This window comes from Hirundo rustica, chromosome 1 (genome assembly GCF_015227805.2).
Source record: "Hirundo rustica isolate bHirRus1 chromosome 1, bHirRus1.pri.v3, whole genome shotgun sequence".
Lineage (NCBI taxonomy): Eukaryota > Metazoa > Chordata > Aves > Passeriformes > Hirundinidae > Hirundo > Hirundo rustica.
The window spans coordinates 1338448-1472432 of record NC_053450.1 but is presented as its reverse complement, the minus strand read 5'-3'; the positions used below and the strand labels follow the sequence as shown (position 1 = coordinate 1472432).

Here is a 133985-nt window from a genome sequence, read left to right as displayed (position 1 = left end):
CTGTCACTGCACCTCAGCTGAACCTCAGCACATAAAGCACAGCACACAGCTGAGTGCCAGTTTGCACAGATGCTGCAACATCTGTCCAGTTTGGGAAAGGTGGGTGGCTGAAGGGACGGGTGACACTGAAAGTGGGAGTGGAGTGGAGTGGAGTGGAGTGGAGTGGAGTGGAGTGGAGTGGAGTGGAGTGGAGTGGAGTGGAATAGAATAGAATAGAATAGAATAGAATAGAATAGAATAGAATAGAATAGAATAGAATAGAACAGAACAAAAGCCAAGTCCAATGCCTGGGTTTTTTTGGGGAACTCTCTGTCCTTTCTGATTCCAGACGTACAGAGATACAGCAGGATGGGGAGGAGAGAGGAGAAAGCCTAATGAAGGTGTGTTGCTGGGAGTAGAGAGGTTTCCACCAGCTTGTATCTCTGCAAGGCATTTTCATTAGCAGAAGTGGCTTTAAAATGTTTTGATAGCAATCTCTCTTTGCATGAGCTCCAGAGGGGCTGGCAGAGCATTTGGGTACCAGCGTGGCTTTGGTTAAACACACTTGCAGTAGCAAAGCTGGGAAATGACTCCCCCTCCTCCCCCGTGACCTGCTTTCCTCAGAAAAGCACAAGCAGATCCGTGTCACTCTGCTCAGCACCTGCTCCTTATTCCTGCTCCTTGCAAAATTGCTGGGGCGCTGCGTCTCCGTGCCTTTCCTCACAGACACCCATGGCAGAAAAGCAGGAATTAGAGCAGACCCGATCACAGTCATGCAGTCCACTTAAAACCACTGGGATTGCATGGCAGGGGAAATCTTCCTGCAGGAAAACCTCTGCCAGCTTTGCAGGTCTGGAGCTTGATTTGTGTTTGCAGTTCCTGCCCATGCAGGTTGGAGAGGGGAAGTTTTCACTGCTGCTTTCCATCTTCACTCCAATCCTCTGCTTTGCTGCCAGTGGCTCCCTGCATCCCTGCATCCCTGCACCCTAACAGCTGCCCAGCTGTGAACAAGGTACCGTTCCCAGCATCCTGAATCCAGCTGCCTCGCTGCCGCTCTGTTCCCACTCCTCCCGAGGGATCTCACCCTCTTCCCTCGGCTCCACCCGGGCCCTGCCCACCGGGGAGATGTTTACATCGATGCCCTCCGGTGAGAAAAACATCAGATCCAGCCCCCAGGAGGGCTAGGAAGGGCTTGTTCAAGGAGAGGGGGCAGCGCGATCTTAAACATAGCATTTATTTATTAGCGCTCATTTAGCCACGACTGCGCCAGCCCCCTCACTGCATTAGCAACGTCTCGATTTCCCACAGGCTTCCTCCCCTTGAGAAAATGCAAATCCAAAGCAAAACCTCTGGATTCCTTTGTACACCCACGTTAAGTAAGGGCAGGGAATCACAGCGGTCCCGTCAGAGTGGGGTTTTGACGTTTGCTTCACATTTTATTTGCCGCCTCCCTCCCAAAACTTGTTGATGAAGCAGCATTTCATGTGACAGGACATTATGGCTGCTCCAGGCACAGCATAGCAATGAGGAGGTGGTGCAGCATCCCCGATCCAGGATCCAAATGACCTTCAGGAGCAGGCAGATGTTGCTTTCCGAAATTCGAGCTGGGAACGAGGGAGGCATTCTCTGCATTCAAGGAGCTGCCAGCTCAGCTTCACTTGGCTGCTCCACTCCCATGAAATGATCATTTCGTGGAGTGCAGAGGAAAAGGAGGCCAAAGGGAAAGGAAGGAGCAAATGAAAGCAGCGGCAGGGAAAAGAGACCAGAGAGCTGAGCTCAGGCTGACTGAATCTTCTCATCTTCAGAGCAGCATCCCCGTGTCCCTCTGCGGGGATGCAGCTGTGTTGTCCCACTCTCACCTGGCTCGGAGCTCTCCGATGTCCGGCTGGAGGCTTGGAGTGCATGTTGAGTTTGATTTTGATGTTTCCTTGAGGTTCTGCTCGCAGGAATCCTGCCAGGAACAGCAAGGCTCGAGTCTGTGTTTGTCCCAGGAGAAGGGTTGTACCATAAGGGACAGGTTCATCCTGCTGCCCCGTCCCTGCGAGTGTCCAAGGTCAGGTTGGATGCAGCTTTGAACAACCTTGTCTAATTTGGTCATTGCTCATTACAACGAGCTTTAAATGTCCCTTCCAACCCAAAACATTCCATGCTTCTTCTGTGGGTGCTCTGAAGTCCGTACCACCCAGGAAACTCGCATCAGAATGTTTGAAAAAAACACCTCAGGGTTCTAAAAAACTGAACCTCACAACCCCATCCAGTTCCTCCACCCCCCCTCACTCTCACAGGAACAGGGTCTTAGATGCTCCAGTGGAAAATGTGAGTTGCTGGTGCTAAAAGGAGGTTGGCAATGCATGAGAGACCTTTCCCCCGGGCAATCCAGGAATGGGAATGTGCAGCAGTGCAAAAACCTGATGTGCTGTGATGGGATGAGGGTCCTCTGCTCCCAGGGTTGGAGCCGAGGGGTGAACCTGCTTCCCCTGCTCCACTTTGATGGGGACCTTGGCTGAGCTGTCTCTTCCTTGGGGCTGTGAAGGAGCAGGTGTGAAAGGTGCACTCCCACGTCGAGCTCACCTGCCATTCCTTTGGAGTTGGCTGGCAGGAGATAAATTAGGAAATGCTCGGTGAGCAGACAGCCCCAAAGGGCTCGGCAGCTCCCCTGGACTCCGAGCGATTTGAAGACACCCCCAGAATTTATCTGTACAGTGCCAAACCCTTCTCTAATGACTGCTTGCATCCCCTCTCCTTTACCTCAGTGCAGGGCTCTCAGTTTTTTTAGGGTGATTGCCTTTCCTTGGCTTTTAATTCCCCCTTCTCAGCTGGGAACACCGGTGCATGAAGCCGCCCAGAGTTCTTCTGTCCAGATATCTCTGTTACTGTGATCCAGCTGCATCTGTGAAACTTTATTCTTGGGAGATCCATGTGGGTTTTGTGAAATGCTTTGAAGCAATTTGTACCTTTAAAGGGCCACATTCCTATCCTGGTTACGGTTAATCTTTAATCCAGCATCTTCATCTTTGCCTGCAGCACCTTAATTTGGCTTCTTGATTTAATTTCTTTTACCGTCTGCTACCTCCTCCCATTCCCAGCCCCTCTGCCATCCGCCTGATTTATTTTTCTTTGTCTCTTTATCCTCTAGCCCTGTGCTCAGCCATTAAAATGTTCTGATTTCGGTTTCTGAGAAGCAGCATCCCCTGGAGCTGGGGTTTTGGTAGCAGGAGAGACATCCTTCTTCCCAACCTGGCCCTGGGGCCTCCTGTACTCTCAGAGACACGGCTGGGATGTTGGCAGCACTGTTTGTTTGCTCTTCTGGGAAATGCTGTTTAGAGGTAGACAGGAGGCAATCTGCCTGTCTCCATCCCTGGATTTGCCATGGAAAGATGGGAAGAGCCACAGGATGGATATTCCATGGAGGGGGAGGCTGAAAAACAGAGGGCATGAGGGGCAGGAGATCTGGACCAGAGCTGAGACTTGCAGACTCTCTGTTCAGAGCCAGCAACAAACTTCCATCTCCCTCTCTCCTTTTAGTCCCATGTACCAGAGATTTTGGGTTCAGAATCCCCAGGTGGACAATCCCACTGCCAGGGTTTGGTGTGAGCACCCACGGGGTGATGGTTGTGGTCATGTCAATCCTTCTGCTCCCCTGGGCTCTGGCTGAGGGCTGGTTTGGGGGCTCTGAGGGGTTTTACGCTCTGTTGGGGTCGTCCACAGAGTTGGAAGCACTGAGCAGCGAGCAGGACACATGAGAACAGAGGATGTGGGTGAGACTTCTCCTCCCAGGTGTTTGAATTGCTCTCCCAGCCTTTAATCCAAGTGCATTTGTACATCCTTGGGCAGCCAAAGGGAGCATTTCCAGCTCGTTCACTGCTGCCTGCAATGTCCTACATTTCTACTGGCACCTGCTACGCTCAGCAAAAGCACTCCCTACCTTGTTCTCCCATTCTTCCCAGCCTTCCCATGAGGCTTGAGCGTGGGACTGCAATGTCCAGGTGCAGGGGATGGTGGATCCTGCTAATGCACTTGGTTCCTTGGAGGATTTTCCTTGGAATAATTTCAGTACATGTGACAAAGCTTCTGCTCATCCCTTGGGTGCATTGATTGTTGTCTTCTGTGAAAACAGGAAAATTTCCCTGTTTCTGAGGAGTAGTTACAGGATAGCTGGCTGTTATTCAGGGCAGAGAAAGAGGATTGCCTGGACCGGCTACAGGTTAATTCCTGATGTGGAGCCACATCCTTTTCTAAACAGAAAAGCAGACTCCCGTCTTTTGGGCCATGATCCAGTTTGATCTTTCCTAGCTGGAGAGGGAATAACAGCAAAACCAGCCCCAAGTCTCTGGCATCTCATGGTAATTGGGAAATTATAGCAAGAAAGCTGACATGGAAGCTGAGGGAGCGAGCTGAGCATCTTTGTGTCCGGCTGGAACATGCACACAACACATTTGCTCAAGCAGAGAGCTTCAGGATGGTCCTGCAGGGTGGTGCAACAAGGGGACAACAGCCCAGCCCTGGCTCCGGTTCCTGTCACGCAGGACCTGCCAAAACATTTCCATGCAAGCTCAAGGACACCTGAGGAGCCGCCCCTGGAGAGGAGCATCCTGCAAGGCCGGGATAAGCAGCTGTGAAAGTCACGTAGGGGCGGGAGGGAGGCAGATCCATCACTCACTGCTCTCACCTTGTCCTCTGCTGGAAAGCAGCCCTATATGATAATGAGAGCATCCATCCTCCTGCTCACCTTTCCATCCCCCTTTTGTCCCACTGATACCCTTCCCTCCACTGGGAAAAGTCGGCTTCAGAAAGTCCCAACCTCTGCTTACAGTATTTTCACAGTGCCTTCTGTTTTCACCTTTTTCCCAAGGTGATCTTGACACCCAGTGAGTTTAGGCAGCACATGGGTTTGGTTGAATCACCAGCCCTGGGGGGATTTAAAAGATGTGCAGATGAGGCACTTGAGGACAGACTTTAGTGGTAGGTTTTGCAGTTCTGTGCTATCAGTGCGACTTAAACATTTTTTCTGACCCCAAACTATTTGGTGATTCTATAATTTTTTATTGGTCTGATACCCTGGTGTAGCAGAAAAGATCTAATGGGGCAGCTTTGCCTCAAAAATATATCTTATTTATAAAATTTACTTAGACTATTACACAATTTTTATTTTATTTATAAATAAAAGTATGAGTAAGACTTGCAATCTTACCCATGACTCCTAATCTAGGAGTTGCAGCCTGGATTTCTTACACTGAAGGGATCCCAGAAATGCTGTAAAGGTGGTTTTGGCTCTGGATAACAATAAGACATTTAAGAGCAGAGAATAAAGACCTGGATGGATAAATTGTTGATCTGTTGTGGAAATAGAACGAAAGGAGCGTGAAGTGAGGTGAGTGTCAGATATTTCTCCCAGGTAACAAATGACAGGAGAGGAAACAGCCTCAAGTTGCACCAGTGGAGATTTAGGCTGGATATTTGGAAAAATTTCTTCATGGAAAGTGTGGTCAAGCATTGGAAAAGGCTGCCCAGGGAAGTGGTGGAGACATCACCCCTGGGAGAGGTCAAAAAATGTGTGGATGTGGCACCTGAGGACACGTTTCAGTGGTGTACCTGGTGCTGGTTGATGGCTGGATTTGATGATTTTAAGGATCTTTTCCAATCCTAACAATTCTATGATTTGGTGATTCCATGGAAGCAGTCCAAGGTCACCTTCTGCAGCCACCACCATGAGCTGACCTGATGGTAGCATAGTTTGCAGTGTGGCTAAATATGAGATTTATTTTCCTTTTTCCTTCTTAAAGCCACAAAGCCAAGGGATTATAGGGAGCTGTCGGCATTTCTTTTTCACAGGGTTCTGTACAGGAGCTGGAAAACGTCATCCTTTTAATGGAAAAAAAAAAAATCCACAAGACAAAAATACTTCAAATATAATATTTTTTACAGAAAAAAAATCAAAAACAAAAACAAACCCACCCCAAAACCAAAAAAAAACCAAAAATCCCCCCTGTGATACTTCAAGTTCGGATCCTAATTAGATGCTGTGGAAGCCACCAGATTTGTAATTATTAAACAACCACTAGAACTGGGTCAATTCACTCACAGAATGCTTTGGGTTGGAAGGGTTCTTCAAGGTCCCCCAGTCCCAGCCCCCTGCCGTGGGACGCCTTCCACTACCCCAGGTTGCTCCAAGCCCCATCCAGCCTGGCCTTGGACACTTCTAGAGATGGGTCAGGAAGGAATATTCCCCTGAGTTTTATGATCAAGGGTTTTTGTGGAACATTGTGACACCTCACAGGGATTTCCACCTTCCTTTCTGATGTAGAGGCCAAGGACACAAGGCCCAGGGCCTTCAGGTTTCTCCATTTCTCCTCTGCCCATCCCATGGCATCGCATTTTCTGTATGAAAATTCTGAGGCACTCAGGATTGCTCAGTGGAATATTGGGTGGGACAGAGGAATCCTTCTGGGGGCTCATCCCAACGAAATATCCAACCTGTGACTGCCTCTGGGAAAGGACTTCGGCAGAGGAACACACGGAAACCCGCTGTGGGCCCAGTAGCAAGTTTCTAAATTTCTCCCCCATCCCAGCCCTCCTTGTGCACTGAGTCATGAAACCACAGGCTGGTTTGGGTTGGGAAGGACCTTTGAAATCATCTAATTCCCAACCCTGCCATGGGCAGGGACAATTTCCACTAAACCAAGTTGCTCCAATCCCCATCCAACACAACCTCGATTGAAGCAGCCAAGCCATGGCCCAAGTTTCTCCTTCCAGAGACGATTCCTGCATTTCAGGCCTTCTTCTGGAGCAGTGGAGCAGGGCTGTAAAGCAGGAAAACGCCCATTATTTCCCCACCACAAGCTCTGGATTTGAAAGGCAGAATCCAAACCCAGGAGGCTGCTGGTGGTGGGGAGTGCTGAGCTCCCTCTCCGGCGGGATGGCCTGGCCTTGTGATGAGAGTCATTAGAGCTCAGCGTCAGCTGCACTTCTGGTGCCTGAAAAGATTATCTCCAGATAATCTTCGGGGTATTTAGCCAGCCATATGCTTTATTTCAATGGTAATATCTATTTCTTTGTGCGTTGGAACATTGTTTATGTTAATTAAGGCTTCAGACTGGTGGCTGCATATGGGCTGTTTCTTCTTTTCTGTTTTTTTGTTGTTGTTGTTGGTTTGTTTTTGGTTTTTTTTTTTTTTTTTTTTTTTCCTGGGCCTAATTTGCAGATAGAAAGTAACCTTGTCCCCTGAAAATGCTGCAATTCAGTTCACTGTGCTCATGAATTCACAGCTGGGCCAAGGGCTTGCTTGTCACCTCCTTATATCTTTTCCTGTCCCTCTCTCCCATGCACATAAAAAGGAAATCCCAAATCTTCCTAATTTCCCACAGGTCACGAATCTTTTCTTAAATCACTGTTACCTTAGTTCTGCTCCTGTCAGTTCTGAAGGAAATCACCCCAAACCAACTTGAATTAGGGGGTTCACTGAAAAATAAAATCAAATTAATATTCCTGCTCTGGTTTAATTTTCCTTGGGCTAAGCAACTGGTTCAAGAGTATGTTTTTTCTTCCTTTTCCACATTTTCCTTTTTTTTTTTTTTTTCCCCTCCCCCCCCCCCCCCCCCCCCCCCCCCCCCCCCCCCCCCACCCCAAAGGATCTAATTTAATAGTAGCTGCTGCTCTGATTATTGATCATTTCAGACTGACAGAATATTGCTCTGTTCAGTGCCAGGCCTGTGCTCCTGGGGTAGAGGTGAGAAAAGGGCATCAGTGCCAAGCAAAACTTGTAAGGAAACTGAGTAATCTGAGTAGTTCAGCAGGAGGTTTTATAGATAGTGGCTTTGGGTTTTTTGGGGTTGGTTTTTTTTTGTTTGTTTGTTTTTGTTTGTTTTTTTTTGTTTGTTTTGTTTTGTTTTTTTGTTTTGTTTTAAATTTCTGTTAAGAAACGAGGAAACTCAGCTAAGGGACGCATGGATGTATTTATTGACTGCTAATTCCAAATATCAGAGCTCTGTGAGTGTGCTCTTACAGGTCTGTATCCATTCACATCTCCTTTGTGTGCCTCAGTTTCCTTCTCATAGAATGGGTTGGGTTGGAAGAGACCTTCAAAATCATCTCATTTCATGGGCAGGGACATCTTCCACTGTCCCAGGTTGCTCCAAGCCCCATCCAACCTGGCCTCGGACACTTCCAGGGATGCAGCAGCCACAGCTTCTCTGGGCAGCTCTGCCAGGGCCTCACCACCCTCACAGGGAAGAATTTCTTCCTTATATTTAGTCTGAATCTCTCCTCTTTCAGTTTTAAACCATTCCCTTTGCCCTGTCACTCCATTCTCTCATCCAAATTCTCTCTCCAGCTCTCCTGGGGCTCTAATCTCTCCCTGGAGCCTTCTCTTCCCCAGGCTGGACAATCCCAGCTCTCCCAGCCCACAGCAGAGGGGCTCCAGCCCCTGGAGCATCTCCATGGCCTCATCTGGACTTGTTCCACGTCTTTCCTGTGCTGAGGATCCCAGAACTGAATTCAGCACTCCAGGTGGGGTCTCTCCAGCGCAGAGGGGGAGAATTGCTCTGCCCACACCATGGGGATCCAGCCCAGGAGCCCAGGACACGTTTGGCTTTCTTGGCTTTGAGTTAAATAAGGTTGATGACATTTGATTTCCTTAAATGAATGTAGGGAAATTGCTGGGCCATCCTTTATTTCACTGGAGCCTCAGATTTCATTTTGAGCTACATGGATTTACCCAACTTGCGCTACATTTCAAATTCAGAGGCTCGGAAGCGCAGGATTTTTCCAGGAGGTTTGGTTTTGCTCCAGTAAGCCTACACCGCCTCGCTGGATGTGTGAGATGTCTCTCAGGATTTTCAGCAGCATAACTGAGAGCTCAGCCTGTCTTTGAACCAGAGGATTGATCACAGAAAGGGAAAATTATCTCTTGGATAACAGAATGACCCCCATGAAAGAGTTTTGCTGGTTTTATTTAGTTCTTAGGAAGGTCTCAGCTAAGCAAAGCGTGATCACTGCTTTGGCACTGAGGGTGTCCAAAATATTCCAAGCAGCTGCCGTGTTAAAGATTGATTTAAACCCACATTTGGCTTAGTCTTTAATGTATTTCAGCATTTACCTCTCTGGCATGAGATCCTTTGTTACTGCTTTAGCAGCCAATCAAAGATTTATTTTATTTTATTTTATTTTTAATCAGCCTATTTCTTTCCAAAGCCGCAAACCTTTTCATGTCCCTTTCTCTTTGGAACCATCCACACTTTAATTCAGCCCCGAGGTCCTGCACAAACAGTGACTCTGACACACTTTTTGCAGAAATATGATTGCAGGGTTGTTCGGGGGGTTTTTTGTGTCCCGGGCTATTGTGCAGAGCCGAAGTGTCTGAAAGGAGCTTTGGGGCAGTCTTTGGCTGGAAATGAAAATTGCTTTTGGGAATCCCACAAAAAAGATTAACTTTGACTTCATCTCTGGTTTGTTCTCCAAATTAATAATCAATCTGCCAGCGGGACCCGTGCCAAGCACTCGTCTGGTTGGAGAAGGGGAATGGTCTGTGTGAAACAAGAACAGTCAGAGAACCACAGACTTGTTTGGGTTGGAAAAGAACGTCTGGAGACTCCTTGTGTTTCTCAGATCTCAAATATCTCCCCAAATTTTAAAACCTCCCTCTGCTCCGTGGCTCTTCCCACAACAAAAGCTCTCCCTTTGTGCAAATTCCTGTTCAGAGCAGCATTCCTGTTTGAGAAAGTCCTTAAGCATGTGCTTAGCTCCTGTTTAAATCTACAAGACAGTGCTTAATTGCTTTTCTCCATCAAGTGCTCAGATAATGTTCAGAGTCATGTTGTAACATATGGTGAGACATTTTCCTGCGCAGCATCACTGGAATTACACCGGAGATAAATCTGACCACGGACGTTAGAGACAGAACCAGCTTGTCAGGTTCCCTGCTCACCCTCCCAACGCAACGCTTTTTACGCCAGTCTGGTTTGGGGATTTCTACAATTCCTTTCTGACTGGGTTGTAATCACTCTGACTACACTCTCCTCGAATATTCTGCCCACGTTTTCCCTTTAGTAGAGTTTCCTCTTTCTTGCCTCCACTCTGGAGACTGCCTGGAAATAATTCTGCTCCCTTATTAGCGTACCTGGATTCAATATTTGTGGAGAACTCAAATTCTGCTCTTTTCTCTTTGCCTCTGAGCTTTGAGCACGGATTTCCCAGCACAAACACAGTGTATTTTTTGGCAGAATCAAAGGCTTTTCTACTGCTTTACAAACGAAACCTGAACCCACAGGCAGGCGCACACGAACACACAAATGTTCCTGCCCTTATGGACCGGTTCATTAATAGCCCATTGTCTTCCAGAGCTTTTCATCAGGCCCACGGTGAATGAATTTTGCATTCAAATGTGAAACATGCCCTTCTTTCAATCTATCTGCTTTGTAATTTGAACTCCTGCCAGTGAAATAATCTTTATATGGCAAAATCCAGTGACTGAATTTTTAAATTTTGAGTTTAGGATTTCAAGTCTGCACTGAACTATGAAGCTTTTGGTTGAACCAAACACTATCTGGGCAGGCATCTGCAACCAGCAAGACCCAAACTCCTTCAGATGGGTTTTCCCTGGACCTTGGAGAGACCCCATTAGACCTCTCTATGTGGTACTGGGTATAGGATCTACAGCAGGTCATTCTGGACAGGCTCAAGCAGTCACAAACCATGAATGGGACAGCCCAAAATCATAAGGAATTGTTGTGAGACCTCACCTGGAACAACAAATCCAACTCTGGGACCTCCAACAGCAGAAGGATGTGGATCTGCTGGATGAGGCCGGAGGAGGCCGTGGAGATGCTGTAAGGGCTGGAGCCCCTCTGCTCTGGAGCCAGGCTGGGAGAGCTGGGAATGTCCAGCCTGGAGAAAACTCCAGGGGGACCTCAGAGTCCCTCCCAGTGCCTAAAGGGGCTCCAGGGCAGCTGGAGAGGGACTGAGGGCAAGGGAATGGAGAGACAGGACAAGGGGGAATGATTTCAAACTGAGAGAAGGGAGATTCAGACCAGATAGAAGGAAAAAAATCACCCCCATGAGGGTGGTAAGGCCCTGGCACAGGCTGCCCAGAGAAGCTGCCCCAGTCCTGGAATTATCCAAGGCCAGGCTGGGTGGGGTTTGGAGCACCCTGGGATAGTGGAAGGTGTCCCTGCCCATGGCAGGGGGCTGGAACAAGGTGATCTTTAAGATCTCTTCCAACCCAAACCATTCCAGGATTCTACATCCGCACTGGGAATCAGTGAGAAGAGGCTCGTGGCTCTTCTGCCACGTCCTCCTACCTCCAAATTGGTTTTCCCAACCCGTGTCCAAGCTCCATCCCCAAAGGGTGCAGAGGTGTTTGTATCCAAAGGGTGGCAGCTCAATGAGGAGAGGTAATTAGGGAGATTTGCAGCGAGGAGGGAAAGGATGAAAGAAAAGTTATTCCTCTGAGGAGATTAAAACCAGAGGAATGGACATGCTCTTTGGAGCATTTGAGTGGTTTAATGACTGGTACTGACTAATTAATTAATAATCACCAGTAATAATGAGGGGCAGATTTTCATTTTTCCATTAAATGGTGTAGCTGGACTTATTCTGAGGTGATTTACACCAAGTTCCTGACTCAGCACATCCACATCACCCATCCTTTATGTGATTTACAGCAGCTTTTAAAGCAAGAACTGGGTGGCTTTGATCCAATTGCTTTCTTTGAGTCCAACAGGATAAATAAGCAGGCACCAGACCAGGTCTTTGAAGAGCAAAAGGTGGTTATTTTAATTTTTAATCTTTTTCCTTGCCTCAATATCGCTGTGCACTTTCTGTGTGCATCTAGAAATGGATTTCAGGCTGTGCCAAGAGTGGCTCTGGCCCTGGATAGATTTTATCCTGATACTGCTGTTCTGTCAGCTTTTCTGCCAAGGGAATGTGAGACCAGGCACAGCGTCTGGGGAGTGTTATTTGTCTTCTGATACTTTCCCTGGGGTTTCCTGCTCTTGTTGGTTTTCTGATTTATTTGCCTTTATATATATATATATATATTTTTTTTTCCCCTTTTGGACGAGTTTACTTCTGTTGATGTATGGCTCAGATCTGTCCTAGTCTACTTAGAAAGCTGGTAAATGAGTAAAGCTGGACTTTGGGGTTGGAAGTGATGTGAGGGCAAACGTATTTCCACATTTGAGGAGAGTTCAGGTTCCTTGGGGCAGGGGGTGTCTGTGTGGGGCAGTGTGCACAAATTTGATGCTCTAAAAATGGGAGATTTAAGCATTTCTATTTGCTGGGAAAGGCTGCTTAAACAGAAAAAAGAAAAAGAAGAAGAAGAAAAAAAAAAAAAAAAAACACCTGAGGATTGAGTTAAGGGTGAAAGGACAGGCTGGAAGACCTGGGGTTGTTTAGTCTGGAGAACAGAAGGCTCCAGGGACATCTCAGAGCCCTTCCAGTGCTAAAAGGAGCTCCAAGGGAGCTGGAGAGGGACTTTGGATAAGGGCTGGAGTGACAGGACACAGGGAATGGCTTTAAACTGCCAGAGAGCAGGCAGAGATGGGATATTGGGAAGGAATTCTTCCCTGTGAGAGGTGCTGACACAAGTTTTCCAGAGAAATTGTGGGTGCCTCATCCGTGGAAGTGTCCAAGGCCAGGCTGGATGGGACACTGAGCATCTGGTCTAGAGGAAGGTGTCCCTGCCCATGGCAGGAGGTTGGCAAAAAAAAGATCTTTCCAAAAAAAGATCCCTTCCAAAACCATTCTATGATTCCAAAATTCTATCATTAGGAGCCTTTTAAAAGCACTCTTCTAGATATCCTGAAACCCATAAATGAAAAAGATAAACAGGGCACTAAAAAGCCCTCAGCGAACAAAAAACCAAAAACCACCACAAGCCAAATGCACCAATATCTACCAAAAAAACCCCACAACAATCTGTTATAGAGGGAAAGTAAAAGCTGTTGAGGAAATCTGGAGAAAGAATAAATTGACAACGAGCAATGTGAATTAAAAGCTTGAAAAATACAAGAGGGGAAAAAAAAAAAAGGAAAGGTGTAAGAATATTATTCTTCAGAACAGCAAAGATGAGTAAAAAGCAAAATTTAGAGTCTACTAAACCTATAATAAATCCTGACGGTATTGGTTTGTTACTAGCTCGAAATGACAGATTTATTTATAATAATGCAGGAATTTCAATAAACGCTGGTATTCTGTAATTGGAAGAGAGCCTGGTTCCTTAATCCACATCCCAGCCTAATGAAATACTTTTCATTACACCAGCAGCTGGAAAACCTGCTGTACATCACCCAGCAGAGTGAGATGCGTGCAAGAGTAACGAGGCAGAGCAATTTGGAACGCAAGGATTTTAAAAGAGCAGGTTAAGACTAATTTGGGATCATCGCTCTTCGAGAAAAGAAAGGTGGAAGAGCTCCCCAAATCTGGAGAGAAGAGTGTGTGTAAGCACAGCAGCCTCGCGTCTGTCGTAGGCACAATATCCATCTGAAACGGGATCCAAAAATTTAGGGATTGTGGGTAATATTATGATTATAATTGAATAATAGCACACTCATTAAAGCAGAGGCATTAATAGCAATCAACTTATGGAAAATAGATTTTGTCAAGCTAAATTAATACTTTCTAGGAGAATACAGAACCAGTTGTTGGAGCCTGGGAATTTGTCATTATTTGTACACATCATAAATAAGGCATTTTTCTCAGTGGCAGTGGATGAACAGAACAACTCAATAATGCTGATCTTGGAAATAAGAGCAGGACATAGAGGGGAGAATACAGAATTCAGATTTCCCTGGCCTTGGATCTCCTGGTCCCTTCTAAGAAGGGTGTTGGGGAATGTCAGAAGGTGCATGAAAGAGAGCAAAGAACAATGCCAGGGTCTGAAAGTCTCCAAGAGATGATGTGACAGCTCAGAGAAAATCATGTGAAGAGCTGCTGACCCAGAGAAGAGAGATTTATATCCCGTGAGATGAATGGACAGAGAACCACAGGATCACAGAATGGTTTGGGTTGGAAGGGAACTTAAAGATTATTTAGTTCCAACTGCCTGCCAAGGAGGGAGAGACACCTTCCACTAGACCAGGCTGCTCCAAGCCCCATCCAACCTGGCCTTGGACACTCCCAGGAATGGGACATTTAGTAGGGTCCAGACACTTAGGAAGCTCTGGATGAGCACCAGAAAAAAAAAAAAAAAAAAAAAGTTCTGTGTATTGCCTACAACTTCTACAGTAAAACTACTTTTTTTTAAATGATTTTATTTTTTTTTAACTATGAACAGTGCTCTAACCGACCCAATCCAGAAATAATTCAGGGAGGCTCAGTGTCACATGTTGAACTGGCACTGAGTAGACCATGACAGCAGGATGTGCTGGTGCTGTCACCCAGGCCACGGTGGCACGGGGAGGTGGAGGGAGGCGTGGAACCGTGGCGTGAGGAGCAGGTCAGAACCCACACCTGGTCGAGACCTGCAAAGAACTTGTCTGTGACTCGGGGCAGGTCTCTGGAGCCAGCAGCACAGAGCTGTCCAGGCCATCTGTGATGCACCCAGGGCTGCTGAGCAGCTTGGCTCCATCTGGAGCTGCCGTGGGCTCACTGCTGGCATTGCCGCCGAGGTCCCCTCCGCTGAGGATGGTCAGCTGTGGAGATGGGACATCTTTCCCCATGTGAAGGCAGATCGCCCTTCTGCTCTGCCTCCACATCCTGTCTCAGGCTCCTGTGAAGCCCGGGTTATGCACAGGGATGCTGATCTCCGCATCCACTGAATTTCTGCTCTTGCTCTCTGCGTCTCCGCTCCCTGCGTGAATACATCCCAGGAGATAGGACGGGACAAGACACAGAAGCAATGGGTGGAAAATGACCACAGTTTTTGGGTCCCCACTGTCCCAGCACATGGGGCAGAGCAGGAAATTCCCCTTTTCCCTGGCTTAGCCCCTTGTGCTCACACAGAGTTGGGGCTGCAATCACTTTTCCCAATGAAACCACCCCACCTGTGGGATGCAGACTATGGAGACCTTCTCCATCTATGGCTCCTTCCCTTTTCCCCAGCCTGAAAGAATGGCAGGACAAAGCAGGGATCTGTCCCTTTGATGTCTTCAGGTCCCTCTGGCCATGAGGGAGGAACATCCCTGCCGTGCCCAGAATTCTGGGAATGCGGGAAAGGGCTGAGGCAGATCCTGGGCTGGCCTTTGGAGAAGGAACACGGGAGGGGTGAAGCTGTGAATCGGGGTTCCTGTGGCTGGGGGAGGCCTATACACATCTGTATGGGGTGTGGAGCAGGGGGTTGGGGGTGTGTGGGGTGAGAGGTGGGGCTGTGGGGCGAGCCAGGTGTATTTTACGGTCTGTAGTGTTACATCCATAAATGGGGTGTGTGGGAGAGGGCTGTAGGGATGGGGAGGTGTGTTCAGGTTGTGTAGGGACAGGGCTGAAGGATCATTCATCCGTGTGTCCCACGTGTGGATCAGTATGGGTGTCACAGGGCTGTAGGGCTGTGCACCACGTGTTGGATGGGAAGGTGTGCACAAGTTTATGGGATAAACGGGGCAGAGCTATGGGGTTAGGGGTGTGTGTATGGAACAAGTGTGGCAGGGCTGTAGGCTTAAGGAGATGTATATGGGATATGTGGGACTGGGTAAAGGGCTGAGGAAGTGTACATGGGATAGTGGGATAGGGCTGTAGGGTTAAGAAGGTGTATACGGGGCATATGGGGCAAGGTTGTAGGGTTAAGGTGTAAATCGGGTAAATAGGACAGGGTTATAGGGGCAAAAGGGTGTATATGGGACATGTGGGACAGGGCTAGAGGGTGAGACAGGTATATATGGGATATGTGGGGCAGGAATATAGGGTTAGGGGGTGTCTATGGGATATATGGGGCAGGGCTATAGGGTTAGGAAGGAAGGTGTATATGGGATATATGGGGCAGGAATATAGAGTTAGAGACGTTTATATGGGATATGTGGAAAGAGCTGTAGGATTAGGGAGATGTACACGGGATATGTGGGAAAGATCTATAGGGTCAGGAATGTGTATATTGGATATGTGGGGCAGAGATATAGGGTTATGCATCCATGGGGTAGCTGTGTGGGATGAGGCTGTGCACACATGGCATAGGTGGGCTATAGGGTCAGGGGGTGTATATGGGATATGTGGGACAGGGCTATAGGATTAGGGAGAGGTGTACTGCGATCGTGAGACCGGGCAGCCCGGGGACTGCAGGGGGCCGTTCCCACGTCTGGTGCGTGATGGAGGGATCACAGCGGGGCGGGGGACCCGGGGACGGACCCGCACCAGGACCAGGGTGGAGGTGCAGCTCCGGCGGGGGGGTTGGTGGGATGGGGGTGGCGGGGGCGCGGTGCCCCCTCCCTGCCCGCCCTGACGGCCGCTCTCCCTCTCTCCCCGCTCCGCCGCCCCGTCCCTCCCTCCCTGCTCTCCTCCCTCCAGCAGAGCCTCCGCCTCCGCCTCTCCGCCCGGCGCCTGGTCCTGGCGCGGCTGCCGAACGGTCCCGCTCGACGCCTCCCGGACCAAGTGCCTGTGTGACCGGCTCTCCGCCTTCGCCATCTTAGCCCAGCTCAGCCCCGACATGGTGAGTCCCGCCGGCGGCACCGCGGAGCGGGGAGCGGCGGGGCCGGGGAGGCGCGGGGACACGCGGGGGACAGCGCGGAATAAAGCGGGAGGGAAGGGGACGCGCCCGGGATGCAGCGGAGCATCCCCGGCGCTCGGGTGCCGCGGAGGCGCGGCGGGGACAGCGCCGAGCGCGGCCGCCGCTGCTGCAGTCCGGTGTCACCGGGGCCGCGGCGACACGGCGGGAGGCTTGGCAGAACCCTCCCCCTTCCTTCCCCGCCGTCCTTCCTCTCCCCTTCCCCCCCGACCCTGGCCGCAGCTTTGGGGACACTCGCGCACTGACATCGGGGCTGCCGCCTCCTCCTCCGCCATCCATCCTTCTTCCATCCCTGCGCTGCGCCTCGGAACGCGAATCCCGCTAAAGGTGGGGGAGCCGCCGGCCCCCGCAGGCGCCTTCGCTCCCGTGGGCTCCCCCACGCGCGGGATCTTCGCACGTGGTTTATTTTGGGGGGGCGGAATCGCCCCGCTCCGCCTCCCTCCCCGCGTGTCTCCATCCCCGCCTCGCCGTCCTTCCCGCCACCCCACGCAGTTTTGGGGGGGGGGGCGGGTAGGGGGGGGGGGGTCCCACTCTGGAATCGGGGAGCCTGGAGGGGAGGAGTTGGGAAGTTTCGGTCGGGGACACGAAGTCGGTGCCGCGTCTCGGACGGAGCCTCCGGGAGGGAAAAAAAAAAAAAAAAAAAAAAAAAAAAAGTGCGAGATTCCTAGAAATTATCGCTGGGCGGCTGCACCCGGAGTCAGAGCACGGGGCACTAAAGACGGCGCTGGGGTGGGCAAAAGACGCTTTGCAGGCTCCTCTCTTCCATCTTGTGCTTTTGAATTTGTTTTTCTTTTCTTTTCTATTTTTTTTTTTTTTTTAAGTAGTTTATCCCTTTTTGAACAGTTCCCAGGTTCCCAGAGCAAAGCCACCCCCTCCTCCACCTAAAGCTTCTCCATCTGCCTGGGCACTGGGAGTTGCTGGGCCCTGGCAATTATTTACTAATTATGGCCTGCTTGTTAAATACTGGCTTAATTCGGCAAAAGGGGAGGGGAGAGGAAGAAAGGAAGGGTGAGCGTGGTAAAGGGAGAGGGGGGATCACATTTTCCAAGATGAAGGTTTGGTTTATTATTAGAAACACTAATGTATTTGGTCCACTAGTTACCATGGAAACAACATCTGCACTGAAGTGGCTTTAAAGACACAGTGTTGGTTGTGTTTGCCCAGGCCCCGAGCAGGCCCAGGCACCACGGGGCTGAGGAATGGGCTCTGGGATGTTGGGCAGAGCAGCTTTTGGGGTCCTCTGGGCAGAGGCACCAACACTGTGGCCTCAGGTAGAGATATTCTGAAGGTTGAAGGATGCTCAGAGGTAGGACTGGGAGCGTGTTCCCGCTTGGAAGCAGCTGGTTGCATCAATGCTGGCATCCCTGCACCCATCTTCTTCCATGGGTTGCTCTTTCCTTGTCCTGCCACCAAAACCCAAGCAAGCGGGGAAGCAGCTGCTGGGCTGGTGCTCTCCAGGAGTGTTTCCAGCCTTCCCGAGGTGGACAGGGTGATCTTGGGTGAGCCAGGTGGGATTTATCACCTGCCCTGGGAGCTTGCAGGGCTTCACCCCTCACCCCAAGCTCCAGCAGCTTTAGGGTCTGGCTCTAGAGGTTGTGATTGATGAGTTAGCCTTGCCCTGCATGGGAAGGACTCTGAGATATCCTGACAAAGTTTTGGGATTTCTGCTGCAGCATGGCTTCTAAGCCAGAGCCTGGAATGAGGTGAGCCCAGATGTGCAGCTGAGCTGCTGGTGAGAGTCCCCTGCTGATCCGTCTTCTGGAACTGGGCAGAGGATCAGGCAGTGTGGGAAGAGCAGAGGGAATCTTCACCTTGGCTAAAGCAGAAGTTTCTCTTATGTAGATTTTATGTTTGCACACTGCTTGGTATTATTTAATTAAGCAGCCTGGGGAAAGAAGTGGTTAATTTGATGTGGCCAGATGCTGCTGCTCCCTCAGCTCCAGGTGTTTGGGTGTTATCTGGATAACAGGGGGTGGGTGTCAGCCCTTCATCATCCCTGCAGGGATTTTTGCATTTGAGAGTGGGCTTGGCTGCAGGAGGATACAGCTTCCTTCCCCCAGGCATGTTTTATTATATCTGCAACTAAACTCGCAGCTGCTCCTTTGGGGTTTAGGCCTAAAATTGCTTCTTTTGCCCTCTTTCCAACTCCTCTGGCTGCTGGTTGAGTTATGTTTTCCCAACACGTTTTTTCCTGGCCTTGAGTCCACTCATGAGCAACAGGATGAGTCCTTTGGCTGTGCTGTGGGGAGAACTGGGGCTTGGATATCTCCTGAATCCCCCAAACAATCCAATCCAAGGGTTTGGTGATGATGGGGAGCACCACGCAGGCTGAGCCAGCTGGGACCCATCTCCTGCCCGTGCCTGCCCTGTGAGCCGGCGTGGCTGTGCTCATCCGGCTCCTCATTCCCTCACTTTCCTTCCCAAATCTCATTCTGAACAAGCCCACGTTGCCTCCCGTCCCCAGAGGTGGCATCTCGTCATCGTTGGTGTCTGCGGTGGTGACATTTATGGTGCAGTTTTTCATGTGCCTTTGGAGCTCTCAGGACAAGAAGCTCCGTCCGCCTGTGTCATTAATATTATTTATTGCTATAAATCTCCCTTCTGGAGCCTTTGGCCCTGGCAGCTTGAAATATTTGTAACCCTGGTACGGGCACAGCTCCTTTGCAGTGAAAAAAAAGGCTTTTGGGATGACTGTTGCTGCTGATTCCGACTGGCCAAGGACGGTTTGCCTGGGCTGGGAGCTGAGAGTTGCTCGTGTAGTGCGGAAAGGAAGCAGTTTTCCTTGATTTCAGTGAAGCTGGAGGCTGAAAGTGCTTTGCCTTGAATCGGTCCGGGAGACAGACATCCCTAAACCCTGATGGAGATGTTCAGATCTGGCTCAAAAGCTGGAGTTCAGATTTGTGTTTGATTTCCCCTGCCATTTCCACTTGACAGAGGCAGCGTCATGCCCTGCTTTGGCACAACTGCTGTTTGACCATCGTGAAAGATTAAAACCTCTTAAATTAAGGAGCACACACAAGCGTTTTGGGGCTGTCTTTTTGTTTTAGCTCTATACCCTGCCTGCCTCGGGAGGGCAATGCCTGTGGTGCTACACCCGCACAGCAGCAGTGCTAACAGAGAATGAGGGCAAAGGGAAACCACAGAGCTGCATGGGAGGCTTGTGGTGGTGTAGATTGTTTTTCAATATATTTTGGCAATTTTCGGAGGTGAGAAGGAAGCCTGAGGATGAGCAGCAAAGCCTTTCACTCTCTGGTTGTCTCATCTGAGTTTGGCTTGTGTCAGCATTGCTGCCTTCCCCCTTGCAATTGGCCTTTGTAAAGTCAATCGAGCTTTAAAGCTTGGTTCAGGACAGCTTGGATGGGGTTTAGGGAAGGCTGGTCTGGTGGAAGGTGTCTCTCTCTGTGACAGGGCTTTGGAACTGGATGATCTTTAAGGCTCCTTCCTTACGGTGCTGTGATTTGTGCAGCCCTTAGGGCTGGAGTAAAACTCTACAAATAAATCTCTGTTGTTTCTCCCCCTCCTCTGGTCCTGCCTGCAGAAAGCTGAGCAGAGAGAGGCATCTCAGCCATCCTCTCATTTCTAGGCTTGATGAAGGTTTGGAGCCGGCGGCAAGAACTTGTAGGGGTGCTGAGTTGGTTGTGCCTGCGCTGAATTTTTGGGACACCTCACCTCCGTGTTGGTGTTTTCTGACAGGCAAAACCAGCAGCTGTAGAGTTCTGTGGGGATTATTGTAGCAGAGCTGGCCTGGGTGAGCGCTGGCCAGGCAGATGAGTGTCCACAGTGAGCAGACCTGTGAGACGAGAGGAAACGGCCTCAGGTTGTGCCAGTGGGGGGTTAGATAGGAAGAAATTTCTTCATGGAAAGGGCTGTCAAGCATTGGAACAGCGGTGGAGACACCATCCCTCGAAGTGTCCAAGAAACGTGTGGATGTGGCACTTGGATGCTGGGTTGATGGTTAAACTTGATGATCTCAGAGATGTTTTCCCACCTTAATGATTCCAGGATTTGTATCCCAGGATGTTGCAAGAGGCTTTGTGCAGTGTTATCTCCAGCTTGCAAGGATGGGAAGCACCTTTCCTGGTGTGCTTCCTACCCATGGGGACAGAGCTCCTCACTCAACTCACATTTCCTGGTTTGGCCCTGAAACCGTCCCATTTTGGGATGGAAGGGACTTTCAACGATCTCATTGTGCCCCGAGGATCTTCCCCCTGAAAAGATTGTCCTGTGCTACAGGAGCTCTCTGTACTTCATGAACAGTGCACACACACAAGGTGGGTTATTTTAAGCTCCTAAAATTCTGTAGGGCCTCTCTTGCACAGGGAGGAGATCCAAGTTTCCCAGCAGCAAAAAATTAAAAATAAAAAAGAAAATCAGTGTTATGAATCAAATATTTTGTAAGGGTGCAGCAATTCTTACAACATTTTGATGGAAAATTATGGCAGTTTCATTTAGATAAGACTGGGGAACTTCATTTGGAGGTGAACACTTTCACATTTATATTCTTCCATCACTTATCATGTGAAATTTGGAGTCAAGATAAGAACAAAACCCTTTGCATACCTTGAGAATTGACAGTTCTCATGTTCACAACAGTTTCCAGTTAATATTGGTGCTGCTTTTCCTGCAATTCAAAAGTTGGACTTTTCTGAGGACGGGAAGTTTTCGGTTTTGCCAGGCTCAGAGTCTGTGAAGCATTAAACTCTAGTCGGGTTGTAGAGGGGTTCAGGGAAGAGTTTGGTGTATTTGAAGTTGTTGTTAAGACCACAACCAGAGCTTTTCTGTGCCTGTCAGTGAAATTGTGACCTTGAACTAAACAGCGCCTTGATTTCTGCTTCCCTTTCTCCAGCTGCAGCACCCTTGCAGGTGACATCCCGGGCTCTGTGCATCCACATTTGCACCGTGCCCTGAGCCTGAAGGGTGCTCCAGGAAGCACCAAGTGCTGTCATTTCCCTGACAGAGCATTAGGAGCCTCCTCTTGCCCGCTTGGCAGGAGCTGTGCCAGGGTGAACATTGCTGAGCCACGAACATTTGGGCTTTTGAGGTCCAAATCCTCTGCGAGCTCCCGCACTCGTGGTGCTGGCGCTTCTCCCTGCAATCACCCCGTCCTCTCCAGGATGCTGCTGTGTGTAGAGTGTCTCTTAGGAGCTGATTATGCCTCTTGAGCTGGAAATGTTGCCTGAGATTTCCTGGGGATTTGTGCTGTTGCCGCTGAACTCCCCCTGGGTGCGGAGATGCCAAGGTGGGAGTGGCGAAGGGCCACTCCAGCTGGACTCCTGCTCATCCCAGGAGAGCTCCGTGCTGGGATTGGGGAAGGATGTGGTCTAAGTGCTGCTGGGGATTTCTGGGCTTTGCCCATCTCCTGCTCCGCAGCAGGAGCGGCTGCTGTGTTTCCTCCTGGGTGCTTTTCCTCAAGGTCCCTGGCAGCCTGTAGGATCAAGCCCGTGATTCCATAAATCGCGGGCTGCCCTTTGCTGTCCTCAGCAGGGAGGCTCTGTTCGCTAAATCCAGTTTAGCCCTCCTGAGTTTCAGAAGGTGTGGATAGCATGGAGAAGACAGGGTAGGAACCAGCTGGGCAGACAGTTTTCCCCTCCTACTCTCTCTCATAATGTGATTAAGAAGGAAACAGGATGTGTGATGATCTTAGGGGGCCAAACGGGCCAGCCCACAGTCTAACTCCCTCTTGAAAGAAGTCCATTATTTTTTCTGAAGTGCCCTCTTAACAGAGGACTGTGTTCCTACATTTTTGCTCTGCTGGAAATCACCTGGTTTTAAAGGGCTGCTCTGTCACTGACGTGGCATCTGTCAGCTTGTGCTGCAGAGTGAATTCGGGATAAATCTCCTTTGAGTTTGGAGAGGACCCGGAGTTGATGTACAGGTGATTTGTGTTGGTTTTTAAGAGGCAGAGGGATCACTGACAGAGCTTGCGGTGTGCTCCAGGTGCCAGAGGCAGCCTGGGTTTGTTATTCTGCTGCAAGAATTGACCGGAGATAGCCACTGCTGCGTGCCGTGCACAGATCTCTAATAAAAGATCCCATTAGCAAATAAGTGATTGATATTGGAACATACACAGGCAAGGCATGAGAGACAAGTGGGACAGGAATTCCCTCTCAGCGCTGCGCTGTGCTTCTAGCAGAGACAACACTTGAATATATTAAAAGAAGACAGGTAGCACAGGAGGCAATAATAGGAGGATTTGGCTCAGCATAATAAGCAGTCATCCAGCATCCCACCTCCTTGGCGGCTGTCTGCGGATTTCGCTGTCTGTCGATCCGCCGGGTGCTTGGGGAGATATTCCCAGCTGACAGCTTTCCCTCCCCGAGTTCCTGCTCGGCGCTGGTGGATTCGCCCAGGTCTTTAACTCCTGACAAAACTCCAGCTGGTGGGATTGCAGCAGCGTGGGGCTGCAGCTCGGCCCCCGCCAGCCGGAGCCGGCGAGCTCGGCGCAGCCCTGGCAGGGACTCCTCTGCAGGCAAATGCTGCATCACCCTCCCGTATCTCTCCATCTGAAGGGGACGTGGGAGAGGAGCAGGATCAAGTGGCTGGGAGCTTAAAGCCGTTGTGGGATTCAGTGTTGGAGCGTGAGTAATGCCGAGCCAAATTCACCCTAGGGTGGAAAGGCGAGAGCGGCACTGGCATTCCCCAAGTGACCCCAGGAGCAGAGCAGGGCTGGGGTTGGTCCCCTGTCTTCAGCTCAGATTAGAGCCCCACGGAGAATGCCTGGGATCCTGCATGTCCAGGCATTCCTGAGGGGTTTGGTGCTTATTCTGAGCTGCTGTGCTTAATGGCTTGTTTCCATCAAGGCAGCTTAGCAAGTGTGACAGCTGCCCTATTACCCCTCCACAGCTTGCTGCTCTGCTTGAGGAGTTGTGGATTTAAGCCCGGACACCAGGGTCTCCCCAGTTCCCACTTTCCCCTTTCCTAAGAGCTCGGAAAGCAGTGCTCAGCCTCACTGATGAGCAGATTTGAGGGCCAAAAATGTGAACCAAGTGGGTGTTACCTGCTTGGGATTACTCTGCTCCGGGTCCAGGCAGGATGACTGGCGTGTGGGAGGGCGTGTGGGAGAGGACGATGTGTCAGAGATGTTTGGTGTGGTGCCTCCGCACTGATGGCTGAGCTCTGTGAGACATTTTGGCTCTTTCCTCAAAGAAAAAAGGCTGAGGGGAAAGAGGATGATAATCTTCAAGCAGGTTGAAGGTGGCTGTGGAAAGGGAATAATCCGCTTTCTGTGTCTGCTGGGGATTGGGCTCAAATTGCAGAGTGAGAGATTTAATTCAGGCGCAAGGGAAAACCTTCTGACTGCAGGGATAGTCAAGAGCCCAGGCTCCATCAGCAAAGGTTTTCTTAAAGAGGCTGGGGGTGGTTTTGATGGTTTTGCATCAGGCTGAGGAGTGAGCTGAGCTTGTCAGGTCTTTTCTTACCTGGAGTTCTGTGATGTAGATCCCCTTGGTGTCTGCGCCTTGCTGTGTATAAAGAGAGGAATGTGGTGAGGGGCAGCACATTGGTAGGAGGCGGAGGAATGGGCTGGAGGCAGGTGGGGAAGCCAAAAATCATCGAGTCTGTCCACAACTTCCCACTTCCACCTGTAGCTGTCTATCCACTGTCATCTCATATTTACAACCTGCGGCTTGTGCCAGCCGGGAGGTGCTGCGAGAGCACCGCTTCAGTCTGCTCAGCGCTGAGCCACAGAGCCACCCTGACCCAGCAGTGTGGGAAATTCTGCTGAATTTTCCATCTGGAACCCCGGGGTGCCAGGATGGGGGCGGCTGTGGGGGCCCACGTAAACGGCACAAGGTTCTTGTTAGCGATGGTGAGCTGCGGGAAGTCGCGGCACATCTGCCAGGATTGGGCTGTGGGCATTGCACCAGGCAGGGCTTTACAGGAGAGGTTTGGAGCTCTGGGTGGATTGGGCTGTGGGCATTGCACCAGGCAGGGCTTTACAGGAGAGGTTTGGAGCTCTGGGTGGATTGGGCTGTGGGCATTGCACCAGGCAGGGCTTTACAGGAGAGGTTTGGAGCTCTGGGTGGATTGGGCTGTGGGCATTGCACCAGGCAGGGCTTTACAGGAGAGGTTTGGAGCTCTGGGTGGATTGGGCTGTGGGCATTGCACCAGGCAGGGCTTTACAGGAGAGGTTTGGAGCTCTGGGTGGATTGGGCTGTGGGCATTGCACCAGGCAGGGCTTTACAGGAGAGGTTTGGAGCTCTGGGTGGATTGGGCTGTGACAGGAGAGGTTTGGAGCTCTGGGTGGCTTTCGAGGAGGCTCTCAGGGAGCTTCTCTCCAGGCAGGAGGAGGGCGTGGGAGCATCACAAAGGGGCTCATTTGAAAATGGTAACGAGTGGGTGCTGGGGGCTGGGCTTCATGGGCTCGTGGGGTGGGAGTCAGAATTAGTGCCAAATGAGATGATCTTCCTTTTCAAAGCACTTCAGGGACTGAGCACGGCGCTTTCGAAGAGTCAGGCGAACTGTTGAGCGTTGCTCGTCTCTCTTTTATTATTCTGCACCCATCTCCGTTGTACTTTGGCCTGGAAAAGCAATTCTTTAGGTAAATTTGACAATCTGCTTCACCTCTGAGCCCTTTATGTCCTGCACAAAGGCTGAGGTTGCCCTTAAATTGCCGTGCGGTAGGAAATGGGCAAGTCATTTTTATTATGTTCATTTAAGCCCAAATTGGAGCAGTTTATGAAAGGTTTGTGCCCTTCATATTTTTGCTATCAAGTAATAGCTGGGTGGATACACCTGCTGTCAAGATTTTGGTAATCTTTAATCAGAAATGGTCAGGATGTGTGGAAAAGTAATGTCAGAGTTGTAATTGGGAGTATTTGAGCTCAAAATGTCCATCTAAATGTGAGGAGTGTCTAATCAAGAAACTGATGTTGTGCTGGGTGTGATAACAGCCAGCCAAAACTCAGCCTGGAGCTCCACTGCTCTCTGCCTACCTGCCCTGCTCACCACAGGAATACACAGAATATATTCAATAAATCCATGATAGCAAAATGACTCTGCTCTTCTCCCATAAGTGAGACAACGCTTTCATTTTCCATGATGAATGGTTCTTTTCCCTCTTTTTAAACATGGCAATCATGCCAGCGTCTCCCCAGGTAGGGGATATCCGACTGCTGGGGCCACTTTTGGTTTTGTTTATATCAGCTCAGTGCAGCTGTAAATCCAGGGGCTGTTACAGCTCTGCTTTCCAATCACTCAGCTGTGAATGAGTTGGGGGTTGGGGTTGGAAGCTGATTCCTTGACAGATGCTTGGAGATCTCTGCTCCACGCAGAGGGAATTCGCACCAGTGGTTCCCCAGTGACCAGCTGGGGATGGAAACATGCTGGATCCCAGGGGCTCCTCAGGTTGCAGTGGGAATAAAGCTATCATTATCCTCATAACAGCAGAATAACCCAAATGGCTGAAATTCCTTCATCTTCTTTTCTTAGCCAAGAAACCCCTGGATGTCTCTGAGGACTGGAAGCGAGCTGGGGATGTTTTACTCCAAAGTTGTTGGTTCGGCCTCAGTTTGGTCCAGGAGGGCATTGTCAGGGCAGGGATCTCCAGTGATTGAACAGGGAGAGGTGGGAGCATCGGCAAGTAATAATTAAGGTTTGCACAGCCTGGACAAGAGGAGACTGAGGGGAGCCCTCATCGGGGTCTGCAGCTTCCTGATGAGGGGAAGCAGAGAGGCAGCACCAATTTCTTCTCTCTGTGACTGCGGCAGGACCTGAGGGAATGGCTGGAGCTGTGTCAGGGGAGGGTGAGGCTGGACATCAGGAAAAGATTCTTCATCCAGGCAGTCATTGGGCACTGGAAGAGACTCCCCTGGGAATGCTCATGGCCCTGAGCATTTAGACAATGCTCTCAGGCACTGGGTGGGATTGTTGGGGTGTCTTGTGCAGGGCCAGGAGTTGGACTTGATGATCCTCGTGGGTCCCTTCCGACTCAGGATATTCTGTGATTCTCTGAATTAAAGGGTCTTGGATAAAGGCAGGTCTTACTAGATGCTTCAGGCATGGCTTGTGCAGTCTTTGCACAATATTCATTCCTCGTGCTTTGGAGGAAGGTTTTTCTTAAGGACTGCTCTTCAGCAGGCAAGGGGAAAGGGAGAGGGGATCTTTGCTCTCTGTGATGGTCGGCAGATGGGTGATCTGAGCATCTTGGGCAGGAGCCATCCTGCAGACACCGAGACCTCAGGTGTTGCCCTGCTCCTCAGGCGGGTCTCTCCGAAGGGCAGGATGCCCAGGAATGGGGAAGGAACGCTTTGCCCATGCTGTGGGGAGAGCTGCTGGTCTGGCACCACTCTCCAGCACGCCACTGATAGCGTAAAACAAACAGCGGGCTGGTTTGGAGTAATTTGGTGAAATGCTGTTGCCTGGCGTGGAACCAAAATGCTGCTTAAATCAGGATAAACACAGTCTGGATTTTGCTCTCATTTTCCATTCCCAGTCTGCTATGGACTTATTTTATTTTAGCTGTGTGTAAGTCTTAGCACATTTCCCTGCAAGGTGCTCAGCTGGGAAGCTACAAGGGATGAGGGCAACGAGCTTCCAAGTCAGTTAAGGAATTTGAACAGGTTGTTCTCTGTGTAGCACAAGGAAAGGACAATTCCAAGCTGGAAGGTGCAGGAAAGAAGGCTCATTTTTAACGTAGTTACAGAACATATGTCCCTATGGTAAAATAATGCCAGTAATGGTAATAGTGGTAGTAGTAACAATTATTATTATGATAATGATAATAATTGTAAGTTCCATGGCAGAGGCAGCTCTAGAACAGGAGCAGCTCGAGCAGCTCCTGTAATTGTCCCTAATATTTAATTTTTATTATGCTTCCTGGATGTGTCTTAGCTTGTGGCAACCAGCAATGTTCAGAACGTGGCACAGCCCATGAATCTTAAAATCGTTCAGGTTAGAGAAGACCTCCAGGATCATCAAGTCCAACCTTCAACTGTTTCCCACCACATCCCCCTAAACATATCTCAGAGTGCCACATCCACTCCTTCTCTCTGAACATTTCCAGGGATGGCGACTCCATCACTTCCCTGGGGAGCCTGTCCCAGTGCTTAACCGCCCTTTCGACGGAGAACTTTTTCCTAATATCCAAACTGAACCTCTCCTGGTGCATTTTGAGACAAATTCCCCTTGTCTTATCATTATCTGCCTGGTAGATGCAGCCGACCCTCACCTCAGCACAGCCTCATTTCAAGGAGTTTTAGAGAATTAATGTTGCACTGAGCAGCATGGACAAGTCCCCTGTGGTTTGAGTGTTTGTATGAATACCTGCATTGTACCACTTTATCACAGGGCAGTGGAGTGGATCCTAGAGCATTTGATTTTCCAGGGCTGACGTGGGGAGATTGAGGTTTGCTGTTTCCTGCAGTGCCTGTGTCTGTGCTGCTGAACAACGTGATTAAAGTTCACTCCTGCCCCTGTTTTCTCAGAAGGAAGGAGTCGCTGCCCGTGGAGGAATTGGCCATTTTGATTATTGCCAGCTTCATTGTGGAAAATGGTTTTATTTTCCCCCTCTATGCTTTAAAGGGAAAGGCCAGAGCAGAACAATTTTTCCATATGCAGGAAAAGCAAAGGTTTAAAAACCAGACATGCCATCTGACCAGCTCACGAACAGTTAAGCCAGAAGCTCTCTCCTGTCTCTCCTCCATCCTTCCCAAAGGTCTTGAACCGCAGAGAATAAGGTGCTGGTGCTTGATTGTTGTGACACAGCCCTAGGAACCCCCCGAGGCATTTGCACACAGCAGGAATCCAAGCTGAATTGAGCTTTGGAAGAGAGATGGAGGTGCAGTATTATTCCCTTCCATGTCCAGGGGATCAAAATAGGCCCCTGAGAAGATAAAGCGGGTGTTTGCTCCGAAATCAGATCAGCTGAGAGGCCTTGGAAAGATTGGTTTAAGTGATGGAGCTGTGTGTCCACAGCTGGGAATAGACCCTGCTCTCCTCCTTGGGGTTACCTGGCTCCTCACGCTGGTTCCCAACCCACAGCTGGCAGAGGGATGCAGACTCCAGGCTCTTCATCAGAGCTCTGTAAAACTGCGTTTTCAGTAGCTTGGCTGAGCGAGGTGCAGTCAGAAAGGGACAAATAAAGCGAATAAAACTTAGAGTGTTTTGAAGCGTGATGGTGAAAACGTTTGGGAACAGCTGGCTGGTCAGGAGGAGAGTGGTTCTCAGCATTAATACAGGCCTGATCCATCCGTCCTTTACATCAGGACTGGACATTGAGGCACTGGGAGAACAGCCTGGGAGTTCCAGCGTGACCCTGGCCTTGCTGACTGCCGGGTAGATAATGCCCGCTGTTAACTCCTGTAATTCCCTGCCAGCCTGGAGGAAATTATCCTGACAGCTCCCATTAAGGAGAGGCCGAGTGACCACTCCTCTGCCCCAAAAACTTCATCAGGGCTGTTCGCTAAAAGCAAATTGTCACGTTGTATCTTGGGAGCGGGCTCAACACCCGCGGAAGAGTTAGCGATTGGTAGTAAATCGTAGCGTGTCGCGACGTCGCTCCGGGTGATTTTTGCATGCTGTAATTACACAGAATTGCCCGTTGGGCCGGCCAAATTACCTAAAAGGAGCCCTGAGCTCCACAAGTGTGTTCCTGATAACGGGTGGCTGTTAGCTTTGGCATGAGGAGTGTGTGGTTTTGATGGGAGGGAAGCAAAGCAAGGTGGAAATCCTCTGGACCTGGCTCGCGGCGGCAGGGGCTGAGCTGGGGAGGTGTCACGTCTCCCAGAAGGAAGGTGTGAAAAGATGATTTATTAATGACACCTCTAAGTGATCTTCATGCAGGGACCTCAAAGCCCTTCTCAGAGGTTAAATGATGGAGAGGAGAAGGCTCTGGGGAGACCTTATTTTGATGTCTCAGTATGTGAAGTGTTACAGGAAAGGTGGAGAAAGGCTTTTTTTGCAGGTTTAATTCAGGATAGAGTTAATTTTAGTAGCCAGTATGGGACAATATTTTGGGTTGTTGTGCACTGATGTTGCTGCCACGGAGTGAGAGGATGAGGGGGAATGGCTTAAACTGGAAGAGGATGGAATTATATTAAATATTGGGAAGAAACTTCTTCCTGTGGGGGTGGGGAGGCTCTGGTGCAGGTTTCTCAGAGAAGCTGTGGCTGCCTCATCCCTGGAAGTGTTCAAGGCCAGATTGGATGGGGCTTGGAACAACCTGGGATAGAGGAAAGTGTCCCTGCCCATGGCAGGGGTTGGAATGAGGTGATTTCAAAGATCCCTTCCAACCCAATCCATTCTGTGTTTCCATGGAGAAAAATGGATATTTTGGTCCTTTCTCGCTGCTCATCTGCTTTGAGTTGAGTGAACCCTGTAAACCTCTGACAAGGCTGACCCACCAAAAAATCTCCTTTCACCTCAGCCCAGTCCTGCCTTCACTAAATCCCTGACATCCCCCGAGAAGAGCTGTGTCCTGCTCTCTCTCTCTCCCTGTCTTGAAATCACTGGAAGAAATCACTGGTCTAGGGAAAGAAAACTGATTCTTCCCTTGAGCAGGCTCAGGATACATGGAAATTTCCCAATCCATGGTAGTATAAATGTGATATCCACAGGGCCTGAGCCTGGATGAGAAATCCTGAATCTGACCGAATTGGACATTTAAAAAATCAGTGTTGCTTTGGCATCTGACAAGAGCACATTCATCTCTTGGTCACTCAACCCTCCTGAGTTGTTTTCTCCAGCACTGACACACATCCTTTTGTTCTGGAAGCTGTTTGCTTCTGTAAGCCCTGCTAAAAGCATTATTTTCCAGCAATTTTAACAGCTCTCTCCCTGCTTTGACAAGAGTTGTCCAGTGAGCAGTGAAATCAATACAGTGTGGCTTAAAAAAAAACCTTCACAGGAGTCATAAAAAGCCTTTGGGCCAGTGGCACAACAAAACCATTCCTGCGCAGTTCCTGGGGTAAATCCCACCCAGCTGGTCCAGTTCTGTGCCAGGAGAGTGGAATGAGCCTGGTTGCTTTGAGCTCGTGACCTGTGAGGGGAGGGAGAGGGATTTGCTCAGTGTTGCAAAGATGTAAAGGGCACGCTGGTCACAGCCAGTGGGACAGTTACAAAAAATTATAAAACCAAATTCCTCTCGCTTGTGTCTGGTGGTGTGACGAGGGGGAAAGATATAAACTGTAGCTCTGGAGGTGCACTGGATAATTTAGGTTGGGGAAAAAATCTCCAAGACTGTCGAGTCCAACCTTTAACCTGGTAATGCCATGTTCATGGCTAAAGCACATCCCTGGGTGCAATATCCAGACATCTCCTTAACACTTGCTGCGATGCAGATTCCACCACTTCCCTGAGCAGCCTGTTCCAATCCCTTTCAGCAGAGATTTTTTTTCGCTGGCAGCCAATCTAAACCTCCCCTTGTGTGACCTCAGGAAAAACCCTGTCACCAGTAGAGAGTTGTGGCTCTGGAATGGGCACCTGTGGGATGGGAGCTCTCCATCCTGGAGAATTCCCAAATCCAAGCAAAGCCATCACCAGCCTCACCTGATGTTAGTGCTGGTCTTGAGCAGCAAATTGGGTCGTAAAGCTGGAGATGTCCCTTGCAGCCGGAGCTCCTGCAATTCTCTGACTTCATGAATCTTTAATTTCAAATGTGCAGGAAGTCAGGCTCGAGGCAACTATTATGAATAGCAAACACATTTCTAAAACCAAACAAAGCCCACCCCCCCAGATTCCAAACTCATGTGCCTGTGTTTGATTTCAGAGCAGAATAAATGGTTTAATTTTTCGGTGATTTTATTGGTGTGATGTTGTGCCTATAAAGACTTTGTTCAAGCCTTTCTTGGTGTCAGGGATGGAAAAAAAGCAGAAAGAACAGCTTGGTTGTAAGGTCTGGGGCAAACTGCACAGCATTAAGCAATACTTTGTTCTAATTGGAGCCTGTTTGACCCTGGAGCCAGAGCAGGGTAATGGAAAAAGCACAGCTCAAATCGAGTCGCTTTTCACAGCGTTCTGCAGAAAAACCAGAGAAGGAAAGGGAGAACCGCAGACAATTTGAAAGGGGGAGAGCCGGAAAAATGCATTAAGAGCAAGAAGAAAAGGCAGAATATGCCATGGGAAATAGCCAAAGGAAGGGAGTCAGAGAAGACAAAGGGGAGCAGAAATTAGGGAGAAAGGAAGAGAAGGAAAAAGAAGGAAGCAAGGTGAAATTGTATAGGAAAGGAGGAGCGTCCTTCTGCCCTGCCAGGCAGAGCGATGAGGTGGCAGGACAGTGAGTGGCCCCAGGCAGCAGCGCTCGTTATTTCCATCCTGGCTGATGTCATTGATTGCCTCCCTCCTCCCCTGCCATGCCTGGTGACAGAATCGCAGCCCTTGCGACTCAGAACGACCTGCTCTGTTCCCAACTGGCCCAGGGAAAAGTTTTCTTCCCAGCTCCAAACAGGCTGAGCTTTGTCTGCGTTTCACGGGGTTTTTGGATGGCCCCTCTCAGCAGTTCCTCTCTGGGACCACCTTCAGCCCAGGTAGGTGAGGATCCTATTCCTGGCCTGTCTTCTGCAAACAACCAGTTTTTCCCTCAGCTGTGGTGCTGGGAAAATCCCATAGGACTGTTCCTTCTCTTACCTTGACATTTTTCTGTTGGTAGCGTCTTTATTTTTTAAACCAGCTTTGATTTTCCTGTTTTGCCTTCTTTGAGGAAATTTCCCTCGCAAGGCTCAGATCCTGCAGCATCTGACCACCTTCTGTCAGGGGATTTAATTAGTCGGGAAAAATAAAACAAACGATGATTTGTTTGCTGAAGGGAAGATGTGGTGGATAGAGAACGAAGGTGGGGAGTTCAAAGAAACCTTAATAATGAGGGAAGAAGGCAGAATCCTAAGATATTGGGGCCTAAGTCTTTAGGACTTGCTTAGGATAATAGTAAATTGCCTCAAATTGCACCAGGGGAGGTTTTGATTGGATATTAGGAAAAATTTCTTCTGAAACAAGGAAATAGCAGAGCTATTATCCCTGGAAGTGATCAAAAAACGTGGATGTGGAACTTTGGGACATGGTTTAGTGGTAAACATGGTGGTGGTGTGGGGTTGGTGGTTGGACTTGCTGATCTTAAAAGTCTTTTCCAACCTTAATTATCTGATTATTCCCAAAGGAGTGAGCTCCTCTTCTTCCAGTGATTTTTGTGGTTATCCCCCTTCCTGCTGCCAACAAAAATCCCATCAGAGCTGGATCAATCCTTCCTTTTCTGGAGGGATGAGCTTCATGGCATCTCTTCAGCAAAAGTCTTTCTTCTAGACATGGGGTTTGTGACAATTTGTGGGACGAAGAAGGAGGTGCAGATCAGAGTCTTTCCTGTGGGATGGGCTGCAGATGGACATCAGTTAAGCTTGGGCAGTCATCCTCTGTGTAATACCTTGTCTAGGAGCAAACATCTGAGCTAGGGACGATCCAATACATGCAGAAGATCCTTAATTAGCTTCAGGATCTAGGAGAGGGTTGTGGATGATGTGGGTGGGGAAGGCAGTGAGAGAACCTGAGGTCTTTTGGGATGGAGGGATCTCAGGAAGGATGTGGAAGGGAGGGCAGCTGGGGTCGCAGCGTTGGGATTTCGGGATGCAGCCTGCTCATCTTGTAAAAACCAAACTCCGTTCCCTCGGTGTGGCTCGGATGGTTCAGGAATGAGTTACATGTCGGGCTTTCTTTGCTTTAGTGGAGCTCCTCCCCCACTTTATCCAGTTACCCATGAAAAGTCAGTGAAATGAGACCTACTTAAATCAAATGTCACAATCGATGCTCATCCCAGGCCACCATTTGTGCGATGTGAACTCAAAGTGCCCTAAGGGGGGAGCAGGGAGAGGGAAAGAGCTTGGAGAGAGTGAGCAAGGAGCCATCCATGGCTGAGTGTCTTGTGTTCCACAGTGGTTTTATCACAGCCGTGCACCTCTGCAGTGGGACAGGGCTGTTGTCCACCAGGATTCTGCAGGGAGACAGACAAAACTGTGGCTTCCTGCAGGATGTTGCCTCCATCTCTGCCACACCCTACCCTACTAAACCAGGTTCCTTTCCACATTGCAATTTATAAGGAGCAAAATGTGCAATATCAGCACTCACCCTGCCTAGATGATGTCCAAATTCAATTTTGTTTGATGGGAGACAAAATCAAAGCGTTGATATTTTCACTGTTTACCTCGTTCCCCCCCCAAAAAAAGGCTTCTAACCTTGCATGAGTATTTGGCAGGAGGTAAATTCTTGGGGTGGGAGCACAGTCGTAGGAGTTGATGTTAAAAATCATGGTGAGCCAAGTCTCCGTAGAAGTTTAGGGAAAGAATCCCTAGGTGAGCATTTTGAGTATCTCAAAGCAGAGGAAGATGCAGGAGGTATTGAGGAGGCTGGGGTTTCCTGTCTGTAGCTGGTCTGCACCCAGTGAAGATCCCTCAGACCACCTGGACTCCTCTTGGTGCCAGCTGGGTACTCAAGCCTTTGAATATGTGTGACATCCCACCCTTAAGGGGAAGGAAGCGCACAAAATGTTTTGGTGAAAAGGAATGGCAGAAGTCAGAGGCGTCCCAAGTTTTATAACTTAATTACAGATGGAAATTGTTACATTAGTCCCTGATCTGGTGCAAGCACTCGGCAGTGGGTTTTGGATAAAGGGGAGGAGTGGAAGGGAAAAAGGAGATGGATTAAAGAGGAGGAGGGAGAAACGAAGGAGGAACAAGGAAAGGGAGAAAGAGAAATCACCAGTGCTGGATCCAGCATTGATCCAGCCCGTGGGGTGTGCAGGGTCCTGTGGTGCCCATGAGACCAGGGAGTACCTTTTTATAGATAAATTTTCTCTGCTTTGGAGATAAGTCTCTCCCTTTCCATGCAAATCTGTTGTCATGCACAGCCTGTTCTTGTAGACCTTTCTGGAAATGGCCAATTCTCTCTCTCACCTTATTCCTGTGCCTGCACTGTGCTGAGCTGCGCTGATCTCCAGGCACCAGAACAAGGATTTATTTTCCCAGAAAAGTGCTGCACTACCTGTGCATGGCCCCTTCTCCAGCCACACCTCCTTCTTGCTCACAGTGTGATACTACCAACAATCCTTGGCTGACTCCACAACCATCCATGTTTGAGACATTCACGTTAATCCCTTTATTTTCTAGGCTTCTGCAATGTATCACTAAATTTTGCAAGTTCCTGTTCCATCCTTCCTGACAGCTGCTGCGGGGTTCCTTGCAGTGGCGTGGTGAAAGTTTTGTTTCTCGTTAATTCCCCCCAGCTGTGAGAGGTGCCCTTGTTCAAAATAAGCAAACAAGGAGTGTTGCCTTAAGTTTTAGACTTCTGATTTGTGCACTTTTTTGTAGTGGAGTCTTCTCACGGATTGTAACATAAACAAAGTGGTTGGTTTTGCATTCCTCCTTGGAGGAGGGACAATTGATAGACTTCTCGTCTGCCCAGTGGGGTGGAGAGGTGTCAACCTCATTCTCCAATCCCTGGTCATTGTCCAGAATCTATATGAGCGAGGTCAGGAAAATAAACTTCCCTTCTCTTTGCTCTGAATTTGGCTGTGTAAGTATTATTCTTCTCGTGTCCTCTAACAACAAAGGAGGATCTTCCCAAGCCCTCAAAAATTCAGGGACAGTTCAGCTCTGACCTCTGTATCAGGGTTGTTCATCTCTTTTTGTGGAGTCACCCTGTAGTGACTGTGGGCCTCGAGTGAGCGGACACAGGTTTGCTCTGGCCGTGTGCTGAGCTGGCCAGGCTCCATTTAATCCCACCCTGAGCCCTGCCTGATGAATTTCGCTTTGCAGAAGGCTCAGTAGCCTGGAACAGAGCTGCTGTAGCTCAGCTCCATGGCATCCCTCTGACTGGAGTTTCGGGCTGAGCAGCCTTATGCCTGCCAACAAAACGGTGTAGTCAAGTCCTTAGAGAACTGCCTGCTTCTTTCCCAAATTCATGCATAATTTACTTTTCTGGGTTTATTTTTTGTTTTGCTTTTTGGGTTTTTTTTGGTTTTTTTTTTTATCTCCTGTGCTAAGCCCTGGCTGTGTCAGAAACCATCTCATCTCCATGAGTGAGGTGCGAGGTGCTGGTGCTGTGCCAGTCTAATGACAGCCTTGAGTGGGCTCCCTCTCCTCTGCAAACGGTGCGATCACCCTAAACACAGGGTTCTCGGGTGTCGGTTCTCCGTGGGGCTCTGCCTCTTGCTGCCAGCAGAGATCACTGATGTGGAAATCAGAAACGTGCCAGGGGAAAAGAAAAGCAAGCCTGCAGCAGAGAAAGCCAAGTGGGATTGAGCTCCGAGCTCTGAGCTGAGGACAGGGCGAGTTCAGTGATATCAGTGTGGCAGATGTTGGGCAGTTACAGCCACAGGATGCAGAGAACTTCATTTGAGAGCTTATGGCATGTGTTTGCTCTTGATGTTCATGCTCTTTTGTATTCAGTCAGGAAAAAAAGAACCACTCCACACCAGGTTTTCCAGCCTGTGTGATCCCCTTCTATGAAAAAGCGCCTTGTGTGGTGGTGTAAGAGCAGTGAATTGATGGATGGTGGGTCCCTGGGGAGGATACACATCTTTTTTTTTTTTCCGTCCCTTGCTTCATTGCATCCTTTTCCAGATGAATGTTTGTGGTTGGTGGAAAATTTTCACCTTCTTTTCATCCTCGACCCTTCATCACCTCCATCCCAGAAGAGCTCGTTTGTAACTGCTCTGTTATTGCTTCGTTAGTTATCTTCCCACTTTCACACTGGATATGAAGGGCCTTATCCTCCTCTCATAACCCACACCTTTTACATGCCTGCCTTCCATGGATATCAGAATTGTTACCCAGGCTTGACACTGCTTTGTGGGAGCAGAATCAGGTCCAAAACAAACAAACAAAAAAAGGCTGGGTCAAGCAGTAAGAGATCCTGATCTCCTTCCTGGTTTATTTGTATGCACAGTGTGATGTGAAGGTCAGCTGAGTGGACACGCCAACAAACAGGAAAGCTCTTGCCATGGAATTTCCCTGGTAGAACTGGCTGAACTTATTTTTTAATGTTTTCTCTCTTTCAGAACATGGAAAAGGTGCTGGTCCCTTCTGTCACGTTAATTGTAGGCTGTGGAGTATCCTCGCTGACACTTTTGCTGTTGATTATCATTTATGTCTCTGTTTGGAGGTATGGCTTTCATTCTCTTCTCTTCTTTTTTGGGGAAGTAACTGTCTTTTGACCTACACGGATCCTGGAATGTTTTCTCTGTGGTTTTGGGTGCCTGGTGCTCGAGGAGGAACTGTTTGGGAATGAGTGGGCCCTACAGAAAGCCATCCTGGTGGCTTAGCTGGCATTGTTCTCTCCTTTCAGTGCCAGGGAAATTAGCAGAGTGAAATTAGTGCCATGCCCTCATGTAGGGACATTGTTCCATTTCCAAAAGCCTCATGCTGGTCTCGATGCCTCTGTGTACCCCAGGAAACCTTGTCAGAGGCGTGGTGGGCACACACGGCCTCTTGGCAGGCAGATGCTGCTGCGAGGTAATTCTTTGGGAGCATCCAAACCTCCGTGACCTGCCACGGAAACATCTGGCCTGAAGAGCTGACAGAACTTTTCAGGAGCTGGAGGATGTTAAGCATTAAATCATCTAAATAACTCCCCAACCTTTTAGCCACGTTCTGCCTTCGGCTTCAGATGCATATGGGATTCCTCAGTACATCCCATTGCTGACAGCTCCTGTACACAGGTCAGGTGGAACGTAAAATTGTGTCATTTGCGGAGGCTGAAGGGATTTTGGAGCAAAGCTTTGATGAACAATTGGCCCATGCCCCTGTTTGATACATTCTGGTGACTCTTAAGCTGGAGGACCCAAGGTGTGCAAGGGATTTTCTCCCTGTGTTGCCTTGAACAAGGTCTGAGTTTATCCTGTGAGATCCATGTCTCTCCTAAATCCATGGCAAACACACTGAGACCTTCATGGCTTGACGCCAAGCCAGGAAAAATCAGAATGGAGCGGCAGCAGGGAGTGCAGCTGGGCATTATTGGTGATCCTTTTGGGAGAAGGGATCAGTGTGAGGCTCTTACTTTGTGCACTGCTTCTCAGTAGGAAGGAAAGGATAAATTCCATTTGGAGATTGAATTGAGATAACTTTTTGTGCACTTTGGTAGAGGAAAGAAACGAGAGAGTAAAAACTGAGCAAAAAATGCGTCTTCTTTTTTGTTGTTGTTGATACTGTGACAGTGCATAGTGGCTGGTTAATTTTGGCAGCTGAAGACTGATCATGATAACGTTTATCTAGAACTCAGGTTTTTCCGTGCCTGGGGTATCATTGGATGTGCTCAAGTCCTTGTCCTCTCCTGCTTTTCCTCAGGCTGGGCGGCACTGAGCAGCGCCGGTAGGTGACTTACTGGGGTCACTGGTGTCAGGATCAAGTGGAAAGTTAGGATAAAAGGTTAAAGAGCAAGCGTTCGAGCCTCACCCTCTCTTTCCTATCAGAAACAGGGTCAGGATCTGAAACCCAAGCTCAGACATGAGGCTGAATCAGTTTGGAGCATGCCAGAGCCATTTGCAATAACATGATGCATTTTTTTCCAGGACTGTGCTCCCCCCTACCCCTCCAATATTTACTGTTATTGAGGAGAGTAAATTGCCTGACCTGTTTCAAATATGTTCTGTTTAATTTCTCATTCCACTCTTTGCCTTATGCCTATGCCCAAAACGATCAGCAGGAATGGGAGGACACGTTTATGGGAGGCTTGAATGGGTATTTCTGAGCTAGCCAAGGATGGACATGCATTTCCAAGTGATCCTGAGACCAGCTATATCTTGATTAAAGGGCTCTCTATCCTGAGTCTCTCTGTGTAAATATTTGTAAAGCATGATCGAATGATCTCTAGAATTTCTCTTTGGTGCGCTGAGTTTGTTCCATCTCTTCTCTGTAGATCATGTTTTCATGTTTTCCGAAGTTCACAGCATCCCCGTGGCTGAGCCCTGAGCGCTCTGTGTGTCCCTTTTATTTTAGGCATAGCTGCTGGACGTGAATGTGCTTTCCTATCAATGGTCTCAGGAACTTTGTATTCAACATTATCTCCTGGCTCCCACTTTGTTTGCCCTAAATGTTGTGTATTCTGATAGACAGCAGCTGGAGGAGTGCTTAGAAACGGAATCAGCGGTGTTATTGTCTCTAAAACACAGGAGCAGCATCAAAGCAGTTCTTTTCCACCATGCTGGAGAGAAACTCCTCATGTCCTGGCTGCCTGATCTTGTGTGGAGAGCACTCACCAGGGCTCAGCTGTTTTGGGGAGCTTTGGCCGGAAAATTTCCCATTCGGAGCTCCGGACAAAGGCATCTGGAGCATGCATCCATAGACCCAGTTTGAGTATGAAACACTTCTGATGAATAAGCTCGCTGAGGCTGACAGTCTGGAAGCTTTCCCAGAATTTTGCCCAGCTAGGGTTTGTTTGTGTATATGGGAAGCAGAAAGGAAGGGAAGGCGAGAAGGAGGGAGAGGAACACGATGAAGAAAAGAGGGCAGAGTTGACAGGGAGGCAATCCCAGCTTCGGGCTACGTATCAGGGAGGAAATGAATTTACCCTCGACTCCACATCCAAAGCCCCCAAATAAAGGCTGTTCCTTGGTGGCACCTACTCAGCCACTGGCATGACTGGCACGAGCTTTTTGAGGCCAGTGATCGCTTCAGACGCGGCCAACTTGGCACGGCCCCATTGGAAACTGGAAGTCGTTTCTGCTCGACGGCTGTTGGTGGCCTGGTGGTGGCCTCACTCCAGTTCCCAGCGGACAGATGGCTGCAGAAATCCCTGCTGCAGATGGTGCATCCCTGCTCTTATTAGCAGGCTCGACAGAGGGGTCAGTGACACAGTGGGCCACAGAGGTGGGGTGACCTTGTTCCATCTCGGCACTGACTGTCCTGGGTCACAGCTGGAGGCACAATCCGTGTGTGGGCCACGTGCTCCGCCACCCGTGTGGAAAGAAGAGGGGGAACCGCGAGAAAAAAATGTGGAGACCGGCTTGGAAATGAAAAACGGGGAAAATACCCAACCCAATCCCTCACGGGTCAGAAGAGGTGAAGTGACGCCTCTTTTCGAGCAGCTCCTCCACACACCGGCATTTCAGGAGTGCCGTGATGCATTTTCCATCCCTGAACTCGTTGTGGTTCAGTGGCCTCTGGAGTCAGTGACCTTTGCATAGCACGGGATCGATCCCTGCTATCGAGCTGCTCATGCACCAGCCCATCAGCATGTGGGGCACGGCAGAGCTCTGTCCCTGGCAGCGGCTGGGTGAGTGCTGCATCGCTGCAAGAGAACAGCCCCAGCTTTTCTCACTCCGGAGGGTTGATTGAGTGGCTGTCAATGAGCTCTCGAGGGGCTGTTAACACTTGCTTTAAACCCGGGAGCTCTGCCTGTGCTGGGGATGCTGAGGCGCTCCTGGCCCTGGTGGGAAGGTGGCAGGGATGAGTAAGTGGCTGTGTGGAGAGGGATGTGTGTACACACGGTGAGAAAGCAGTGGTGACTCAGTGTTTGTGGAGAGGAGAGGAGTCTAATGGGGGCAGAGGAACAGACTGTGGGCTTTTCCCACCTTTTCCATCTGTCTCAGCTGGTGCAGGACTTCCCACAGAGTGTGGGAATCCTCGCTGGTGGCCAGTGACAAGACCTGAGGGAATGGCTGGAGCTGTATCAGGGAGGGGTTAGGTTGGGTATCAGGAGATGTTTCTTAATTCAGAGGGTGGTTTAGCACTGAAACAGGCTCCCCTGGGAATGGTCACAGCACCAGATATGCCAGAGCTCAAGGAGCCTTTGGACAGCACTCTCAGGCACAGGGTGGGATTGTTGGGGTGTCCTGTGCAGGGCCAGGAGATGGACTGGATGATCCTTGTGGGTCTCTTCCAACTCAGGATATTCTGTGACTGTAGGACACAGGCTGGAGCAGAAGTTCCCTAAATTAGCAGTGAGTTTTCCCCAGTTTTGTAGCTGAGTGCAGCATATTTTGATAAGTAGACAGAATCCATGTATCCGTAGAGGGGTAGCAAGGCAGCACCCTGGAGCAGCTCTGTCTTTGATGTGTTTTTGGACAAAACCCATCAAGTTCTATGTTTTTTTCTCCCTCTGACACAAATTCCTGACTTCTTTGGCCAGAGGATCTAGAGAGTAATGGTGATTTCTTTCTGTGGAGCATCCTGTGCTGGAGAAGAGGAAATGGAAGGAAAAAAGCAAGCATGGCAGGAGGTCTTCTTAGCATTCTGACTGAGAAGAAACTTAACAAGAAACGTTTCGAATCCAGGTCAGGCTACCAAGGAGTACTCTGGAAGAATTGCCCAGGAATGCAGGATTGAATTAGAATGGTCAGAGCTCAGCTGCATTTGAAACTGGTCAGGGGTGTGAAAGGCACCAGGAATGGGTTCTGGAGGTTTGTCAGCACCAAAGGATTTCCCAGGAAAGTGCTGGCCTGGTGCTGATTGGGACAAGCAGCCTGGTGGATAAGGGAGTTGAAAAGGTGAAGGTACCCAGTGCTTTTTTGCCACATTCTACTGGCAAGGTTGGCTCCCAGGCACACAAGTTCCTCCACAGGGGCAGAATCCGAGGCAGAAGATGCTCCCCACTGCCAAGGAGAAGAGTGACAAGGACAGCGTAAGTTATCTGGATGTTTGCAGATCCATGGGATGCATTGAGGGAGATGTTTGGTGCGACAGTGGAGCCACTCTCTGTCATCTGGGGAACTTCCTGAAGGCTGGAAGAAGACAAATGTTATGCCCAGCTTTAAAAAGGGCAAGGAGGAGGATCCAGGGGACAACTGACTGGTCAACCTACATGGCCCCTGGGATGATTAAAGAGCAAGTAGCTCTAAAGGTTATTTCCAGGCAAAATGATGGACAAGGAAGCGATTGGGAATAAAGGGTGGGGATTTATGGAGGGCAGGTTGTGCCTGGCCGCCCTGTTCTCCTTTTGGGATGGGATGGCTGCGTACATGGACAGAGGGGAGGAGCAGCTGGTGTGGATTTTGGCATTACCAAGGCCATTAACACCAGTCTCCAAATGCATTTTTATGTCCAGAAAACAGAATTACACCCTAGATCGGTGGCTTTATGGAATTCCTGCAAAGGTTTGAGTGGTCAAAGGTTTGAGGCCTAATCAAGAGCTGGTCACCTCTGGCCAGGGTTGGTGGAGTGGCCAACACTGTTTAGTGTTTTCTTTAACAACCTGGACAGTGTTTGACACTCCTGAGGCCACACCTGGAAAAGGTGCCCAGTGTTGGATCCCCCCAACACCAGAGATTCCAGCACATTGCAGCAAGTCCAGTGGATCCAGCTGAAGGAGCTGGAGAATGCCAAAGGGGACAAAGGGAACAAACCTGGAGAGGAGGAGGCTGTTAAAGAGCAGTCATGGAGAAGCCAAACAACTTGCAGAGGGAAAGGTCTAGAGGCACCAGCTGCAGCAGGAAAAGACCCAGCTGGATATAAAGCAAAATAATCCTTCACCACAAGAGCAGTTAAGTTAAGCAGTTCAGTGCTGTAATAAGTCAGCCAAGAGAGGTGGTAGCGTGTCTGTTCCTGGTGGTTTTCAAATCTCAATCAGACGAGACCCTGAGAAACCTGATCTGACTTTGAAATCAGTCCTTTTTTTGGGCATAGCATTGGACTGGGAACTTGAGAGGCTTTTTTTTTTTTTTTTCCCCAACCTAAATTATTCTGATTCTGTTCATTGCCAACCCATATCTCATTCTTTGGTGGTTCAGGGATCTGGAGAACAAGATAAATTCTCAGGGTGTGAAGGGAAGCAGGGAAAAGGGAGAGTTGGTTTAAGGGGGCTTAAGGGGGGAAAAAGTCCTTAGACAGCTGGATTATCTCCCCTTATATTAAAATATAGATTTATGATCAATTCATTTCTTACCTTTTTCTGACCAGTGGAGACCTTAGAAGTTCATGCTAATAGCAGTGGGATCACAGTGTTGCTACACAGATTTATTACATCCCCTTCCCCCCAGGACAGAGCCCAAATCTCCCTTCCTACCCTGTAGAAGTTGTCTGGAGATTTGAGGTTTTACTCTAGACAATCAAAGCGTGAACTGAGCCCTCAGTCCCCTACAGCCACAAAGGGAGCAGGGTCCAGGTGTTGCCCAGCATTGTTTGGAGCCCAGTGAAATCAGGAGATTTGGGCTCAGCTTGGCTGTGAAAGGAACAGAAAGGAACAGAAGCTCACTTTTCAGCCTGTCAGCCCGGTTTCGTGCTGAAATAGGGTCCTACATTTTGCAACCTGTTCTGCGGCTGGGAGAGTTTCTGGGAGAACTTGCTATGAACCACATTTCCAACAGATAAAGTAGGAGGTCATGCTACCTTTGCTTCTTCTTTTTTTTTTGTTTTTGCATCCAGGAAAGCATATCCTCACCGTTAATTTTTGTCTGAAGGTACAGCTCAAGGGGAAGTTAAAAAATAAAAGTTTTACAGCCTTCATTAGGTCTAAAGCACAGATTTACCCTTGGCAGAACACACACATGCAGTAAACCTGTCCTACCCTCCTCATCAGAAGCTCAAAACTCTGCAGCCAAGGCACGACCAACTCACTCTCGCTAAGATTAATTAATGAAATTAAATTCCCAACATAAATAGTTGATGTGCTGAAATATAGGAAATAATCCTGCATTAGCCTCCAGGGATGAGCTGGTTGATTAATACATCTGTTTCTAATTTATATAAGCATCAGCATCTCCTCTTCACTCATCTGGCATTCAGGCAGGGCACTTGCAGCATCTCTGAGATAATTCCTGTATGTGAGTGTTGGTGTGGTCAGATCTTGAGTCAATCCTTGAGGACTTGCACCTTTGCAGTTCCCCTTTTCATTTTACTGGGTACATAAAAAGTGCCTGCAAAGAAGTTTCGGTCCGTAGCCAGTGGTTTGAATTAACTGTGGGTGCACTTACCTCGGCAGTGAGCCTGGTGCTGTGCTGCAAATCAGAAATGACAAATAGCTGGCTCTCCTGCGAGGTGCTGAAGGCAGCAGCTCCCTAACTGCTGTCCCTGATGTCCCAAACCCACAGCTGCAGCTACGTATTTGCCCTAGTTTGGAGAAGTGGTACGAAAATAAAAATTAAAAAAAAAGCAGAAGTGCTTCTCAATGCTTCTCACCCAGGAGGGGCTGTTAGGCTGAAGGAAGGGGAATGCTGAATCACACACACTTTGTTGTCAAGGTGCATGTGTTTGTAATCTGCTTCCATCGCCAGCATGCCTGTGGCTCTTGGTTGGGAATCTTTCCCGTGTGTTGCCTGTTTGTTTTCTTTCAAGCTCCTTTTCAAGCCCCCGTTTCAAGTAGGCAGAGCTGAAGAAGATTTGCAGCACTCGACTGTTTTAGGAGGGGCTCAGACTAGGCTGGCCCCTCGTTTGTTGGCTCCTAACTCCAGCATTGATGGGGATGATGGAGACATCTTCTCCCCCTCCCTTCCCCCCTTGTTCTTGTCTGTCTAGCACATAAAATCTGCAGGAAATTGCCAATTCTGTAGAGCCTGGCCTGGATTGCTGCTTTCCAGAGGTCACCCAGGGCAGGCTGTGACAGGGTGGGTCTCCCTCCCCTCTTCTCTCACTGCAGGTACATCCGCTCGGAGCGCTCCGTCATCCTCATCAACTTCTGCCTCTCCATCATCTCCTCCAACGCTCTCATCCTGATCGGACAGACCCAGACCCGGAATAAGGTAAGGGATGTGCTGGGGCTTTGTTTATTTGTTTACTTTCCCCCTGATTTAGCACTGGAATGATCCATTCAGGCAGCGCTTCCTCATTTTTCCTCCATCTGTTAATTAGCGACATGTCAAAGACACGGCTAAATGGCAGATTTCAATTTTCTCTCTCGCTCTCTCTTTGATAATTTGTCAGCATCCTCAGGGCTTTGATTAAAACCAATGTGATATTTCTGAATATCTGCCTAGAGTAGCTGGCACACGGCACGGTGAAGAAGCATGGTGATTTGCGAGGCTTTAACCATTTTATTTTCAAAAAAATTACAAAGACAGATTGAGAAAGGGCTTTAAAAAAAAAACCCAAACAAACAACCTCTCAGCTTTACATTTATTTCTCCAGCAGTTTTTAATACTCTGAGCTGAAAGTACTTGGCAGATGTTAATGAACACAAGCACAAAACTGTCCAGCCATTTTTGGGCGAGGGAAGCATTGCCAGATGCACCGTGAGCACTGCAGGGCCACGAGGGACTCGGAGCAGATCCCAGAGTGACTCCAGCAGTCCAGGCAAGACCCAGAGTGGTTTTCCAAGCCATGAGCACTGCTTGCTCTCTTCCCACGGACCCAGCTGGAGAGGCGTGTGTTGGCTCCATGACTTTTTTCCAGCTCAGGCACTTTCAGGTTCCCTGTTGATGTCTGGCATGACAAATCACTGCTCACCATTAGTGTTTTCCCGCTGTAAATTTTCCCATCTTCCCAAATGCTCTGGCCATCATAACTCCATTGAGCCAAAAAACGTGAGGCTAGGCACCTCCTCCACTCTTTCTGCTGCCAAAATCGCAGTCACAAATCAAAAATTAGTTAATCCTTAACAGGAACCAGTGGCCAGCTGGGTTTTTTGTGCCCCTGCTTTAGCAACATGGACATGATGTCACTGTTAGAAGCATGTCAGGAATAAAATCTTCCCTGTGAGGGTGGTGAGGCACTGGGGCAGGTTGCCCAGAGAAATTGTGGGTGCCCCAACACTGGAAGTGTTCAGGGCAAGTGGAAGTGTTGGAGAGGGCTCTGCGCAAGGAGAAAATCTTCCTGCCCATGGCAGGGGGTTGGAGTGAGATGATCTTTAAGGTCTCTCCCAAAACTCAACCCATTCTATGATTTTATGATTCCTGAAGAGAAGCTGAAGGATTTAGTGAATAATTTCTGTGGAAGGCTCTTTGGGTTAGGGTTAGGTTGTTTTAGCAAAAGCTTTCCAGCCACTGGAGCCCTTTGTGTGTAGAGAAGTGTGGAAACCAGCAGCCAACTCTGCTCCTGCTGCAAAAGTGCTCTTCAGAAACTCCCTTCCCAAAGCAGATTTGTCTTCCAGTGCCAACATGGTTGGGAGGAGGTGGAGAGTGGGTGACCCAAGCTCCGGCTCTCCTTGGTTGTGTCTTCTGCCTCACCAAATGTGCGCTGGGAGCTTCTTTCCGTGGAAAGAAACACCGAGAGATGCTCAACAGGACAAACCACGTCTGGACCTCATCTTTGGCAGCTCTTCTTCACCAGAGGACAGGAGCTGGATGTGTTCCTCCTCTCCCACCTCCTCCAGAGCACAGTTATGAACCCAGGGTCTCCTTGGTGGTGGTTTTTTGGGGGATTTTTTGTCCCGTGACTCTGGGAGTTCACTGTCAGAGCTGTTGGTGGGGATTCAGAGCTCCCGGCAGTGATGGCAGGAGGCAGATTAGCACTTTGCACATCCATATGCATGAAACCCCAGAAATAGAAAGGTTATTCTTGGATTTCCTCTCAGCCATCTAGTAAACAGTCTCTGGCAGGCAACAGAGAAAGAAAACTATACAGAGGAGAGACGAAGGAGTGTGAATTAAGATTTTATTCGCATTCAATTATCGATAATAGGGCACCTTAAAGTGTTGGTGATTGATTTATAATTGCGGCTTCTCCAGGAGATTTCTGCGGTATCAGCTTCCCTGGAAATGTCAAATTCTCCCTGGATTTCCATTCATGTAACCTCAAAGGCGAGATTCCACGCCTGGATTTGCTAAGCTTTTTGAAGATGAAAGGCCTGGGAAAAGGCTAAAAAAAATTACAGTCAGCAGTACGGGGATACAAAGGAAAGGGATGCTGCAGGAAGTGGCCATGTCTCCGAGGCTTGTGCTGGAAGGGAAGAGATTTCTCCTCTTAAATGAAAACGAGGACTAATGACCTTGACAGGCTGACAAGATCTGCTGGATATTGGGACATCATATCCCTGTGCTTAGCCCTTCATGGGGATGTTGGATTTTCCCCACAAGGAAGGGAAAACCTACAGCAGAAGTTGCAGAAGCAAGTATTTGCCTGCCCATCAGTTGGCCAAGTTCATTTGAGGCGATGAGTTCATCCTGGTCCAGCTGAGATGTGCATATTTCTCTTGTCTTCCCCTCCTCCCTTCTTCCCTTTCTCTCCAAGCTACTCATTTGAGGGGAAAAAAAAACAAAAAAAAAACGCATATGTATCTCTTGGTGTAAAATTGTAAAGCAAAACTTTTCTCTCCCTTTTACAAGGAGGAACTTTGTTGTTTTGAAACAAAACCAAGAAGGCAATGTGAACAGTGTTGTACCTGAGAGCAGTCAAAAAAGAAAAGGGTTTTAAAACAACAATCTCTTAAAATCCATCCCAGAAAGCATCCTCTGTAGCTGTTTCATATAGCGTTTGTAAGCTGATGAATAGGAGCCACCTTTCCTTAGGATTCTTGTAAAATGTGAAAATTTTTGGACATTATCATACTGAGCGGTGTTATTTGTACCGAACTGACATCCTGAATCCACTTTTAAGCAGAACGTGGAGGGATTTGTTGTCAAATGCAAATCTGGAACAACAAAAAAAGACAGTTCCTATCTCAGAGAGCACATGGTCTTGCTTTTATTCACAGCCTCTGATAGCATCGGCTGGTGCCAGTGGATGAATCGAGAGCAATCCGATAAAATCATGATAAAAGCCACTCTGTGCATGGGAGCTCTGGCTTGAAAGATGCTGGTGGTTGAAAAAAGAGAAAAAAAGAGAAAAAAGAGAAAGGTTCATTGACCGTAAAGCCAAGTCCATGTTTCCCCATGCAGCTCAAAGCAAAGAAATTCTTGATTATAAACCTCCCCCTCCCCAAAATGCCTGAAACCAATTTTTTTTTTTTTCATCCACAGTCACTTTTAAAATCTATTTGCTCTCCCTTCTTCTCAGGAGCCACTGGAATTTCTTCCCATCACTTTCTTCTCGAGTACATTGATTCACAGTTTTCAGCTCACAGATGGGGGCAGAACTGGCTGGGTGAAACAGAGCGGCACCAATTTGCACCAGTGAAAGATTTGGCCTTGCTGAGTTAAAACAAAGACGAGCTTGTCAGCTTTCCAGTCCATCTCCCTGGCACTCCGGGATTGTTCTTCATAATGCATTTGCCAGTTCTTTCCCCAGTTTAATTTTAAATGGCTTAAGCTGCCTGCGTTTCCCTTGTGAGATCGCCCCACCAAGTAGTAGAGCTCACCATTATGAAATTCTTTCTAATCTAGGGGGTTTTTCTTTTTTCTTTTTTCTTTTTTCTTTTTTCTTTTTTCTTTTTTCTTTTTTCTTTTTTCTTTTTTCTTTTTTCTTTTTTCTTTTTTCTTTTTTCTTTTTTCTTTTTTCTTTTTTCTTTTTTCTTTTTTCTTTTTTCTTTTTTCTTTTTTTTTTTCCCTCCTGTCTGCTGGTAGTTATGTGCTCTTGGACAACTGTGCCCTCATGTTTGCAGTCGTTTCCCAGCCCCTGGCAGCCGTGGTTCCACCCAGCTCTCACGGCTTAACTCTTTCACTCAGCCCCGTTTTTCTGGCAGGGACACCATCCAAATTGCCTTTCTCAGATTTAATTTCCATGGCTGGGCTGCCAGGGACGTGGTGCTTTGCAAACCTTTTGAGCTGAGATTAGTGCACTGTTTATTAACTGCTCCACCCCCCCCGCCTTGAAAGGATCGTGGCGGTAGTTTGGATGTTTTGGAAATTAAATATATCCCTCTGAAGCCAAGAAAGCACCAGGATGGCCTGTGTGCTCAGACTTCTTGTGGAAGGTGTCCCTGCCTCTTTTGAGGGGGGCTTGTAATTAAGTGATCTTTAATGTCCCTTCCCACTCAAAACAATTCTACAATTCCACAGTTCTTCCAAAGTGTCAACCGTGGCCTTATCCTAAAGCAACCGTGGCCTTATCCTAAAGCTCATGTTTAAGAGCAGCTGATTTCCACCTAGTACTTAAATTTAAAGCTTTGGTCTTCGCTAGGTCAAAGCTTGTGGAGGCACCTGCCCCCTCTCAAACACTATTTCTATGACCTGATCTCCATGACTTTTCCTTCCAGAGCCCGGTTTGGAAGCGTCTCCCCGCACCTTTCGCTCTGTTCCCTGCTGCTCTCTCTGCCTGCCGCTCCTCTCACGTTTCCTCTCCTCCTCTCTGCAGGTGATCTGCACGCTGGTGGCGGCTTTCTTGCACTTCTTCTTCCTCTCCTCTTTCTGCTGGGTGCTGACCGAGGCCTGGCAGTCCTACATGGCCGTGACGGGCCGGTTACGGAACCGCATCATCCGCAAGCGCTTCTTGTGTCTCGGATGGGGTGAGGATCCGGGGCCTGCAGCAGGGGCTGGTGCTCCTCGGGAGCCTTGGCAGAGGGTGCTCGGAGCCCTTCCAGGGGTTTCAAGAAGGGCTGAGGTGGTTAAAAATACAGAGCCGTAAGCTGAAGCTCCTTCCCAGAGCATCCGAAAACAGAGGAGGCGAGTTCAGGTTTCAGAGGGCGCTGCGGGGGTGGTTTCTCCTGGGGTTGGGTCTGTTTCTTGCTTTCTGTTTTCCTCTCCCTGTCTCTCTCCCTCCCCTGTTGGATGTGTTCCGTTGGTACGTGATGCCAGCCGAGGGAATCCTCGCCTGGATCAGGAGCGCCGTGGCCAGCAGGAGCAGGGCAGGGATTGTCCCTCTGTGCTGGGCACTGCTTGAGGCCATGCCTCGAATTGTGGGGTCAGTTTTGGACTCCTCGCTGCAAGAAAGACATTGAGGTGCTGGGAAATGTGCAGAGGGGGCAGTGGAGCTGGGGAAGGGTCTGGAGCACCAGGAATGGTTGAGGGAGCTGCAGGGGCTCGGCCTGGAGAAAAGGAGGTTCAGAAGGGACCTTCTGTCTCTCCACAGCTCCCTGACAGGAGGGGGCCAGGCTCTGCTCCTAGGTAAAGGTAATAGAACAAGAGGAAACAGCTCCAGTTGCACCAGGGGTGATGGGATATTAGAGAAAATGGGATATTAGGGAAAATTTCATTGCTGAAAGGATGACCAAGCATTGGACCAGGCTACCCAGTGAAGTGGTGGAATTGCCATCCCTGGAAGCGCTCAAAAACCGATGAAGATGTGACATTTAGGGCCGTGGTTTAGTGGTGGACCTGGCTGGACTCAAGAATCCTCGAGGTCTTTTCAACCTTAATGATTTTACGGTTCTAAGATTCTGCAGGGCAACCTGGAGTGAAGCAAACTCTGAGATCCCGTCTCCATGGCAGCAGCGCCTTTCGGAGACAAATAAACTGCGAGACTGCTGCAGATGCTTGTAACTAATTTTTCTCGGTCTGCCTCTGCTGTATGTTTAATTTATTAGCCTTAAATGATGCATTCTGTAGTAGAAAACAAATACAAACCCATGAACCTGGGCTTTCAAAGCGATAACAAGGGTGTGTTTGAAAGGAGCAGTGGCAAAAAAAAGTTGCTGAGAAGCGAGGAGGCAAAGGAAAGAAGGGAGTGTGACTGAGCTCTATTAATGTCTCATTTTACTACTGGAGTCTCACAATTCACCCCAGGCAAGAGATTTCTGGTGCTTACCAAGCACCCCGATGTGATTTATTCTGGCACATCAAGAGCTCTCCTCGTTGCAGCACCTTCATCCCTGTAAGTTTTCCCTCCTAAGCTTTTGCTTACAATAGAGAATAAATTGTGTTATTAAAATCCAGGGTTTGTGTGTTAGCAGGAGCAGAACCACGATACCTGCAAGAGCACAGGCTGCAGGAGCCTGACTGTGCTCCTGCATGTGTTTGTACCTCCTCGGCGGCTCCAGCAATATCAGGGATACCAAATGTAACAGACTAATAGCTTTCCTCAGTAATAAAAAGGGATTTTTTTTTCTCCCCCCTGCTTTGGAAAAGCTGGGACAGATGGGCGTGTTAGCCAAGGGAATTTTAGATGAGCAACATTCACATTTGTAGTCTGTACAGATTAAAAAAATAATAATAAAAAATCCCCCTACATGTGTAGAAGCATAATTTGCACTGCTAGTAAAATGTAGACAGCTCTGAGCTAGGATGCACTGCTGATAAATGATGCATAATAACCATTTGGAGTAGGTTAGGACAAGAAATGAAGAACACTCTTGCCTATTAAGGCGGCAAGGGAATTTTGGATATTTAGCATCCTGCTAGACTTCAGCTGTAGAGCTGGGATTAATGGCACTTGTAAGAGGAAAGAAGCTGAAAATATGTTTTAAAGAGCATAATCTGAAGTAATTAGCACAATTCACTTTGTCATGGGCTGATTCTCCCCCCTTTCCCCTCTTTGCACATTTGCATTTCTCTAATCTGTTGTTCAAGACGTCTTTGCCAAGTTCTCAGCTGCTCTCAGCTGTAGCTCATTGAAGCTGCAGACAATTTCAGCAGCAGGGAGGGTTATTTTTTTATTTCTTTGGTCTCCTCTTGGGTGTGCAACTTTTCAATTCAATTTTTAAATTGTTATTAGTGATAATTATTATTTTTAATGATTCTTGCCCGTGCTTGGACAATGCTCTCAAGTTCACGGTGTGACTCTTTGGGTGATCCTGTGCAGGGTCAGGAGCTGGACTTGATGACCCTTTTGGATCCTTCCAATTCAGGATATTCTCTGATTTAGAACAGACAGATAAACTGTTCCCTGGGAACAACTCAGTCGTCATATTTAGCCCCAGTAAAGAAGAAACATTTTTTTGTCGGGATTTTTATGACCCTGTTATAGTTTCCACAGCTGGATTTTTAATGGTGCCATAGCTCAGCCTCTGAGTGGGTCTTCAGCTGTTTATAGCGAGAATGGCTCTTGGGAATTATTAGCAGACATTTTCTCTAGTGGAACATGATTAACGCATGGCCTGATTCTCCTCTGGCCTGGAAAACTCTTCGAAAGAGGTTTTGAATGGCTTTACTTGGAGTTGTGAGTGTTAAACTCCCTTTGTGCAGAAAGCCCCCAAAGCCTCGCTGGTACTGCCTGTACCACACCAGGTATATGGAACAGGCCAGTTAGGAATAAATGCCTCGATAATAATAATAATAATAATTTTAAAAAAGATTAAAATTTGATTTTTTTTCAGTGGGGATTTTTTCAATCCAATCCCATCTAACTTTGCTCGGCCCGCTGACAGCTCTCCCAGGGCTGCACCTCTCATGATGATGCTCTTTGGCTCTTGAACTACCACGACATCGCTGCCACCTGTAGTAGCTGCTCCTTGTCCAGACCCATTCCCAGCCCAAAGTGAGGCTTTTACCTGGCCTTGGAATGAGCCAGTCCCTGGAGCTGCCAAGTTCACAGCCCCACTCTGGGTTTCTGCATAATTACCACGTCGGAGAGGAGCATTTTGCGAAGAACAAGTTGCTATGCACCAAGCTGTATTCCTGAAAATGTCCTTTCCCGTGTGGTTTCTTCCTGTGGGATGCTGCACTGATGGCGCCGTAGGGAATGCAGCAGGCAGGGTTTATCCAGATGAGGTGTGAAAGGAGGCTCGACGAGAGGAGCAAGAGTCAGTGAGGGAAAAAAATGGGAAAAAGAGGAATGGAATGGAAAGGAAAAGGAAAGGGAAACAAAGGAAAAGGAAAGGAAAAAGAAAAGGAAAGGGAAAAAAAGGGAAAGGGGAAAAGAAGGGAAAGGGAAGGAGATGGAGAAGAGAAGGAAGAGGAGGAAGAGGTGGAGGAGAAGACAAGGGAAGGGGAAGGGGAAGGGGAAGGGAAGGGGAAGGGCAAGGGCAAGGCAAGGCAAGGCAAGGCAAGGCAAGGCAAGGCAAGGCAAGGCAAGGCAAGGCAAGGCAAGGCAAGGCAAGGAAAGGAAAGGAAAGGAAAGGAAAGGAAAGGAAAGGAAAGGAAAGGAAAGGAAAGGAAAGGAAAGGAAAGGAAAGGAAAGGAAAGGAAAGGAAAGGAAAGGAAAGGAAAGGAAAGGAAAGGAAAGGAAAGGAAAGGAAAGGAAAGGAAAGGAAAGGAAAGGAAAGGAAAGGAAAGGAAAGGAAAGGAAAGGAAAGGAAAGGAAAGGAAAGGAAAGGAAAGGAAAGGAAAGGAAAGGAAAGGAAAGGAAGGGGAAGGAGAAAGGGGAAAGGAAAAGGAAAATCAATAATAAAAGAAATGCTTCTTAAACTCACTGCCCATTGGGTTTGAACTGATGGAACGTGACCTGAGCTTGAAATCTCACCTGGGAAGAGAATCACTTCCCTGCAGGATAACCCTCAAATGCTCCAGATTCCAGCCAGCTTGGCCCTGTGGCTTCCAGCTGCCGCAGAGCCTCACTGTTAATCAGCCTCGGGTTGATTTGTGTTGCGGAGGGACCCCCTTCCCAGAGGAGTGTCATTTGGAAGCTGTGCCTGCACATTTCTCGGATCTCCTGCAGTCACCTGCCATGACCTCAGGAGTTAGGGCCTTGTCAAGGGGCACTAATCCCAGCTGGCTACTGATCCTGCTGACTCCTGATGGGATTTTCCCATCTCCAGCATTGAGACAGCTTAATTCCTCCTGCCACAAGGAGGAGGGCTATAAGAAGCCACATGGAGACCTCCAGAGCTGAAGAACCTGGGAAAGGGGAGAGCTGGAATTTAAATCTTCATAGATCCTGAAACTCTTTCTCATTGTAGTTCAGGGGAACCTGCTCCATTACAGATCTTGGGGGACCTGTTTGGGATAGGGAAACTCAGTTTAAGTTTCCTTTTCTGTCTCAGTTGGGGCAGATTTGAACCTGGGTTGCTCATCCTACAGTGAGTGCAAACAGAGTTCTTAATCTTTGGGTTCTTGGAGTTGGGTTGTGGCTGAATATTCCAACTTGACACCTAAGAATAAAATAAATCAGTTTTATGCATCTGAATCTAATAAAAGAGCCCCCACAACTGCTGAGACCACAGCAGGGTGAGAGCTGATTACAGCTCATGGCATTTATTTAAATAACAGAGGTAATTAAAGTTCTTGCTTTTAGTTCTGAGGGTCCTGAGCTCAGTCTCTGCCACAGCACCAGGCTGAAATGGGTGGTGCTGGAATAACTGGGAAAAATGGGGAATATTGAGTGGGAGAAGTGCTGCACTTGTGATTAAATGACCGGTTTCCTCCTGTTTCATTTCCACAGGGCTCCCTGCCTTGGTGGTTGCCATTTCCGTGGGGTTTACTAAGGCCAAGGGATACGGCACCGTGAACTAGTGAGTAAAGGATTCCTTTTTTCCCTTGCTTTATCCTCTATCCTTTCTGTCAAAACCCAGTCACTGACCCATGGGAGGCAGGCTGGGAGCTGAATTTCTGTGTGCAGGACAATTTCTGCATCCCTGCCTCCTCAATACACCATCTCACCAAGCTGGATTGTGGGTTCCTTTAAAAACAAGTCCATAGGGACTAATTAGGTTTAGCCTGTTGTGTTTGTGACATCACTTTGATCTAAATACCTTTTACTTATAGCTTTTAAATGTATTTTTTAAGGGGAAAAATGTATAATACTTAAAGTTTATGATGTTTAAAAATTAAAACCAGGTTTTTTTTATTTTTTTATCTGTTTTTGTGCTTGATTGGCTCCAAGTTTTCAAAATAGCTCAGCTCAGTTTCAGGCAGCAGAATGAGCCTGGCTTGTGCAAACCAAGGTTTTGACAGCAGCCTGTGTTTGCCTGTTTTCCAAATTCCACAGGTTTTGTCTTTAGGAAGCTTTTAGGACGCTTTTATGTGCTCATAATGGGGGAAGGGAAACAGAAAAGAAATAACGGAAGAGGTAAAAAATGCATTAAGGCAAGGATGGGCTCTCTCAGAGCTGAGCATTAATATGACTTTAAAGGAAAAACTAAAAAAGAGAAGATATTTTTTCTTTCTGTCTGCTGTGAAAAAACCTTAGAAATTTCATGCACAGTGACAGTTCACGGATAATATTTTATGTAGCAATAAGTCAGGCTCTTCCCTACTGCATCCCATCATTTTCCGGAGCCTTCCTGGGCAGGGGTTTTCAGCCCACACGGGCGATGTTTGAGGCTGGAGCTGTTGATGTGGCCGGCAGCAGATGAGGCTGCCATCGTCCCACTGAGGAAATGTCATGTGGAACCTCCTGCTCTCCCTCAATTCCCACCACATCCTGCACACCCACGGCCAAATGGTCCAGGGTTTGCGTTTTAATTGCAGGGGAGAATTAAAGCAGCACAGCAGCATTTCCTGTTTGCTTTGCAACCTGAATTCATGCACGGCAGAGGGCTTGGGATTGTGGATTTCTCGCGTACGAGTCCACAGGCAGAATTCCCGAAGTCTGTGTTGACATCAGGAGGCATTGGCTGTCCCACCCTCAGTGTATCCTGGTGGACAGGGATCCTGTGGTTGTGTGGCTCAGGAGAGGACAAAACACAGCCTGGTTTGCAGAAACATCTCCAAGATCCCAAATTAATTCCCTTTGGATTTTCCGTGGGTCATCTGCTTCTGGCACTTTGCTCCGGGCCCATCCACGAGAACAATTCCTAATGAACAAGACTCAGGGAGGTGGGAGGGACGTCCTGGGTATTTCTGCTTTTCTTTTCTTGTTCACAGATGGGTGGGAACTGGTGCAACAAGCTTTGTGGCTCTGACGAAAACGCTAAAGAGCTTTTTGGTCAACGCTGACCGCACAAAAGCGCCTGGGCGGGGAAGGGAGGAACAAGCACTCCCTCTTTTCTGCCCTGGACCTCTGTGCCAGCACCTCCCACCCTGCAGACTGCAGCCAGGCGGGTGCCAACGTGTGGCAAAACCTGCTGGGCTCCTGCTTTGCTCTCAAGCTGGCACGGGGGAGGTGGCCAGGAGGCTGGGCTGACTTTCCAGCGTCCCCAGGGGTTGCCTGGTCACACCAGCTCCCCTCATTTTGCTGCCAATCCTGACTCCTTTTAGCCCTAAAGACTCTCTCACTCCCGGCATCCAAGGGCTGTATGCCTGGGGATGGAAGGGGATCCCCTGCTCCCAGCTCTGCTGTCAGGCTGTTGGTCACCAAAATTGTGGTGGTGGGGCCTTCACACCCCAGCAAGCCCAGCTGCATGGGTTTGGGTCCAGTGATCCTTGTGGGTCCTTTCCTGGGACTTCCCGTGGTTCTGTGCTGTCTACTTCTGCCTCCTTTCCACATTTCCCGTGTGGGGTGAAGCTGGTGAGGCCCACCAAAGTCATGAGAAGAGCAGCAGTTCCTCTCAAGCTCAAAGATCCCATCAGGCATCCCCACAAGGCCATCCTGTTGTAATTCCACACTTTGGTACCTTCCAGTACCTAAAAGACGTGCAAGAAGGCTGGAGAGGGACTTCTTCCAAGGGCATGAAGTGACAGGACAAGGAAAAATTACTTTGAGCTGAAGGAGGATAGATTTAGATTGGATATTAGGAAGATTTTTTTCCCTGTGAGGGTGGTAAGGCCCTGGCACAGGTTTCCCAGAGAAGCTGTGGCTGCCCCAGCCTTGGAAGTGTCCAAGGCCAGGTTGGACAGGGCTTGGAGCAACCTGAGACGGTGGAAGGTGTCCCTGCTCGTGCAGGGGGATTGTACAAGACAATCTTTCAGGTCTCTTCCAACCCAAACCATTCCAAGATTCTCTGAATTCCTGCTGGAATTGGCTTTACCAAGAGCCAGAGTTGAACAGAGCTCACTTGCGCTGAGTGGTGCGTTCATGAGCCCTGATGCAGAATAAAATGGAGCATCTCTGGAGTGGGAGTTACATTTACACTTTTGTGCATTTTAAAACACGACACAAACATTGCTGTGTGTCCAGCCGGTCTGGGCGCCCCGACAGACTGGAGTGCATTCGCACTTAGCCCTCTTTTCCTGCTCAAAAAGGCTTAAAAGCTCTGTTGCACTGCTGTGTGGGGAGGTTTTACCTCTCCTCCAGAGCAAAGCCAGCACTGCACAGCAGCAGTTTCAGAGCTGAACTCCAAAACTTGAGGTTTAGCTGGGATATTGGGAAGGAATTCTTCCCTGTGAGGGTGGGGAGGCCCTGGCACAGGTTTCCCAGAGAAGCTGTGGCTGCCCCCTCCCTGGAAGTGTCCAAGGCCAGGCTGGACAGGGCTTGGAGCAGCCTGGGATGGTGGGAGGTGACCCTGCCCATGGCAGGGGGTGGATCCAGGTGATCTTGAAGGTCCTTTCAGCCCAGTTTTGTCTCCAGTGGGCACTCACGGCACATTTCAAGTGGCCACTGCAGACTTTCAAGGCCCAGTATTTCCAGCTTGCAGAAGGGAGGAAAAGCTTTAATCACCACACATCCCTCCCTGGGAAGGAGGGGACAAGAGGTGCCAAGATAAACCACAAGGGACTTTTTAAAAACCAATGTAAGCCATACAGAGCCTTTTAAAACATCTTCCAGCCCTACAGTTTCTGGGTCCCAAGAGCAGTGCACGAGCTCCTGTGGTGGAGGTGGACATTAAGTCAGAGCAGGGCTCTGATATTTAGGTGAGCATAGAATTTAACACTCCACAGCAGTTTTTTGGTTTTTTTTTTTCTCATCCCACTCACAGGGGTAAAAAAATAAACCCTGACATCCGACTAACAGGACATCATCACAAGAGCATTTTGGGGACAGCTGCAAGTGTTGAAGGCATTGCAGAGTTAATCTTGGTGTTAAAGACTCTCAGGGCAAAGCTGGTGGAAGGGGCAGGGTGTGAAATGCGTGATGTGTCTTGAAGCTGGAACTGCCTCAAATCTTGAGGGGTGTGCCAAAGGCGTCCCAACCACGGTGGAACAATCTCCATCAGGATGTTCAGCCTGGGACCGCAGCAGGATTTCACACAGTATGGTCCTTTTTTTTTTTTTTTTTTTTTTTTTTTTTTTTTTTTTTTTTTTTTAAAAAATTGTACATGGGATGAAGCTTTTCTCTTAACAATGAAAACACAGCTGAGCAGCAGGACAGCGTCTGTCCCACCAAGAACTGTCCCATCAAAGGCTTGGCCGTGTCTCCAAGCTCTAATGCAGAGAGATCAGAGCCAGTGGGAAGTTTAGGGAGCTTGTAATGTGTTTAATATTTACCATTTAGCTGGCCAGACTGCACTGAGCCATAAGTTGAGGAGGGAGAGAGAGGTTCAGATTAAAAATTGAATATGTGCTGCAGGATTTGGAGTGTGTCCGTGTTGTTCTGTGAGTGGTGATTCCCAGCAGCCATTCACTCGACCTTTATTACTCAGGACGCTCCAGCAAGGGGATTTTTTCCTTTCTCTTGTCTGAACTGAATTCAAAAGAACATTTTTCTGTGGTTTGGAGCATGCTGGGGCAGGGTAGAGGCTGCACATCCAGTCTCAAAGAAAGTCTGAGGGGTACCAGAGGTCTAAAGGGCCTGCCACCGATCACCTCCTTAGATCAGGCTGAGTGCCTGAATAATAACTCTGCTTTTAGCTGGTGCTCCAGGGACTGCCCCCAGACCTCTAAAGCTTCACAAACAACCTCCTAAAGCTTGAAGAGAATAATTGAGGTTGTGCCACTGGCGCCGGGAGCTCACAAGAGAGCCCATCAAAAGTTTTCTGAGAGCGCAGCCTGCGCACAGCAAATTTCCCGGGGTGCTGGAGTGTCGCTGCATCAGGGCTTTTGTGACCCACGGGTGCCTCAGCAGCTTCTGGGTTAATCTCCGGCTAAGCTCTGGTGGGCCAGCCCTGATTCAGTTATACAGAACGTTCTGTTGGTGCTGCCTGATTTCACACAGCGTTGAGATGAGAGCTGTTGCTGGCAGGGCTGGACGCTGTGAAAAAGGGCTTGGGGGGAGCCAGCCCTTCCCAGGACCAGGAACAAAAGGCACCACCTCCCACCTGTGCCGTGGCAGAGCCACGAAATGATCAGATGGTTTGTAAAAAAAAGAAAAAGGTGGATTTTTTGTGCTGACCACAAGAGCTGCTGTCACTCAAGGAAAAACACTGCTTAGGAACTGTAAAAGCCATTCCCTTTCTCCCTTCTAGTGATAATTTTATTTAAAAATAAAAATCACCAAAGAGATCCCTTGGAAAGTACGAGCGAACCTCTTAGCAAGATACAAATATTTTCTGTGCCTCGTAGGCACGAGGTTGAAGCATCTCCACTGGACTGGGGCTCGCTGTCAGCTCTGTCTCTTGGATATCCCTTCACCCTTTCCTTTCCCTTGCTGGCAGCCAGCTCCTCTGGCAGCCTCGGAAATGCTTTGGTGAGGCGCTGTGGCAGGGAGGTCAGGCAGTCAGAAGGGATCAGGTGATGTGTGATCTCACCTTCGCAATTCCCGATGCTCCCGGGGGCGCAGGGGCTGCCAGGGACCCCACAGGAATGAGAACCCTCTTTGCACCAAATTCTCGTCACTAATTGCAGTGCAGGACTGTCGGATTTCCTCATCTGAGCGACCAGTTAGAAGAGACACTGAGAAAATAAGTCTCAAAAATCAGGATAGAGCGTTGGATAAAAGGGTTTGGACAAGGGCTGGGATTTGGGAGCCATCCTCTTGCATTTAGGGAGACCTCCAGTCACGACAGAGTTCCAAAGCTTTGGTTTTACTCCCTCCCTCCCTCAGCTGATTATTCATTTTATTATTACAGCTGCTCAGACAGCTTGTGACAGAGCAACTTGCTATCAGGAAGAAATCAAAATTGATTAAATTAGCACATTACAGGATTAATTTAGACATAAACAAGATTCAGACCTTGGAGAAAACCAGAATATCCTACTTTTAATTCTCAGTTTGAAATACTTCCCTTTTTTCGGGATGCCTTTTCAGAAATATTCCTTGATTTGGGGTGAAAAAAAATTACGTTTTTTGCAACTGAGATTTAATTTAAAAAATTAGGTTGATAACAAAGCTGAAATGTTTCCAGGAAGACTTTTTTTTTTTTTTTTTTTTTTTTTTTTTTTTTTTTTTTTTTTTTTTTTTTTTCCGGGGAGCATCACTTTCCTCCTGACGCAGGATGAAAACATCTTGCTGAGGGCACGGCAAGTGAGTTACTGCAGGGTGAGCTGAGTTAAGAGCTTGGAGAAAGTTCACTCTCCATTATGGTTTCCTGCTCTTCTCCTGTGGTGAGCGCACGGTCATTTCCTGCTCAAACAGGATTACTCCAGCCCACATTTTCTCCAGGGTTCTGCCCTGTCAAAGCGTGCAGACTTTCCCAGGTGCTGCTGACACGGTGTAAATTTAAATTCCCATCCTCACCTGCCCTGGAGCACTTAATGTGTGTGTCCGTGCCCCTGGATTGATGAATTCCCCACCAAAAATAAAAATTTAAAAAAAAAAAAAAAAAAAAAAGGATTTCAGCTCCAGTGCTGCTGTGGATGTTAATGGCTGTCACAGAGCCTCAGGTTTTTTTGGTCCAGCCACCTGCTCAAGCAGGGTCACCTGCAGGTGGCTGCCCCAGGGCCATGCCCAGGTGGCTTTTGAACGTCTCCAAGGATGGAGATTTCACAAGTGCTCTGCTCATCCTTTGGTGAGGGAAAAAAAATGTTTCCTTCCTGACTTCACCGTCAAACGTGAGAAACAAAGAAGCAGGGAATGGTTTGGGTTGGAAGGGACCTTCAGGGTCATCTCATTCCAACCCCCTGCCATAGCAAGGACATCTTCCACTGTCCCAGGTTGCTCCAAGCCCCATCCAGCCTGGCCTTGGACACTTCAAGGGCCTCAACCAAGAGGTCTCAAATGAGAGCTGGCTCAGTTTGAGAAGGCACCAGGCAGTTCAGGAGCCCAAATTCCACATCTGGTCAGTGCAGAAGCTTCCTCCTTCAGAAATAATGAGCAAAGTCAGCAATTTTGGATGGGGCTGATGCTGAAATATAATGTTGTTCTCAGGTTATGTGGTGTGAGGGAGAAGGAACAGGCTGGTTTTCAGAAGACGCACCACACGCCTCACATTCAGCTTATCCCACAAGAAATTCCACTCAGAGAATGCTGTGAATTCCCACCTTGCTGCTGTGGTGTTAAATTTCCCCGTGGGGCCAATCTCAAAGGGAGGGAGGAAATGTCCTGCGCCCCTGACAGACACAGGGGTCAGCAAATGAGCAGAGGGAAATTTCCACTCTTTCCACTCTTTCTCCCACATGAGGAGGGCAAGAGCATCATCCTGCCAAGCCAAATGCTGCCGCTGCTTCCAGGACCTGGTCTGGAACAGAACACTCTCCTTAATTTTGCATGAATTCCACTGTCAAATGTCATCCTGCGGGCAGGTCCCCAGGCACAGGAGCCTTTACGCGAGTTCAGGACAAATGGGAAGCAAAACTCATTTGATTTAAAGTCTGAGTTGTTTTTTGTTGGGTTTTTTTTGGGGTTTTTTTTTTTTTTTCTTTTTTTTTGCCATGGGGTGTCACCTCCCAGGCTGAACTCTGCAGGCGAAGGGAAGAAGCCAACGTGTGCCTTTTGGGGACATTTGCCACTGGGTGACTTTCTCTTCTCTCTTCATTTTCCAGCTGCTGGCTGTCATTAGAGGGAGGACTCCTCTATGCCTTCGTGGGACCGGCGGCTGCTGTCGTTTTGGTATTTAAGCTTGTCTGAAAGATTTCTTTTTTCTTCCTTTTCTCCTCTATATCTCATGGCAATTTCCTTGTTCTTTCGACCCACGAATGCCCCTCTTTCTTTCCACTTGTGTTTTGAAGAGCTTCCTCCTTCAGGAATAACGAGCAAAGCCAATGATTTGGGATGGGGTTGGTGCTGAAATACAATGTGCCTCAGCTCTCAGCCTTCCACCCCTGTCCCCACTGGAGCCCCCAAACATCTGATTCGTGCTTTGCCTTGGTTTTGCTCTGTCTGGACAAAAATGCAGGATGATGGTGGAAAAACTCTGACATTGACTCCTTCAGGAAATGCTGTTCTGGTGGTTTTCAGTCCGAGCTGTGCCCTCAGCCAGCTTGTACTCATCCCAGGCCGGTGCATGTGAGCAGATTTCCTTCTTTGCAGGTGGAATTGAAATCTGTCGCTGTAGGACACAAAAGAAAGACAAAAGACTCCAAATATTTCAGAAGGCAAAAAGTATAGAAAAAGCTTTTTTGTCTAATTCTTACCACCTTTTCTAAGGTGTTCCGATACAGACCTGACATGATTGGTGACTAGGAACGACACCTCTCTAATCCCATTGATGAAACCAGAGAAACAGCAAAACACCACCTGGAGAAAGATTGTTTTGGGAAATGATAGGTATTTTGCCAAGATTGTTTTGAGAAGAGGCTTTCTCGAGAACTTTTCCCTTGGGAAACAGCTAGCACTGCTAGCAGGCTAAAATCTCTTCAGACTTAGAAAAGTCAGGCCCACAGAAATCTTTAAATCAGTGCTGAGGGGGGGTCCGTAGCGACCCTAAAACATCACATTTGCTTTGAATTCAAAGTGGTGGCAGGGTTAGAGTGGGCGTTCCTAACCTCCAGCTCGTGCATGGGGAGTCTGTTGTTCTGTCCCATCACCCCTGGCTCCAGCACAGCCCCAACACCAACCTTGGCCAGTTATTATTTGAGTTTAAGGTGTCACGCAAGAGGTGACATTCCTTCCCTGCTGCTGAGGCCTCACTGGCTGTGAGAAACACCAGGGCTGAAAGAATCCGAGATCTGCTGCTCCCCCAGGAAATCTCTCCTGCAGCAATTTCCGACAGGTTTAAAGCCACGTTTGAGCCCCACGTCTCTCTGCAGTTTCTCTCCAGTGCACTGTTCCATCCAGTGGAGGAGCTTTATGCCCTCTGAGGCTCCAGTACCCTGGAGCGTCCCACTGGAATGGGGCTGTTGACACTCCCAATTCCTTTATTCCCTTCAGGCTTTTGTTTCGTGCCATGCCTGGGGGATGAAATGCCCCGCCGCAGGAGCTTACAGGAGAATAACTCCTCAAAAGCTGGGGCTGCCTCTGTTCTCAGCGCTGTCACTGCACATCAAACCACCTTGGTGCCGTCGTTTCATCACGGTGACATAGAGAAAAGCCAGCAGCCAGCCCTCCTCGGCGAGAAATGAAGAGTGCTATGAGCTGAGGGCTTTCATGTGGGGTTGTGACACAGTGATTCGGAGGGAGGAAGCTTTGGTGGTGCCTAGAGTCACTCTGCTGTCTCAAACCACCTGGCTTTTGTTGTGCCCACAACAAGGGAAACAATCTTTCCCGTTTTCCTTCGCGCTTTTGAAGTGTGAGGAAAACGCAGGAGCCTGCTTCCATTTGTCAGCTCCGTTTTCTCCCTCCCCATCAAGCTGAGGAAGTGAGGTGTCCTCACAGAGGGGTCAGCACATGCAAATGGTGGTTCCTGCAGCTGGAGTTTGGAAGTGGTGAATCACCTCCGGGGGTGTCTGGCCCCGATCAGCACCAAGAGAGAGGTCACATGCCTCATTTAGACTCCCTGACTCATTCCTGGCCAAAGTGACAAATTAATATTGCCCTGGTAGAGACACCAAAGAGCTTGGGGAGGGAGAAGGAGAAGCATGGAAATCCTTTTTATAAGTGGGAACCTGCGAACAGATGAGCTCAAAAAGTTGATCATACTCTGAAGATGGTTGGCCCGCAGCTTCGTAACTCATAGCTGCAGGTTTTAAGGATAAAGGTGTTACCTTTATTCTTAAAAATCCTGACCTACCTTGAGCACAGGGCTGTTGGAAGCAGCTCTGCTCGCCCAGCTCACGTGGAGCAGCGTGGTGATGGTTGTGTGCAGGCTGAAGGCAGGGGGAGGCTCCTGGAGTGAGGTGAGGACATTAGAGGCAGGTAGTGTTACCTCCAGGAACCTCAGACTTGAGGCTTTGCTGCTGGACGTTATCTCAGAGGTAAAGAAGTAAAGCTACTCTGTGTGTTGTTGGAAGAACATCCATGTTGTATCCCTGACTTAGGAAAGAAGTGGAGCCACAATCAGAGCAGGATGTTGATCATGGTGGTCAATGTACTGGATTGACGGATTGATTGATTAAAACCAGTCCTTAGGAATGAGGACACCCACTTTGGCCAGCCCTAGGAGAGATCCAGCCACCCTTGAGCCCCACCTTTCCTCCTGCCTGGCTGCACCTTAAGGGTAAACCTTTCTTGCACCCACCAGCTCCTCCGCAGTGAGGGATCGGTGATTTCAAAGTGCTCCCTCTCTTTCCAGGCTCATAACCAGGCTTTGATTCCCTGCTGGTCCTTGTCTGTGTCACTGACTCGCCAGTGTTGCTTCTCTCAATCAATCCCACGGTGAACTCTGGAAATGGTCTCAGCTGCCCACTGACCCAGCAGCTGATGCAAACAAAAATCACCTCAGTTTATGAGATTTTCCATGAATTCCCAGTTGTGGGCCCCACATCAGTGAGCTGATGAAACCAGCAGAAAGTTTGATCGTTGTTTTGAGGATGATTTATGCAATTTAGGCAGAGGCTTGGTCCCTTCCTTTGGGTCGGGTGACTCTTAGGATCTCTTAAACTCACGAACACGTAAAGTCACACGAATTCATCTCTGAATTTGGCCTTAAAGCATTTCCCTGCAAGCCCCACATGCAAAGCAGCATCGACCACAAGTTTCTGCTGCCAGCAGCTGTTCCAGTGGCAGCAGAACCAGGAGAATGTCACCTTTTTCCACCATCAGTGCCGTGCCTGCACTCAGGGCTGGGGCTGGTGTGTCTCTAACGTGTTGCTGAGGTTGGGGTTGGGGTTTGTAAAGGAGATGCAGCTGGCAGCAGTGGGTGCAGTTGGAAAGGCACAGGGAGGAGTTTGGGGTCACTCTGCAGGGTCTCAGCTCTGTCCAGCCTGTATTTCACTGTGGGTTTTTGTGTCTGATGGACACAGACGTCCCTGCTCTCACCCTGAGGAAAATGGACAGCGTGGAATTGTATTGCCTGACGATTTTTTGGGGAATTCTCCATGTTGTGCCATCTGCAGTATCTCCCAAGACGTCATCCCATCAGAGCAGATGATATTTCTGCTTGCTCCAGCGCCCCTCCACCTCTTATTTTGAGAGCAGCAGTGGTGTTTCACCAGGAAAGAACTGTGACACCTTGTCTGCATTCTCTTAATGCTGCTGCTGGGGCAGCACCGACTCTGGAAGGTGCCTTGGGAAGCAGCCAAGGTCAACCCACTGCTCTTCTCTGTTTGAATTAGCCCAGAATTGGCCACTCTCTGTTTGTATTAGCCCAAAAAATTGTTGTTGTGCCTGGAGTTTGCCTTGCCGGACCTCAAGCAGTGTTGGGGTTCAAACAGCCCTGCAGCAACCTGAGAAATTCCCAGTCTCTCCTGCTTCATGGAGACCTGGCTGAGGGTTGGACTTGGTGATCTCCAATAAGGTTTTCCAATCTTACTGCTTCTCCAGCCTCCTTGATCTGCTGCCAGCTGCACTCTGCTGTCCTGAGCTAGGGGAGGTGGGACACGGGGGGACAGGGGACACAAGGGGTGGTGGCCTGCAGCAGTGTGACCTGGCTTTGGGGCAAACCCTTCTGTGTTTGACCTGACCCACTTGAGAACAAAACTTGTGTGTTGTTTCTCTTTTGACAGGTGAACATGGTTATTGGCATTCTGGTTTTTAACAAACTTGTATCCAAAGATGGAATAACAGATAAGAAACTGAAGGAACGGGCAGGGTATGCCTTATCAATACATCTAAGTAAAGAGTGAAAATAAAATAAAATAAAAAAATACCCAAGGTTGTGATCAATAACCAGGCAGGGGATGCAAAAAGAGATTGGAGACGCAAACAAAAAGCTATAACAGATTTAAACAAAAAGAATGAGAAAACCACTTTATTTAATGTCTTTGCCCTGTCATTCGGTGCAGCAGGACACAAAAATCCAAGAATCAGCCCTGTGTTGCTGTGGAGGAAGGATAAAAGTTCATCTCTTTGTTAAAATGGCTTCAGCCCAGGCTGATTCATCCTCCCAGAAATGAGGGAGAGCAAAGTGGCTCATCACAAACTCCTAGAGACAGCAGAGAGAGACTCAGCACTGCTGAGTGTGGCTCGTGGCCACAGCTGGGTGACACGGGGGTCGTGTCTGGGGGCTGGCAGGTGTCTCGGGGGCAGCAGAGGTGTGTGATGGAAGGGAATGGGTTCTGGAGGTCTGGCAGAGAGCAGATCAGCAGATGGATGCGGCAGGAGAGGTGAGTTAAGAACCTCTGCTGCGAGAAAAAATTCTGCTGCCGCCTGAGGTTCTTTATCTTCTCCACAGCCTCCATTCCTGAATCCAGAGGATTTGTGTTACCTGGTTTCCCCTGGAGTATAAATTCAAGAGCTGACTCCACATTTCTCCCCACCCTGGCGTCTTCCAGGGGTTTGGCCAGGGCAGCAGCTCCTGGGCAGGGCTCTCTCTTGGATTACTCCCAAACTTTTGGCAGCGGCTGTTTCGCCATTGCCAACACCCCCAGCAGGATGAGAGCCCCCCTCCTCTCCATTTCTAGGAATGAGCCCGCAGCCCGCTCAGATTTTATCCTTGAGCTGTGCTCTGCTCTGAGCAGGGACAGAAATGGCAGGCTGACACTCCGAGTCTCCTCAGGTGCCCAGCTCAGCCTGGCTGATGTGTGCTATTTTCCCCTGTCTTTCTTGGCTTGTTGTTGCAGTTAGAGCAGCTCTGTCCTTACCTGCTGCTGGGAAAGGCAGGGGATCTCTGCTCCCACTCGTCCCCTGCAGGATTTTGATTTATCACTGTGGGTAACAGCTGTGTTCTGGAAGGAAGAAGTTGTTTACGAAGAAATGAGGAGAGCGGGAGCTGTTCTGGTTCCTCAGGCCGGAGGCAGTGTTTGAAAGCTTTGGAGGCTGGTGGGGAAAGCACAGGGTAAATGGATATATCCTGTCTGTAAAAGTGGAGGGAGAAAGGGTCTCCACTGAACCTCAGAGGGCACGGGTGGATGGTGTGGATGAGGTTCAATATTTCTGGCACTACACTATGGAGTAGTTGTCTGGAAATGGTTTTTAATTGAGGCAAAACCCAGGGTAGAGGCAAATTCTTCTCCAGCACCTCAAATCCTGTGTTCAGTTTTGGGCCCCTCACTCCAGGCAAGACCTTGAGGGGCTGAAGCATGTCCAGAGAAGGGAATGGAGCTGGAGGGGGAGGGTCTGGAGCACCAGGAGCAGCTGAGGGAGCTGGGGAGGCTCAGCCTGGAGAAGAGGAGGCTCAGGTGAGACCTCATCACTCTCCACAGCTCGCTGAAATAGGGAGTGGTGTGCTGAGGTGAGGGCTGGAATCTACTCCAGGTAACAAGTGACAGGACAAAGGGAAATGCTGCACTGGGGGAGGTGCAGGTTGGATATTTGGAAAAATTTCAACTCTGAAAGGATGACCAGGCTATGGAACAGGCTGCAGGGGGAACTGGTGGAGTCACTGGAATTGTTCCAAAAACGAGTGGACCTGGCACTCTGTGATAGGGTTTAACACCCACAGAGGGGTTTGGTCAAACCCTGGGCTCGATCTTGGAAGTATTTTCCAACCTTAAAAATTTTGTTTATCAGCAGTGTTGACATGGCCAAGCCTTGGGAGTCCCTGGGTGCAACCGAGGGGAATTTTGGTGCCTGAGCAGTGCCTTGGCCATAAAACACGAGGAGATTTGGATGATCAGAGATATCAGCTGCTGCTGGGCTGAAAAATATGAGAAGAAGCGACCTTGGTGCATTGCTTTGATCAGCTGCCTACGAGCAAGTGCTTCATTCTGGATGATGCCTTCTCGACAAAGAGAGAACTCAAGAAATCTCCCAAACTGCCAGGCAGGGTCTGGAGCACGGTAATTGCACTTGAAAGTCAGCGCTGCAATAAATGGCTTATTGGATTAGCAGAGCAGCGAGCTGCTGCCTCTCAGTCCCTCCCTCTCTAATCCAAACTGCGCACGGAGTGACCTTATTTAATACACAGCAGCTGGTTATTGATCACACCCAGAGCTGGGCTTTAAAAACAAAATCTGCGAGGCGACAGAACAAACAAACAAAAAAAAGCAACAAAAAAGTCATTTTTCTGATGTTCTTTGTTTTTTTTTTTTTCCTTTCTTTTCTCTTTTTTCCCCCCTTCTTTCGTGTCCGTGTGTGTGTGTATGCAGCACTTTTAAGCCTTCTCTGTGCTCAATGGTTTTGTTCTCCCTGCCCCGAGTGCCCCTGCTGAGAGTGTGGGAGCACTTTTGAGAGCCCTGGTGCTCCTTTTCCCTTTAGTTCTCTGCTTCTGGCCTGGGCTTGGGAACCGTGTTGGAAGGTAGATCTGAAGAAAATCAGAAGGGGTGACGGCCTTGGAGATGTTTGGACCTGAGGAGACGGTCTAAAGAAACGTTGTGTTTCCTTTAGCAGAGGCAAGAAGTATGGTTCAATGTTGCCAAAAAAAAAAAAAAAAAAAGCTGTTGGATATTAAGAGGAGCCCAGCACAGGCTCCACAGATTGGTTGTCACAAATCCATCAGTGCCAGCAGTTCTCATGAAATAACACCTGAGACACAAGAATTCTGCCCTGTACTTAGCAGTAGAAATAGCTGTGGTTATTGTTGTCACATCTGATCAGGAAATGTAGCTCTTCTAATGGCAGTGATTTCCTAGGTGGATCATAAAACCAGGCTGTAGAGGAGGGGGTGTGAACACCTGGAGAGCTGGAGAAAGGCCACAACTGCCCCAAAACCTGTCTGGGAACGCAGAAAACCATCCCAACAAAACAGCTCTCTGTTTGAGCTCTCTTGAAGGGATTGCTACCAAAAAATTAATATTTTTTAACGTCAGGAGCCTTTAGAATGGATTTTAAATGTATTCAGTGTTTATTCCAGAAGCATTTTTGTGCTCACACAGGCAGGGAGGGAGAATGAGACAATAAGGGACATTTCACCAGGGCTAATTTTAGCTGAGTTTAACCTCTCTGGGCTTCCTCTGCCACTCCTGGGGAGAGACAGGAGCCTTGGCCCCCTTAGAGGAACTCTTCTTTTATCTCTGCTGATCACAGAAGCCACTCGAGAAGAGTCTGCCCCAAAACCTTGTGTGAAATAATCTCTGTGCAGGTGTCCTGACGGGGTGGAACAGAGCTGGGTTGTCAGAGCACAAGTGGAGGGAGTGATTAGGAAGGTAAAAACTCCACTAAGACAGGAAGGGATTGGGGTTGCCCTTCTCTGGGAATGGTTCCTGATGGAAGCTCCCGCTCTTTGGGCCGCGGATGGTGGAAAGCACGGCTCAATGAAAGGCAGCAAAGTCCAGGCTCCAGTGAACGCACCAGATGAGCCCATGAGCTGCTTGTGGATGTTTAGGAAGGAGAAAAAGCTAAATTCAATGAAGGCATTATTCACTGTGATTATTTAATTAGCTACCCTTTCATATGCACAGGCGCCAATCTAAACCTGCTGCGGAAATTCAATATATTAACAACCTCATGCCCCTGATCAGAGCGAATTAGGAGATAAATGTACCCGCATCTGTGCCCACTGCTTGCAACTTTCTGCATAAACACACCCAACAGCAGCCACAGTTGTGTGTTTACAGTGGTCTTTTTGGCCAGTTCTTTGTGATTCAGTGTCGTTCATGTTTTTTCTGGTACAGTTTCCCATCAAATTCCTCAAGTCAATCTACTTTTTTTTTTCTTTTTGCTGCCTATCTCTGCCTCTCTCTGTCTCTCTGCTTATCTGTTCTTTGTGGTTTATAGACTGGGGGATAAGCTGTCATATTTTTTAAATTTTTTTTTTAAGGGTCTTGCACCTAATGCCTCTCCAGACCCACTTTATCTTTGGTTCTGCCATTGTTCTCACAGGATTTACACCATCCTTCCTGGAAGATATTTATTTGTGGACACAGGAGCTAATTTCCTCTGTGTCTGAAAGCTTCTGTGGGATGCCTTAGTCATTATTCTGGACGGGAATGATGACTTATGTCACTGGAATTAATGAAAAGACCAATCAATAGCCACTTGAAAGGGGGCCACCAGGCCCGCTGCTGCTGCTGTGTTGGTGCTCATCAGGATGTCTTTTTGCAGTGAGACTGAACAGAGAGCCGCCAAAGCTAAGAAATGCTCTGTGGAGGTGCCTCATCTCTCTCCCAGGCAAGGCAGGGCTGTAAAACCCCTCCTGGTTGGGGCAAGCCTCCCTCAGCAGCATCCCCACCGCGCCCCAGGGATGACGGACCCGCTGTCCTCTGGCAGTGATTTCACGTCTTCCCCGATGCCAGGCACAGCAGGAAGGTCTGGGGGATGTTTTGCAGACTCCTTCCCGTTCTCCAGGCCAGATCTGACCTGAGTGTGGATCTGTGCAGACCAGGGAGAGCACACAACCAGTAAATTCTGGGAAGAAACGGGGCCAGTGCCAAGCTGATGTGCCTTCTGTGCTCCTGAAGAAGAGCTGAATGGGGGGGCTTCCCTCACATCAGCTGCTAAAAATCCCAAGGACGTGCCTTAGCAGTTCCCCTCATACCAGCAGCCCTCAGTGGGCTGTTCCTGTGGTTGGTCCCATCCAGAAAAGGTGGGAGCAGCAGGTGGGAATAATTCTCAGGGTTCATCCCGAAGATGTTACCGGCTCCAGAACAGGATCTGAGAGAAGGAATGTCTCAGGAGCAGTCAGGCAGCTGGGTTCCTTTCAGGGCAGGTTGGGGGGTCTGAGGAAACACCAAAGTTCAGGATTAACTTCAGGGCATTAAAGAGTCCTGTCCTTCATCAGGGATGAAGCAACCGAAGAGTGGGCTCTGTCCTGGTCTCACCAGCTCCCAGTCAGAGAAAATAAGTGACTTAGCCCATGCATTGCTTTTAGAAGATAAGCAGGCACAGCCCCCACAGCCCTACTTCTTGCCTTCTACTGCACAACCCTGCCACCTTTTTTCATTTTGGAGCAAAAAGGCCAGGAGGAAAAAGAGCAATTAAAAAAAAAAAAAAAAAAAAAAAAAGGCAGCACCCAACAAAACAAAACAAAAAACCCAAATGAAAAGAAGGAGGTGGAGACTGGGAGAGCAGTACTGGTTTCTCTTCTGTGGGTGCCAGAGAGAGACACCCTGAATCTGGCAAGAGTTTCACCAACACAGTTCCACCCTCTCCAGCAGCACCAAGTCTCTGAGTTGTCCATTTCCCCCCCGTTCCCCGCATCTGGAGTGGTACAGATGAGAGAGTTTTAATTCCTGCCTGTCTTTCATTTCTCTTCCCGAGCTGGGTATGGTTGGTTGGTTCCCTTTTCTCCTTCCCTTCTTTTTGGCTTCTCTTTCCCTTTCCTTTCGACGTTTGTGCTCATGAGCGAAGTGTTTTGTTTTGTTTCAGTCTTTTGGTTTTAATTGCAGTCAGATGGCAGTGCCCCTTTACGGCATGACGCTCAAATGTTCCAAGTGTGGAGTAGTTTCTTCTGCTGAAGTTTCGGCCACAGCCACCAGTAACGCCATGTTAGTTCCTCTAATTTCAACTTCTTTTCTTTCTTTCTTTCTTTCTTTCTTTCTTTCTTTCTTTCTTTCTTTCTTTCTTTCTTTCTTTCCACTTTCTTTTTTTCCCCCCTTTTTTTTGGTTTTTTTCTCTTTTCGTTTCGATTTTCGCTTTTCAGTTCCTTTTTTTTATTTCCCTCTTCCATTTCCCTGCACTCACCAGCCTGTTTGTTTTCTCTCCCCATGTCCCTGCCCACCTCCCCGACATCCCCCAGCTCCCCCCGACCTCATTCTGTGGGCCATGATGTAGAGCAGGGCTCCTGCAACACCCCTGGAGCTGATGGGCTGGATCCTGAAAAGCGCTTTTTGACATGCCTAGATTTAAGATTTAAGCATGTGAGCAGCCCATGGAAGACAAAGGGACTCTGCACTGGTCGCAAACCATGTTTAATTTGTGTAATGCCCCGTTCTTGGAGTTCCAGACTTAAAGCTGTGGTTCCCAGTAATTCTGGTGGTAGACAGGGGCTCCAAAATCCAGCTTTGTCAACCGCTTGAGCACCTGCTTGAGTGTTTTCTTCCAGAGGCTGCAGAGCACTGAGTGTGGTTTCAGTGAGTTGGTGAATCACTTCTAAGTGGGTTTTTTTCCTCCTCTTATGAAATGCTGAAGTTAAGTTTAATACCTCGCAGGCCTGCAGGTCTGATTTGATAAGTGTTGACTGCCTCTTTTGGGTCCCTGAAAGCACTTGGAATTAATTCTCAGAATATTAAAACGTTTCATAGCTCTGAGTTACAAAAGTCAAGTGCTGTTAAATCTCTTCCTATATGCTGCTGGAGTTAGCCTATTAAAAAAAAGAATGAAAAAAGAAAAAAATAATGCCAGGGCTTTGTTCTGCTGGAGAAATTGTTGCTATTTATGTGGTTGGCTTTTTTCCCAAAGGTTAAGGTTGGAGGGAGAGCAATGAGGGGAGGTTTGTCTTTCTTCCTTCCCTTTTGGAAATTTTATTATCTGTTTCACATCCAAGTGATGCTACACTTTGGTTTTGATGTCTAAATTAGTACATGCAAAACGTGTGAGGGAAACAGTCTCACATCGTTTGCAGTTTGAAAATTCATACCTTTAATTAATCTAAACTAAAAGAGGCAGCCGAGTGCCAGACCTCAAAATGCAGAAAGATAAAAGAAAATCAACTCCACAGCACCTGGAAGGTGTCCCTGCTCATGGCAGGGGGTTGGAATGAGATGTTCTTTAAGGCCCCTTCTGACCCAAACCGTTTTATGATTCTGCGGTTTTCTCAGGGAAATGAAGAACTGAAGAAAACCTGATTTATTTTTCATTGTTAAGGTAGTTTACTCACCTTTTGCAGCAGTGCCCAGCTGAGATGGTGAGATGGAACCAGTCCAGACACGTGTACCACAAGTCTGGAACGAGCAGCTCTCTCACTTTTGATTCCTGTAACTGCAGAGCGATGTTAAACCAGCAGAAGATTTACTATTAATAAATTAGACTCTTAAACAGGAGAGGCTTTCTGTTCATAGTAAATTAATTTTAAAAGTTAAACAGTCTCAAGTCTCTCTCCAATATGTCTGAGGTTAGTCTGCAATAAATCACAAATTCTGATTCATCTCAAAATCAGGAGAAAAAGGGATATGAAAGCCAGATCTCCTATTCATCCTGCTTCTCTAATTTAAGTGGATTGATGGAAATTGGAGGGCTCTTGCAAGATGATTTTTTAGCGTTTTGTTTCCCAGCAGACTGGGTACTTCAGATGACAGTGTCCAGTATCAATTTTGTTGTTTGTCCTCAGGTGTCCTGTCTCTTATCCTTGCAAAGGGAGCACTGAGGAATACACAAATAAGTTCACTCCCTTCCCCCTGTGATCCCCGTCATCCTACAGCTGAACTGCTCCTGGTTTTCCTCCTCCAAATTTCTTGTAAATGAGGTTGCCAGTTAAGGCAAAACTCTGATTATGCTTCGTGCCATTGCCGCTCTTCTCCTGGCTCCTGACCTGGAGTGAGCCATGATTTTTTTAGTGCAGAGCACATCCAGGGTGTTCCTGCCTGGTTCCTGCTGGGGTTGCTCCCATAGCTTCCACAAGTTTATTTCTGGGATAGCATGGAGTGAGAAATAGATCCTTTAGACCATTTTTCTTTTGGCTTTTGGAAATCTTTGTGGTGAGATCTGTGGTCAGAGAAGGGGATGTGTAAAGGAAGGAAAACAGTGTGAACTGATGGGAGAGAAAAGTGACAGAAGTGGAAAAATAGATACTTGACATTGTGCGATTTCTTGACCTGGGGAATTATAAATGGAGATCTTTGGATGTCTGTGACCTGTTAGGGGTTAGCTGGACTTGACAGCTGTGGGTTAAATAAATCCTTCCCTTTAGGCTGTGCTGAGGAAGATCCTGGGCAGGTTTTGCTATTGGAAGGCCTCTGTTCCCACATTTCCTCCTGTTTATTGCTGCCTGTAGGGCACCCTCAGCCTGCAAAATGTTACCTTGAAATTAATTTGTCTTTGCTACCTGTGGAAATAATTTTATCTGAGATGGAAAACGTGTCTCAAGGGCTTGGCTTTTCTTGGGACTTGCTGTGAATGAGGGAATCCACTGCAGATGCCAGGGAGTGCTGAGGGATGGGTGGATGGACAGATGGAAGTTGATGTCCAATCCCTGAAAGTGTCCAAGGCCAGGCTGGACAGAGCTCTGAGCAACCTGGTCTAGTAGAAGGTGTCCTGCCCATGGCAGGGGGTTAAAACTAAATGATCTTTAAGGTCCCTTCCAACCCAAACCATTCCATGATTTTATGAAGTCATGCCAGGCAACTCATTGGAAACCTGGGCTCTCAGGCTCTGACCAGTGGGAAGAGATTGGTCCAAGACTAAAACCCTGGCACAGTGTATTTTTCCAGGCACCTCACCCAATATCAGGGGTTCCTTGTGACCTTTGTCATCATTCCTCTTAAATCCCTAGGCATTCACATGTCAAATCTCCCATCTTAGCATTTTGCCCTTTTCCTTGGCTCAATATCCTTTTAGGGAGTCTTGGATGTCAAATTTTCTACTTGTATTGTAATTCTAGGATTCATGTTTGTCAGTGCTTCCATGCATGGCTGGTCTAGGAAGTGTGTTGTCCTCATGGTTCAAGGAATTTGAAATCCTGTCCTTACCTGGGGATAATACCTGGATCCTGCAAGTCCTCAGTGGACTCTCAGAGAACACCCTCCTCAGTTAAAGGTGAATAATGAAGCAGTCTGGTCACAGCTGCCTCATCGCCTGCCAGTCTCATGTGTCATAAAATCCTCACAGAATGGTTTGGGTTGGGAGGAGCCCTCGAGTTCATCTCATTCCAAACCTCTCACTATGAACACTTTCCACCAGACCGGGTTGCTCAGGGCAATTTAGAGGCATTTGATTTCCTGTTCCCCTAATTTTATTATTTATATTGCAGCTACTTGGAGTAGAATCATCTTTTAGGGGAAAACAGAAATCACAGCAGGTGTTTCTTTTTTGCCTGTGCATGGGAAGAGCGAGCAGAGTTTCCCCTCCCCTGTTCAGGGGTTTCCTATCCTGGTTATATGGGCTCTGGGTTACAGGGATTTGTTCTGAAAGTGCCCCTAAAATTGGGACAACACTCTTGCTTTTGGGAGGAACAGTTTTTGAGTGTTTAATAAATGTGTTCGAGGCGCTGTGGGATGGAGCCGTGAGCAGCCTGGTCTAGTGAAAATTGTCCCTGCCCATGGCAGTGGGGTGGAATTAGATGATTTTTAAGGTCCCTGCCAGCCCAAGCCATTCCATGATTCTGTAATTCCGTGAGTACAAGTCCAAGGAGCAGAGAAGCAAGAGAGAATAAATAAAGCACATCCCCGTACTGTGATTTTCCTGCAGCAGAACCACTGGTGTGTAAGGAGCCATCCATTATGTGCTGAGTCCAGCAACCAATTCCCTTTTCAGAGCTCCTCTCCAGGAGCTGCTTTTGAATTATGAAGTGATTTTTTTTTTCCTTCTGCTGCCTCTTTAACTTAAGTTGCTGCTGCAGTGTCAGGGTTGAGTAATGAAAAGAATTGATCACTTTGCCCTTTCTAATGGCCCTTTACATCTTTATTGGCATGTCCTGTGTGTCCCCCTGCACTTGCCTTTTCTCAGGGTGCAGGACTCTTCATCTTTCTTCATGCAGATCTTTATCTCCAAACCCATTCTTTTTGCTCTTTCCATTGCTTTCCTCTAAGTGCAATCCATTTGTTCCGCTTCTTTTGCAAAGACAAAGACTCTCCATGCTTCCAGCTACATAAAGGACAGAACCACAGATAGATTTTGTCGTTTTGGCCAAATCCTTGCTGCCAGAGCAGGGTCTGGTGTGTGCTTTCATAAGGCTGAGCATTTTCCATGGTAGATCCCAAGTTTTAGAGCGCATTAGGAGTGGCTGAGGGAGCTGGGGTGGTTTATCCCGGAGAAAAGGAGGATTGGGAGGATCTTATCACTCCCTGGAGCCCGGTTGGGGTTGGTCTCTTCTCCAATCAAGCGACAGAATGAAAGGGAATGGCCTCAGGTAGCACCAGGAGAGGTTCAGGTTGGAGACTGGGGAAAATTTCTTCACTGAGAGGGTGATCAAGCATTGGCACAGGCTGTCCAGGGAAGTGGTGGAGTCTCCATCCCTGGAAGGATTTAAAAGCTGCGTAAACATGGCACTTGAGGACATGGTTTAGTGCTGGGTTTTGCAGTGCTGGGAAAAGATTTGGACTCAGTCTTAGAGGTCTTTTCCAGCCTCAGATGGGATGCTGGTGTCACTTGTCCTGAGGGCTGTCATAAATGGGATAAATGAGGGGATCTCCCAACTAATTCCTTTGTCCCAAGCAATAAAAATCATGGATTTATTGATCATGGCTAATCCATGAAAAGCCATTCGGTGGTCACAATGTCACTATATAGCAATTGAACATATCACATCTCGTGATAAGCACCCTAATGTGATATTTCTTAGGTGCTATAAGTAATTCTGGGATCTTTTAAGGATCCACTGTGCCTCCTAAAAAAAAGGGACGAGTGGGAAGGTGGTGGAAGTGAGTCCTGCTATGGATTCAGCTCACAGCAAGTAGAATTAAGGGCAGTGTCACAGAAAACTCACTTGTCTTCCCGTGAGTTTTCACCTGAAATTTCAGTCTGTACCAGATTTCGTTAATGGAGCCTTTAATTTGGAGTTTAATATTTCAAAAACCTAAGCAGAGCCCTGCAAGTGAAATTAGAGTGAGTTCCATTTCCTGTGACCTGTTGCCACCTGCTGCCTGAGAATAAAGATTATGCATTTAAGTAGCAAGTGGAATTTCCATCAATTTCGTAAGGGATAAATGCTTTTGAGAAGGCATCTGGAAGGTGAATCACAAAGAGAGCAGAACTCTGAGCTGGTGTAAGTCAGCACAACTTGGGGAAAATCCTGATTTGATCCAGCTGAAAATGTCATTATCAGCTGAGCTGGGAGGGCAGATGATGTTTTCATCATCTGGTTGGAAGGGCAGAGGAAATTGACTTGAACAGTTCATTCTTAAAGCAGGTTTTGAAGCCAGTGGATTCAAATCTGACCATTTGCTGAAGATAAACTTAATTTACATATCATTTACCTTCCCAGCAGCATCTCTTACAACCCCAAATCCACATCCAGGTCTTGGATCCAGGTCCAGATCACTGTCATTATGAGATTCTTTTCAGGAATGGAAAACCCACCCAGATTTAGATGCTTGGCTCAGACCTGGGTCAGATCCATTGCCAGGTTTCCCGTTGCGTGTTGGTGGCAGTAACATCCACAGAATAAGTGTACCAGGAATGTTCTGGAAGACCAGATAATTCCAGGAAGCAGAGTTGTCTCTTACAGACCTTTTACCGGCAGCTTTTATTGAATTTTATGGTTTCCCCTTGCTGCTGGAATCTACTCAGCCATATTGTGTTGGCTGATGCTTGCATGGAGGACACATCTAGAGAGGTTCCTTATCAACCAAACCTTATCTTTGCATTCAGCTTTTCTGCCTCTCTGATTTTGTCTTCCACGCACTTGCTACTTAGCCAGATTTATAAAGGTACAACCACAAATGACTGCAAAGAGAGATTTCAGTGTAATGAGGCAGATTTCAGAGAATTGGAATAAGTAATTTCCCTTTAGGAGTTTTTTGGTTGAGGGCTGTCTGCTGGTTTTAGGTTTGTTTTTTTTTAATAATACTTTTGAAGTCATAGTTCATATTGGGTGTTAAAGAACAGCATTTCCCATCCAAGATTAAAATTGCAAGGTATCAGATTATGTCATGGCCTTTACCTAATGCAGAGGTCTCATAATGCTTGTTCTAATTAAAAAGAAAAATAATTCTGTTTCCCTGCTCCCTTAGGTAAATTAAATTCCTTAATAATACCATGAAGGAGCAGCTCCGAGTGTGAACAGGCTGTAGGAATATTTGCAAACAGGGTGTCATTCTGACTATAAAAATAAACTGTCACTTCAGCGTGTGGCCACTGCAGAACTGCTGTAACAATCCTTGAAAAACCCTTAATGAAGCCAGGGCATTCTATCCTGATGTCCAAACCTGTATCCAAGCTCCAGCTTTGTTCAGGTAAAACTCTCACTGAGGTCTGTGGGGTAACCAGCAAGTAAACATTAAACCTATGGTCATAGATCAGGAAGTGGTGAGCAAGTCCCATGTAAGTACTGCAAAACGTGTTTCATGGTACCTGTCCTGTAATTTCTTGTCTTGCCTGTATTTGTTCGTACTTGGAGGTTTTCTTGTAGCTCCGCTTGTTACTCGAGGCCTTCTCTGGTTTGTTAGGTAAAAGCCCACAGAGAAATTCTCCTCATATTCTTGATCCAAATAGATGGGATGAGAGTGACAGCTTAAAATCTCCCTAGTCAGCTGTTAAAGTTGTTTGCGACTTTTTTTTTGGTTGGAGAGATGGATGTCTAAAGACTCCTTGGGAAAAGAGCTGCTTTCCCATTTGCAGAGCCATCATTCACAGCTGAAGTAGAGATTCCTGGGGCAACAGCACAGAAAACTTATTTTGTCCAGTTTTCTGTCTTGTGAGTGGAGATGTGGCTTGAATCTCAAGTTAATGTCCACACAGGAATAAGTTTACAAGAACTGTCAAACGTGGAACAAAAAGCTTTTTATTTTCCTAAAGCATCAGCTGGGGAGATTGCACAAGAAAGCTGAAAATTTTCTGGCCACTGGGAGATGAGGGTCAGGTTTTAGTCCTCAGAGTTGTGGGGGTCATCAGCTGTAGGTTAAAGGAGAAATACAGATATTTCAGTCTGCACATCAGCTCTCTGCCTGTCCGTTTGAGCCACTCGAAAGCGTGACACGTCCCAGTGTTGGTGTCTTCCATGTGCTGTGGAAGTCCAAGTGTCTGTGACCCGAGTGCCGACAGCCATCGTGACAGACCAGTCTTTGCTGCAACTGTTCCCTCCCCTTGGCAACCTTGCAGTGATTGTATTTTGTCTCCTTCCCTTGGGAAAAGCCCCGCTGGTGGGTTAGGGGCAGAGCGGGAAGGGCGTGGAAGGGGGAGGGAGGGATCCGCGTCCTTCCTCCCCACCTCCAGTTTTATGCATGGCTGCACCGTTGGGAAGTTGTCCCCCCTGTTTGGGTCGCGTGAGTGTGCAAAGCCTCTTCCTGCTTCCCTTGGGGGAGAGGGGCTCAGCAAAGGTCTCCCACGCGGAGATGTTGGCTGGAGAAATCCTCTGCAGCCCGGTGGGATCGGGAGGCTGGATTAGAGCCCTGCCTGGAACCAGGTGAGGTGGAGCTGAGCTCTCTTTCCCTCTCCCTTGACAGGGCGTCCCTCTGGAGCTCCTGCGTGGTCCTGCCCCTGCTGGCTCTCACTTGGATGTCTGCAGTCCTGGCCATCACCGACCGGCGCTCAGCGCTCTTCCAGATCCTTTTTGCCGTCTTCGACTCCTTGGAGGGATTTGTCATCGTCATGGTCCACTGCATCCTCAGGCGGGAGGTGAGAGGGAGGAGTCGTTACCTGTTACATAATTAACATTATTTCCCATAAAAATCATCTGGGAAAGTGCCCAGCCAGCCTGCTAACTTCTCTAACCCTGCAAATTTCTGTATTGGGGAGGTGATGACCGCAAAAATGACCGTGATGTTTTTGGTCAGGGGTTGGATCAGGGTGGAGTTTGGTGGGCGGCCTGAGATGGGATTAACGTGTCAGGCTTTGCTTGTTTGCCACCAAAATCCACATTTCCGGAATGTTCGCACCCCGCCTCCAAAAATGCCACATTGGAGAAGTCGTGTGCGTGATTTCAAGAGAGGCAAGATGCGCTGAGATTGGAAGGATGAAATCTGTGCTGGCTTTAACACCTTGATGTTCCAGCCAGGAAGTGCAACCAGCAATAACCAGGCAAGGAAATTGAGGAGATTCTCTTCAGCCTCCCTGTGGAGTTTTAAAATGGTGAATTACATCAGGGAAGAAAAAGACGAATCTTTTATGTTTCTTTTATTCTTTTCATCTTACGGAGTAGAGAGACTGTTAATAACTGAGGCAGGAAGGGGCTTTTTTTTTTCAATATTCATTTTATCTTCTTACAGTTCCTTTAAATTAAGTAAAACAGATTAATTTCTTATGTCAGGCCAATGAAATCAATGGAATTACACCACTGGCTTGGCTGAGACTCCTTCCACTAACTGCATTATGAATATGAGTCTGCATTTAACTCCCATTGCAGTCACCGGGACTTTTTGTTATTTTTTTTCCAATTATTTCAGTGAGTTTGGGATCAGATTTATATTACAGGACTGTAATCAGACTTTGCAGACACCAATACAATTATTAATGCGGGAGCATTCGCTGTAAACATACTGCAAGCTGCAAAATAAAGGACATTTTTATTCCTGACTGTATAAATCAAGGGAATAGAGGCGACCTGGGCAGTGACCCAGGATTGTTGGAAAACCTCTGAGTTGCTCTTCAGTGTGTGAAATATGTAACACATAAACCATGTGAAAGAAATGCCTGGGTGCTGCTAAAGCAGGGTCCATGTCCTTTTCATCTAACATGGGCTATTTTTATTCTGTATTTTTATTTATATATGATATTTTTATTATATATTTTTATTTCGGATTTCAGCAGATTTTAACGTGGTTTGGTCAGTCTGACTCCGACCTTTGCCCATCTGTTCCTGCAGGTCCAGGATGCTGTGAAGTGCCGGGTTGTGGATCGTCAGGAGGAAGGGAATGGAGACTCAGGGGGGTCATTTCAGAACGGACACGCACAGCTGATGGTATGGAAATCTCCCACTTCCCCTTTGGTAGGGAGTTTTTGGGAGTTTTTGACTCATAACTGATAAGCAGAGGGCTCTGCCATCAGATCCTGAATTCACCCTTCTCATTCCCTTTAAACATTTTCTTGAGCAAACCAAACACAGCACTTAAAATGGACTTTCTCACACAAATCTGGGGTGTCGCGTTGTAATTTTAATGTTCTCAGACTTGCACACCGGGTTTTGCAGGCCATCTTGGTGAGATCCTTCTTTCCCAGGAAAATACAGAACCAAAATACACCTCCCATGTCTTCCAGACCTTTTTATCCCCATTGAGCTGCCTTGTCCTGGCTGGAGCTAGGAAGTAGTAGTTTAGTACTGTTTTAATCGCAGTCTATTGGGTTATTATCATAAAAATGCTGTCTCAGAAGGATTTTTTTTCTCTTAAAAGCAAGCTTTGCTTCACTGGGAATAGTTTAAGCTCTGTAAATTGTGGTCCTGTTGTGTAAGTCCTTTGCAAACACTAAAGGAATAAGCTGTGGGGCTTCGCCCTACATCTGCTCCACTGTTGCGATGTAGTTCATGCAATAAACATTTAATTTCAGAGGTTATGATAAAGATATCAGGAGAACCAGAGGATCTGAGCAACTTCCAAAAGCTCCTGCTTAATATTAGAGCTACAGCACAACCCAGTGATGTCTTTTTCCAGTCACTCCCGTGCTGAGGAGTTTTCATCGCCTGGGTGCGAGGCCTCATTTCAAACAGCACAATCTTGGAGTCAGGGCATCAGCAGAGGTTTAATTCCCCCACACCTCGGTGGTGTTTGCTAAAAGCGGGCATCTCATTTCTCATTTAAATGCGGAGTATTCTCGTTTTCAGACAGGTTCTCGCTCTGCCTAATTGTGGGTAATTAGAGGACCCCATGCATGCTTGGTGCTTTGGCTTCTTCAGTAATAGACACTATAATCACACCCAGTCTCAATCTTCTTTTCCATAAGTTAACACCCAGAGCTTTTTTATTCTCCCTCTGTAAATCACGTGCCTTCAAATTATTTACGTAACCCCCTCCAGATTCTCAGCATCCTGAATAAAAAAAGTGGATCCTGTATTTTTTGGTCGGTTGTCACCCTCCCGAGGTTCAGGGTTTTGCATCTCTGTACAACTCCACATTTCCATTCATTGTCAGAATTCTGTGTCAGCTGCGTTTTTTTTAGCAATGCTGCATTTACTCCTGCGCTGCTGATAGGTGTGTGGAGGAGCAGGGAGCTTACAATCACTTTTCCTCACACTCCAGCAGAAAAAGGCTGTGGAATCTGGCTGTGAGTGATGACTCCTCACTGGTATTTTTAGCGGGGTACAATGTTATTTCGTTGTAAAACCACCAAAGAAATCAAAAGCTTTCGCAGGATGGCATTTTTGCTGTTACCTTTTCCGTTTATCTCCACATCTGCCCAACTGGTGAAAAGGGGATTAGCTGAGCAGAACTGTTTTCCCCACAAAATCTTGTTGACTGGTATTAAATATAAGCCTGTCTTTCATTTATTCGTCAGCAGAACTAGTGCAGCCTGTTCAGCTGCATCTTTCTGGAACTCCTATCATGAAAATGAGATTATATTTTTCTGTGTCATCCCATTTGCCCATTCGAATGTTAGTTCAGTCGTATTTCTCTTCTGTTCTTTTCAGATCTGTTTGATATCCCAAAGAATTTACTGGGAAATTGATATCAGGAAGGCTGAAATAGTTAAAGGCTCTTGGCTCTCAACCTGTTAATATTTAAGTGTATCCCAGGGGGATGGGGATTTTTCCCACATTCTTCTCAGTATTCGGATGGATTTCATTTCAGCACATTAATACAATTACGTTAAGTGACTTTCTGAAATGATACCAGAAATAATCAGTGAACTCTTCTACCTTTTGCCAGTCCGCATCTTCCCCAATATTCCATGAAAGCTCAGGGCCTGCTGTGACTCAGTTTATCCAGTTCTTTGAAATGTTATCTGCTCAAAGCTTCAGAAAAAGGATTAACTCCTCCCGGGAGAAGAAAGGAGCTCCCTTTGGCTGCGCAGACCACTTGAAACAGTTATTCAGCCTTTGTGCCTGCGGGAGCCATTGATTTTGTATGTTAAGAGTTTCAGAAGCAGAGACTTGTTCCTGCTTCATGTGACTTGGTGACAGATCACAAGAAAGCCCAGTGGGGGTGGAGCATTCCCAGCAGGATCCCCAGATCTCTTTAATAAAGAGTGGGGAGTCCACTTACAATTATATGTGGAGTGATACATCCAAAATAGTTTGGGCCAGGAACCTGTTCCCTGTTTTTTTTTTTTAAGGAGTGTGCATAAATGTGTTCCAGCAAGATATTTTAATCTGCAGCCCAGGAATCAGTGAATGGATGAGCAGTTGAAAAGCGATGTTCCAGCTTTATCAGTGATAACATTCAAAAGCCAACAGGTGGAAGAACATGGTGTGTTTTCCATGTTTGAAAATCCAAGCAAAACCTCTCCGCTCCCCTCTCCTGGTGAAGGCTGTGCCCACCTCACTGATTAAAGTGGGGGCTTTGCGTTTTCCAGGTTTTCCTGTCCTTCACCACCCCCTTTTGACCACATCCTCTGTGTTCTCTGTCTTTCAGACCGACTTCGAGAAGGACGTGGACATGGCTTGTAGATCAGGTGAGCACATCACAGGTGAGAATCAGCAAGTGACCTGGTTTGGGGATTGAACTAGGCCATTTTTTTTTTATTTTTTCCCTTTCTGTTTCCTTTGTGTGTGTCTTGGTGCCTTGCATGTCCTCACGGGGGTTGCCTTTCCATTCCTTTCAACCCTGACCAAAAGAAAGCAACACCCCGAATTCCCCCTTTGCTTTTCCTGTTTTCCTGTAGCTCTTTTGGCCTTTTAACTGAGGTCAAGCCTTGCCTCTTTTCTTTTTTGCCATGTAACACGGTGGCAGAGAAGGGCATCAAGGAAGAAGAGATGGGATCCATCTCTTCCTACTGCGAACTTCTTTGGCCCAAGGGACTCAGGCAGCTCTGTGCTCACGAAGGATGTCTTTGTAGAGAGTCTGGAGTCTGGAGAGCCTTCCCACCACTCCACCTGGCTCCAGGCTCTTCTGTGCCCCTGGAGGTGGTTGGATCTCTCCTCCTCTGCCTGCTCCTTTCTGCTGTGTGTTCATCACACGGGTTCCTTAGGGTGCGGAGGATGTGCATGCGTTGACAGCCTCTTTTCCCAACAATCCCAGGAGTGTCTGTGCTGCCTGGATTCTCCCTGGCTGCCTGTTCCTCTCTGCAGGTCTCGTCCTCTCCTGGTCCTGGCATGCCTGACCTTTTGGCTGAGGTTATTTTTCTTACCTCTTGTAGATACTGAAGCTTTCATTTGCCCTCCCAGACTTCTCCCCTCTGCCAAGCAAGAGAAATACCAGCTTGCTTGGAAATTACATAATTCATATCTTCCAAACCAGGATCTTCCCAAACTGAGGACAGCACACTCTGTGTTCAGTTACCACTATGGCAAAGCTTCTCTCTCTGTTTTTTTTGGTTGTCTTTTATTTTTTTAGTTAATCTTTCTTTCTTGCCTTCCTTCTTTCTTTTTTTCTTGTCTTCTTTCCTTCTCTCTTTCTCTCCTTCTTTCCCTGCCCTGCCTTTTTTCTTTCTCCCCTCCTCTCTCTCTTTCTATAAACATCTACCTGTCCTCTCCATTTATCTTTTTCTTTATCCCATCTATCATTTATTTATCTGCTTCTGATGTATTTATCTATAATTCATCTCTTTCGTTCTGTCTCGCAATCACTTATTTATCTCTGTCCTCAGCTGTCTGTCTTGCTGTACCTGTTATTTATGTATTTCTATCTGTCAACATTTGTCCCTGTCACAGTGTTTCTGTGTATTGTCTGTCACTGTCACTATCATTTATCTGTCTAATATCTATCTATATCTTATTTATCTTTTCCTGTCCTTCTCTCTGCCTCACTCCCTCTCCCTGTGCTTATCACAGTCACAGTATATTTATCTCACTTACCCCTGTGATATCTTATTTCATGGTCTCTTTCTGTCCATTTATCTCTTTCAGAGCCTGTCCATTTTTTTTTTTCTTTCTGTTTTTCTGTCTCACACTCTAATCTAATTTCTAGCTGTCAGTCTCTTCTCATTTGTCTCCCTCCTTCTCTTTTGACACCAAATATCTCAGTCCCAAAAAAATCACGTGTGAAGAACGTGTGTGTGGGGCCATGTCTGAGTCGAGGGGATGCTCAGGGAGCACTCCCCAGGCACAGAGTCAGCTGTAAACCACTGCAGATTCCTCCTCTGCAGGAGCCTTTCTGGATCTGCCACCACACCTCTTAATCCCAAATCGAGTTTCCCAGAGTAAGGGAAGGAGCTGATTTGTTTCAGGTGATTTCAAGGCAGGAGCCTTGGAGGATCAGCATCTTGCCAAGAGCCTAATCTTCCCCTCCTTTGCCAGCATCCAGCTCTTCAGTTTGTCTGCCTGGAGATTCTCCTCCTCTCATAAGGCACTATTAGATTGTGCCAAGATAAGCAGTTAATAACAAACCTCATTTCAGAGACCTTTTGGAGTGGTGCATCATCCCACGCACTCTGCTTATCCAATAATGAAAACCAGGAACCTGTCCAGTGATTTCTGGCCATCATTTCTCCTGGAGGCACCATCTCCCTTCTTGAGATGGGGCTGGGACCACTCGTAACCCCCTCATGTTGATCCCCTGGTAGGATTTGCTCCAGGGCTTGGTGATGAAGGCTCACTCCTCTCCATGCTTGGAGATTTCCAAGTGGAAACCTCTCCAAACCTATTTTCTACAGCTGATGGGAGCGTGGAGAAGAGCCCGGATCAATAAACCTTGCTGGGACTCCCAAGGGAAGGGTTTGACTTGTTCAGATTTATCCCAGAGATTGTGGCTGCCGGAGTTTTTAGCTTTAAAAGCTTTTTACAAGCTCTTGTTATTCTCCTTGGTGCCCTGCTCATCCTGCCTTGCCTGCTTGGTACTCTTGGGGAGGGGAGCTTTGATCTTCCCTCACTCCCACTCGGAGCTGGTTGTAAAATCAGTGTGTCCTCAGTGCCCTGGGATGCCCACGTCCCACCTCTGCCCCCATGGAGCAGCTGAATAATGTCAGCTCCCCCCCCCAAAATCCTTTTCCCTGGTCCTAAAAAAGATCCATTTACCTCCTTTTATTTCCTCCTGAGATGGGTGAAAGGGGAACATGCTTTTCTTTCTCTTTTCCTGTGCTGAAATCCCAGGTAAGTAGCCCACAACACTTTGTCCCTGCCCCATGGTCTGATTTCCACGATTTTCTGATTTTTTCACCCAATAGAGGCATCAAGATTGATGTAGTTATTTTCCTGAGATCTTTGTTGCAGCCTGAAATCAGCTGAGCAATAGATTATTATGTCTGGAAAAGGGAGAAAATTTTTTTTTTTTTTTTTTTTTTTTTTTTTTTTTTTTTTGTGGACAGTGTTATATGGGAGTGAGTGTCCAAATGTCCTTTATGGCAGTGTTCACTTCCTCCTCAGTTTAAAGTTTTCCTTTCTTTTTAAGAAATATTCCTGTCACCACTTGCTTTCCTGAAGGGAAATCAAAAATTGCTAAATAATGAGCTCTCACCAAGGCTTACCGTGATTACTGGGATGTAAGATTTTTTGGAGAGCAGCTTGAAATTCATAACAAAATATGATGTGTTTCAAAATACCAATATATTAACCTATAAATGTAGATTATTTGTGACAGCTGATCACCTGTGATATAAGCAACCTAAGAGAGCAACCTGAAGTATTTTAGTGAGTTAATACAAAAATTTAAATTTGAAGGGGGCTGGAACTCGATGATCTTTTAAGTTCTCTTTGAGCCCAGGCCATTTGATGATTCTGTAGCTGTATGAATCATTGATAATGCCATATTTCAGCTATTTCCTGAATCAAAATAATTTTGTTACACGAAAGCAACCTTTTATTTTAAAGCATTCTACTCCACAGGCTAATAATGTAGAGAATTTATGTATACATGCATACTAGATGTACTAAATATCTAAAAATCTCTTTGGTTTTCAATGTATTGTTATCGATACATTGGCGTAGATGGGAGTTTTGGCTGTGGTTGCATTGGAAAACTCACATCAGAGGGAACTTTCCCAAAATAACAAAGTTTTTTTCCTCTCTGGCTCTAATTTTGCCCTCAGTATCCTGGATTTTAAAACTATAAATAATGCTAAACACTGTTGTGCCATTATAAATAATGTTAAACACCTTTGGGAGAGGTGCTGGCAGGGAGTGACAGTGGGAGGTGTCTTGATGTGCCAACGAAACCCCAGGGGAGGTGCTGAGGACGCTTCTCTGTCTCCCCAGTGCTGAACAAAGACATCACCACATGCAGAACCTCGACCATCACGGGGACCCTGAAGCGCCCGTCGCTGCCCGACGAAGAGAAACTGAAACTCAGCCACCAGAAAAGTTCCTCCAACTTCAACAGTCTTCCAGCCAACGTCTCCAAGATGCACCTTCAGGGCTCCCCGCACTACCTGGGGGCCATCAACCTGAACGAGTTCAGCAACCACTCCCTCACCCTCAAGAAGGACAAGAACCAGCCACCGAAATCCATCTACATCTGCGACGGGGACATCTTCAAGAAGCTGGACTCGGAGCTGTCGCGGGCGCAAGAGCAGACCCTGGACACCAGCTACGTGATCCTGCCCACCAACACGTCCACCTTGAGGGCCAAGCCCAAAGATGAGAGCAAATACAGCATCAACATCGACCAGATGCCTCAGACGCGGCTCATCCACCTTAGCATGGCCACCGACCCTGGCTTCGTGGTCAAGAGCCCCCCACGGGAGCCGGTGACCGTGGCGTGCAGCGAGGTGCAGGGTTCCTCCATGATCCAGCAGCAGCAGCAGCTGGCTCCACAGAACATCTCCAACGAGTCACAGATTCCCAACAGCATGTGTGACACGGGTGACTCAGGGAACTCGGGTGTGGTGTCCAAGAGCGAGACCGTCTCCACCCTCTCCATGAGCTCCTTGGAGGTGAGCGTGGGAATTGCGGTGCTGTTCCCAGCCCAGGGTGGTGTCCTGCCCTCCATCCGGCCACGCCAGGGGGTTGGAAAGGAGAACTTTGGGGAAAGTGCAGCCCAGGATGCAATGCCAGTGTCGTATTGCCCTGGGGGAGCGTGACCAGGATATGCAAAGCAACCACACGGAGACGAGAGATTTCGCAGGGCAGAGAGTTCCTCCGAGAGAGCCCAAGGCTGAGCTAAGGCCGAGAGCCCCCCTGCCTGTTTCTTTCTTACTTTTTATACATTTGTGCATCTGGCTGTAGATTGGCTTCTGGAGTTATCACCTCCCAGCCGAATGGCCAGACCAACTGTCAGTTACAATTGTTTTCAGGTTAGAAATATGCAAACAAAGGACAGAGAATGAAAAACAAAGGATTTGTTTATGTTACATGTGTGAGAAAAGGCAGATACTGCTCCTAATATTGTACAGTAGCTAAAAAGTCTGACTCCATTTTATGAACCATCAAAAGGCTTTTAAAAACTCAGAAAAACCAGGGTGACAGGGGACCACTGGCATGTGATCATATTTTGGAATGTGATGTCACAACTTCCAGAGCACATTCCATTGCTGGATTTTTAGCCCTACAGGTGCTGCAAAGTCAAAAAAAAAGTTGCTAATTTGTCAGACTGTTCATTTTAATTCCAGGCGCATGGCCTGCCTTATCTTCTTCCCTTTATATCCTCTGCCCTGTTTCCCATTTTGATGGTTCCAGTCATGATGGAGATGAGGAAACCCCAGTGATCCAGGCTGGACAGGGCTTGGAGCAACCTGGGATAGTGGAAAGTGTCTATGCCCATGGCAGGAGTGTGGAACTGGTTGATTTTAAGATCCCTTCAAACATAAATGATTCAATAACTCTAAATATTTGGCACTTCCCATCGTGAAGAGCCAAAAAAACACGTTAAAGGTATAGGAAAAGGGAAAGGAGAAGGACTCTTCCTGTTTTAACCTCTTACTAACCTTTACCCATCTCTTTCTCTCCCGAATACCCAGAGGCGGAAATCCCGGTACGCAGAATTAGATTTTGAGGTGAGTAAATCCCTTTCTGAATGTTGGTCCCAAACTTTTTGAGCGTCCCTCTCCAATTATCTCACCCTTGCCAGAGCACAGGAAATCCATATTCAGCCTGCTCATACATGGAAAGGGAAGTCCTTCTAGAAATTTTCCTGCCTCTCCTGGGCAGCGGAAGGTAGACGTGAAATGCAGACAGGTCAAATTAAAAAGAAAATGAGATTGTGGAACAGTTTCTAATGAAATTCCTCGAATTCTACGTGTTTGGGTGAGCTCTGAACACATTTACAGAGGTGACAAACTGAGGAAAGGCTGGGCACGGGGACAGGTATCAGTTAAAGAAGGGCAGCAAACCCTCCTTAGGACACTGACAGTCAAGCTCAAATTCTGCAGCATAAAACTTTGATTGTTGCAAGTCTAAGGGGGTTTTTTTTAGGTCAAAAATCAGTATTTTCCACTTTCTCCCACCATCTCACCTTGAAAACAAAGGCAGTGCTGCAGTGGGTCCTCAGTAAACGCTGAAGGTATTTTAGGCACCTGCAGGGAGATGGAGCTCTCTGGGATTTAATGATGCAACTCTGGCTGTGTTCCTGGTGAACGGGGTTTGCTGACCTGTGGCCCTTTGTGTTTGCTCCAGAAAATCATGCACACAAGGAAACGTCACCAAGACATGTTCCAGGACCTGAACAGAAAACTCCAGCACGCAGAGAAGGAGAAGGAGTCTCCAACAACGGACAGCAAGGTCAGTCAGACACTTCCAGAAGCCCTCTGGTGCCAGCAGGAATACGGGAGACAGCAGGAAATTGGTTTTACCAATTCTACCATGCATGCTGCAAAAAAAAAAACAAAACACATGCACCACACAGCAGCCCAGGAGGAGGACGTCTGTTCCCATGTCTGTCCGTGGTGTTGTCTTCCCTGTGTCTGTTCTTGGCATTCCTCTCCAGGTCATTCCTTTGTGCCCTATCCATCCACTCCTAGGGAGGAAGTAGAAATTGGGTTGACCATGAGGAAATCTGGGTGGAAAGCGGAGAGGTCAGAAAGAGGGGAAGCGTCTCCCCTCCCTTGTGGGGCCAAAGTGGCAGTGGGGGAATATTTAGGATGGCCACAGCGGTGGGTTTCCAGGTGTGATGCTGGGAGCACATTTTGGGGACCAGAGCCCATTACATGCAGGTTATTTGTGGCAGCTGATCACCTGTGATATGAGCGTGTGTACATGAGTGAGTCCAGACAAGGCCGTGCAGGTTCTCCGAGGGCTGGAGCATCTCTGCTATGAGGAAAGGCTGAGAGAATTGGATTGTTCAGCCTGGGGGGGAGAAGGCTCCTAGATGAGCTTGTCATGGCCTTTCAGGCCCTACAGGAGCTGGAGAGGGACTTTGACAAGGCCATGTAGTGACAAGACTGCGACAGCCAACAAGGGGCAAGGGCTTTAACCTGAAAGACAGCAGGGTCAGATTGGATATTAGGGAAAAATTCCTCCCTGTGAGGGTGCTGAGACCCTGGCACAGGTTTCCCAGGGAAGCTGTGGCTGCCCCATCCCTGGAAGTGTCCAAGGCCAGCATGCACAGGGCTTGGAGCAACCTGGGATGGTGGAATGTGTCCCTGCTCATGTCTGGGGATTGGAATGGAATAATTTTTATAGTCTTTTTACCCAAACTATTCTGTGATCCTGTGATATCCGTGTTTTTTTTCGTTGACAAGAGCAAAGTTCCATGGAAAAGGGGACTCCTTGAAAGGACCTTTCAGCCTGTCGGGGGCTTTCCCCGTTTTTCAGGTGGTTTCAGGGTCCTTTGCTCCCCTGCACAGCTCTGAGCCAAGCCGAAGGAAGAGACGGAGTTCTCAGGTTTAGATTCTTCAAGGTTGCATACTTCGTTTATTGTTTCTTATCTTACAATTTTCTCGGAGTCCGACAAGATGTTCGCAGCTGCGTGGATTCCTCACGTCTCCCCCCAAGCTGGGTTGTCCCTATCTTTTATACTAATTATTACGTATTTCTTGTTTACTACTTCTTACCAATGTCTATCACTATTACTAAAAAGGTCATCTTTACTTTGACCCAATCCTCACTAACTACTTTGTGCCACGTCAATGCAGCAATGGAGTGAGGGAAGGAGAAGGAGAAGGAGAAGGAGACAACGCCCCAAATTCTCCATCTTGTCCCATTCACTTCAATGCTAGGAGCCTAAATTTACTATTTTCTCATTCTGTGATAAGCTAAACTACTATTTTTCACATTCTTGTGGCCTGTAAACCTTCTCTCAGTGTAGGAAGTTTTTCCATGGACTGAGATCAAAGCCAGTGTCTCTCTGAGCTCTGGGCTGGGGTCCCAGACCCCCCTGCCCAGGTCCCTGACCCTCCAGGGCAACCAAAGGAATGCCCTGGACTCCAACATCAGCCTTTCATAGGGGCAGAGATCTGGGACTGGAAAAAATTCTCAGGAGCCTCTGTAATAATTGATGTTGTAGATAACAAAATAGGGAAGAGCAGGCTGATAGCACCTTGTCTCAGCCAGCTGGGCAAGGACTGAAAGGCTGCAAGGAGTTCTTACAGCTCCAGCTGAAGAGAAAAAACAAGTGGCAGAGTCAGGCTGACAGTAAGAAATTAAATTTCCTGCACTTGGGAGCGAGGCAAGGTGAGCTAATTATAGCAATTCTTGGTGATTTGTAATCAAAGCCCCTCATGACAAGGAAGGCATTGTGAGGCTGGGGAGAGAAGAGCAACAAAGATGAGGAAGGATTTGTAGCAGGAGTCTGATGAGGAGCACTTGAGAGGGCTGGTGGGACTCAGCCTGGAGAAAAGGAGGTTCAGGGGGGTCCTTCTGCTCTCCAAAACTCTCTGACAGGAGGTTGGAGCCAGGTAGGGGTCAGTCTTCTCTCCCAGGTAAAAAGTGAGAGAACGAGATGAACCAGCTCCCGTTGCACCAGGGGAGGTTCAGGTTGGATATTTGGAAGTTTCTCCCATGAAAGGTTGGCCCAAGCATTTGAGGAGGCTGCCGCAGGGAAGTGGTGGAGTCACCATCCCTGGAAGTGTTCAAGCACCGTGTGGATGCGGCACCCGGGGACGCGGTGTAGTGGTGGCCTTGGCAGTGCTGGATCAGTTGGATCAGTGGTCTTGGAGGTCTTTTCCAACCTCGGTGATTCCCTGAGCCTCAGACAGATCCAGGATGGGACACTCCCTGCGAAGTGGCAGATGTGGCCCTGGCAGGGCTCATTTCGATGGGACGCCCTTGGAGGCAAGAGCAGAGCTCAGAGGGTGATGGCACAGGAGGTTCGGGGTTTTTTGGAGGGAAGCAGAGCCCTGCAGAGCCTTTGGTCTGTGTTCTGACCTCGCAGCATTGCAGTGCTGAGCTCCAGGGATGTAACCCCAGCAAATCCTACTTTTATTGCGTGTGACAAAGTGTCATTATGGGCTGTCCAGTGTAACCGAGTGAGAGGCAGTGGATCTGCAGGTTCAAATCAAAATCAGATCTCTCTGGCCCAGAATCCCAGTGTGTCTCACTCAGTGTCACCTCTCTGTGTTGTTTTTTAGGGGGGTTTTGGGTTTTTTTTTTTGCAGTTATTTCAGTATGATGCAGCTGTAAACCCAAAAAAATGCTTAAATCCAGTGTAAAAGCTAATCTGTGGTCTGTTTGCGGGAGGGGTTTATAGATTGGGAAGGTTTTAGCATTTCAGAGATGCATCTGTGTAGAGTTAAAGTTGCCACTGTCAGCATCAAAGAGCTTTGAGCTGCTGAAGGAGGTTCTGAAGGTGGCTTTTGCATATTGACTGAATTTTTCAAGTTGGGAATTTTCCCTCAGATGCAGGAGAAGAGGGGGAGTTAGTGAAGAGCAGGATTGGCAAGTCATGAGTGGGTATTGGTTTAAAAAACATCCAAAGCAATACAAAGTCAAATAAATAGGTTTTTTTTCCAGCCCTTTATCTACCATTTTCTGCTGAAGAACTCAGGCCCCATCTTCAGCTCGCCCTGAGAAGGCAAACAGCAGATAACAGGGATTAAGGGAACAACAAAAGAATGTTTTCTCTTTTATGTATGTTTAGGTTATAAAACGATGGAGTGTTTCTTCTGGTGGCAGTGATAAAACAAACCTTAGAGTAAGTCTGGCTTTCATTTGCATTGCAGAGCACCCTGGACCTATCCCCAGCCCTTCCATGACAGGAATCCAAACTTTCTTTAACCAGCTCTGTGCCTTTTGGGCATGTACAAGGTCATCAGGATCCTGGAGTATCCCTGAGCCCTTCCTCATCCCAGAGCAGAAGGCATATTTCCTGGGTCTGCTCCGTCTGCCTGCATTGCTGCTCTCCCTGATTTCCCTTTTATAAAATAAACAACCACAAAGTCAAGCTCCCAAGTCTCTCTCCAAGGCTGGCGTTTTCCCAACCTCTCCTGGCAGCATGTCCCATTGTCCTCAGTCCTTTCCAGGACACGATGCTTGTCCTGATCCTGCTGTTCCTCCCTCAGCTCCAAAGTCAGAAAAGTGCTGATGAAACTGGAACTAAAAGTCTGTACAGGACATGTGGAGATTCCTAGGAATGGAATTTTGGGGTATCAATTTTTTAGGGACTTTTAATCCCAATGCCATCCCCACAGTACTCCAGTGGTGTCCAGTACTGTATCACTCTGAACACAAAGCTCCTTTCACGTGAGCTCCTAAATTGTCAGACTTTAAGGAAACACCAAGAGAAGAACAGGGTGGAGGAACAGATTTTCAGTCTCTTTAGGAAAAAGGGTGGAAAATTCAACCATCACATTTATTTATTTATTTTTGAGAATTTCTCCAGCTTCAAGGGTAAAAAATGATTTTTAGAACCCCTTTTTGAGGGGTTTTCAGCCAAGACACAAAGGTTTATATGAGCACGTGTTCCTCCTTTTTAGGTATCCTGACAGATGGAAACTTGGGACAAGTGTTAGTGCTATGTACCCTTGATAAAGAAAATTGTCCTTTGCTCACTTTCCCAGAAAACTTACTGGCAGAACTGGAAACATAATCAGGGGCTCACAGAATCATTGTGGTTGAAAAAGACCTCTAAAATCATCAAGTCCAACCACTAAACTGCATCCCAAAGTGCCACATCTAAAAATTCCTCCCAGGATGTGACTCCACCACTTCCCTGGGCACCTGTTCCAACATTCAAAATCTCATCTCTCTTGGCAATCCTTTCAGTGAAGAAATTTTTCCCAACATCCAAACTAAACCTCCCCTGGCACAACTTGAGGACATTTCCTCTTGTCCAATCCCTGGGGAAGAGAGACACACCCCCCCCACCCCGGGTACAACCTCCTTCCAGGGCGTTGCAGGGAATTTTAAGTGAAGGCGAGGTTTGGGGATGAATTCTGCTTTTCCATCAACCTGCGGGTGAGGAGTCCAAATCCACATTCCACTGGGATTGGGGTTTCCCCACTGACATCAGCTTCCTAAGGAGTGGGGCTGGTATGTCAGAGAATTCCAGGCAGCAGGGTAATTCCTGGAATGCCAGTCGGGTCTGAATCTTGCTCGTATTCCGGGCATTCTCAGGAATGTGGCACTGCCACAGCTGTCGTTTCACTGCAGTTGTTTTGCTGGAAACCAAAGCACATTCCTAATGGTGAGCTAAGCTGAGCCTCAGAGTACAATAATAAGGAATTGCCCTTCCATTGGGAATAAACATGGATTTTCCCATATTTTTCTTTTCCAGTTTATTACATAAAATTTATTCCATGTGACACGTAGTTTCTTTTGCCCGTACCTCAACTCTAAAGTGCTCCCACTGGAAGCACCCTCAACTATTCCTGATTAAAATCATGTTTTCCAGCAGGGTCCATGTTCAGAGCACACAGGACCACACATCCAGGTGTTGTTAAGCCTTGGCCACCTCATCCCTGCGGCAGGAAAACGAGGTCACACTCAAAATGGCTTTAAGCTGAAGAAGGGACCTTTAAATGAGATATTGGGGAAAAGTTCACCCCTGGCATAGGTTGCCCAGAGGAGCTTTGGATGTCTCATCCCTGGAAGTGTCCAAGGCCAGGTTGGATAGGGTTTGGAGCAACCTGGGACAGTGGGAGGTGTCCCTGCCCATGGCAGGGGGTGGAATGAGACAATCTTTAGGATCCCTTCCAACCCAAACCATTCTGGAATTCTGGGATTTGTTGCTGTATGGGCTGATCAGGGAAGTAGACACTCTTTCCCAAAGTAAATTTTTCCATACTAGGGAATAAAGATAGGAGCAGGATGATATCTGGCAAGATCTGATGACTAACAAGTTGGAAAGTCAGGATTTTAACAGGATTTTAGTGCACTGATGGATCTCTGTATGACCTTATCAGGATCCTGGCAGGTCCCTTCCCACTCTGGATATTCTCTGGTAAATTTTTTCTCCCTTGCAGTCTTCAGCTTCAGGTGAGGCAAGGAAGGTGGAGGTGATTTTTTTCCTAACTCAGAAGGAAGTTTTGGTGTTGTAGGCAGGAATTTTCTGCTGGAATTTGGGACTGAAGAGACGGAAGAATCTAAAAACAGCACCTCAGGAGCAGCTGGTTTGCTGTGCTCACCCTCCTCCCAAACCTGTGGTGGTTTCACGCTGTTGCCCTTCCATTTAATCCCTGACCAAACTGGAAGCTGGTGTAACCCCTGAGCAGGAAACTGAATGAGCTCTGTGTGTGTGGAATATTTATCCCCCTGACAGCTTATTTGCAACCAGGAAGCATCAAAGGAACCAAAGACTTGGAGACAGCCACAGCAGAATTTGCATCAAAATACCCAGCCACCCCCACCCAGGCGTCCTGATGAAAATTTAAAGCTCTCTCAGTGTCTGGGACGCACCAAACCCTCATTTTTAAGGCTGCAATAAGCAGTGAGTGGCTTCCACGTGGATTATAAATCTCTCTTTATATAAGGGAGATTTTGGACGTATATTGGAATGTTAGCTTGGGACTGACTCAGAGTTCTTCCTTCCTAATCACTCCCATCACTTCGATTCCTTTACCTCCCCAATTGCTACCAAAAAAAAAGAAAAAAGAGAAAATCCCATTGTTGGAAAACCGTGCTGCAAGTTTGTTTCTCCCTTTCAAAGCCTGACCTTTGCCTGGCAGACTGCAGGCTCCACCACGCAATTTCTTCCCATTTTTCCTCCTAAATACACAGTTACCCGGGTTGGAATTCTTGTAGCTGGGAGTTCTTCACATTAAAGCAGGGTAGTGGTTATTTTCAAGATGCTTTGTACTACACAGGAAAGGTTTTTTCTTGTGCAGATCTGAGTTCTCAGGGTTTAACATCTCCAATGCTGCTGCTCCCTGGGAGTTAATTGCTAAAGAAATTCCAGGGTTTGGGCTGGGTATTGAGAGGGGCCTGTGGTTTTGTAGGCTTTTTAAAAAGCCAAGGTTTTTGCTTCTCCTATGCTTTGATAGCACGGGAAGTGATTCTCCTGCTTTCCCCCTCAGCAGGAATCCTTTGATCCAGCTCTGTTAGAGAAGCTGGAATCACATCCATATCCCTCTTTTCCTGCCAGCATCTGGCTTGGCATTCATTTTAGACAGCAGCTCTTCATTTGTGCCGAGGTCAGCGCTGGACAGAGCTCTGCAAATTCCTTGGATTTTCTCCTTCTTGCTGATGAGCTCCCTGCCACATTCAGCTCCCTGCAGCTGGAGTGGCTTTTGCTTTGGCTCGTGTCCTGCAGCTCACGTGCAGGATCTGGACTCTGTTTATAATTCATAGAATCACGGAATGGTTTGGATTGGAAGGAACGTTAAAGATCGTCTCATCCCACCCCCTGCCATGGGCAGGGACACCTTGCGCTATCCCAGGTTGTTCCAAGCCCCATCCAATCTGGCCTTGGACACTTCGAAGGATGGGGCAGCCTCAGCTTCTCTGGGAAAAAAACAGAACTCTCAAATCCCATCCCAAATCCCTGTTGATCCTGAAAAGTGCCCGCTCCAATCCCGTTTTAAAAAGGTATAAAGTTTTTTTCTGCTTATCTTTTCCTTACTTACTTCCTTCTGGACAGTGTTTCTGTCTTGATTCCTCACTTTCTTTTCTCACAATGAGATTTTTCTTAGCTTTCCTCTTCGGGCATCGGGAGATTTGCCCATTCCACCAGCAGTGGCTTTGGCAAATCTGATGGAACATTGGGAAAAAAGGACCATGGAAGTGGGCCTGGAGCCACAGCACAAGGGCAAAGGGTCTCAAGATGACAGAGGGCAAGTTTAAATTGGATACTAGAAAGAAATCCTTCCCTGTGAGGGTGGTGAATCCCTGGCACAGGTTGCCCAGAGCAGCTGTGGCTGTCCCATCCCTGGAGGTGTCCAGGCTGGACGGAGCTTGGAGTCACCAGGGATAGCGAAAGGTGTCCCTGCCCATGGCAGGGGGTTGGGATGAGATGATTTTAACATCCCTTCCAACCCAATCCATTCCCTGATTCATAATTCTGTGATTTTATGAATACTGATCGATATTGCAGCTCATCCCCAGGCGGGGCTGTGTCTCCCTGGTGTGCTCTGCTGCAGGAATTGGAAAATTGGGAATCTGCTGTCAGGGTGTCCCTCTGCAAGGGAAGCTCCACTTTTGGGAAGGGTGTCTCTGTGTCTCATCTTTAATCCTCTCTGCACTGCTTAAAGGCAAATTTTAACGGACCAATTAGTGCAGCTTTTATAGGGAGGAGCTGTGCATAAAGTCTGATAATTACCGCAATAAATTCTGTTATGAAAATGACGTCAAATCTTAATTCAGTCAGCTGTAAAACCATCTGCCAGCTCCCAGGTATCAAAATAGACCATCAATCAGAAGTTCATCTCCTCCTGCAGATCATCCAGCACCTTTTGTCTGAAGAATTAGGGGACAAAATTTGTCCCAGAGAATGCTGTTCCCTGTGTCCTCTGCTCCAACACCAGCACACTGAAACTCCTATTTTTTTATACACTGAAGTCTGAATAGTTCTTAATAGAGTCTAAATAAAAGACTCTATGAAAAAATCATGCTTTGGGTGCTCTTGGTCCCCTCCTGGATCTCCAGTTTCTCCTGTGAGGCAGCTTTGAGAGTTTTCAGCATTTTAGGGAATTTAGTCCTCCAGGTGTGCTCTTCACAGACCATAAGCATTGTCCCAAAAAAGGTTGGGATTAGACCAGCTGGATTAACAGCCAGGATGCCCTGGAAAACAGGCTGCTCCTCATGGTGGTGGGACCACAGGTGGTCTGTGCAGCCTCCAGGCTTTTCTGGAGTCAATAAAAGACTTCCCTGATCCAGAGCCCGTTCGCCTTCAGCTGTGTGGCCTCACTAGAATTTGTCTCACAGCCACCCCTTCAGGATGGATGAACTTCAGGGAATACAGAAGCAGAAGACAAATTCTTATAGCCCAGAAAATGTTGGGTATTTCAAGTCTCAGAACTGGTCTCGAAGTTCAAACTACAAATTATTTCTGCTTTTTTTTTTTTTTTTTTTTCCCCAATTTAATTTAATGAAATCCTGGACAGAGCCTTTTATTTTGCTTTTCTCCTAAATGGGGGGGAAGAAAAAAAAAAAAAAAAAAAAAAAAAGCATAACCTTTGTAGTTCAGTAGCAAAAAATGAAATAACTGCAGCTACTTGTTTCTGAGAAGGAAAGGAAAATTTATCATTCTCTAAGGAAACAAGACAGCTTTCCCATTTTCTAATCACTTTTCATCGACATTGATCTGAAGATGGATTAGATGAGCGTGAGCTGCATTTATCTTTCAAATTCCCTGCTCTACGCTCTGAATAACTTCATCCTAGCCCTACAGTCATCAATGTCGTGGGGGGAGAACATGTGGGTCATGAAATATCCCTTATTTGACACCAGAGGCAAGGAAAACAGCATGGGAGTAGCTGGTTCCAGGGGAGTTATCACCGAGTGCTCAGCAGAAGCCCTGAATTGCTCCTGGGGTTATTCGGGGTAACCGTAAAAAGTGGGTGGTAAAAAAATGAAAACTATCCAAAAAAAAAACCAAAAAACCAAGAACCACACAAAACAAACACGGGGAGGTGCAGCTTGAGCAGCATGACCTGTTTGGGGGCTTTGGCTGAAGTGGGAAATCAAAGCCGTGCCTCAGGGCAGACTCTTGGGCTGTTTTTATGTACTGCAGGGATGCTGCTCCTAAGGAAAAGATTTGCACTGGGATACAGGAGCTCGGGGTGAAGCCAGCCTGGACCTCTGGAGGCAGCCCAGGAAAGTGTGGAGCATGAGGGAGGGGATTCTGCCCCTCAAATCTGCTCTGGTCAGACCCCACCGGGAAACTCTTGTCCAGTTCTGGGGTCCCAGCACAGGAAAGACGTGGAGCAACAGGATGATCAGAGGGATGGAGCAGCTCTGCTGTGAGGAAAGGCTGAGAAAATCAGGATTGTTCAGCCTGGGGAAGAGAAGGCTCCAGGGACACCTTAGACTCCTTCCCAGTGCCCTGAAGGGGCTTCAGGAGAGCTGGAGAGGGATTTTGGACACGGGATGGAGGGAAAGAACACAGCTTCAAACTGCCAGAGGGCAGGGATGGATGGGATATCGGGAAGAAATTCTTCCCTGTGAGGATGGTGAGGCCTGGCACAGAGAAGCTGTGGCTGCCCCACCCCTGGAAGTGTCCAAGGCCAGGCTGGACAGAGCTTGGAGCACCCTGGGACTGTGGAAGGTGACCTTGCCCATGGCAAGGGGCTGGAATGAGATCATTTTTAAGGTCCCTTCTCCCCCAAACCATTCTGTGATTTTAGGATGGTTCTCTGAAGACCCAGGGTAAGGTCCCACCACCATCCCCTTTCTGTACCCACCACCAGCCCAGCACGGGTGACTCTGCACTCTGCCAGGACCAGCTTTAACAGAAGGATGTGGGGATTATCTCAATGCATTTTGCCTCTGTCTTTGTCAGAGATTTGGGGGGGTTGGTGGCACTGCATCCTGAAACCCTTTTATCCCAAATCCTCTCCCTCCAACTTAAAAATTCCCAGCTAAAATGAAACACAGGGCTGAATGAAGGAGACTCCCAATGCTACCAGGATGATGAACACCTCCAGGCTGGAGCTGGTTTTACCCCAGCTCTGAGTGTGGGTGCTCCCTCCTTTCCCATCTTTTTTGTTTTGTTTCGTGTTGTTTTTCCTCCACAATCCTGGCACCAGGCAGGGACTGATTAACATTTCCCTCCTTCCCAGAAGCTCCTGGGCTGTGTCAGGCCAGAGTGATGGCTCTGTCCCTGGCAGAGCAGCTCCTGGTGCTTGCAGCGCCTGTCTGGGGCCAGTCCTGGCTGTCTCGGAGGCACCAGGCCCCGTGCCAGCCCCACGGCCTTTTCCAGCCAGATTACACATCCCTCTCCCCAGGTTTTGGGGTTTTTTTCCCTTTCTTTTCCATGCATGGCTCAGTTTTCCCTCCTGTCCACAAGGATTGCTAGGACCCCACCGTGGAGCTGGAGGGAAATGCCGGGGTTGGAGCATGAGCCCTGGGCCTGTTTCTCTGTGCTGCTCAAGCGGCCAAGACCCCATAAAAACTCCTTTTCCATATGGAGGGAAAGAAAAGAGGAGCTGTTCCCAGGGGCCTGCTACCAATTCCCAGGGTGTCCCGTGCCAAGAGGAGATTTTCTTTTGTCTCCCAGCCTCCTTCCCAGGGCTCTGCCAGGCTGATTAACCTGCTCAGAGTTCCCCGCGGGCGCCGAGTCCTCCTGCAGCCCCCCTGAGCCAACACTTCCTTCACAGCGGCGCCAGAGAAGTCTGATCCTTTCCTGGGAAATGGAGAACTAAAATCAAGTCTCCCTTCTTCATTTCTTAATTTTCCAGAGCTCTTTTTTCATCTTCTGGCTGTGTAAACATGTTCGGAGTCTCTAAGCCCACCATAGTTGCAGGTAGATATCACACTGATGAGGAGGATGGAGATCACCCTGTGGGGTCAGACCCAAGGGCAGTTTCTGCCTCCTCTCCATTGCAGAGGAAAAAGGAGCTTGGGAAAATAAAAAGGGCCAGTCTGTGGTGGTGCATCTTCAAAAAGACCCCCAAAACTCCAGGAATTTGTGCTCAGAGACCCCTTGATGCAGAGTGGTGTCGCTTCACTGGATGGCACTGAGTGGATGCTGCTTTTGTGAGTGTTTCCACGTGCTTTTCATGAGTTTGGAAGTTTTCAGGATGGACAGAGAGCTGTGGAAAGGTGCCCTGGAGGCTGGCTGGGCACTGTGGGTGGGCCCAGCTCCCTGGTTTCACTCCGTGGTGCTCTGGAGTTCCTTTGTTGGAAGGTATTATCCCAATCCCCACTGTCAGTGGTCCATTCCTATCACCCACAAGCCTCTCAGAGCTTCACACACCTCTTTTACATCCAACCGTAATCTCCTTGAAGGCCTGAAGGTGGGAGTTTGTAATCTTTCCTCCCACAGGACATTCTCTATAACTTTATCCATGGCTGGAAACGGGCCACATTTATCATTTTCCCTTTATCCTTCTCTCAGGAAGCCCGCAGAGTGCCCAGAATATTCAAGATGCAGGTGCAGAATGGAGCTGTGCACTGCCATAACAATATTTCCTCTTTCATTCTCTCTTCCTTTCTTCTTTTCTCAACAACTCACAGCATTTAATGTCTGGGGTTTGAATAATTATTGTCACTCTTAGGTGGTGTTCCCCAACGACAGGGCAGATCAGAGGCCGCTGCTGTAGATGTGAGCTTTTTTATTTTTTATTTATTTTGGGTGTTTCAATTTTTTTTCCTCAATTTCCATTCCTTCCCTGGATTTGCAGCTCCTCTTGCTCACTAGCCCATGACAGGGAGGGCTCTGAGGTTTGCTGATCACGTTCAGAGTGCATGATCAGATCTGGGAACATCCTCCCAGCATGAAGGAGAGGCTGAAGGTCGGGAGTGTGGCAGCTGGAGAGAGACTTAAAACAAGGATTGGCTGCAAGCAGAACCTGATGCTGAAGGTGGCCATAAATAATGCCATCAAAAAAGGCCTCTTGTTTGAGGGGAAAAAATGCATTATTTATTAAATTCATGCATAGGATCCCTTGTGCTGCCCTCTAACACAGCTGTGGGCATCAGCAGCTTTGAAAACTTGTGGATTACAGCAGTGGGGGGAGAAAACAAAATGTTTTTCATTGAAAAAAATATATATATCTTGACCAAGGTTGTTTTTCTTCACCTTTTGGGAAGCCTAATTTCATTCCAGTTTTTGCTCTATTTTTGCTTTTTTTTTTTTTTTTTTTTTTTTTTCCCTCTGAGTTCCTTCCTGCTGTATCTTTTCAGGCAGACTGATGGTCTCAAAAAAGCTCTGTAGATGGAAATTTCCCTTGGGGAAGCTTCCAGCTTGTCTCGTTAAGACACACACAGGAGTTAAATAGGTTCCACTTTTTAGTTGCAGTCGTTCTAAGCTAAGTTCTGAAAAAGATAATGGAATAAATCACAAATTTTATCACTTTTTCTGTTGTATTGGTATTAATCACTGTCGTGTTATATCATGGAATAAAGTAAGAATAACACCAGCAGTATAAGGAAAGCTCTGTATTGTAGAGTTTAATGAAAACCTCAGCTTCAGGTTTCAAGAAATGGAGAATTGAGCATTTTACATTCTTTTGAGCAATACTTTTACACAACCTGATTACAAAAAAAAAAACAAAAAAAAACAAAACAAAACAAACAAAAAAAACCCTGCACCACAACAGCAATAACAATTCTCTTTAAAAGGACTTAAAAACATATTTTTCATGCTGCCATCCTCCTGGGAGTTGTGAGGTGCAGGACCAACTTCAAGCACATCTTATTTTTATATTAAGATCTGGACAATCAGAATTCCTGGCTTGGGTGATCCGATGAAAGCTGCCCCTGCAGGGATAATTCCACAGCAGCTTTCCTGTCGGCCCCGCAGCGTGGAGCTGGGACAAACAACAAACAGCCTGACAAAAACGTCTTAGGGAAGGACGAACTGAGAAGCTGAGGCTGCTGGATGAGCCTGCAGCAGATGGGGATTGAGGTTTCCTATGGAGCTACAGTGATCTCAGCAGCATCCTGGAGTGACCCCACAGCCTCCGTGAGGCTTCATGTCCCCTCAGTCTCTAGATTTTGGTGACAGCATCAAGCCGTGACACGTCCCAGGCAGCGTGTCCCCTGCACATCTGGCTCCTCACCTTCTCTCCAGGATTTTCCCTTTTTCCCGTCCTCCACAAGCCATTTTCCTCCCGCCCTTCCCTCTTCTCCTTTGGCAGGTGGCTCAAAAGGGCTCTGTCACGTCCAGGGAAGCCTTTTCTTGCCCGGTGCTGGAGTGTTTTTGTGGAGATAATTAACTGTGAAAAGCACCACTGGTGTTTGGAGGGGAGAAGTTGAGTGGAACAACTCATTTAAAACCCTCCCTTTCTCTCCCTGCTGAGGAACGCACCCATTTCCCTGCCCCTCATCCCTCCCCTGAGCCTTGTGTTGGTGCATGTCAGCAAAAACATGGAAAGGGATTTTTCTGGATCCACATCCATGGTGGGCTGCTGGTGGGAGACTGAGTCAATAAAGCCTCCAGGGCTTGGTGTAGAGGTGGTGGAGATGTTTTCAGCCTCTGAGCGGAGCTGCAGCTCCTCAAGCAGCACGGATTTGGTTCCCTGCTGGTACAGGGCGCAGGTTTTACTGCAATTAAAGAGTCTACAAATAGCTGTGCTGCGTAAGGAATGTGCATCAAATGGAATGGGTGTTCAGAAAGACCTCATTGTAACCTGGATTTCATACGTGGGTTGGGTTGGAAGGGACCTTAAAGATCCTATAGTTCCACCCCATGTCATGAGCAGGGACATCTTCCACTATCCCAGGGTCCCACCCCATCCAACATGACCTTGGACACTTCCAAGGATGGGACAGCCACAGCTTCTCTGGGAATTCCATTCCAGGGCCTCACCACCCTCACAGGGAAGAATTTCTTCCCAATATCCCATCTATATCTACCCCCCTTCATCTCAAAGCCATCACACCCTTGTCCTGTCACTACATCTGTGGAAGTAGGAAAAGATCTGATACTCTCAAAACCACATTCAGTTTTTCAGTAGCAAAAACCTCAGCTGAAAACTGAAATATCCAGTCATTAAGTGATGGAGGTGGCAGTGGAAAGAAAAATTATATTTTCTTCTTGAAAATAGACAGTTTGTACACCAAGTGTAATTTCCATTGATGCCCCACTTTATTTTGGATGAGAAGCTGCACGGAAAAAACGATTTGTTGATACAAGTGGAGGTAAAATCACAGTTTTTCTTGCATTTTGCACTAACTTTTCTTTCTGTCTCTCTCTTCTTTCTTACACTTTCCTCCTCCTGCAGCAAGAAAAACAGCAGACACCAAACAAGAGACCCTGGGAAGGCATCAGGAAAGTCCAGTCTCCGCCATCATGGGTTAAAAAGGACATCGAACCTGTGGCACAGTCTCCCCTAGAACTAAAAACTGTAGAGTGGGAGAAAACAGGGGCCACCATCCCCTTGGTGGGACAAGACATTATTGACCTTCAGACAGAGGTCTGAGCAGAAAGGGAAGAAAAAAGACTCTTTTTTTTTTCTGGAAAACAAGCGAAACAAACAAAACAAAACCACGTTTTAAGGAAATGATTAAATTAAATCGGAACCGAGCAAGAGAAGTGTTTGGTTTCTTTTGAAACCTTTGGTAAGATGGAGTAACTTTTGTATCGTTCTCAGCAGAGAGGGGGAATATTACTTTATAGAGTATAGTAGCTGTAGGTTCAGGACAACACGAGCTTTCCCAGGCAGGACTGGAGGAGTGAGCCTGGAGAGAGCGAGGAAGAGGAGGAGGAGGGTGGGGAGGGGCTGCGGGGGACAAGCCCTGCCAAGATGCTCTCGGGTCTCTGCCGCGCACCGGGAGCCCTCCATCTTCTGTGGAAGGATGCCCAGTAGCAGCCACCACAGAGGGCCCAGAAGATCTCAGTGTTTGGGGACGCCGAGAGGGGACGCCTGCGGGAACCTGGCTGGGATGTGGCCTGGCTGGGGCAGACCCAGCCTCGAGGGGCATCCCTGGCTCCCCCGCCTCTCCCTCGCCCGCTCGTCCAAGAAGGAAGGAGATGGGATGTGCCAAGAGGTGGCCACAAGGACATTGCCACTCCTGGGCACCGCGCCACGACCTGGCATTGGCTCATGGTCGCAGCGGGTGGGGCTCCCTCCTCTCATCCCTCCCTGGCGGAGGAAAGGACCAGCTCCAGATCTCCAAATCCTGCTCACCCCATCTCCAGGGCGAGGCTGGAAGGTGGTAGACAACAAGACCAACACGAAGAATGTAGGTCATGTCATTGACTGTTAAATAGATAAACTCAGCACGGGCCTTGCAAAGGTCCTCTTGGCCTCATCCTTTTTTTTTTTTTTTTTTTTTTTTTTTTTTTTAATTTTTTATTTTTTGGTTCTGTTATTTGTCCTTGCTTTCGGACTCAGATTTATTCCAAGCTGCCCCTCCCTGGAAGGCAGAGAGAGAAAAAGGGAAAGACAGATCTGCCACTGTACCTGGAGATATTGGTAAACAGAGACGCTGCCTTAGGACATTGAGACAAACTGACAACATGAATAACGTCCACTTGGAAACAAACAGACAAAAAAAAAAAAAAAAAAAAAACCACACAAACAAAATAATCTATTTTTTTCCTTCTTCTTTTCTTTTCTTCAATAAAAAGAGAACTTGAAACCCGAGACCTTTCTTTTCTTTGGCTCTTGTCATTTCGAATGCCTTTCTGTGCCATAGGACTGCGCAGGCATGGGGTGAGGATGCCACCTGCTGAAGGTGGAAGGCAAGTTGCTCCATGGAAAGTTTGGGATGGTGGGAACTCACAGCCCCTTCACCGCTGGCTCGCAGTGTTTTGATTTGTTTTATTCAGTTTGGGTTTTGGTTATTTTCCCCTGGCTGGCTCTTCTCTGCCCTCCCCGCTGCCCAGAGCCAGCAGCAGGTTCGTGGTCCTACAGGAAGGATGAGGTGAAGCTGTGATCAGGACACCAGGACATTCCTCCTTGTAAAATGCAGTCTTTTCATTCCACTATGAAAGAAAAGTAACTTTTTCATTAAACATTTCTCAAGGTTATTTACCAAAAAAATGAGGTGTCTACGTTTCACCCCAAAAAGCGTTGTGCAATATTTTTATTGTTAAAAAAAAAATGCCAGTGGCATTACACACAGACTTTATTTTTTGGTATTATTATTTTTGTCATTCCCAGCACTGTCTGTCTGATGTTTGGACCAATCCTCCCAGTTTTGGAGGTGGATGGAGACAAACTTCTGGTTGTAAGTGGCCAGATTGTGCCAGACAGCAGCAACGTTTGAACAGGGTCTGAATTATTACCATGTTTGGGTCTCCTTTTAATTAACCAAACCTCACATTTTTAGGGAAAAATGACCAATGGGTACAAGATGCAAAGCAATCACTGCCCCCAGCTGTGCTTCCCCCATGGGGAGATGTTGCTAGATGTGACAAATCTCTGCTTTGACTTCCCTTTGGGCTACCTGGGTGATCTCCAAGGGCAGTGGAACTAACCTTGCCATTGACCATAGGAAATGATGGATGGAAAGGAAAACTTAAATAAATCCAAGTAGTTAAAAAATAGGGAATGTGGTTACTCATAGAACTGTGATAATTATTGTTCAATTTTAGCTTATTCGTGAAACAGGAAAGCACAAAGGCCTCCCTCAGATGCTGGGTTGTATGATATTGTAATTATTATAATTACACATTATGAATTTTAGCATACAGGTATCTTTCTACTGTGTTTTAATTATTTTCTCCTTTTTTTTTTTTTTTTTTTTAACCCCTTGCCTTCCCCTGCCCACCCAAGCCTGCCCTCTTCACTCCAGCCTTCCCCGCTCACCCATTCACTTCAGCCGCCTTTGCAGGACATTAACGATGTTATGTAATTACAGAGATAAATGTTTGTTTAAGAACTGTTGATATTCGACTTTCTCTGCTCAGCTCCTCCGGTTAATCCTGATTTCCCATGTCCTGCCCTCCTTCCAGGCCTCCCCCTCCTTCCTCTCCATGTTTGTCAGCACTTTTTTTTTTTTTATTTTTCTGTACAGTTTTCAGAGCACAAAATGAATGTGTCTTATTTCTAATAAAAGAGGTGGAAACTCCAGCCCTGTCTGCTTTTTAAAAGCGCTCCTGCCTGCACCCCATGTGTGCTTTGCATCGCTCCTGGGGGCTGGGAAACCTCTCCTGGCCCCACAGCTGCCACCTGGGCTCTCTACTCTGGAAGTCATGACATGAATTTACCCAAATTTCAGCTTTGTGTCCTCTCCACACCTCTGAAAACACATGTCCTTATAAAGTACATTTACAGGACATGAGGAATCCACTTTCCTGTGCAGTGCAGCCTGTTTTTATTCAAGTTTCTCAAACCCACAGCTTGATGCCTCCTTCCCAATATTGTAGGATGTGAAGGGCTGAGATTTAACACAGACCTGGCAGCATTTCTGGTACAGGACAGGGGTGTGGGGTTAAAGTTTCCAGCATGGCCAGGGTAACTCTGATGCCACCCTGCCCACATCTCTGCAAAGCCAATCATAGAATTCCAGGAATGCTTTGGGTAGGAAGGGACCTTAAAGATCATCTCTTACCAAGCCCCTGCCATGGGCAAGGACATCTTCCACTGTCCCAGGTTGTTCCAAGACCCATCCAACTTGGCCTTGGACACTTCCAGGCATGGAGCAGCAACCAGTGCCAGAGCCTCACCACCTTCACAGGGAAGAATTTCTTCTGAATATTTCATCTAAATCTAAATCTAAATCTACTCTGCTTCAGCTTCACTCCCCTTGTCCAATCCCTCAGTGCCCTTGTAAGAAGTACCTCTCCATTTTTTCTTATTGTCCCCCATCAGGTACTGAAAAACTCAACCTCACCTGGATCACCCTGGCACCTCCTGCATGACCAGGCAGACTCTGAGCAGGAGCCTGGCTCAGTGCACAAGGGTTTGAGGATAAAACTCATAAAATGTGACAAAAACTTAACTGAGCAACAAATTACTCACTTCCTTGGTGCTTATCCTCAAATGGTTGAAATCTCAAAAAAAAAAAAAAAAAAAAAAATTGTGTCTTTATCTCCCTGACTCTGCTCCATGACCTGTTAGATTTTAGGATTACAGGCAGGACTGCAGGAAGTCCAAATCTTGGGAAAATGGGCTCCAGGACTGCTGCTCTCCAGAGCCTTCATCCAAAGCCATCGCAGCCCAGCTGGCCCTCAGGTGTAATGATTTATCTTGACCTGGCTGAAATAATGTAGATGTCTGTGGAGTCCCCAGAGCTGATTGAAATAACCCCCAGGTTTTGGCCTTGGAAGGATTACACGCTGCAATTTTACCCCTGCCTCTTCTCCCTGACACCCAAATTCTCCTGGTTTCTTCTTTCCTTGTTAATCCATTGGCTGTGGGACCCTGGTGACCAGATCTGTCTTCCCTACAGGACACTGACCTTACCTGCCCTCAGTCCCGCCCCTGTGCCACAAGGAATGCTCTAAGTCTGACTTAAGCCTGAGCAAGGCACATGATCGCCCCTTCTCTGCACTGGATTCCCTTCGGCACCTGGAATAAACCTTGCTGGAACTCAATCTTGTGCAAAGGGCCTTCTTGCCTCTCTTTTGCTGAGCCAGCCTCGTGGCGTGTGTGGATGTGAGAGCCCGACTGCTTGCCCGAGTTGTTCTAAGCCGCTTTTCCACTGGAGAGGCTGACTGGGGTCTGGGCAGAGGCTTCTCTCCTAAAAGACACACTGTTAGAGATGTCCTGAGAATTCTGGAATGACTGCAGACCTGTGGGGCTGCCTGGAGGCTTTTAGCCCAGTTCCCCTTCCCCTGAGCCATGATCCAACCTTTCTTCAACCAGCAACATTCAGTGCTAAGTCCCAGGCCTTCATCCTTCCCATGGAGGTGTTTCTCACCTGATATCTGCCATTCCATGATCATTCGTGGACTTGGCATTGCTGGGTTGGACTTAGTGAGTTTAAATATCTCTTCCAACCCAAGGAATTCAATGATTGTGTAGCATTAGGGAAGGGAAATCCCACATGGCACATCATGAGGTGATGGGCAAGGAGAACAGAACCCAAACCTTGGATCACTGGCCTAGAGCTGGCTCAGGAGGTCCTACTGCTTTCCAAAAAAGGAGGCCAGAAGGAGGGAGCACCTCTCCTCACTGTGCTCCTGGGACTGTAAATGAACGCACTGCCAGAGGTGGTGGGTGCAGGAGGTCAGCGTGGTTTGGGTCTGCACTGTGGCTATTGCGTGGTGGGGCTGCAAGGGAAGGTGTCTGGATAGTTTAGCTTGGAAAGGGACTCCTGAGTCCTGTGTCCCTGTGATCCTGCCTTGCAGCCATCCCAGGCTCTAGTCCTGAGGCAAAGAGAGAACGCCTGGGGACACCTCACTGCAGCCTTCCAGTACTTAAGGGATGCTCATAAAAGTGAGGGAGAGGGGCATTTTATGTGGGTAGACGGTGAAAGGGCAAAGGGAATGGTTTGTAACTAAAAGAGGTGAGATTGAGATGAGATATTAGGAAGAAATTCTTTCCTGTGAGGGAGATGAGGCCCTGGCACACCCAGAGAAGCTGTGGCTGCCCCATCCCTGGAAGTGTTCAAAGGCTGGATGGGGCTTGGAGCAATCTGGGATAGTAGAGAGTGCCCCATAGCAGGAGGGTGGAATGAGGTGATCCTTAAGGTCCCTTCCAACCCAACACATTCTATTAACTCTAAATTCACCATCATCACGCATGGATGAAGCAGAGAAATGCTGTGGAGGTGGATAAATGATAAATAATTCCTGCACTGCACATGCAAGAATTTGTATGTCTTGGTTGCTTAACTGGGAAAACATAGCTGTGCTGGAATATTGTGAAGAATCTGAAAATGGAAGAAAATGCTAAGTCCGTTGCCTGGGCCGCTCTGATGTATTCACTCAACCCCTTAACCAAACCAGCAGTAGTTTGGTCCAAAACCCAGAGGAGGCAAAGCCTGAGCTGTATCTGGGCCAAGAACTCCTCCAGGAAAACCACAGAGGAGCGGAGCAACACGGTGAGCATCGATGCACATGAGCTTGGAACACTGATCAAAGCAGCAGTAAACAGGAGGCTTTTCCAAGGCTCATTTATCAGGGAACAGAGAAACTTGTGGGTACAAGGAGTTTCATTCATACATTTCCATTTGATGCAATTTGACTCTGAGCCAACCACTTTGGTCCATAAATAGGACAGCCTAAGTCAGCCTTCTATGAACTGCCATGGAAGTGATCTCCTCCCCTGGAGCTGGGACACCTCTCAAGGCAGAGAAGCCTTTTCCCAGTATTGGAATTCTGGATGAGCCCCATTTGAGTTGTCCTTGAATTCCAACTGGACTGTGTGCCCCGAGAGTCACCCTTGGAGCAGGGACACCCCTCAGCATTTGAGATTCCTTAGTTGAGAGAACCTTCCTTGGCCAAGGCGGAGAGATCTTTACTCGTGGCAGATCCTCAGTGAGTTGCTGATATCAAGCTGAATTAATAATAATGTAATATTGCCAAACTATGTACTTGGTATTAATTATTATAAACTTTGTGTGGATAATTCCATTAGAAATAAACCAGTGCCCAAATCTAAGACCAAGATTGGACCTAAATGCACCTCAGCTCTATCAGGAGTTTAGACAGCAAGAGGGGCCACTCTGAAATTTGTGACACAATGGGAGGGTCGCCTTCACCTTTTTGTGTCTCACATATCTCTGTAAATCCTTTTAGTTTGATTTCAACTCAGTTTTCCTTTGTACATTTCTTCCATATATTAAATAACAATGAACCTTGCTTTTACAACATCACATTAACTCCGCTTTTGCTGATACATTCAGTGTTACATTTACAGTGTTCCTCTTGGTGATGTAAATCAACCCTTCACTACAGCTGCCCACGTAGGAAAAGGCCCATGTGGAGCGAGACAACATTCCAGGGAGATTCAGGACCAGCACAGGAGGGTTTTTTCTCCAGTCTCTCTCATTTGTGACTCAAGGAGTGTTTGGGCTCCCCACGCTCCTCTCTGTGTCCAAGATGAATCAGGGCCTGAGGTGAGTATCTCTTCCTGAGCTCCCATTGGGACAGGATCTAAACAGAGAAATAAAGAAAGAAGACCGCTGTTGGGGTTTTTTTCCCCTTCATAGTTTTCCCAAACCACTCATAGCAGGAAGAAGTCAGAGTCCTCAAGGGATCCCTGTGGAAGACATCTCCAGTTGCTTGTTCACTGGGATCTATTTTCAATCATTTCCCAAAAAAGTCCCAGGGCAGTGATATGGGCCTCTCTTATCTCCTGTGTCCCAGAAAGCACAAACAAGAAAAGATTTGGCACATTAGGAAGGAATGGAAAGGCTTCTGAAGAGGCCATTGATGCCTTAAGTTTTAGCTTCCATGTTTTCCAGATTCTGTGCTGCCTGGGTGTGTAGGTCTAAACCTCACATTCAGTGTCACTCAGCTCTCTGAACAGAGCAGGGAGGCAAAAAAATCCTTTTCCTGCTGCAGGCCAAGGACAACGAGTACAACTTTCAGCCCCAAAAGCACAAACAATGGTGGACTGAAGGGAGAAAACAAGAAGGATGAGACTTCACAACCTGGAGCTGTAATTGGACAATTAAACCCCAATGTGCAAATGGACCAAAACTTAAAAAAGTGTGACGCCTCGTGACCAGTTGTCCGTTTTGTGACCATTTTGGGTCCACCTTGGGTGTAGCCCTGGCCAGGCTCTTGTCCTGCTCAAGGTGAACCCTTAAAAGCCTTTTCATAAATATCTACTTTATTCTCCAGCTCTGTTCAGTCTCTCTTCCAGGTCAGCCTTCTCAAGGTATCACCATCAGCCACCACGATGGCCAGAAGAGCTGTGGCGACTCAGCTGATAAAATCCCAAGAGCACACTCCTGCATAAAGTCTCCACCATCCAGCTGCTTCACAGATGTTTGTTTCTTGGAAAAGCCACATTTCTTGGCTCCTGGGGAGGTTGCAAGAGTCCTCTGAACTTCTGAATTGGGAAAGAAAGGACAGATGTTGGATTTTGGAAGAAAAGAGAGAACAGATGGTCCTGATGGTCAGCTCTAAGGGGAGACCTTCCAGTGCCTAAAGGGGCTTCAAGAGAGCTGGAGAGGGATTTTGAACAAGGGTCTGGAGTGCCAGGACATGGGGGAATGATTTTAAACTGAAGAAGGGCAGAGCTAGATGGGATATTGGGAGCAAATTCCTCCCTGAGGATAGTGAGGCCCTGGCACAGGCTGCCCAGAGAAGCTGTGGCTGCCCCTGGATCCCTGGAAGTGTCCAAGGCCAGGATGGATGGAGTTTGGAGCAGCTTGGGATAGTAGAAGGTGTCCCTGCCCATGGAAGGGGGTTTGAAGGAGAGGATTTTTAAGGTCCCTTCCAACCTTAACCATTCCATGATTCCGTGATGATTTATGATTTATGCAGTACACAGCAGGATGGAGGCTGCTATTTTTTTCTCCTCTCTAATGGAAAATGTGTGCTTCAAAGGCACAGAAATTCAGAATTAAAATACAACATTTCACAGCAGCACTTTGACAAGTGACCTCTGCAAAGGTGTGGCAACCACCAAAGAAAATTATGCAAATATTGGGAATGATTTGAAAGCAGGAGAGAAAGAAGGAGGCAAATTCTGCAGGAAGTAAGAGAAGTGCAGGGGAGTTTCTGTTCAGGAGAAATAAGTAAATGAAAAGGGAAGTTGTTCTCTCCTGCTCTGTGTGGGTTGAGGGTTTCCAGGGGATGGACAATCAAAGAGTTGCCTAATGGATACCAGGAGTTTCTTGGCTTTGATCAATTGTCTGAAATAACTGGCAGTTTTTTCACATTCTCTCATGTTTGTACCCATTATTAATATTGTAACTCAATCTTTGAGGCTTCGACCAGCACAGGCTCCTGTCACTCATGGGTGTTTTGCATTTCCATGGGGAATAAGAGGCCATGTCCTCTTCAAAGCGTTGGCAACCTGCTGGAAATACGGGAGCACGGAGGAAAGGCAGAGGGTCTTGATTTGAACACAGAAAATTCAGCCTCAGAGGGAAGGACTAAATTCTGACCATCTGCTTCCTCCACACAAACCCCTTCAGGCCAAGCCCTAGTACCACTTGAGGTGTAAAATCCTCTCAGCCAATTTTGCTGAATTTTCCTGGAAGAGGATGAAGGCAAGGAAGGGATTGCTGTGTCTCAGTTGCTGCCCATGGATTAAACTCCCTTTTGACCTAAGATCAGAGAATTTTAGAATCAAAAATGGCCTGGGCTGGAAGAGACATCAAAGACCATCTAACTCCAACCCCCCCCCCCCGCCATGGACAGGGATTCCTGGGATGGGGAAAGGTTGGATTTCAGGGCTGGCACCTACTGTTATTTATCAAAATAAAGTGATTTAAAAGATTGGCCTTCCTGATGCTCCCACTGCAAATCAGCTTGGTGTACAAAGACTCATCCCTGTTAAGTGTCAGACAAGGCTTTGGACCCATTGTAAGGATTAGTAAAAACAAAAGGAAATGGAAAATGGATCAGACAGCACTGATAGTCAAAGAGTTCCTGTCCTTAGTGTTTAATTATCTTCATTAAGTAAAGCAACTGATTTCCCTGAGATTAGATCTGCGATCAGAATATTTTGTCTATTTTCAGCAAAACATCCCATTGTGATATTAGTGGAGAAAATGGGAATTCATGTGCATGGTGGATAAAGAAAAAGTGCTGGGGAGTTAAAAAGCTGTGATAGGAGTAGGACACAAGTCAATAAAAATGTTCCTCTGTTAAGCTGAAAATTTATTTGACATTTTTATTTTTTTTTGAAGCCTTGGAATTAAAAAAAAAAAAAAAAAAAAAAAGTTGCTTGCCACTAAAAGATTTGGAGGCAAAACTTTGAATGACATTATCAATACAGAGAAGGATTGAGACATCATCCAAGGAGAAGGAGATTCCTGGTGAGAGCAGGGAGAGGAACGGGTCAGCATTCCATGGAGCCAAGTGCATGGCCGTGGAGCGGCTGCTGCAGCCTGGGAGGCTCAACAGATGGGAGCGACAAGGGAGAGAGGCTTGGATGCATCCAGGGCAATCCCCAGCCATGGGAAAATGTCAAGCATGGGGTGTACCAGGAAAGGCCTTTCCAGTAGCGACAAAGGAGAGGAGATGACATTTTGCAGGAACGTAGTGAAATCCATTTGGAGCACTGAGTGTGTCCAGGAACTGAGGGGTCCTGGGGTTGCCTAAAGCCCTGATGTCTCCTTGATGGTGAGACCAGCACAAGTTGTTTTGGTTTGGAAAGACAGTTGTCTGCCAAGGAAAGCTAGAGCTTCCCTTGGAATGGAGAATTTAAGCCCCCTTCCCTCCAAATTATTATAATTTTGCAATTAGGGGCTTTCAGGCAAAGATATGGGAAATAGGAGTAACAGTAATTTACTAGGAATATTAAAAAAAAAAGGGCACGGGTGGGCCCTGATGGCCCATTATCAGAAGATGCCCCCGTGGAGGACGGAGGGGTGGTGAAAGAGATAAGAAACACTGCCCCACCTGGTTTTAATGGCTGGGCCATTATCAGAAGGCATCTGCCCCCCCCCAACCCCCACACGGAAGGCTGAGAGAAGGATAAAACATCTCCCAGAAAACAGCTTTCAACAGATGAAATAGAATACACATATTTTGGTTACATAACCCAAGACAGAAGTATGGACAGAGAAGAGGGATTCCAAGTGGGAAGGAATATTTGGAACTGAGACCTCATGGTCAGGCTTAGACAGTCTGGCTCCTTTAGTAATTTTAAAGCACAACAAGAGGTTTGTGGTTGAATCTTTCAACCTGCAGGATGCTGATGGTGAAAGAACCCCTGATAATAAAGATAGAAATGAAAAAAAAATCAAGATTGGGAGTTAGGATGTTATTCCTAACTGGAAGTGTGGTAATTCTGACCTGAGGAGACAAAAACATGGTTGGCTCAAGAGAAGATCTGGAGAGTTCATTGGTTCAGCAGAAGGGTGGTAGAGAGAGCCACACTCAGTGGACTGATGTTGTTCCTCCTGTCCCAGATCCACGTTCCCAAGTCTGGAAATCAGTGAGGGGGGAGCATGTATTCCCATCAGGAATATACAGGCGTGGACAGCCTGGAGAGCAGAGCCTTTACCAGCACCCCCTCCACACACACGGCACTCACATACCCATGGACAGCGTGGATGCCTCCATCCTCTTCTTCACAGCCAACCAGAATTGAAACAATAGGAATATCCACACCCAAAATGTGTCTCTCCAGCAGCTGGGCTTGGTCTGTCCAGCAGCTGGCCCAAGTTTGGCATCAGGATCCTTGAGCTCCCAAAGCTGATGGCCCCAGGTCTCTCACCCTGGTCCCAGCCAGCGCAATTTACAACAAACTGCAATAACATGGGCTCAAGATAGAAATAATAATGCAAATCAGCATTGAAAATCATTAGGAATGACTTCCCATAAAGAGACAGGACACCGTGGGATCAGGGGCAGGGCTGGACTACGACAGCCCTGACCTGCAGCCTGGGAGATGTGAAACTTTTGTTGTTGACATCCAACAACAATTGGTGTTAATGCAGGATTTCTTAAAGTTTCTGTGTTCAAAAGTGGAAAATTCACCCAAAAAGACATTGTTAGAGCAAGTGGGTCCAGCCTAGGCTCAACCGTGAATTTCTCCTGTCTGTAGCTCGTACTGGGGAATCCTTTGTGTGCTATAAACTGCAAAACTGGTGGCAAAAATGAATCCTGGGCAAAAATATATGAAAATAAAATCTTCCCCATCTGCCTTTAAAGGTAGAAGTGCATGACTGCTCTGTAATTTCCCCTTTTTTTTGGTGTTGGTTGCTGGAAACTTGTCTAGGAATCCTGGAGTGTTAAGGACTGGTGTTAATTACTCCAAATAACAACCTGTGCCTACCAAACTAAGCTGTTTTCACTGGCCTGTGGAAAGCCAGTGATTGTCAGAGGTTGTTTGGCAAGGGAGGGATTTTCTGTTCAAAACTGAGCCTGTGTGTTCTCTGAAGAGAATCCAGAGGAAGAGACCCAAATTCATCTTCCTTTCTGCCTATCTGAACTTGTAATCCTGGAGCAGCACCTTGTAGTGAGAGGTTCCAATTTCAGTCCCTGGGTTGGAATTACCACTCTGCCACTTAGAAACCACATCTGAACTTCCACCCTGAATTTCTGTCTTTATAATCAAGGATTTTTACACCATCAGCATCCTTCAGGTTAAGAATTCTTTTTTTCTTTTGCTGTTTGCATCCCTCCCTTCAAAATCTGTCACTGGGAACAGAAGGGATCAAAATATCTTGTTTTAACCTGGCAATGAATTAAGCACGATTCTAACTCTGCTGAGAAAACAGACTTCTTGATCTTTTAAAGCTTTCAGGGACATCTTTCCTTTGGAAGATGAGGATTTTTTTTCCTTTGGTCCCTCAGGAGTCTTTTAGCCCAGGACCTCCATAATTCCATTTGACTCCCGTCCTGGATATGGGCAGGCTTGTACCAGCCTTGTTCAGGTACTCACAGACTCCTTCAAAAGTGAAAACAGGATTAAGTGCTGCCATTTCCTCATCTTTCCAAGAAGAGCTCTGAAGAAGGAAATCAGGGAACACCGGAGAAGAAAAGAAGGAGGGGACTTTCTTTTCCTCTCCCAGGCTTGACTAATTATAAAACTTTTTAGAAAGGCTCCTACTGAGCAGGTGAGGGGCTGAGATGAAACATCAGCTTAATCCATGGGGATGAACTCCATCAATGATCCAATTATTTAGGATTTGATGTCTTCTGTTTCTCCGAGCTGGGCAATTCCCAGCCCTGTGTGTGGAGATGGACAGCATCTCGCACCAGTGAATTTGGGGTGGGGGGAGGCACTGCCGAAGCCTGCCTTGATTTACAAACGAAAGCCATTAGCATATAAATTGGTACTGGAGGTTTGCAGGCAGCGCAGCCTCCCCGGCTCGGATGAAGCAGCGGGGCTGAGGCTGTGGGGAGGAGGCAAATTAAAGTCCCTGCTCCTACGGCTCACTTCGGAGTGTCAGCAAGAGAAAATGAAAGTCATTTCTTGTGTCGGTTTTATTTATCTTTGATTATTTTTCGCTTGCTGCTGCTTTAATTTCTCCCTCCTCTCTTTTCCCGTCTCCCTTTCTCTCCCCTGCTCTAGGATGGGTTCTTGCACATCCAGCCACCACTGCAGATCTTGGTTTTTTCTCATTTAACAAAACCAGTCCACATCTTCCGTCTTCTTTATCCTGGATGTTGTCTTTGTGTCCCATCCCCTTTTATCCTTTTTTCATTGACCTCTATTCTTTTCCACCGTGTCTTTTATTTTTTTCCCGCTGCACCTCTCACTCCTTCTTCCTCTTTCTTTTGTCTTCCTCATGAAAAAAAAAGAAGAAAACCTCCAGTAACAGCAGGGGTTGATGATTCTCCTGTTCTGTTCCAGTCATATTCTTCTGTCTGTGCTTGGAAATTACTCTAAAAATGCACATTCCATGCTCACTCCCCCCTGAAACAAACTATTGTCATGGTGCTTTTCTTGGCCCTGTAAAGTAGGATGAGAAAAATCCTCCTTGGCAGCAATTTTTTGAGTAGAAAATCAGATTCCTGAACAAGTGGAAGACTGGTGTAACCTATCTGCTTTTTTTTTTTCACCATTGCACACCTCTGTCCCACTTTATCTCCATCACTTCCAGGGATTATGTGCAGCAGATTTCTCTTTCTCCCTTGTTTTCCAGACCTTTGAGTACAAATGTGGGAAGAGATCATTTTCTCATCTATTTTCGTCCTTCCTGGGGCCTTTATCTCAGCCTTCCCCTAATGTCCCCTTCCCACTCTAATGTCCAACTCCCTGAATTAACCATCAGCTGATACCACCACCCTCTACAATACCTGATTTAAAGCCATCTTTTCCACATTGGCAAGACCCTTGGCAAAGATGCTTTTCCCTTGATTTATCAAATGGATCCAACTCCCTGTATCTAGTCCTGGATCCACACAAGTGGTGCCTGATTGGATTTTATAAACAAAAGGATCAGTTCCTTTTTTTTAGGAACCAGATTAACAGAGAAAGCACAAAGAAGCTGTTGACTGCAGTGACCGCAAAATCTTCTATGAAAATCCAGTTTTCTAATTCACTAAAGGGTACAGACAATAAAAATATCACAGGGCTCTCTCAAATCTCTGTTCTGGTTCAATCCAAAGGATATAATTTAAGTTGCCCTTTAAAAAATTCCAAATACAGAGGTTAATGCACTTAAGCCCCCAGGCAGGTTTGGGTTTTCCAAGAGGAGTTTGGCTGTTGGCCTCCGCCAAGGGCTCTGGAAGGTGTGCCTGGCTCCAGGAGTTTTATTTCTCTGCACACTGCTCAAAGATGAACCTTCACACATTCATTTTTACTCACTGTGGGCAGCAGAGCAGGGAAGGTGTCTCCAGGCCAGCTTATGGGCCACTAGAGCATCTTCTTTCTCTCCCAGTTCCCTTTGGAGGAAGGTGATAAAAAGAAAAATGGTTTTAATAAAGAGCTGGGTGATATCTCAGCCCTGGGGTAGTGGTACATTTATCTGCGCACATTATGGGTTTAATTTGTTCCGTGTGAAACCCAGAGGAAACCAGTTTTAAAAGTCAAAGAATGGTTTGGGTTGGAAGGGACATTAAAGAGCGTCATATCCCAACACCTTCCACTAGGCCAGGTTGCTCCAAGCCCTGTCCAACCTGGCCTTGGACGCTTCCAGGGATGGGGCTGTGGATGAGAATGGCTGAATCAAAGAGGGTGGAATGGGAAGGTGCTGCAGGGAATCAAGGAATGAAACTGCCCCCCAAAATGTTCAATCACAGTTGCCCCTGATGAAGGCACCACCTTCCCAACAGCTTTAAACAGGACTTTTTGCCTTACCAGGCAGGGGTTTCTTTCTGTACTTTCATGTGTAGATAAGACAAATGAATCAGTTTCTCCTTTTATTAATTTTTCATGTAGGAAGTCCATTGAATAATTACTCATGTTGCAATAAACAACCTCGGCGGCATCAGCTAAGCTGGATACATTGATTTGAAAGGAAAACCGACATAAATGTTTCCTCTGAGCATTCCAAGGCAAGTGAGTAGTAAATACAAGCACAAACAGCATTTTCCAGAGCGATGGAAAACCTCTTGCTTGATTTAAATCAGAGCCCAGGTGGTGGGACAGGATTCTGGGCTGGCACAGAGGTTTTTTGAGCAGGACTTTTGGAAAACTTTCACGTTTGTGGTAATCCCAGACTCGAGATTTTAAACAGAACCCTTTATTGGATTGTACACTGATGCCTCAGCTCTGACCCCAAACTCCTGTGGTAGTCCATGGGGAGCTCAGCAATGGAGTTTGGAACATCTTGACCTAGGCACCCCAAAAAAAAAATCATTTAAATCATTTATCACACGCTCCCTTTTCTCTTTATGCACCCAACAAGGGGTGATGACCAGGCTGTAGGGAGATAAACTGCAATTCCATAAATTTGGGTTAAATGAGTCCAATCCTGCTTTCTAATTTCCCTGTAATCAGCTCTCTTTGTGCTTTTCATTGACTGGGTATTGATCAGGTTGATTCAGAAGACTGCAAATTGTTGAAGAATCACGGAATAGTTTGGATTGGGAGGGACCTTAAACTCCTCCCAAGGGACATCTCCCACTACAGCAGGCTGCTCAGGGCTCCTAAACAATCTTGAAGGTTCCTTCCAACCCCAAAGCTTCCATAGTTCCATGGAACACATATTTTCCAGCGATGCTTTCCAACAAAACAAGGGCATTTCAGCTGGCTTGAACACTTCCAGAGGGATGATCCAGAACTGTATTTTCCCACGTAAAAATGATGCCAGGGAGCAATCCACTGATGAGGTCCTGGTATTTCTGTAATGAAAATGGTGACCTGCACTTGCTTTGGTTCCCACTTTGGTAGATCCAAGCTTTGGATTTTTGGATGTGGAGTTCCAGGCTGCCCTGGGTGGAGTTCCAGGGTTGTGGTGGAGGCTCCATCCCTGGAAGTGTTGGAAAAACAGGATGATGTGGCACTTTGTGATATAGGTTAGTGGGTATAGGGATATTCTACCAAAGGTTGGACTTGATGATCCTGGAGCTCTTCTCCAGCCTAAATAATCCCAAGATTCAACGTTTCTGTAGTACTTGTGTTGCACCATATCTTTCCCATTATACTTGTGGAAATCCAGCTGGGAATCTCCTCTTCCAGGTCATGAACACTGTGCTCTATCTACGCAAAAGAGCTGCATTTTATACGGTGTTCTGGGATAAATGGTGCCTTAAATCAGCAGAAATGTATTCCATCAGCTCTTGATCCCTGTTTCAAGGTGTGAAGATGTGTCCTTTCAGCACGGCAGGTTAATGTCAGATCAGGCAAAAGGAACAAGTTGTTTATTCGTCCTGCAGGTCCCACTCCAGTGCACCAGGATAGGATTTCTTCCTGAGCTGCGCTTTGAAATCTTGTGGAGCCCCATGTGGCATGGGAGTGAATCTTCTGGATGAGGAGACAAGGAGGAACGCTTCAGATGCCTGTACAGGTGGTGGTTAAACATCAGCTCCTCCTGTTCCCTGTCAATTGTCACCTCAGCAAAACACTCCTGTGGCTTTCCTGTAACTTTGCACTCCCTTCCTGATCCCCTTTTCCCAGCTGCCCAGCATCCCTTGAAGAATTGCCATAGCACATCAAGATTCAGGAAAAAAATATCCTTATTTTTTTAATACCAGTGTTGGGATTCTTAACAAAAAAATCAATCTGACAAAATCTTTTTTGTTTTCTTCTCCCTCTCATTCTCTCTTCTTTGTTTTGTTTTTTTGGGGGTTTTTTAAATCCCTTTGTCCTACCAGGGTTTGTTTTTTTTTTTTTTTTCCTGGATGCATTAAGATTTACCAGCTCATTCTCTAGCATTTTATTGCTGGGTTACACAAGGGGGGGAAGATTATTTTAACACATGCTTACCAGCAAAGAGCTCTGCAATAAGGAGCATTAAAAGAAAGTGCCTTAAATACTAAAAAAAGTTTAATGTGTGTGTAATTTAAAGAAAAAAAGTTGTTTAAAGTATGTTGTATAGAGTGAGGAGGAGAGCATAAATACAACAAGCTCTAGTGGCTTTCATGTTGCAAAAAAATGATTTTATTATCCGGGGTTTTTTAATCAAAAACATTTTTCATGCAGGAGATGGTGATTCCTGGCAAGTGTAGGAAGGAAGTTCATATACCTAAGAATTTTTTTCTTCTTTTTTTTTTTTATCAAATCTTTTGCCTTGCTAAGCTAAAACTTAATTTGGTCCTATGTAAGGGATCTGTAAGATTTGCAAATGACTAACGTTAGTGAGTCTAAAAATGTTTTGAGGGTGATCTGGAGAGACTGGGTTACTTTTATTGTGGGTTGTTGGGGGTTTTTTTGGCCAATAAAATATGACCAGGCAAAGTCTTAACTTTCAACATACCGACAAACTCTTCTGGGGTATAGCTGAATGGACTTGTGGGGTTGTTTAGTTTGGGGTTGTTTGGTGGGGATTTTTTCCTATTTATTTCATTTTTTTTTAAATGGGAGAAGGAGAACGAGAGGGAGAGGGAGAGAGGGAGAGAGAGAGGGGGAGAGTGGGAGAAGGGGAGGGGGGGAGAGAGGGAGAGGGGGAGGAGAGGGATGGACTTCCAAAGGGATCAAAATTATCCTTTAAATAGGTTCAATTGGTCATTTCCTTCAATCAGTAAATACATTAAGTTATGCCCTCTGTGGTTATAACTTGCCATTGAAGCATTTCAAAAGTATCTGATAAATCCTGTGAAAGAAAAAGAGTTTGACTTCTCCCCTCCAAAAGAAATACAGGTTTTTTTGTTTGTTTCCAGCCTCTAGCTGGAAAAGGTGTCCTGAAATTCTTCAACAACCTGAAAGTGAAGCAAAATATTCAATTACAAGTAAAGGAAACATGAAAGTAAATCCCCAAACTGAACCAACTTGACTTTCACTTTTTTTTTTTTTTTTTTTTTTTTTAGTTCAGACACACTGTGTATAATTCCAACTTTCTACTTAGAAAACCGACCACTGTGACACAGTGGATGTTTAGCAAACTTCAGGATAAAGGCACATACATTTAGGATCTATATTTAGGAATTTTGTATTGCAACAGTCTTGAAAGAAGTGCCCTGAGTACAGCAGAAAGGAGGCTGGCACCTAGGTGTGCTGGCTTGAAGGCAAAACCAGTGAGAGACTCTAAGTCAGAAAAAAACAATTTAATAGGAGAGAAAAAAAGATAAAATTAAATAAAATAAAACACATGCAATAGTACAAAAGATCACTGACAGAGTCAGAACACAACCTGAAACCGTGGTGGTAGCAGTCCAGATGAAGTGGTCTTGTTGAAGCAGTGTTCTTGCAGAAAGGTCCGGTAGCTCTTGTCCTCTGGGAATCCAGTGGGTAAGGCTGCCTGTGCTGTCCCAAATCCCAGATTATATCCAGGTGGGAATGCCTGGCTCCTCCCCCTGGGCGGAGCATCTCACAATGGACTGATATCATTTTATCAGTCTTGCAATGGGTCCTTGAATGCCTATTAAACAGAGATAGCTCCTGGGGAGAGTTATCTATGAGTCATGCAGGACGGCATTGATGGGCCATTAACAGAAGATAGTCTGGAGGGAGGGGGCACAGGAAACACTGCCCAACTTAGTTTCAACAGCTCATGTAGATGGTGATAGAATACATACTTTGGGCACATCTTACATTGTAACCTAGGACACTGGGGCACATGTCCGTGGAAATCTTGGCCTCTGGGCTTCCAAGGATAACTCCCAGAAAAATAAAGTTTTGTTTTGACTCGGTGTCTGGACAGTGCTTTGTCATAGGAGTGGTTCATGAATCATGGCAAGAAGGAGCATTTCAGATTTTAATGTCCACCACTTGTTTTCATCTCTGTTTCACTGAACCACGGAATCACAGACTGGTTTGTGATGAAAGGAACCTTAAAGATCACCCAGTTCCGCTCCCTGCCATGGGCAGGGACACCTCCCACCAGACCAGGTTGCTCCAAACTCCATCCAACCTGACCTTGGACACTTCCAGGGATCCAGGGGCAGCCACAGCTTCTCTGGGCAACCTGTGCCAGGACCCCTCCACCCTCACAGGGAAGAAGTTCTTCTCAATATCCAACCTATCCTGCTGGCATTTTAAAGTCCTTTCCCCTTGTCCTGTCATTACATGTCCTGGTGATCAAGTCAGAGCTCCCTCTCCAGCGGCTTTGGAGCCCTTTCAGGAGCTGGAAGCGTTCTAAGGTTTCCCTGGAGCCTTCTCTTCTCCAGGCTGGACATTCCCAGCTCTCCCAGCCTAGATCCAGAGCAGAGGTTCTCCAGCTCTTGGAGCATCTTCATGGACAGCTCCGAACTCATTCCAACGGTTTTGCTTGTTCTGCTTGGGGAAGCCTACTTTTCAATCATAGAATCACGGAATGCCAGGTTGGAAGGAGTCTCAAGGATCTGGTCCAACCTTTCTCGGCTGAAGCACAGTCCAGATAGAATGGTCCAGCACCTTGCCCATCGGAATCCTAAAACTGTCCAATGCTGGGGAATCCACCGGTTCCCTGGGGAGAAAATTCCATGCCTCATTTTTTCTCATGGAGTACAACTTTCCTCTTGTGTCCCATCAGAATCTCCCTTGGAGTACCTTGCATCCAATACCCCTCCTCTTTTCCATGTGACTGCTCAAAAAAAAAAAAAAAAAAAGGGAATCTCCACCTTCCTTTCAGCCACTCTTTAAATACTGGAATGGGGTGATAAAATCTCCCATGAGCCTTCTTTTCCCAATGATGAACAACCAGTTTGTGTATCTCAGTCTTTCCTCATGTCAGGTTTCCCAGACCTTTGATCATTTTTTTGTGGACTCCCTCCAGTCCCCCCACAACTTTTTGTATGGCAGGAACCAAAACTGGACACAATATCCCAGGTGTGGCCTTGCAGGCTCTGAATTGAGTGGGATAATGACATTTATTTCTGCTAGTGATGACTTTGTTGATGCCAAGCCTGTTGCCTTTTTTTTCGTCCATGTCAGGACTCTGCTCATTCACATCGAGCTCAATGTCCCCCAGGATCTGCAGGTCCCTTTTCACAGAGCTGATGCCCAGCTGGGTAGATCCCAGCCCATGCTGCACTCCTGGTTTATGTTTTCCCAGGCGCAAGACCTTACAAATGTATTCCCATCCCTGGAAGTGTCCAAGGCCAGTTTGGACAAGACAACCTGGTCTGGAGGAAGGTGTCCCTGCCCATGGCAGGCGGGTGCAATGAGATTATCTTTAATGTCCCTTCCAACCCAAACCATTCCATCGTTCAGTGATTTTGTGGTTGATAACAACTGCAGGCCGCACAAATCGAGCCAAACCCATGAAAATCTGTCCATCTGAGTTCACCATAAGCAACATGTGTTGCTACATTTTTTGTGCTGAGCCGAGCAATTAAGACGCATCTCAGGTATTGACTTGACTTGTCTATTCTTATCCTTCCTCCATTATTTACAACCCTGTAGCATTTGCAGAAAATTCTGCTCCATTAAGACTCCCATCCCATCAGAATGACAGGTTTTTCAGCCCTTCCTTTGTAAATCAGGCTCGGTGCGAAATGTATTATATATCACACTCATTAACACAGCCCAGGAACACATGGCTGCCAAGATAAGGCACTTCAAGAAGAGGGGAAATGCTGATCTCAGCCTGCCTTCCCTGCAAAGGAAATGTCAGGAAAACTCCAGCACAATGGAATTCTTCAATCAACCTCCCCAATAACCCACTCACTAACTACCCCTCCGGGTCTTCCTCCTGCTCACTTTGTGTTTGGCATTTTGAAAAGCAACAGCAAAATATAAATTCACGTGGAGGTTATTGAGCCATTCAGCAGAGTCCAGGAGAGGTGGAAAATATTCTTTTATTCATCTTGCATTAAGTATAATATCTACAAACATTACCAACAGGGCAAGACTCTTCATTCACAGATCAGGGAATTATTCCATCTCCTTCACCACACAACGTCTCCATCTTCCTTAAGTTTTCAGAAGGAATACTGAAATCCTTCATTCAAGAATGAATGTTGGCATTTCTTCCACAGGTTCAGAATTCTGTTCTTAAAAAGTTGCACTTTTCAGTTTAGCAAAGTGATAAGACCTTTATCTTCTGCCAGGGTATTTCAGGCAAAAACCCAGAAGTTCTGACTTTTCGAGCTCCGATTAGTGCTGCATCCACATCCTTTGAGCTGATTGATTTTTTTTTTTTTTTTCTGCTTGTAATTTCCTGGCACGGGTTGTGCTGCATCTTTATAACTAATATCTGTTGCTGAAAGCTTGTTATCCCTGGGAGCTGAGCAACTGGAGCAGAGTTTAATGTGCCACTTATCATCTTCCAAGTGCCGTTATTGCCCTTCCATCAGTGCCTTCACACGAGGCTGCAGGATCATGACAACAGCGGTACTTTGCAGCAGTCAGCACGAATTCCCAGAGAATTTGTGCTTCCATTCCATGCCAGCCTGGGCAGCTTCCAGATAATTTTTACTAGATCTCCTGTGTCAGGCTGGTGATGCGCCAGTGACACTGGTGAATGAGAACAGTCCATGGGTAGATGAGAACAGATTCTGGGCCACTGGTTCTGAGTTTTCAAATATCCTCGTATTTTCTTGACGAGTTTCTTTCTTAAACTGGTGACAGTTTCCTGGGGTTTATAAATGAACAAAGAGCTTGAAGGGTGTTTGAGGTTTCAGTGCAGGGGAATAGTGGAGGGAACTGAAAAGGCAGGGTAATATTTTTCTCATTTTCCCCTGTATGAAACACAGGCATTTAGCATTTGAAACAGACTCTCATCTCTAGACTTCCTTCATTTTACAAAAAGGAAAAAAAAGCTCCATTGAAACATTTCCCCAGTTCAAAGCACTGAGTGACTTGAAACATTTCCTTTGGATCTGGCAGTTCTTTGGTTTCCTTCCAAACAGCAACAAAATCATTCTTTTCAAGAAAGCATCAGAGAAGCCACAGACAGTTTTTCCTGCTGTGGGGTAGAAGCCGCATGCTCACGCTGCCTCCCAGCTGTGTCCCTGCTGAGACAGTCCCCTTTCACTCTCAATAAAACCCATTTCAACACCAAAGAGACAACTCTCATCCTTCAGGTCTCTCCAGGCAGGATTTGTTCCCTCCAGGAGTTAACTGTTCCTTAGGGGACGATGTTGAACATGCCCAGAACAGCAGAAGCCTGAAGTTGGAGCATCTTCCATTCATTCGTTGGCAAAGGGGGAAAGTGCATTGTCAGTCCCTTTCTCAGGGCACAGAATTTTCATCCCCAGGTTCCTGCCACGCTCTGTGAGCAAAGGTCACCGGCAATTCACCACCTACAAACCCAAAATATCAGAGAGCACCTCCCGTACCTCTGTCCAGCCCTGCCCTGAGCTGAGCAGGGAACAGGCTTGGAGTTGTGAAAAGAGGGCACTCATTTAAAATCAACAAATCATTAAGACTGGAAAAGACCTCCAAAATCATCAAGTCCATCCTTTAACCTGTTATTCTCATGCCCACTAAACCATATCACCAAGGGCCACATCTACTAATTTCTGAATATTTCCAGGGATGCTGACTCCATCCCTTCTCTGGGCAGCCTGTTCTGGTGTTTAACCACTCTGCCAGTGAAGAAATTTTCCTAATATCGAATCTGATCCTCCCCCAGTGCAGCTTGAGCCATTTCCCCTTGTCCTGTCAATCTGAGTGGGAAGAAGAAAGTTTTCTGATCACAACCCAAAGTTGTCTGTGCAAACTCAGGGGGAAACTATCAGCACAATCCCTGCTGATGTCAAGGGGTCAGGCTTTCCCCATTGTAATCTGTCCCCAGCTCTGGGATGGTTTGGGTTGAAATGCCAAATCTGTCTGCCATAAATTCTTCACCTCCTTCTTTTGCCCTTTCTTTTGCAGCTGGAAATGAAAACTATTCTCTCTTATTCTCCTAACAACCTGTCCCTGAATATCTTCCACAAGGCAAGGGCAAAAAGAACAAAGTAGGAGAGTTAATCAGCCCTTTGGCTAAAAGGTGCTGCAGATTTGCTTTAAATTATCCTTTAAAATGTGTAGTCTTTATGTATCACACCCAGATACTCACAGCATTCCTGAAAATGAGAGTGAATGTGGACGCCCCATCCCTGGAAGGGTCCAAGACCTGGTTGAGCAGGGCTTGGAGCAACCTGGGGTAGTGGAAGGTGTCCCTGCCTGTGTCAGGGGATGGAACTGGTCCCTTCCAACCCAAACCATCCCGTGATTCTGATTGTGACTCAACTGATCAGCTCAGACATAAATACAGGGAAAATTGACTATTTCATACACTTTATAAATAACATTTCCCACTTTTTATGGATGAGGAACATACTCAGACAAGTAATTTCATGGAGACTTCCTATTAAAATACGGGGTATGTGGAGTTACCTCATCCATCACTGACAGTGAGACCACCTTTGCTCACATGAGTTATCTCAGCTGCTCTTCAGAAAGATTCATGAGGGAGATGCCAGAGCCTGAATGCCTCCTTGGATGGCCAGGTGATCTCTGCAGGAGCCAAGGGCATCACCATGTGACTGTAAATAAGAAAAGAAAGGAAGAAAACTCCCTCTTGTCTCCCAGAATGACCCTGGGGAATATTTGCCTTGGCTAAAATCCCTTCTTTTAGTCAAGCAAAGACTTCAAGTTCGCTTGAAGCGGCTTCTCCAATTTCCAAGCAAAGAGAATGAGTTTGTTTTCTTCTCAGTCAAGAGCAATGGAATGCATAGATGTCCCTCAAAAGGGCAGGAAGATTTGGAGGCAGGTTATTAATGTGCTTCACAGCATGGAAAAAAACATTTTGCGTTCAGTTGCAATTGAGAGTTACTCTTAAATAATTTTGCTCCTCCTCATCCATGTGCCTTTACCCCTCACAGCAGCCACCACAATGCTGAAATGAACACAAAAACTGTGGGAAAGCAACAGGAATTGTGAGATGCAGGACAAAAAAAAAAAAAAACAAAACAAAAACAAAAACAAAACAAACCACAAAACAAACAAACAAACAAACAAACAAACAAAAAACAACACCACGCAAACCGTGGCTGCACACTTGGTCTTACGCTCCCATGAAAACACAGCAAAATGTGATTTCATCGTGACTGAACAAGGGAAGAGCTCTGCCTGCTAAATCATCTTTACTACAAAGCCCTTTGGGAGGAAATTCTACATGGAAATACAAACTGCTTCCCTGACAAACAACGAGCAGATTTTAGTGCACCCAGTTGCAGCTAAAATTTCAACGGATGAGCTGTTGAGCATTGCATTTATCTTCCTCCTGCAGTGCTCAAAACACTGTTTATTCCCCCTCTCTGCCTCTCGCAGTCGTGATGATACAACACCGTGAGAAATCTGGGGCAGAAATGAAAAGAAAGATCTGGGGGCACAGGGGAAAGGGAAGTAATCTCCAGAGGCATTATAAAAATGTAAATAATAAATGCCATTTAAAACGTCCTCTTGGGCTGAGTCATTTGCACAAAGAGAAGCCGGGTCATGCAAGGAGCTGTTGGAATAATCCTCTGGGAACGATGAATTGGAGTCAGTGGCATTGCTGCCACCATCCTTGGCTCTAATTCCTGCTATTTAGGGGTGGCTGTTCCCATGTCCCTCCGTTATTTTGCTGTCTGCTGAAACAAGGTGAGAAGAGAGGGCTTTCAGTGGCCTTTTTACCTGCAGGACCTGGAGCATCGGAATGAGCAGCTTAAAAAGTCAAGGAAATTTTGGATTCAATTGGCCTCTAAATTAGGTTTATCCCTACAAGCGGCATCTGTCACCCACCGCAATTCTCACACCGTCTTTGGTGCCCTTGTAGCTTTTACATAAAACTTAAGACAGGAGAGATTTCTTAATATATTAAATCCCATTACAAAGGCAAGGATAATTCCCACTATCCCTCCAGCTCTGCAGCATGAAAGCAACATTGGGATCCTTGGGATGCAGCTGCTCCAGGTCTCACAGTTCACACCTCACACATACTCAGCTCACAGCCTGGTTCCGTGAGAACCGGGTCCATACGGAAATTGATTTTCTCTCTAGAAGAGGATGCTGTGCATCCACAGATATTTTTGTCTGCCTCCAAAAAATCATCAAAATGTGAGGAGACCCCTCACACAGATATTCTTTCTCCCAGAAAAAGCTCCATGAAGACCTCAGAGGCCCTTCCAGTGCCTAAAGGGGCTCCAAGAGAGCAGGAGAGGGACTTTGGACAAGGACATGGAGTGACAGAAAAAGGGGGAATGGTTTTAAGCTGAAGACCTGATTTGGATTGGATATTGGGAAGAAATTCTTCCCTGTGAGGGTGGAGGGGCCCTGGCACGGGTTTCCCAGAGAAGCTGTGGCTGCCCCTGGATCCCTGGAAGTGTCCCAGGCCAGGTTGGACAGGGCTTGGAGCAACCTGGGATAGTGGAAGGTGTCCCTGCCCATGGCAGAGGGGTGGGATGAGATGATCATTAATGTCTCTTCCAACCCAAACCATTCCATGATTCTGTGATTTGTGGTCCTGAATCCTCTCAGCTCCTGGATCTTCTCAGTTTTGTACTAATCTGGGCTTCAACAATGAGTTCAATGAGTTCAGCAACTCCTCATTTAAAGAGTTCCATGTTTTGGGCCTGCAGCATTGGCTTTGATGTTTATAATTGAAATTTTAGATGCAGTTCAAGGACATGTTTGATTCATAACTGCAATATCCAGGAGAGGAGTTCTCCTCACCCCTCCTTCATTCCATAGGATCCTGCAATTGGGTTGTGTTGGAAAGGACCTTAAAGAACATCCTATTTCCTATTTCCAGCACCACCTTGCTCAGGCCTCCATCCAGCCTGGCCTGGAACAGGGCATCCTCTCCACCCTTTTCTACAGGGGGAAAAAAGGGAGAGGAAGTTCCAGTCCTGTGAGATGTGACTCAGCCATGGCCGCCAGCAGCTCCGTCTGGAACTTCAGTGCTGCAGCTAAAATAAAAGAGCAATCTTCTGACAATTTAATTTCCCTCAAATTTTGACCCTCAGCTGCAGAGGAGAAAAGATATTTAAAATTAAGAGGTGGGGGGATGATGTGGTTGCTTTACTGAAGATTTGCGAGGGAACAGCTAATCCCGGGCTCTGCTTGGGAATGCTGTGATTTAAACACACCGGGAGTTTGGACTGGACTTATTTTCTCGGCACGAGAAGTGACGCAATTCCCGTGTTATTCTTTGGTCTCTTGTCTGATTTATCACCTTCACCAGGAATAACAAACAGCTTCGTGCCAATGTTTTTCTCAGTGTCTGTTTGCCTGGAAAACAAGTGATTCTCCATGGCCACATTTCCTCACAAATGTTTCCATCAGGCTTTCCAGACGGCCTCAGCCTCCAGCCAGAGAAGTTTGTCCAACATCTTCATGATTCTCTTAGTATGATTTCCCTTATTTATTATAAGATAAATTTGGCTATAAGATAGGTTTTTGAGAGTTCCCTGAGTCAAGGAAATGTCTGAGACCTTCAGGAATGCCATTTCAGCTCCCTGGCTTGCTGTGGGCAACAGCTTTAAATGGGGAATGGGGAACTTTTATGTTGCATGAAGTTCCTGACACCAGGAATGAAAATATCAAATTATTTGTCTACTTAAACCTGAATTTAAAGCTGGCCTAAGTCAGCTTTGACTTGCAAGCCATGACCACACACATTTGGGCCAGGCTGTAGATCAGGCCATATCAGCAATAACTGCTGATGGAACAGACTGTAAAACATTTGTGGATCTTAAGGTTCCTGCTGCATGAACAAGGTTCTGACTCCTGAAAAATTTCCTGTTCTGTACCTCCAATAGCTCCAGTTTCACAATCCTAACTTCTGGGGCTCATAGGAACTCTTTAAAGGATTGAGGGTTGGATGACAGACAGGTCTGGATTTTGGAGTAGACTCACAGCTTTAATTTGCATCTTCTCTGTGAAACTCCTGCTGCTTCTGTGAAACTTCTGTGAAGATTTAATATTCAGCCGTAGCAAGGAATTGCTCCTAGATCTTTAGGTCTGCCCTAACCATAGCTCTTTCCATATGGATAATGCTGCTGTCCCTCACCTCCTCGTGGTGCTGAGGTTGGTCTGTTATCATCACAGAGATGCCATCTTTTCAGGAACCCCAGAAACTGAGACACTTCACTTGCACTGGAGAATTTCCAACAGCCAAAAGGCTGAGGCAGAATATTCTCCCCGGACATAAAGTTTTATTACTCTTTGCACCTTTAAAGGACAAAATCCCGAGGGACCCACAGGTATTATCCAGAGCTAAATGGGGACAAAGAGAGAGGTCAATGTGAATAGCCCATTTATTTGAGGACTTATGCTAAGTGTGATTACATGAAAAACAATTATGTGCTTTTTTAAAATTTATTTTTGGCAGTTGGATGGACAGGTGAAAGTGCAGATACTGCTATAGCCTGAGTTCTGGAGCTTCATTGAGGAGCCGAGATGTCAGAATTATGGGAGGAAAAAGAGGAATAAAAACTGCAAATACCATTTCTGAATCTTAAGACCAGAAATATTATTATCCTTGTATCACTTGAGCAGGGTCAAAACTCTGGAGCTGGCCTGGGGTAGGGGTCAGTGGAGGTATTTTTCTGACACATTTCTGATCTGCACTAACAAGGTCTGCATTATTTTTTTATTTTTTTTTTTTTTTTGTGAATGTTTGTGATTTCTTTAAACGTTGTCTACACTCACGTATATATGCACACACACACATCATTTTTATTTAAATGCTTGTTCAAATATTTACTTAACCCATGTTATCTTTTATTTTATATTTTATTTTATTTTATTTTCTTAGATATGATTATTTTAAAAGAATATATTATGTATATTAAGGATCCATCCTTACACTTAAATCCAGCTCTGATTCCATCTTTTCAGGTTGTCAGGCCCACCCTCGTGCACTTGAGTTGCTACGAAAGGTCAGAGCTGTCAGGAACCAGCACTGGGAGAATGGGTTGAAAAGGGTAAAATGACAGACAGGTATGGGTAGAATGAGAATTAAAAATGCTCTCTCTTAGCAGGACAGAAAATCAAATTGTCTCCTACATAAGCCTGCATTTCTTGTCATCTCCGTGCTTCTGTCCAGGGCATCTCCATGAGCTGCTTGCTGAGATATTCCTCACCACAGCGATTAAGAAAGTGGACTCTTTATTCCTCACTCTTGAGTCAAAACACTTTTTGTATTTCAGTCCCATGTCTAAAAGGAATCTCTTGCCTTTGCACTTCTCCACAGACAAAGTTTCCTTGGATATTTAGCCCTGATTGTGCCATGTAAAGCCACAGTACCTCGTGTGCTGGATTATGATCATGCAGAGTTTTAATATTTGGATCCTGGTTTCTGGCAGAAAATTAAATATGTGTGTGTGTGTGTATATATATGTATATATGTATATAGTTATATAGGTATATATGTGTATGTGTATGTGTATATGTATATGTATATATTAAATTTTCTGTATAATTTAATATTATATATTTATATATATAAAATACTCTCTTCTTGTAGGTAAAGTGGATGGCAAGAGGATGGTGCCAAACTCTTATCAGCAGAGCCCTGAGACAGGACAAGCAGCAATGGCCATAAACTAAAACACAAGTTCCACCTCAACATGAGGAAAAATTTCTTTCCATGTAGGGCGCCAGAGCACTGGAACAGCAGCCCAGGGAGGTCATGGATTCTCCCTCTCTGGAGACATTCCAAACCCACCTGGATCTGTCCCTGTGTCACCTGCCCCAGGTGACCCTGTCTTGGGCAGGGGGACTGGACTAGATGATCTCCAGAGGTCTTTTCCAACCCCAATTCTGTGATTCTGTAAAAAATGCAGGAGGAACTGGCCTCAACTTACAACAGAGGAAAATTAGACTGGATATTAGGAAAAATTTCTTCATGCAAAGGGTTGTCAAGCACAGGAGCAGGCTGCCCAGGGAGGTGGTGGAGTCACCAACCTTGGAAGTGTGGATGTGGCACTTGAGGACAAGTTTTAGTGATAAATGCAGGGTGCTGGGTTTACAGCTGGACTTGGTGAACTTAGAGATCTTTTCCAATCTTAAGAATTCTCTGATTCCGTGATTCCACGACTCTGTATTTAACCGAAAGCTTCCACTCTGCTGGAACAAACTTTCTGGGCTGTTCCACAGAAGAATGAGGACAACAAGGTGAGAGACCCTTGGAAGAGGCACTTTTTGTGCTCCATCAGCTGCCACACCCTCTCTGCAGCACTCCACGCCTGCGACTGCAACCTGCCCAGTCCCTGCCCACATCCAGGTGCTCTAAACCTGGTCTGGCTCCCCCTCCTGCAATGAGGATTTAGGGATTTATGGATCGCAGCGGCGCAGCTGGCTGACGCTGACACAGCAGCACATTCCATGCACGTTCCCCAGTTATCCCACTGGTGTTTCCCAGGAGCTGCCAGAGGGTTTGCCAGCCTAGATCCAATTAAGATTGGGGTCAGGCTGTTTTGCCCATGGCATGATAAAAGCCCTGCTGTGCTTACAGCACCATATCCCTGGAGGTGGTCAGGATGTGCCATCCTGAGGGGACTTTGTTCACATCTGATGCTCAGTTGCTCATCACTGGGCTTTGCTCCCCCGGTTATCTCTCTTTTGTGGCCTGCCTTCATCAGGAGGAGCTAACAAGGTTTGAATTGCAATGGAGAGTGAGTGCTAAATAATTATGAATTCTTTAGATTATCAATTATGATTATAATTAGATAGCAGGAATAATTTCTTCCCTCTTTGGATGGTAAGGCCTTGGGATAGACTGCCCAGAGAAGTTCTGGATACCCCATCCCTGAAAGTGTTCAAGATCAGGTTGGACACTGGGGCTTGGAACAACCTGGGGTAGTGGGAGTTGTCACTTCCCATGGCAGGGGTTGGAAAGAGATGATCTTTAACTTCCCTTCCAACCGAAATCATTCCATGATTCCCTGTAACTCATTCAGCCTCTTTCTCTACCAGTCTTTCCCCTGATGGTTCTCCAGGTCAGAAGGTACAGGGCTTTTTTCTTATACATGCATCCAATCTAAATTCATCCTGTTTTCAATTTAAACCCATTGCCCCAGAGTCTCTCGACAGCAAAGAAAGTCCCTAGTCAGTCTCCAAGAAGGAATATTGAAGGAAATACAACATTCTAACTTCCTTAAGTGTTTTCTCTGTCATCAGAGACAGATTGTGTCACCAGATATTCTGTTAGGCTGCCCCAGGATAACCATTCCTGGAGGTATCTACAAGCGCAGGAGCTTTCTGCTTTCTGCTTCCCTAATTCCATGCAATTATGGAGCAAATTCTCCTTGATCCCCCATTCTCCAGCCACCCCACACGATGCAGACTCAGCCTGGACCAACACCCCAGCTATTCAGATTCCTCCAGCTGTACCCTGGCAGAATTCTTCACATGCAAATACATTTGTTTGTCTAAAAATGACAATTTGGAACAGAGATCATTGGAGTCTCGTTTTTTAGCCAATTACCCAGAATTTGCTTTGCCCAATTTGCATGGAGAACAACCTATTATTGCTTTCAGTCTGGGGGGAATTGTTTGCCTTTTGCAACCTCACAAGCTGCAGATGGAGCCTAATTCTGGATTTGATGGGGTTTTTTTGTGTAAATATGGAAAACAATAAAGTGTGGAGGAAATGGTCTGTCTGTGGATGTTAAATGGGGAGAGAGCAGAGAGTACCTCAATGCTGAAAACTGTGGCCTTGATTATTGCTTATTAACTATGGAAAAAGACTGAGCCAGTGCCATTAAATCTCCTGCACTACTTCATTGCAATGCAGTACTTTTAATTATCCTGTCTCCATGTTCTAAGGACTCTCAAAACCAGTGATTTCTTAGTGGGATTCAAAGGATCCATACACTGATGCTAATTTTTGACAACAAATGAATGTCCTCTTTAAATTACATTTTCCTCCTCAGAACTTTTGAACATCTACCCTCACCCTCATCAGTTATATTACATTTTGATTTTTTTTTTTTTTTTTTTTTAATCTTCCTCACTGGAGATATTCCAGAATTGTCTGGACACAATCCTGTGCCCTGGGCTCTGGGATGGCCCTGATTGAGCAGGGAGGGAGGATCAGATGACCCCACTGTGGTGCCCTCAAACTTTACCCATTATTTGATTTAGTGATTTTTCTTGTGGCAGCTCTCAGCTTTAATAAACTATAAAAGAGCTTTCACAAGTGGGAGAAAATGCCTTTTAAAATAACCTCTCAAAGTGTGCAGACCAAA

At 47.1% G+C, this 133985-nt stretch overlaps 1 protein-coding gene across 4 annotated transcripts; it reads left to right on the top strand.

Annotated features, from left to right (window-relative positions):
- Positions 1-16412: 16412 nt before the first annotated feature.
- On the top strand, positions 16413-104338 carry LOC120759082 (adhesion G protein-coupled receptor B1-like). Of its 4 annotated transcripts, none has more exons than XM_040077987.2 (15): positions 16413-16549; positions 36600-36703; positions 44108-44210; positions 48637-48787; positions 53536-53605; positions 60771-60837; positions 64770-64855; positions 70470-70568; positions 78339-78510; positions 79697-79792; positions 82398-82452; positions 86114-86790; positions 87814-87849; positions 88469-88573; positions 103051-104338. In XM_040077987.2, the coding sequence occupies exons 1-15, from the start codon at positions 16547-16549 to the stop codon at positions 103246-103248; spliced, it is 2022 nt and encodes a 673-aa protein (XP_039933921.1). In that variant the 5' UTR covers positions 16413-16546; the 3' UTR covers positions 103249-104338. The 4 variants fall into 4 exon arrangements, with proteins under 4 accessions (XP_039933921.1, XP_039933932.1, XP_039933953.1 ...); XM_040077998.2 differs by having other exon boundaries at positions 82398-82437; positions 103051-104337; XM_040078019.2 differs by lacking the exon at positions 70470-70568 and having other exon boundaries at positions 82398-82437; positions 103051-104337.
- The last annotated feature ends 29647 nt before the right edge of the window (positions 104339-133985 follow it).

Excerpts from the sequence above, each read along its gene's own strand:
- LOC120759082 (XM_040077987.2), top strand. Across the intron at positions 82,453-86,113 it reads ATCAGGTGAGCACATCACAG|TGCTGAACAAAGACATCACC; the intron begins GTGAGAATCAGC and ends CTGTCTCCCCAG. Across the intron at positions 87,850-88,468 it reads ACGCAGAATTAGATTTTGAG|AAAATCATGCACACAAGGAA; the intron begins GTGAGTAAATCC and ends TGTTTGCTCCAG.